General features: G+C 30.4%; 4 protein-coding genes and 1 non-coding gene across 8 annotated transcripts; 4 read left to right on the plus strand and 1 right to left on the minus strand.

The window, feature by feature from the left end:
* The first annotated feature begins 21,601 nt into the window (after positions 1 to 21,601).
* Positions 21,602 to 38,792, plus strand: LOC8289199 (beta-glucosidase 12). The gene is made up of 13 exons (XM_002512092.3): positions 21,602 to 21,850; positions 22,053 to 22,122; positions 22,997 to 23,055; positions 23,706 to 23,781; positions 31,121 to 31,198; positions 32,326 to 32,413; positions 32,982 to 33,237; positions 34,909 to 35,024; positions 35,303 to 35,523; positions 35,698 to 35,729; positions 35,865 to 35,967; positions 36,096 to 36,204; positions 38,106 to 38,792. The coding sequence occupies exons 1-13, from the start codon at positions 21,701 to 21,703 to the stop codon at positions 38,272 to 38,274; spliced, it is 1,527 nt and encodes a 508-aa protein (XP_002512138.1). The 5' UTR covers positions 21,602 to 21,700; the 3' UTR covers positions 38,275 to 38,792.
* Positions 38,793 to 51,162: 12,370 nt separating this feature from the next.
* On the minus strand, positions 51,163 to 53,910 carry LOC107262696 (uncharacterized protein K02A2.6-like). The gene is made up of 4 exons (XM_015729115.1): positions 53,220 to 53,910; positions 52,860 to 52,985; positions 52,058 to 52,763; positions 51,163 to 51,637 (listed from the first exon to the last, which is right to left on the minus strand). The coding sequence occupies exons 1-4, from the start codon at positions 53,908 to 53,910 to the stop codon at positions 51,163 to 51,165; spliced, it is 1,998 nt and encodes a 665-aa protein (XP_015584601.1).
* Positions 53,911 to 55,476: 1,566 nt separating this feature from the next.
* On the plus strand, positions 55,477 to 55,584 carry LOC112533739. Its single transcript, XR_003078073.1, has one exon. It is a non-coding gene; the product is annotated as a small nucleolar RNA R71 (small nucleolar RNA).
* A 7,414-nt stretch (positions 55,585 to 62,998) lies between these two features.
* LOC8289338 (beta-glucosidase 17) lies at positions 62,999 to 120,251 on the plus strand. Of its 4 annotated transcripts, XM_048375864.1 has the most exons (15): positions 63,000 to 63,106; positions 63,220 to 63,291; positions 63,644 to 63,831; positions 64,351 to 64,420; positions 74,360 to 74,418; positions 94,586 to 94,661; positions 94,750 to 94,827; positions 94,905 to 94,992; positions 95,101 to 95,353; positions 95,530 to 95,645; positions 104,636 to 104,847; positions 110,810 to 110,841; positions 118,967 to 119,069; positions 119,144 to 119,246; positions 119,891 to 120,251. In XM_048375864.1, exons 3-15 carry the CDS (start codon positions 63,676 to 63,678, stop codon positions 120,096 to 120,098), a joined length of 1,554 nt encoding a protein of 517 aa, XP_048231821.1. In that variant the 5' UTR covers positions 63,000 to 63,106; positions 63,220 to 63,291; positions 63,644 to 63,675; the 3' UTR covers positions 120,099 to 120,251. The 4 variants fall into 4 exon arrangements, 3 of the variants coding, with proteins under 3 accessions (XP_048231821.1, XP_048231823.1, XP_048231822.1); XR_007216404.1 differs by lacking the exon at positions 118,967 to 119,069 and having other exon boundaries at positions 62,999 to 63,106; positions 119,891 to 120,028; XM_048375865.1 differs by lacking the exon at positions 63,000 to 63,106 and having other exon boundaries at positions 63,123 to 63,291.
* A 15,713-nt stretch (positions 120,252 to 135,964) lies between these two features.
* Positions 135,965 to 138,294, plus strand: LOC125370272. Its single transcript, XM_048375271.1, has 4 exons — positions 135,965 to 136,156; positions 136,363 to 136,664; positions 136,942 to 137,116; positions 138,067 to 138,294. The coding sequence occupies exons 1-4, from the start codon at positions 135,965 to 135,967 to the stop codon at positions 138,292 to 138,294; spliced, it is 897 nt and encodes a 298-aa protein (XP_048231228.1).
* Positions 138,295 to 144,179: the final 5,885 nt, after the last annotated feature.

A 144,179-nucleotide genomic window follows, 5' to 3' on the forward strand; every position in this document is an offset into this window, starting at 1 on the left:
AGAGAAAAACCTTATGCTCTCAAAGGCAGAGTTTTTTCTGTAAATTTAGTCATAGGACACTAAGAAATAGCTCAGATTGAGAAAGACTTTCATTGAATGACAGATCCTACACAACGCTTGATTCTCACCTACCCTTCAATTCAACCATCTTATCATCTCCAAAGATTTACAAATTAACAATTTACGCTGACAACCTGAGGGTTTTTCTAAAATCTAGCATCATTAATTAATCTTTTCCCTACAGATTCTTTTATGATTCTAGAAATAAGATTAGGTTTATTTTTTGAATGATGAACATGATTCACATGATTATATTAGGGTTTCTTTTGATTTAACATGTTGTTGATTTTATTAGGTTTTGAATCTGATAATATGATATGTCATGGGTTTTGAATATATGATAATATGAATATAAAGGATTTTGAATTTAATGATTAGAATGATTAGGGTTATATGATTTATTACTTTTTTATGAACAATTATATGATTATATGAAGGTTCTAGGGCTGTATGTTCAAATCTAGGATTTGCCATACAATGTGTTCTGACCTTCTGCCAGTTTCATTATTTTGAGTTTATATTCTGTGTGTTTTAGTCCATTTGATTTGTTTTCTGTGCTTTTGTTTTGTTATTTTTTGCATTTCTAATTGATTTTTGAACTTTTGTGCATGTAAAATTAGCTTTAGGGCATGAGAATTTCAAGAAAATCAAAGAATCAGCCAAGGAAAACCCCCTAGAGTCGATCAACTCTATGCAAAGTTGATTCAGCTTTGCGCTAAACCAATTGACTTGTGACCTCAGTCGATCGTTTCTTCAGCCATTTTATGCCCTAATTCGAGTTTATATGTATTATGACATATTTTATACACTGTAACTTAGTTTTATGTGTTTTTCTTTAAATCTCTCAATTATATGAGGGTTGTAATAGTTAGATTTACTATTCTGCACTTTATTTTTGTTATATGTTTAATGGATGCCAAATATCTATAATATGATTGCCTAATTAAAACTGGACATATAGACTTTAGGTTAAAGCTAAGTTAAAATTGGACCTTAACATGAAAAAGTAGTCCATTAGGTTAAAAGAATAGTGAAACTGGGCTTAAATTAAAATCCATATAGACTTAGTGAGTTTTGCCATAATTTAATTAAAACAACTGGGCCACATTCGATTTATGATCACTTAACTGGGCCTTAACATGAAAGGTAATCCATTTAAGTTTAAAGGCTGGTTTAAATACACAATTTGTAATTGGGCTAGACTAAGTAAGCCTTGTACATAATTAATTAGTTAAATAGGCTAACAAATCAAATATGGGTTGGGCTTAATAAACTAGGCTAAACTTAATAGGACCTCACATGTTGTAATGGATGTTTGTAAAATATAAATTGTCACATTTATAGGGAATAACTCGTTAAATAATAAAATTAAAGCTTAAGATACACAAATAAGGAAGTTGGCTTCCAGATCAATTTCTTGATATGGCGAAGCTTCCTTATGGAATCTAGTACCCTACTCAATTAGTAGAAGTGTCATGGAGAATTACTTGGGTAGCGACTCTATCTCTGAGCTAGTCTCTATGATTAGTTATCATGTTACTATTAGGTTGAAAAGCTTTACAATGTCGTAGTTGCTAGAGCCACTTAGGTTCGAGTCCAAAGCCACCGCCCACAAAAAGGTAAGCTATCTATAAGATCTTCAAGTCTGATTCAAGCTCTAAAGTCCTTGAAACAATAGTTAAAAAGCACTGGATGGGGCCACTCACTCTGATGGCTAAGTTAGTAAAAAGGCTTAAGTCTATTAGAATGTATTAATTGTGTAAGATTTTTTATACCTAAAATGTTGTATGGAAGTTCCTTATATAGGAACTAAAGGTCTTCTAGTCCTATAAGGAGTAAGACTTCATGAACTTAAGGTCCCCCTAAATCCATTAGAATTAGTCTTCTTGGTTATATAATAAAATCCTAAGTCACGTTGGGTTACTTAGGTAGAGTCTCATTATGACTTAATTTCCAATACTCCTAGTTGTGCTTGGATTTGGACTTGTTCAACCCCGCATTTCTTGGCTATAAAAACTCCTCACATGATGTTCGAGTATCATGAGTCCCCCTTTCACTTGAAAGTATTTGTGCTCGGTATATTCTACTTATTTATGCTTGGCCATTTTAGTTGTGCAATGAGCTTAGTACTTCTTAGCAAGTGGTATCAAGGGACACTGTTTGAAGCTTAATCGGATCACGAGGTACAAGTATGCTTGGTCATATAATTTGAATTTCAAATTTCTGGTGGCTGAGATGCCTACCTTGCCTCTTGAAATTTCATACATCATGCCCATCATATTGAGCCTTGTTTCCTATTTTGCTTTTTCAAATGACAATTACACCCTCACATTCTACAATATTCTTATGTTCCTATTAAAGTACATCTTGGGCATCATGATAAGCGTTATTTCCTATTTCATTCTCTGTGTTTTGTTTCCTTTTGTTTTTGTCTTGCTAAGCTAATAATTCTTTACCAGTAAGTATTTCTTAGGCTAATTCACTTTTTATTCTTCTCCTTCCTTGTTTTCTTTCTATTATAGATTATTTTTTATAACCATGGAATCTTCTCAAGTAGTATCATAAGATCCTGCCATGAGTTTGTTGTCAGAGAAAGGCTCAACAATAGGAGGCTGAGGCCCCTAGTTCCTCCTATAAGGATGATGAAAATGATCTCCATCTATGCCCTTCAAAAATGTATCTTTCCCGCCTAAGTTGTCTGAAAACTCAGTATAACATACATTCCAAGTTTACTCTTAAGGAAGGTACCAGGCATTTCCTTGGCAACAGTGTTCCTGATTTTTTGCATATTGTGATTTATGAGGATCACTTCAAAATTGGGTTTCACCTACCCATGGATAACTTTGTCAAAATTGTCACATTATATTCAAATATCTCCATAGCCCAACTTCACCCAAACTCGATTCGCCTGCATATTGCCTTTAAATAGTTTTGCAAAAACTTTAAGATCGTATCAACCTCATACTTCTTCTTTTAGCTTTTATCTCGTAGCTTGGGCTTCTGAGTATACTTTTATTTATTTTAAGGCCCGAGCTAGCCACAAGATCCTAGATGGTCTTATCTTTTTTATCCACAACTAGCAAGATCAGTACTTTCTAATATCTCATTCTTCTGATTTCACTAGCCTTCCTCGGAGGTGGCATGTCCCTTCTCCTAAAAAGAGGTTAATTTTACCTTAAGAGAGGATATCATTAATTAAATAACTCTAATAGTCATTAATAAGAAAGGAGTCTCTTTCCTTGTTTCTCCTTTGATTAGTCAATTTTTGGCGAGTTAAACGCTCTCGAATAAAGAGTTGAGCTAGGTACTAGCTCATTAGGTAAACTTACTCAGTTGTTCTTATTCGGTAGTCTTTATGCTCTCTCTTTTTCTTTTACAATCCAATATAATCTTTATTTCTTTCTATGCAGTGATTGATTTAAAGCAACTGAAGAAAGCTAAGGGCAGCAAGGGCAAAATACCTATCAACTCATCTTCTGCTCCTCCTACTCCCGGATCTAGGCATCCCAACCGTGAAGCTCTTGAGGATAGCATGGTTTGCCTGATATGACCTTAGTGGTGTCTACTCAAGCTTCTAACCAATCTTTAGCATTGAGATCTCCTCCTCCAGGTTCGAGCTTCAGAAAGCATCCTCAGATAATAGATGAAGATGATTGCATTGAAGTGGAGATTCCTCACTCCTCCTCCCAATATCCTAATCCTCGACTTTTTCTCAAGAAGAAGTATAGGATAACACCTACTGTTGATAAACCCCCTCTAGCCGAGGAACTTGCTGGTTTGATCAATTTGTTTGATCAATTTTAAACATGATCTGAAGGAGCTTGAGAGCATTCATCCTGTCGATCTCCATGTTCACTAAATGTCTCTCATCTTAGAGGTATATCTATCTTTCCAATCCTAGTCTTTGCTTCTTTTCTTCTTCTTTTTTTAAACTAACATGTTGTTATTGTATTTTTTATAGATTGTAACTATTGGTAATGCTTAGAAGTACTATGAGAGTTACTTGAGCAAGCAAGCTTCTCATGATCAGACTCAAGCTGAGACCGTCGAGCAATATCCTGCAAAAGTAGTCTGAGGAATTCTCTGCCAAGGAGAAGAAATGGGAGTCTGAGCTTTAAGCTGTGAATGCGCAGGCTGAGAATGCTATTATTCAATTTAGCACGAATGTAGCTAAGAAGAAAGATTTTGACCTATGCGTTGTCGAGTTGGAGCTAAAGTGTGCTACCATTATCTTTAAGTTGATTGATCAAATCTTGGTTTTCGAGAAGCTTGAGGCTGAAAAGGAGGGCTTTTATTACAAGATGTCCTTTCTCCTTAACATTTATAAAGAGGCAGTCAAGGAAGCTGTAAAAAGCAAATTTAGTGATGTTGATCTAAGCTTTCTTGACGACCTAGATATTGAAAAGATCGGGAACCAAGCTCATGAGAAAGTTGCTCAAGAGGCTGAGGCTGCGGCTGGCGAGGTAGCTTTAGGTGTTGTTGTAAATCCTCCTTTATGAGAAGACTTAACTGTAGAGGTCGACCATATTAAGGCTCTAGATATTGGTAATAATGAATCTCAAGCTTAAATAACTTTGTAATTCTTTTTTTAATGAAATATTTTCTTTTTCCTGATCTTATCTTCTAGATTATTTTCTTGCTTTCTTGATATTTTGCTAAATGTTGAAGCTCATTTGCTTGTCTTATCCTTTCCTTCTTTTTTATAAAATTTTTCTAAGTAGGTAATACCTATACTGGACAAACTAACATATTTGAGCATTTCCTTTTTCATTTTTTTCACTCTTAAGTGTAGTAGCTCAACAATTTTTAAACTTGGTGCGTCGAATTTTGGTGTCTTTATGTGAAGTGCCGATAATGTGCTTAGGTGCTCTATATTAAGCTTGGGGCGCCTTGGTTGACGTCTTTTAAGATATGCACTGATAATCTGCTTAAATGTTTTGTGCTGACCACGATGCACCTACATTTTTTGAATCTAATATCATTTCATGTATATTTTGACCTAAAACGCCAAAAATTGGTGAAAATAAGTTTTTAGAAGGTATTTATAATAATTATTAAATATTTTAAATATTTTTCAATGATAATTATTTCAATATAAAATATTTAGTCTGACCACGATGCACCTACATTTTTTGAATCTAATATCATTTCATGTATATTTCGACCTAAAACGCCAAAAATTGGTGAAAATAAGTTTTTAGAAGGTATTTATAATAATTATTAAATATTTTAAATATTTTTCAATGATAATTATTTCAATATAAAATATTTAGTCCTTTTTTATTTGATATTAATCTGATAAAGGAAAGGAATAACCATAGTTTATTTTTTTCAAATAATTGAATAATTATCTGTATTTCCTAAGGCTTCCTAACCCTATTGCTATAAATAGATTGTGATGTGCATAGTTTTACACATATTTGCTTGCATATTATTGCGTATGTTCTTAGCAATTATTGTGCTTTTATTCCCATATCACCTGTGTTTTGTGTTCTTTTGCATTTCAGGAACATTTATAGGACCGTCATCGATGTTTAAGCAATTATAGATCAATACGTGCGGAAACGGACTAGAACTCATCAAGATCGGACAAGAGCCCGCATTGCACACATTGAGCACGGCCTGAGTCAAGGCCGTGTTGACCATCACGACTTGGACTCTAGCCATGACCAACCATCAAAACTTGGTCTTCAAAATAATGGTTTGGGCATGGTTTTCGAGGCCACCACAGCCTCCACCACGGGGCGTGGTGGCCAGCACCGGCGGGGGCACGGCCATGGTGAAAACCTACTTGGTGAGATCCATAGTTTCCAGGCCGTGCTGACCAGCACAGCCTTGACCACGGCCATGCTGAAATAAATATATAAGGAAAATGAATTTTCTAGGGTTAGAGGGAGGAAGGAGTGGGAGAGAGCCCTAGCGGCTGGTTCGGTTTTTTCACAATGTTGAGTGCGGGAGAGAGTTGCAGAGAGGAAGAACCCCGGAATCGCAAGGTTTCAAGTGCAAAACAGTAGTGGAGCAATTCAAGAGGCAATTTGGGAGATTAATCGTAGTGCAGATCTAGATTTGGAGTTGTTCATCCAATTCGAGAGAAAAGGGTGTACATGTTTCATTTTCATTATTCTTCCATTGTAATTGATTTCCTAGTTGTTTTAAACATGAACATGTTTAGCCAGATTGATTAAATCCATTGGGATTTCTTTACTATGTTGGCTTAATATTATATTGTTAGATTGTTTGAGTTAGTTTTGTATTCTTCTTGCTTTCAGTATTAATAAGATAATGCATTATTCATGAGACGTTGTGAATTGTGGTGTTTAGATTGCTTTATGTGATTGAGAAGTCCATTTGGCAATTGGAATTTTGAATAGCAAGAACTGGTTAATAATCACTTAGAGATAAGGATAATTAACTAGCTGGATTAAGAATTAACAAAGCTTAATAGAGACGGATTAAAGCTTAATGCTAATTTAAGAATCAATCGTTAGGAAGAGATTCCAACTTTAGGTTATTAAGTTTAGGAATTCGGTTATCGAGAGAGAGAAACCGAATTCAGTTAAGAATTCGTCCACAGGTAGCATAATTGGAGTCATCAATCCTTTATCTTTTGTTTGATTGCCAACTAGTTTAGGTTCCCTCTGGGTTTGCTTTCTTGTCTTGGTTATTTCATTAATCCATTTATTCCTGCATCTCCCTTAGAACTTAGCTTGTAGCTATTAGTTAGTTTAGAAATTATTTATCATTCATTTTAGGTTAATATAATAAAGAACAAAGGAGTAACTCTGGACTTTCACTTTCCCGAGGAATACGACCTTGATACTCGCCATTAGTGCTAAACTGCATCGATAGGTACACTGCCTTTGATTGTAGCTGTATAGATAACAACCATCAAGTTTTTGGCACCGTTGCCGGGGAATGTTTGAAAACTAGAGTGAAATTTGTTATTTGTTAATTTAGCCATTATTTATTTATTTATTTATTTCTGTTTTATTTGTAGATATTTATTTAGTTAAGCTTATGATTCAGGTAGTGGATGATAAGGAGGTTTAATGCTAAACTCTTTGTATGACACGTTGGAAAATGGGATCAGGAACCAAGAGAGTGCTAAAAATTAGGATACCCGTGCATCTTTAGAAGCTCGAGTGGAATCGTTTTGCAGGGCTACCGATCAACTCTCCACTCCTATCCTTTCATCTCAAATTTTTTGTGAATTTTGTTGTGGTTTACATTTGAGTAATAATTGTCCATTGTGAAGTGATTTTACTCATTGTTCTTATAAGTGTGAACAGGTGAATTATACGGGAAGTTGGCCAAATGACTCATATGGAAGCACCTACAATCAAGAGTGGAGCACTCATTCACCCTTTGGATGGAGCTTAGATGGCCAAGAACCACTAGGATTTCAACAACCACATCAGCAGCCTAATCTTGCACCTTAAACTCAAGATGAAGAGTTAGTGTCAGAGGAGTTGATGATGAGGTTAATATAACAAAGAACAAAGGAGTAACTCTAGGCTTTCACTTTCCCAAGGAATACGACCTTGATACTTGCCATTAGTGCTAGACTGCATCGATAGGTACACTGCCTTAGATTGTAGCTGCATAGATAGCAACCATCAGATTGATACACCCTAAGTCTAGGGTTAGCAACATTGCTCAAAGTTTTTTTTAACTACATCGACATATACAGAGAATTATTTTTTAACAAATTACTAAGAAAGAACTCCAAATTAGAAAATCTATTGAAGAACGACATAAGTTTTTCTGAAAATCCAAAGCAGATTTAGATTCCCAACCAATCTTTAATTCAACAGCTTCCTTGTCTCTTGAGACTCGAAGAACAACAACCAACAGTGACAACCTCAGGGTTCCCTTATATCAACACCATTAGCATCCCCATATTTACAAACTGATTCTTTTACTTTATGTTTTAGAAAAATATTTAAGTATTTTTTTGGTTTATTATTTTTTATGTGTTTTAAACAATTAGAATAGAATTCCTTATGAATTAACATGCTTATAAATTGTTGGAGATTGAATCTGATAATATGAGTCTGCTAGTTTTATTAGGTTTTGAATATGATATTAAGAACATATAGGGTTTTGAATCGGATAATATAATTTTATTGGATCTTGAATGTGATTAGTAAATATAATTGCTTTATATTTCCATTAGATTTTAAGCTTGTATAATTAAAATTTAGGATCTACCTTAGAATTTCATGTTTGATGACTGTCAGTTTAGTTTTAGGGTTTACATGTCTTTTTAGGATTTTCATATTATATTTTATTTTTTATATTAATTTTATAGTTCTAATTGAATTTTTACCGTGCGTGTGAAAATTGGCTCTAGGCGTGAGAAATTGAGGAAAATCGCAAGAAAGCTACCTGAAGTCCCCTCGAGCCGATTTGCTCTACACCTTGAGCCGATCGGCTGTACATGATTTTAGGATTATTTTTTACTTTTTATGTATTTTTGATGATTTTATGTACTGTAACTTAGTTTTAGGAGTTTTGTTTCCAATTTTATTAGTTGTAGGCAGGTTGTAATAGCTAAATTTACTTTCTACACTTTATCTTTTACCTTATTTTGGATGGATACTAAATATATGATTATATAATTGTCTAATTAAAATTGGACATATAGACATAGGCTTTAAAATTGGACCTAACATGAATATTATAGTCCACTAAGTAAATTAATGGTAATTAGACTTAAATTCTAAATTAATTGGGCATATTTAGATCTAAAATCACTTAATTTGGGCCATTTTATAAAAAGTAGTTCATTAGGCTTCAAAGTTGGAAATCCAAGCATAATTTGTAATTGGGTTAGACTAGGTGAACTTTGTACATAATTAGTAAATTAGGTTAATAACTTTGAGTGTGGGTTGGATTTTAATGAAAGAGGTTAGACTTAGGTGGACCTCACATTCTGTAGTACTTGATATGTAATATATAATTGTTACCTTTACAGAAAATAGCTTGTTAAATAATAAAATTAAAAAAAATATACACACAAAAAAAAGTTAGCTTCCGGATCCATCTTTGAATTTGTGACGTAAGCTTCCTTATGAAATCAAGAAACGTCACTAATTAGTAAAAGTGTCCTGATGAATTACCCGAATTCCATCTCTGCGCTAGTTTCTATGACTAATTAGCATGTTCCCGATTAAATTGAAAAGTCTTGTAGTACCGTAGTTTCTTAAGACACTTGGGTATACGCCCGAAGCTGGCCCACACTCTTCACTTTTCTTCACACCCTAAATTCTCTCTCTTGCTTCGTATTTTTTCTCACATTTTTTTCTATGCATTTTTCACTTATTTTATATATTTTTCTTTATTTCTTATTTAATTACTTATTCTCTCTTTTATTTACTTCTTAAATTCCTCCAAAACCTTCTTTTAGAAAAATTCATTAAATTTATTTTGTTTCCTAAAATTATCTGTATTTTATTATTTTTTTTTCTTTAGCTTGTTGTATAAATAAAAACTAGAAAAATTATTAAATTTTATTTCAATTTAACTTATTTTAATATTTTTGTAAATATTTTTTTTATGTCTATAAATTGTTTTTGATCTTTCTCCATTATCTCTATCTGTTCCTTAAGATTTATTTTATATATTTTTTATTTTGAAGTTTAATATTAATTTTTAAACCTTATTTATTTTGAATATATTTTAGTAATTTATTTTATAATTTCTCATAAATCCTCTCTATTTTTAAATGTATATTTTTATTTTTATAATTTCTATTTTTAAATTATTTTAATTTTATAAAAACAACTTTAACGATGGATTATAGATAGATTTTTTATTTTTAAAAAATATTTATTTAAAGAGTTAGCAATAATTTTTTATTTTTAAATTATATCTAAAAAAATTTATGAATTACTCATGATTTTTTTTATTTTTTAAATATTATTTAAATAGTTATCGACAGTCTACCAACAACTCTCTTTTTTGATAAATTATTTTCCTCTAAAAGTTTGATGGTACAACAATTATCCAACAATTCAAACTAATTACTAACAAAGATTTAGTTGGTAAATCATTATTTTATAAAATAGTTTGATAATTTACCAACGATTTGGTAATCGTAATTTATGACAATATGATAATTTTCAGTACAATTTATCGATAATAAAATTATCGAGTGATTGAAAAATAGTCGATAAATTATCAGTATTCTTATTTACTGACAAAAGATTCTACGGATAAATTATGAATTTCTTATAAAATATTCTTCCCTCCTGTGGAAGAACCTCTTCTCCTCCCCCTCGTCCTTTTCTTTTCCAGACAAATAAAATGGTTCCCAAATCAGTGTTCAAACAAAACAAAATAAAACAAACATCAGTATATATGCTAAAGAAAATGCGCAAACTTTTTCAACAATTCAAGAAAAAAATGGATAAATGAATTGGATTATAGAATTGGAAATTGGCATTACCCAAATTGAAGAATAATTTATATATACGAAGACAAATACTAGCATTTGTACATTGCAGATCAATAATATGTATAATGTGTGAATTGAAATGACAAATAATGTTGTTAAAATTAATTTATTTGATTTTTACTAATTTAATAAAATTAATAAAGATGATAGATAATAATAGTATAAAAATAAAAAATAAAAAAATAAAACTAAAATATTATACATAAAATATAATAAAAAATTTATGAAAAAATCATTTAGATAATTAATGAAATAGAATTGTCCTACATATAACATCTCCTCTTATTTTAGTAATAAACTAGATATGTACCCTCTAGATATGTACCCGCCTTATAGGTGGAACTACTTAACTTTTAAATTAGATAATATTTAAAATTAAAATAAATAATACTTTATTATTTTATAGAATCAAAAGATCTTAAAGAAAAATTATAACATTAGTATTTTGAAATTGTCATTTTATTTTTAATATAGTTTTTATATTTATTTCTTTACAAATTTGCACTACATGCACTCTTATGACAATACTTCTAATAAAGTGGTCGTAAATACACGAAGACAAGTACTAGCATTTGTAAATTGCAGATCATTAGATAAACTGGAATAAAGCTATTAAAATAATATGCATAAAGTGTGAATTGAAATGACGGATAAATTAATTGAATGAGTTTTATGCTTAATATTGCTAAAATTAATTTATTTAATTTTTTATTAATTTAATATAATTAATAAAAATAATAGATAATAATAATATAAAAATAGAAAGTTTTTAAAGTAGACATGCCTTCAGAGTTGAGTCTGAACCTTTCACTTTATGCATTCTTTTGTATATTTTTTTGACAATTCAATAGTCCTTTTCTCCCACAGAAATGAACTCATTTGCATTCAGCCTAGTCATATTAATTGATTTTTCAAGAATAAAAGAGATCGGCACCCCATGGTTGGTTGGGTAGACGAATGGTGACAATAGAAATATCTAGTTACTATAATGCTTTGGAATTATTCTAATTTGTAAAGTCGTACATCCGGTGCAAAGTCACATTCCATGTGAGCAGTAAAAGAGATAAAAAAAGAGAAAGAATAAAGAAGGAAATGAGATGGACATAATTGTACAAGCCATAGAGAATATGTAACAAAAAAATCCATAAAGAAAATGAAGAATATGCTTTACATAATACCACAACTAATAATTTGCTTGTATTGAATTTGATATAAATATGTCCTTAAAATGAAAGCATTAATAGGTTATCAATTATTATAGGGATCCTATTCAATTGTAGATGCAAGGGCTACCAAATTCAAAAAATAACCTAAAAATAAGAGAAAAAGAATATGAAAATAATTACATTTTAAGGAAGTCAAAAAGCAATATTTGTATCAATTGCAAAATGTACGAACATGACTTAACTTACATTAACAACTTTAAAATTTAAAAATTAATGTTTACGAATTTGGATATTACCTTAGCAACTAGTATTAATTGTTGCACAAGAGTTTAGGCATTAAACAGAAAATCTTGTTTATCCTCAAATTGCTTGCTATGGACATATCAAAGAATTTAAAAGGAAAGAACCTAATTGATTAATTTGATAGCAATAGTGTAACAATATAGTTCAAGTAGAGTGAAAGATAATTTATCAATCATATGCATTCCTTGTATTTGTAAAGAAGATGAAGAATCGAAGTCTAATTTAGAATAAAGTCACAAGCCTTGTCCTTAATAGATTTGATGGAGAGGGGAATAGGTAATGATACAAAAAACTTAAAAATAAATAAATAAATCTTTTTAATACACCACCTTACTACCTTAATGACACTTTTAATACACTTATCATTAAGCAGGTGAGAATGCTTTTCTCATAAAACAAAATGCTATAAGAGACAAACTCTAACAATTGAGAGAAATAGTATTAAAATCAATATAAGTTGCCAAGTAAGAAAGAAAAAGCATGTTTAGAACATTGTTTACATATATAATAGGCGAGTGCCCGCCTTTTGGGGGGATTTAAAATATTATTAAAATAATATTAAATAATTTTAATAATATATTATATAAATACTAATGAAATATAATAAAATTTTAAAATATTAGATAACTATATATCATATACTGTTAGTTACTAAGTTTCATTATAATTAGTATTCTATGAATTATTAAAAAATTTAGTTTTTTATAATCTCAGCTTCAGTACTATTTCTTTTAAATATAATATCCGAAAGAGATTAAGAAAATTTAAAAACTTAAACTTACATGGCTAAAAGTAACGAAGATAATAATATGGATAAACTGATGAAGGTTTTAATTAAATTATTAAGAGAAAAAATAAAAAAAAAATAATATCATTAAAAAACACACCAAATCAAAAAAAATATTCTCAGAGAATAGAAAAGTGCTATATAAGAAAAAAAACTATATTAAAATCTATGATAATAATAAATGTCACGACCAGATCTATTGGCCCGTGGCCAGCACTAGGGAATGGGTAGGCGTAAGGCCACCGAATCCCGTAGTAAGCCTGACCATTCACTAACTTAATCAAATCTCAATCCAATAGCACTGGTGCACAATTAACCTTAACCATCAGGTTCTACATACTTAGAATGTAGACTGCCAGCATGAATAGGCAAGAGCGGAATTTATATGAAATTATAAAATGATAAATCTGAAATTTCTAATGTGGAGATTCTAGAATTTTAAAAGTCAACACACTAATAAAATCAGATACATTAAACCAGAAGATGAAGGAATCAGGCTGCTAGATCAAAAGAACTGCGGAGAAACTAACCACACCTGAAAAACAGTTAAATTGAGACTGTCAGTCTCGGGAGTGAGTTAAAATCATATATCCAAACAACAATTACAAACACTTCAATAACACATTTATTTAATTTAACATAAAATATTAAATCATGCAAAAATATACGTGTCATGCCATGCTTCTATAAAATAAATTTCACATACTACGGGACGGAGTACTTCAGTAGAACCCTAATCCCTATTACTAAACAGTCTTAGCCTTTCAGCCCTCCATTCCAACAGAACTGGCGCCCAGAGAACGAAGCTCGACCAGGGTCCTTAAATCCAATCTGGTCACTTAAGTTTTAAATAAAGTCGGCGCCTAGAGAGCAATGCTCGACCAGAGACCTTTACTCCGGCAAACTCTCTCTACTCAGCCAGAGAGTTAAACTCGACTAGGACAAGTCCTAAATTTACCTTTTACTATCTGTCTCAAATTCATACCGGTGCGCATGCGGTCCTGATGTAATCCATCAGGTGGCATGTTCTACTACCGTCTCATCCCGAGTCAACATGCATTCACAATAGCATTGATGCAGAAAACGATACATATATGAATAGTAATTAGATAAATAATTAAAATATTAAATCATTTAATCATAACTGATATGAAAAAATTTATAATGACATATGTAAGCAGGTATATGATTTTAACTCACGGTTCTGACGACCTTCTAGCTCTGCTCTGATGCTTCGAATGGAGCGAGCCGAATTGACGGATTTATCTAATCACGAGAACAATTAAATCAGAAAAAGTAAAATATTTAATAAATAACTCTAGGCCTAGACTCCTAGAATTTACTATCTAAGAATTTCGACCCGGATAAATTCTACTGAAATTTCGATAGAACCTCCCCTAGATACGGATTTTTACCCCCCGTAAAACGGGTCAAGAACCTGCCAGAGAACACTTCAAAATATTTCAACACTTCACTATTTTTTTCGACTCTGCCACATAACATAAAACACGATTATTGGCAGACAGTTCGATAATTAATTATTTCGACAACAAACCTCACATAATTTTTTTTAATGCTCAACATAATTAAGTAAACACATAATTTTATATCAACAACCTCTAAAAATCTACAGTATAGAGAAATTACTGAGACGCTATATCACTCAGTCGACTCGCCTCTAACCGCCGGAGTCCGATCGACGATCCGAGCACGCCTACGGACTCAAGACAACGCGCTGAAGATAATTCTAGCTTTCGATCTTTTGATCCGACTCCCGATCTTCCGGAGACATTTACGGACGATTTCGGCCATCAATTGTCAAATAGAGTCCGATCGCCACGAAACTGGTGCCATTGGAAAGCTTGAGTTAAGGAGAGTCCGGATATGCCCTCCGATCATCCATCCCCAGCCAGGACTCGCTGGAAAAGCCCCAAATTTCGGATGCCCCTAATCTTTTCACCTCGCCGGATCTTGCCGGCAGCCTCAAGGGGTGGCAATGGTCGAAAAACGAAGTCTAGAAGTTGCTAATCATTTTGAGCCTAAGAACGCTGCAAATGGTCACCGAAAACTCCATGATCGGCGGCAAGAAAAAATCTACCATTTCTAGCCATTTCCATCGCTTCGATGCTTCCATTTCCATTGAGCTCGCCAATGACACGGACGAGCTTCTTATGCTATCGCCACCGTTGCCCGACGCTTCCTCTTCTTCTTCTTCTTGTCTTTCTTTTCTTTCCTTCCTTATCGATATTTGGTTCCTGAACTTTTCTTCTTTACCATTTAGTCCCTCAATTTTTTACTTACTAACAATTTCACCCTGTAAAATTTTCGATTAACCCTTTAACTTTTCTTAGCTTTTCAATTAAGCCCCTAACTATTTAATTTGGGCCAAATTAAAATTATTGAAAATATAGAATTACTTATTTACCCTTGCTTTTAAAAGTAAAATTATCAAAATACCCTTACCGATACATTTAATTATAAAAATACCAACCATATAAATTTTCATTTAAAACTCTAATCTAAAACAATTATATTTTAATCCTTATTCTAAAATTAATTGTTAATTTAATCCCAACACTTAATTAACTTAATTAATCAGTTTACTAACTATTTTCCAATTAAAATCAACTCCAATAGCTAATTAAAATTCATCATTCCTAAATAAATTCCTTTATAAAATATTATTTATTAATTCTTTCATAACTCTCAAATATAGAATTCTAATTCATATATTCATATTGGGAAAAAATCTAGTGACAAAAAATATGATCTATTTTTCAAAAAATTTACTTAATTAATTCTTGAAAATCAAACTAATTAGATATAGAAACTTATTTTTATCTAGTATTGAAATTCTATTTTAAATTATCTCAAATAAACTAATTAAAAATAAAATAAAATTAATTTAAATAAAAACTCGTTATTAATTATTATTAATATTAAAAAAATTCCGGATATTACAATAAACTTTAAAAAATATATTAAAATGCATAAAAATAATTTTAGAAATAAAAAGATACATTTAGAAAAAGACAAAACATCTTTTAAAATACTCTTTTTATATAGAAAAACTATTGATTTGAATTTAACTAACCTAGCATAAAGAAAGCAAAAAGATAAAAATAAACTTATATGTTCATAAAGAGAAACCAAGACAAACATCAGAATAATGAAGAAATTGAATTGAAGAAGATGCCAGTAGCTTATGAATAAAATAAAATAAAACAAATGGTAAAAAGAGAAAAATTAATAAATGAAATATGAGAATTAAAATTTTTTATTTTTCTTTAAAAATAGGAGAATAAGAGTTGACAAGTAAAATCTATAAGATATATATAAAAAATGCCAAATTTTTCCATGAATTTTTATGTGGCAAAATTTTAAGAAGTCATGTCATATTGTTTTTCAATGAAAATGATATGGCACAATCATAAAAATATTAACTTATAAATATTTATAAAATAATTAATGTGATTTTAAATAATGCTAACAATGAATATGTTATTTTTAATTTATTTAAATATAAAATTATTATATTCTTAAAATGATTATAATAAGCATAGTAATTAATAAAAGTACTACATATTAATAGTAAATTTTATTATTTTTTAATAAAATATATATTTATATATATATAAATAAAAAATAATAAAATAGTAAAAGAATAGAAATTTAAATTTGGATCATAAAAATAGTTAAAACAATTTGTGACATATTGAAGAATTTATTAGTCCAATATAATAAATAAGAAAAAATTTAAACTATATATATATGATAGCATAAAAAAATTAGTAAAAATTAAATAGCAAAAGTTCTAACAATCTTATTTATTAAAATAAGTATTATATAAATATATAAGAACTTATTAGTGCAATAAAATAGATATAATTAATATTGATAAGTATATATATTTCTCATATTTATTTACCTTAGCATATAAAATTAGAAAATTTTTATAAGAATGTATTATAATTCTTATAAAATATCGTAATATGTGACAATTTGATAATCATCAGTACAATTTATCGATAATGAAATTATCAAACGATTGAAAAATAGTCGGTAAATTATCAATATTCTTATATATTGACAAAAGATTCTAATGGTAAACTATGAATTTCGTATAGTATGCATTTATATCTAAATCATTAACAAATATTACAAATTTATATAAGTATATATAGAGAGAGAAAAGAAGCAAAGATGTCCAAAAAATATTAATGCCCAAAAAATACTCTTCCCTGCTATGGAAGAACCTCTTCTCCTCCCCATCGTCCTTTTCTTTTCCACACCCTAAATTCTCTCTCTTGCTTCCTATTTTTTCTCACATTTTTTCTATGCATTTTTCACTTATTTTAATTATTTTTCTTTATTTCTTATTTAATTACTTATTCTCTTTTTTATTTACTTCTTAAATTCCTCCAAAGCCTACTTTTAGAAAACTTCATTAAATTTATTTTAAGTTTCTTAAAATTATCTGTATTTTATTATTTTTGTTTCTTTAGCTTGTTGTATAATTATTAAATTTTATCTCAATTTAACTTATTTTAATATTTTTGTAAATACTTTTTATGTCTATAAATTTTTTTTGATCTTTCTCCATTATCTCTATCTGTTTTTTAAGATTTATTTTATATATTTTTCATTTTGAAGTTTAATATTAATTTTTAGATCTTATTTATTTTGAATATATCTTAGTAATTTATTTTATAATTTCTCATAAATCCTCTCTATTTTTAAATTTATATTTTCATTTTTATAATTTATATTTTTAAATTATTTTAATTTTATAAAAACAACTTTAACTTTGGATTATAGATAGATTTTTTATTTTTAAAAATATTTATTTAAAGAGTTACCAATAATTTTTTATTTTTAAATTATATCTAAAAATACTTATGAATTACTGATGATTTTTTTAATTTTTCAGATATTATTTAAATAGTTATCCACAGTCTACCAACAACTCTTTTTTTTTTTTGATAAATTATTTTCCTCTAAAACTTTGATGGAACAACAATTATCCAATAATTTAAAACTAATTACTAACAAAGATTTAGTCACTAAATCATTATTTTATAAAATAGTTTGATGAAATTACTTATTGTCAGTACATTTTATCGATAATAAAATTATCAAGCAATTGAAAAATAATCGGTAAATCATCAGTATTCTTGTTCACTGACAAAAGATTCTGCGGATAAATTATGAATTTCTTATAGTATGCATTTATATCTAAATCATTAACAAATATCACAAATTTATATAAGTATATATAGAGAGAGAAAAGAGGCAAAGATGTCTAAAAAATATTCTTCCCTGCTATGGAAGAACCTCTTCTCCTCCCCCTCGTCCTTTTCTTTTCCAGACAAACAAAATGATTCCCAAATCAGTGTTCAAACAAAACAAAATAAAATAAACATCAGTATATATGCTAAAGAAAATGCGCAAACTTTTTCAACAATTGAAGAAAAAAATGGATAAATGAATTGGATTATAGAATTGGAAATTGGCATGTATCCAAATTGAAGAATAATTTATACATTCGAAGACAAGTACTAGCATTTGTACATTGCAGATCAATAATATGTATAATGTGTGAATTGAAATGACGAATAATGTTGTTAAAATTAATTTATTTGATTTTTACTAATTTAATATAATTAATAAAAATGATAGATAATAATAGTATAAAAATAAAAAATAAAAAAATAAAACTAAAATATTATACATAAAATATAATAAAAATTTTATGAAAGAATTATTTAGATAATTAATGAAATAAAATTGCCCTAGATATAACATCTCCACTTATTTTAGTAATAAACTAGATATGTGCCCGCCTTATAGGTGGAACTAACTAACTTTTAAATTAGATAATATTTGAAATTAAAATAAATAATACCTTATTACTTTATAGAATCAAAAGATCTTAAAGAAAAATTATAACATTAATATTTTGAAATTGTCATTTTATTTTTAATCTAATTTTTATATTTATTTCTTTACAAATTTGCAATACATACACTCCTATGACAATACTTCTAATAAAGTGGTCGTAAATATATGAAGACAAGTACTAGCATTTGTACATAGCATATCATCAGATAAACTGGAATAAGGCTATTAAAATAATATGCATAAAATATGAATTGAAATGGCGGATAAATTAATTGAATGAGTTTTATGCTTAATATTGCTAAAATTAATTTATTTAGTTTTTTTTATTAATTTAATATAATTAATAAAAATAATAGATAATAATAATATAAAAATAAATTCATATAAAAATAAAATACTAAACATAAAAAATAATAAATTCTCTATGGATAAATATCGTTTAAATAATTAATGAAATAGAATTGTATTGAATATAAAATGTCCTCTTATTTTAGTAATAAATTTTATATAAAATTCATATCTTATATTTTTAAATTTTTTTAAACTAATTAAGAAATAACTGTAATTTACGATTTGAATTTAAAATTGATTGGTATAATTACAGTTAAACATTATAACATATTTAAAAATATTACTTAATGATGCAAAATGCCAATCCACAAATATGAACAGTACATAATTATAGAATTGAAATTGTACAAGATTTATTGTAATTAATAATTAAATTTATAGTGCGTATCGTCAAATATTATCATACTTTTTATAACTATGATTTTGGGCCTTATTTATTTATACAAGATTTTCATTTATAAATAAATATATTTATTCTTTAGAGGCAAGAGGCAACAGTAATTATTTTCTTCAGTTGATACAAAATTATTGTTTGGGTTAAGGAATTTGAAATTATGGATTTAATAAAATTTATAAATTTAGAATCCATAGTTTTAAATCTATAAATTTTAAAAATTGAATTGTTTAAATTAAATATTGTAACAATGTATATTTTTTAAGTTAGGAATTATTTTGAGCTAAGATAAATTTATTAAGGATTGAAATAAAAAGATAATATAACAATCCAGTTCTTCTAAAGTGATAGATTTTAGATATTTCCATGTTCTAGATGGGAAATTAACCTCTAAAAAATGAAGAATTTTGGAGATGGCGAATCTCTTAAGATTTATGAATTTAGATTACTTTTTTTGCCAAACAATGGATTTAAACTAAATCTATAGATTCTACAAAATTACTCATTTAAAATTTCTCAATCCAAACGACTTCTAATTAATAAAAATTACATTATTTTAGAGTATCAATAACAAAAATAATAAAAATAGAAACTATAATCAATACTACATTAAATATGATTATCAATGCTAATCAAAGTATTTATGTTGTGTTATTGATTTAGTTCATGTTAACATGGTTAATTATGATCTAACTTTCTAAAGAAGAAATTACTTAATTAGAGCAATTTATATCATCAAGCTGGAAATGATAATTTTATAATTACAATTATTGATAAAATAAAATAAAATTGCTTTTTTCACTGTGAATCACAATCTAGAATTACTCTAATGTACCATAGAGGTACGGTACCATAAAAACTTATAAAATTTGATTTGATTTTATTTTAATAATTTATTAATATAATTAAATACTAGATTAGTTAGTTATATATAGTACTTAATTATTGATCAACTAAATACATTATTTTTATTTATTAAACTTTTTTATATATTCTTAGAATTTAATGAGTGGTATTTTATAATTATGAGATTCATTTATATCATTTTAATTTATATAAATAATTAAAAACTGGATATAAATTTTTTGACAATCTAAATTAATAGAAAGATATATAAAATTAATAAATTATTTAAAATAATATCAATTAATTGTCTATAATTAATTATAAACTTATAATGATAGAGTACCACAATAGTACTCTAGCACACTCTCACAATTTAAAGGAAGTCAAATATGAATATTGAAAAGCTCGACTAATTTGCATCATGGATTTTACTATAGTACCATTGCGGTACTCTAAAATTATAAATGTCGTTTTTAATTATAGAAAATTAATTGAGATTAGTTTAAATAATTTATTAGTTATATACATCTTTCTATTAATCTAGATTATTAATAAATTCATATATAATTTTTAATTATTTATACAAATTAAATTATGTAAATGATCACATAATTATAAAATGTCACTGAGTAAATCCTAAAAATATATAGAAATCTTTAAATATAAAAATAACATATTTAGTCGATCAATAAATAAGTACTATGTATAATTAACTAATATAATATTTAATTATGTTAATAAATTATTAAAATTAAAATAAAATTAATTTCTACACTTATGATATATTAGAATGACTCTTACATCCTATATATAATTAATTATATTTTGATCTAAAAGTCAAAAGCTAATATGTACATTTAACTTTTTTATCTTATTTTATCCGGATTATTGAAAAAATTGCAAAATCATACTTTATTTAGTGAACGTCTTAAACCTTTAATAGTTTAATACATTAGTTAACACTGGCCATCTATCATTTAGAAATTGAAATTTATGCAATAAGTATTATTGTATGCATAAAACTTAAATTTATTCTCGAAATTAGTTAAAGATTGATCTCATATTTTTTTTAGTGATCTTTTAGATTATAGCTATGAACATTCAGTGAGTTTTTAGCATCTACCGCTGGAAATAATATACTAACTTTCAAACAATTTTATGGTATTTTAGAGGTTCGAGCCCTGGCCTGCAATTTAAAGAAAAGATAAAAAAAAAAAAAGACCTCCAATTAAATAATAGGTGCTGATTATATCTTTAGCTTTTATTAGGTTATGAGATAGTTGATTCCTTGTAGGCCATTTGTGCATTTGAATGCACAATGACAAACATAATCAAACTAATTATTGAAAACCAATTAGAAGAGATTATATATATATATATATAATCTTTTGTCCATTTGAAGGAGCTTCTTGAGACCATTATTAGTTTTTGTAATGGCGAATGACTTAGGCTCCTCCACAGCAATAGGCATATTGATTCTATCCAACTTATTGGCTATAACAGAGCTCGTCTCAGCTTCTACTTTTAACCGTAGCAGTTTCCCAGCAGGGTTTCTTTTTGGAACAGCTGCGGCTTCTTACCAGGTACATGTTTGCCCTTTTTCTTTTTCTTTTTTTAGGCACAATATGCATAAGTTTGCTATAGCTAGAAAACACCGACGCTTCTGAAAGAGGCCCTCGGTGTTAAATGCTTATCCAACATGGATAGATGCTTCTTATTTCGTAGATTTTCAATTTTGTATTTTCTAGGCTATTGCAAATCTAATTCTTCATAATTGATTTTCAGTATGAAGGTGCAGTAAATGAAGATGGAAAGGGTCTAAGTATATGGGACACCTTCACTCACAAGTATCCTGGTCTCTCTCTCCATTCACTACGTGTAGATATTTGTAAAAAGTTCACATCACTAAAAAAAATAAAAAAAATATAAATAATTTGTAAAAGTTAAAAATTTAACTTATCAAGTGGCTTCTTCTAGTTATTTTAATATTTATTAAATCTGTTAAAACCAACTGTAAGAATTTAAATAAATCCTTTACGAATTTAGTTTTTACATCCCACTTTATAATGTGATAAGATGGAAAAAGACTCTATGATAACTTCATTTATTTCTTTTACAAAATCTATCATTAAGTTCTTGGATTTTTTTAGTTTTGTTCTATTTAACCCTTGAAAAATTTTATTGTTTTCTATTGAACTATTGTACTTTATTTAGTTTTGTTTTATTAGGGGGCTTTTTATTTTATTAAGAACTTCTTACAAATGAAAGTCTTTGTACTTTTCTTTTTCTTTAAAATATTATTAAGTCTTCAATGAAATAAAAATATAAATATAAAAACTTAATAATACAAAATAAAATTAAAGAGCTCAAAAAAATAAAATTGAATAAGTAAAAATACATTTTGCCTATTTCTTTTGTTAAAGTGGCTTAATGTATATATGTTGTGAGGAATTGATGAATGTTATGTATTCAAAATATTTTGGTACTTTTACATTTAAACATTAAATAATAGATATGTAATTTCATCTATTAACATTAATAAATATGTTTTATTTATGAGTTTGATATATATATATTAGGGTCAGGGTGTATTACTTTTTCCTATTTCTTTTGTTAGACCAATTTATTAGGGGACCTTGTTTCATCCGAGTGATAAATTTCCAGGGCAGGTCGAGCTGGATAGGCCTCATTTGTAGACATATCTAACCCCTTCAATCGTGGCATTGCAGAAAGGATAGCAGGCGGTGCAAATGCAGATGTAGCTGTTGATTTTTACCATCGTTATCAGGTTCTCTAAATGATGACTATAGTATTCACCTTTCTTTTAAATTCTTTTATAAGTAAAATAACACTCGTTGATTCCATATTTTGAGCAAACATATCATGCATCTACTATTTAAGTGAAATTTCGCATTAATTTGCAGCAATTTAATCATTTAAGATCATGTAAAATAAGTTATAGCCTGTCTGGGATTATTAGTATTAATAAACTAATTTAGAATTTATTTAATAAATGATCTTTAATTTTTATAAATTAGTTTTATCAATTTTATTTTTAGAATAAATATCAATTTATCTGTTTCTTTCCAAAATTAATTAAAACTAAAAAATGAAAAAGACTTTTAGAAAGAAAAAAAAAAAAGCGACCTTCCCCAATTTCAAACAAGCTAGGTTAAGAAAGACTGAAGAAGGATTAATGCTGAAATTTAAATTTGTTCTCGATATTGAAATTACTTGGTGGCTTATTAATTTCATAGGATTACTAAACATTGATGTGGAAAACTATTGCCTCATGTAATTTGTTCATAATTTTGATGTCTTTTTTTTTTTTTTTACCAAAGGGAAAATAAGAGATGGGTTTGATGCAATTATGGTTTTATATATTTTAATGTTTCTACAAAATGTACTTATGATTTAGGTAATTGGAATTTGTATCAGGAAGATGTGAATATCATGAAAAATATGGGACTAGATACTTTCAGATTCTCCATCTCCTGGTCCAGAGTATTACCTAGTAAGACTACTGCTTTTAACTGATCAGCATGATTGTTGTCATTTTCTTTTATGTTGCTCGAACTTAGGAAAATCCCCTAGAAAAAGTTATGATCGTGGTAATTTTAAAATTAAACATCAATAAAATATGTTCACTTTAATGTTAAAGAAATAGTGATAATTACTTTTAGCCCTCGAAGTTTTTATGTTACATTAGTTAGAACATCTTTTCTATAAATTACACTTAAAAGCCTCTTCCATTAAAATATGACAATTTAGTGGTTAGTTAAATGGGATAATAGTTGATAGCATATATGTCATAAGTTGGAACTAATCAAATGAAGCGCCTCATTTACATGAAAAATCAGTCACTGCAAGAATAATATAATTTACTGCACTTCGTATACCATATATAATATTCCAAAATACTAATCAATTTAATTCATAATTCCACCAAAAAAATGTAATATAACAAAACTCATTCAAGGCATTTAAATCCATTAATTGTCATAAAAATGCATCAAGTATTTAATAACAACCAATTTAATCAACAATTTAATTAACTAAAATTAATCTAAATTTCTCACTTAATCCAAAATAACTAACTGAATCAGATTTAAGCAAATTAATACCTCCTTGGGACTCAAAATTGTGTTACGGATTTTCTGCTCCTCAACACACAAATTGGAGCATCGCTGCGGACAGTGGGCGAAAAAATTGAAGGTCTCCAAAAATGTGAATTGAGGTAACTACCACGAACTCTCGAAGAGGGGAGTCCAACCATACAAGTTGCTTGGTTACAATTTCGAATCCATTATTATATGTTTGCTCGGCAATTCCACCCAGAAGGTAATAGGTTACACGTGTATTAAATTTGAAATTAGTAAGAATAAAAATTGATTTCTTTGGAATAATAAAACTGTTCTAATTCTAATAAAAAAAATAAAGGACCCATGAAATAATTAATGAATCATAAGTTCAGGTGGAAAATTTCTATTCAATGAAAATGGATTATAAATCTTTTAATTACCTCTAATGAGAAAACAATCCTACAAATGCCTCATTGTCGCTGTAAATCCAGCCTTAGAAGATACGACTTATGCAAGATCAATTCACCACTCAAACGATGATGTAGATGGCTAAAAATTTTCAGCTAAGCTTTAATGAGGGGTTAAATGCGCCCGCTGGTACTAAACCTTTGCACTTTTTTCCAAATGGTACCAAACCTTCAATTTGTTTCTTTTTGGTACCACTCCTATTATTTCTGTATCTTCTGCCAGTACCAATGAGGAATCTGGTACTTATTTGTTGATGTGGCTGCCAGATTTATGAAGGATAACACACCACTTGCTACATCTGTTGCTGCCTCAACAAACTGTTATCCAACTCAGCAACAGAAATCCAGATGAAAAAGGCAACAACATGGACCAAATCCTAACACATTTCTCTCTAAGAAATAGAGTAAATCCATATTTATCAATAAAAGACATCGAAAATGGAAAACAATCAATCTAATCCCAACTAATTGATAAAAAAGACAACCCAATAAAAAGCAACAAAAACCCAAAAGTTCAGCAAGAATCATAGCAGCAGTGCCGCAAAAGCGAAGAGCTTGAAATCTTAATAAAAAAACCGCAGCAAGGAGGAGTGGTTTAGAAAGTAGAAGCTTGTGTTGGGATAATGAAATTGAAGAGATAGAGAAAATGGGTTGGTTGTAATTATTATACTCATTCTTGAAGTTGAAAGAGTATTTCGGGTATGATTGAGAAGGGAGGAAAGAGAAAGAAAGAGAGAGAAGGAAAGAGAGGAGAGAGACAAGGAAAGAGAAAGGGAAGAAAGAGAAAAAGAAGGAGGGGAGGATTGAAGGAAAGGAAGGAAAGAGTAAATGAGTCAGCAACAGATGTGGCAAGTGGTGTGTTATCCTTCATAAATCCGGCAGCCACATCAGCAAATAAGTGCCGGATTCCTCATTAGTACTGGCGGAAGATACAGAAATAATAGGAGTGGTACCAAAAAGAAACAAATTGAAGGTTTGGTACCATTTGGAAAAAAGTGCGAAGATTTGGTACCAGCGGCGCATTTAACCTCTTTAATGAGGGTGGGAGCCGAGTAGTATGGCAGCACGACCTAGTTGCTTCCGATTTGGCCAAAACGAGAAAGAGTAGCCGATCGTGCTTTATCTCTCTCTAAAACATCAAATTTTCAGCGAAATAAAAGGAGATTTGGGTTTCTAACAGGTGTGCAAGGTTGAGGACGTCAAGACTCCAGCTTTTTAGTGATACATAGTGGCGAAAAGCATTACGGCCAAAGTTGACGATGATAGGGTGAGAGAGAGTGTGAAAATGGTGGAGATAGAGAGTTGAGGTGCTAAGATGAATATTTTCCTTCTCTAGAAACTATCTAATAGTAACTTAAAAAAAGTAATAATCTTTTTAAAATTCAACCTTATTTTATTAAATTAAAGTTTATATTAATTACTTATAAATCAAAATTTAGGTGCTTATTCATATTTAACAAAAATAATTTGGGAGTTAGTGTTCCAAATAAAATTTCTATGACTCCAAAAGTGTCATTAGAATAAATAACTAATATAGCTTAACTTTATGTTTTTTCTTTATCTAGTAAAATTAGAAATCCATTTCTTTAATAAATTCACTCTTGACCCAAAACCGTATTTATCAAAACGTATACATATGCCCATATGCATGCATGCACATGGATGCATAACTGAGGGTAGTTAGTAGTAATAGAGATGAAATTTTTTCGTTATGCAATCTCATTTTGTTGGGTTGTTTCAATACATGTTGACGCATGGGTAATGCCTTCATCTTAAAAGAAGGAAATAAGGAAATGATTAAAATAATACCGATCGAACCCTTCTGACGTTTTCTCCAGATTGTATATTGATCATTTTATGAGATCTAGAAAATATGGAACTAACCTCAGATTGTTCTTTCATGAGGTGCAATTATCATGGATGAGATAAACCCCCTAGATCTAGTCACATCTGGAATTTTAATTAGTCCTTAAGTATGCTTATGAATAAGGACAAACAGAGTTTATTTGATTTCATAAGTGTTGAAGGGAAAGAAGCAGGCAAAATTGTACCAGTAGTCACATAATTATACAATTAATTTTAATATGATTATTTACTTTTAATTTATTTTATGAAAGTCAATTTTAATTTAGTTTGTATATTTGTACTTTTAATTTGAATAGAATAATGATTATTTTAGTTTGAGTTTCAATTTGTTTCATATCTCTATCAGTATCAAATTCAGAATATCTTATATTTACCTTTCTAATCACCATTTTTTTAATCTTTATTATGTTTTTTACTTTACTAACACTTTCATTTAAAATTATTTTGCTTTTAGTATTACTATCTAGAATATCTCTTTCAATATCCATGTCAACATACTTCTTAAATAGGGAATCATCCCCGTTAGTTGATAGTGACTATAATGTGTCAAACGAGAGTAATTCACTTTGTGAGAAATCTCTTGACATATGTATTGAAAGAGATATCCTATGTACTAGCGGTAAAAGCAAAATAGTTTAAATGACAGTGTTAAGTAAAGCGAAGAACATAATAAAGATGAAAAAAGTAGTGTGAATAGGAATACAAAGATCAGATACCTTGAATTTGATAATGATAGAAACATAAAACAAATTGAAACTCATAGTAAAATCACCATTATGCAATCCAAATTAAACTTAAGTTATTTTTATGAAACAAATTGAAATTAAATGACTATTATGCAATCCAAATTAAAATTAAATGTCTTTTATGAAATAAATTAAAAATTAAGTGCATAATTAGGTGACTACTAATATAATTATTTCGAAAGAAAGAAGAAGTATGATGTTTTTAGCAAACTGACAAATGATGATAATGAAAATCACTAAATGAAGTATTCCAGAGAAGCGAAGGAAATAAGTGTTCTAATAAGAGAAAAGGAGGATAATTGAGACGTAGATGATGAAATCAAATCTCAGTCTTTTTAGTTGACTCAGGACCTTGAGTAGAAAAAGACATCTTCAGTTGAATCTTCCCTAGACAGCCAACTAGTACTTTAAGATAGTATAACCCATTGCATTCTTCAGCAAATCCAATTCTCTGCCTTGAAGTTAGTTTCTGGAACATACAGTAAACCAAAAAATGTAATATTGCATTCCAGGTCTTTGGTAGTTGGTGGATGAAAATGAGATTAGTAGATAAATTTGGGACATTTTCTTAAAAGGAGTGATGGAGTTAATTGGATACTTCCTTGGCTAGCTATTGTAATTGGGGAACCATCAGTACAGTAATGTTTTGGTTTTCAAGAGAGGGCTTGCAGGCTGCAAACTTAGTGGCGTTTCATAAGATTGGTTATACTCGAATCTAAGACCCAAGAACTTGAAAAAGAATTAGTTGAAGCTCTATTAGATTTAGCCAAGAGGCATTTACTGGTTTAAGCAAGGGAATGTGAGCTGGAAAATTTGTTCAGTGGTTTGAGGAGAATTCCTAGCCTTTCTATCTTTTCCCAGTTGAACTCCTTCAATTCTTCATTGCTCAAAATTGACTTCTATTTGACAGCTCCCTCTTTACTGGCCATATTTGCTTGACCATACTGACTTTCCAACTACCATTAAGGTCCAAAACTTGTACCATGCCATGGAGAAATTTTTAGATAGAGTTAGTCTACTGTATCGTCTAAAGATTGACTAAACTGTATTGTGACATGTGACTTTATTTATTAATTTTTATATTTTCATTAGTTAGATTTTAATCATGTGTTGTAAATAGTAATAAATAAACTAACCAATTAAAAAATAACAATTAATGAATAAAGCCACATATTATCATATAATTAATTTAGTCTACCAATGATACGGTAGACTAAATCTACCCAAGAATTTCTGTTTACGATGAAGCTTGAAGCAATCATCCTTTATATGGCGCAAATTCTACAATCACTGCACTACAAGTTATTCTTACTCCTTGACATGGAATCTTCATTTCCAGTATCTTGTTTTCCTTCTGATTCGACCTTTTAGATCAGGATAGATGCTTCTCCCGGAGGAGAAGTGTTCATCTTAATGTTTCTCCTTCGTTCCTCTCCTCAGACAATAGGAAGAACCTTCACAAGTGAAGGCCTGCGACTTATCCCTAGGATCTGAAATTGAACCTGTTCAAATTCTAAATTCAGACTAGCTAAAGATCCGAAGACGCCCTGCTGCTTAATAAACTTTAACAAAACCTATTCATCGTTGCTACACTTCATCTAAGATCTTGGTAGTGAGCCATCTCCAACCAAAGGCCATTCATCATGTTGTAGTAATCTTGTAATAGACACTGAGCAACTATATCCTTCTTTAAAGAGTGTCCCAAATGGCTTTTGCACTTGGCAAGAACATATGGTTGATCTTAGCCTGCATGAAGTTCCCTAACCATGACATGATTATAGAATCCTCTTCCCTAACCATGACTTCTGCTCCATTGTAGTTAAATCTTCCTGCCAAGGCGATAGAAAGGATTTTTATTTTGAAGCTCATCATTTGACCCATTAGATGGGGATTCAAGTGCAATAGTAACTGTGGGGCTTTGAGGTGGCATTTGACAGTGTAAACATATCGGTAGTAGTAAGAAGAATGGTGGAGTGGCAAAGAAATTTTCAAAAAGATTGAGGTACTTCAGCAATGAAGGCTGATAAGATCAGTAATGAAGACAGATCTGGTAGAAAATTAGCTATGAAGGCTGATCCGAAAGAAAATCAACAATGAAGGCTAATAACAGTCGTTGTTAGGCAATGAAAGCTGAAAATCAACTAGAAAAAGATAGAGAGAAAGGCTAAGAAAAATGCTTTGATACTGATACCATCAAGAAATAAAATTTCACTCATTTTTCTAGGAACAATTCACACAGTATTTATACAGCAAAGGAAGATCCTAATTAAGGATCATATCCTGAAATTATAGGAATACTTTGGGAAGAAAAAAGATATCAATTAAATCAGCTAGCAAATCATTCTAAATTATAAACATGTATTTAGGAATATCCACATGATTCATTGAATTACTTTTTGGAAATTAAATAAAATTGTTGAAATTAAAAGAATCTATATATGTATATGTATTAATTTCTGAGATTTAAAACTTTTTTAATATGTGTGCTTATTTTTTAATACATAAAATTTTTATTTTGACATGTGTACTTATTTTGACACATGGAATTTAAACTTATGTATAATTTGTGATTTTTCTATTAATTTATTGATTACAAGCCTAATTAAACACTTTTCTAATCATAAAAAATAATATATTATAATAAATTAGTCTCCTAATTGGATAATGATTAGTTTTTTAATTAGATAATGATTATTTTAGAAAATAGCATATTAATTATATTTTAACATTATATTAACTAATAAATTAGTTTTCTAATTAGATAATAATTTTAATTATAGAAAATATCACTAATAAATTAATTTTATAATTTTATGATTTTTTTAATTCTAAAAGATAGTAATATCAATTATATCAATATTATTAATTTATATAATATTAAGATTAATTAATATATATTTTTAAAATAATTTTTATATTATTGTATTAATAAAATTAAAAAAAAAACTTAAGACATTTAAAAATAGTTAGTTTTCTATTATTCTTTTAAAATTATAAATTGTATCTATAAACTTGATTTTTTTATAATTGAAATAAGAATAATGGTCGTGCAACGTACGGTAAACAACTAGTATATATTAATTTCTAAAACTTAAAATCTTTTTGACATGCATGCTTAATTTTTGACCCATAAAATCTTTAATTGACATGTATACTTATTTCTGACACATGTAATTCAAGCTTATGTGTAATTTCATTTTATTAAATTATTAATTTATAATTTATATTTCTAATTAAGTACTAACTCTAATTCTAAAAACTAGAATATTAATAATATTCTAATATTATATTTAACTAATAAATAATTTTTTAATCAAATAATAATATTAATATTATTTTAAAAAGTAATATATTAATTATATTTTAATATTTTATAACTAATAGTTTAGTTTTATAATCAACAAATAATTCTAATTTTAAAAAATATTCTTAATATTATATTTAATTATATAATAAGTTTTAATCTTAAAAATAATAAGATCAATTATATATATATTATTGTATTAATAAAAATTAAAAAATTGAAAAATAGATTATTTATTATTATTTTTTAAAATTTTATAAATTAATACTAAATATTAAAAATTTATTGAACTATATTTGTTATTTAATTTTATAATTAAAATAATAAACCCATGAACAAAAAATTAGGTAGATTAAATTGATATCACTCATAAATATTTATTACGCAGATGGAACTGTGAAAGGAGGCGTAAACAAGAAAGGCATTGATTTCTACAACAATCTCATCAATGAGCTCCTATCGCAAGGTGAGAACTTATATTTTTCTTAATTATCTTGGACGTTAGGGATTATAGCCATTAGTAATGGCACAATTGATTATTATTGTTGGCTATTTGGGATCCTATCGGGTATATTTAAAGAAAGAAGAAGGAAAGTTTGAAGTATTTTTAATATAATATTTCTTTATGATTTTCTCTAGATTATTTAAAAAATACCAATTTATCTATTCTCTTTTTAAAAAATAGGTTTCAGAATTAAAAATTGTAAATACAATTAAAAATGCACCCATCAGTCATAATCTATGACAAGACATTTAATGAACATTCTAAACTATCAGAAAAAGTAGTTATTAATAGCTCTTATATATATATATATATATATATATATAAAGTAGAGGTTTTTCTATGAGACTATAATTGGCAATATTCTATAAAATTACATTATATAAAATTTTAATAAAAATATATATAATTTTTATATGGTTATATAATAATTTATTATAGAATATTAAATATTAATTAAATAAAATAATAATTTAAATGCATTATAATATTAGATACTAATCAAATAAAATGATATTATAAGGATTTATTAAAATAAAATAATAGCTAAGTATAATAAAAAATTAGTAATTATAATACTATTAATTTCTATATTTACAATATTAAATATCTAAAATTATTAAAATAAAATAATAGCTAAAATATAATTATTTTCTTATTATATAATATACTTATAATTAAAATAAAATATCTTAAACTAAAGATTTAAATAAAAAAATTAATAATTATGTATTAGCACAAATAAATTGCTAGTTGTTTGTATAATAAAGAAATTATTCAATTTTAAATTCTACTCCTTCATATGATATCAAATGAGCATTTTTCTATAGTCCAACTATTTCATGAAAATACTTTTTGACTTCCTATTGCACAACACTTTTCCAAATGAATTCATTGAGAAAAACTAGTTTCAAGTCATTTAGTAGTACCATTTCTTTCCAAGATTTTAGGAGAATCCACCAAAAGGAGCGATTAATTTATTTTGAAGGGAAAAGGAAGAAAAGAATAGCAGAAGAACACATAGTTTAACTCAAGCAATAGATGCTAAAACAAGTGTTGAACTCACTATTTATTTCCTGAAATCTTCACAGGTATACAGCCTTTTGTAACTCTATTTCACTGGGATTTGCCTCAGGCCCTTGAAGATGAATATGGTGGCTTTTTAAGCCCTAGCATTGTGTAAGTCAACAAAGAAAGAGCCTTACCATAATTTTTATCTCCACTTTCCTTATTCATAAGACTAAATTACAAAATCTCTGAGTATCTAGTACAATTTAAAATTTCATTCACATATTGTCAAAAAATGAGTTATTTTTATACTGATTAAGGAATGTATTTTCATAAAAATTAAAGATTTTTGAAACTTTAATTTCTGAGTACATTTTCCAATATACTAATAGAAATTTTATCATTATATGTTTGATATTAATAATAAGTGTAAGAGTAATTACAGTGAACAATTTTATAGTGAATAATAAAATAATTAATTATTTTCACTATCACTACAGTCATATTAGTCCCCAATATATCACCTTAAATACTTCACTACATTAATTATTTTAATTTTAAAAATAAAGATCAAAATGTATTACTGTGCAAAATCTAAAACTTTTCCAGTAATTTATCCATCCTTATTGTCTTAATGTTCTTGGTGTCTGAAAGACAATATCTCTATATGCAATTCCTTGAAGCATTATCTACTGACCAATGTTGTTACTAAGCATAAATTTCTACTTGGCTTGTGCAGCCATGATTTTAAGAATTATGCAGAGCTTTGCTTCAAAGAATTTGGGGATAGAGTGAAGCATTGGATAACATTAAATGAGCCATGGAGTTATAGCAATACAGGCTATAACATGGGGTTATTTGCACCAGGAAGGTGTTCCAAATTCATGAATGCAGCATGCCAAGCTGGAGACTCTGCAACTGAGCCTTATTTGGTTGGCCACCATATGTTACTTTCTCATGCCGCTGCAGTAAAACTGTACAAGGAAAAATACCAAGTTAGTATCATAATTCATTTTCCTATACATAACCCAATTAGGTAAATTGAACTTTGGACATGGAGATCATATGCATGCAATTAAGGTTAGCCTGTGTAGGGCTCTAGGTTTCTCATGTTCATCAAACCTTATGTCAAGTCTTTCGTATTATGATAGGGTAAATTTTAGTATAATTATTGTTTGCCTCCAAAAATTTTCTATATCATAGAAGTTACCTCTTAATATTTAAAAATTATACTTTTTTATTTTTTTATTTTATAATTCTATACTAAAAATCTCTTTCTTCATAATTTTCATTAAATAATCATTAATTGGGTTTTATTTTATATATTTTGTTCTTTGATTTTGGAGTAATATACAAATTGTCCATTATAATTTATTATTATACTAGAACCCCATTATCTAATTTCTATGTAAAAATCAATTTTAGTATTTATATAAAAATAATTAACTAGCATTCTTTAATTACTCTAATTTCTAGCATAATCAAATTCTAGTAAAATTTAAATATTTTATAATTACTTATTTTATCAAAATATTAAAAATTCATATAATCCAACTTTAAACTATTAAAGTAAAATAAATATTATTATTATTATTATTATTATTATTAATTTTGTTACATTAGAATTGTAATTTTGGTAAGAAGTTTGAATATCAAATTATACTTTTTTATCAATTCAGCTGTTAGCATTGACTCTCAAAATGCAAGGAGATTTTAGTGCAATAAATACAATAACTTTTATATCACTTCAAAAATCAGGGAAAAACTAATATAAAAAATAAACCTAATTGATGATTGTTTAATGAAAATTTTGATAGAAGGATCTTTAATATAATATTATAAAATAGAAGGATGAAAAAGAATAAATTTTAAATGTTAAGAAGTAGATAATGTTATATGGATAAAATACAGAGGGTATATAATAATTACCCTTAAAATTTTAAGATTTTGTTAATTCTCATGAATGAGAGTATCATTTCACAATGATGAAATATATATTGTTATTATTCTTTTAAGAAAAAAACTAACAATATAATCCCTTAGTGTAGTTATATGATTTGGTATCAAAACTTTTATTATTTGTCCATTTGGTACTGAGTTCTTTAATTTTTTTTCTTTTTGGTACAAAACTTTCTATTTTAATTTAAGATTGAGTTACCTAAAGAGTTTTCGATCAATTTTGGATGATGTATCAATCATATAATATGAATATATTTTTAGAACTCGCTAATTGGACACCCTATTATTAGAAAATTTAATTAATTATCACATGAATCAACATATTAAGCATAATGCATATGTCTCGGATGTTGATTTAAATTATAATTAAATATTTTGTACAGATATTGGCATTCAGTATATACCAAATATTAAAAATATATTTATATTCCAACTAACACATCATTTGAAACTAACCGAAATTCTTTCAAGTGATTCAATTTGAAATTAAAACAGAAAGTTGGGTTAAAAAAATAAGGATCAAAGTATTGGAAACATAAAGCAAACTTTTGTTACTCAATAAGATAGTTACCCAGTCCTTTACTTTTGACAAAACACACTTCTAGTACCATGAATTTTTAAATTCTTAACTTTGATGATGTAGCTTATTATCCATGAATTTCTTAACTAATTTTTGTTATTTGAAAAATGGCATTGGAATATGAAAGGCATCTCAAAAAGGGCAGATTGGGATAACACTAGTTTGTCATTGGATGGTACCATTCTCCAAAACTAAGCCTGACCATCAGGCTTCCAAAAGAGCTCTTGATTTTATGTATGGATGGTGAGTATATCTTCAGACATAATTATTATCTACTGTTGGGATATCAGAACTGTTTCTTGAGATTGCTCATGAGTAATAAGGATATAAATTTATTTTTTTGATTTAAAATATTAATTTCTTAAATTTGTTATAAAATGACTTCATCAAACTTATTTCTAAATTATTTTAAAAATAGCTCTGAAATTCAAAGATAAAAATATTCTTTTTAAAAGCGTTTTTCCAATCCATTCTTCAAACTATATTAATGATTAATCATATATTGGTTTTCTTTTCATCAGGTATATGCACCCACTAGTATATGGTGACTACCCAAAAAGTATGATTAACCTTGTTGGGAATAGATTGCCAAGATTCACCACAGACCAATCCATGATGGTGAAAGGATCTTTTGATTTTATTGGATTAAATTACTACAGTTCATTTTATGCCTATTCTGTACCTGCTACTTCCAATTCAGTAAACATTAGTTACTCTACAGATTCCCTTACTAATTTAACAAGTAAGTCCCAATAGTCCATTTTCTATTTCATTAATTGGGTTGGCTGAAGGTTCCAACTAGAAATTAACCTCACACTACTGAAAGGCAACTCCAATAATACTTATTAAATATTAACTTTTTTGAGTTTCGACTACCTTTTAAATTTTTTTCTAATTAGTTTTTGTTCATCTACAGCTGAAAGAGATGGAATTCCTATCGGCCCAACGGTACGTATAGAAGAAAAATTATTTAAAATAATTTTATGAAAAATATTTTTATAACGCATGTGCAGAATTTTGAGAATGCATGCTTTAATCAATAAATTGGCTTCCATTACAACATTTGAGTAAATGATATTGCAGGATGGTTCTATTTGGATCCATGTATATCCAAGAGGTTTACGGGATGTTCTTATGTATACAAAGAAAAAGTACAACAATCCAACAATTTATATTACTGAAAATGGTAAGCAAGAGTAATGAATTCTTTTTCGAAATGAAATATCATACATAATTATAATGATTAATTAGTGCTTAATTGTGTATAAAAGAATTGAAATTAATGCCACTTAAATTGGGTTTGGGTGTATTCAGGAATTGACCAGTTGGATAATGGAACCTCAACACTAACCGAACTTGTTAACGATTTGAACCGAATAGATTATTACAAGCGTCATCTTGCATCCCTGGAAAGAGCCATAAAGTGAGTTTACTTGCTTGATCATATCTTCTTAATTTATCTTCTTGAGTGAGGCTAATGAGAGCTCAATTGCATGATCACCTGATCTAAATTTTCATCTTCAGTAGGTTTTATTTGTTATTGCTCGATCATATAGTCCTTTTCACATTAAAGTTTAATATATTCTTTTTAGCTATTTGTTTAAAGCTAATTGTCAAAAATAATCCTTATTAATTAATGCTAAGCACCTATTCTTTATTGTATTTTCTTTACTTTTTCTTTATTATTAAGACATGTGGCATATGATTTAAATCTTTTATAAATATAATTGAGAAAAATAACTTCAATGACATTATTGTTAAGTTATTCAATTTTTAGGATATTTTCATTTTAATACCTTCCATTCTATTCTGTCTTTTCATAATTTTAATATTTAACTTTTCTATTTTGAATCTTTCTTTTAGTATGAATAACTCATACATATTTTTTCATAATACTTGTTTTTAGATAAAATTATAGGATCGACTAAATACAATATAACTAGACATTTGCTTTTTACTTCTTATTTAAATATTAGCTTAATTAAATATAATAAAAATAAATTTAATTTCAGTTTATTTAAATAAAATTATATTATTTAGTCTACTTTATTTTAACTACAATCTTGTAGAAATTTTTGAACAAAATAAAATAAAAAATTACAAGCTCATATATAATATAAAAATAATTATTGTATTGTCAATAATATTAAATATCAATTGCTAAAATTACATTCTAAATAAATGACAGTAAGGATAAATTGAATTCAAGTTCTCTCGAAAAGTCTCAAATTAAATTGTATTTATGGTGGGTTAAAGATACCTCACGCCACACTTTAGCAAATTGGCAATTAAAGATAGCTAATTCTATTCATTATAATTTTAGAAATCTAATCAACTTTTATAACAGTATAAATGATAGAGCTATATTACATCAACGAATGCATGCAAATTAGAAAAATAAAAATTCTAATAGAAGATAAAGACAAACCTAAAATTAGAATGAGAATGGTATTTAATCAAAAGTTAAAGCATGGAGAAAGAACATGAAATTTGGATGGGAATGGAAAAATCATGTAAAGAAGGAAAGAAAAAAATACAACCCCTAAAAGACAAAATATAGTTATTTTAAGAGTTGAATTAAATAACAACAATGTCATTATAGTTATTTTTCTCTATTATATTAATAATATTTTTAAATCATGTCATATGTCTTAATAATAGAGAGAAGATGAAGAGAATACAATAAAGAGAAGGTCCTTAGCATTTCTCTTATAATCATACAACAAAATAATTATATAAAAAAAATTCTAATAAAATTATACTAAAGAGAAAGTGATAAAATTGATGATGCTCATGTAAAAAATTTAAATTTCTTAATTTTCGTATAGATTGAAAATAATCTATTAAAATGGGACTGATAATTTTTTTTTAAGAAATAGAAGAGTTTGTGTCCATCTAGCTATAGTTTCTTATTGCATATATATTTATATAAACCATCTTAAATTTAAGGGCTAAAGAGGTAGTTGACATTCGTATAGATTATTAATTTATAAATATATATTAGTATTTAAAATCTTAATCATTTTGGTCATTAATTTTTATTAGTATTTAAAATTTTTCTATGGTTAGAATAGCGACAGATATAAAATAGTTATAAAATTGAAAATATGTACCACTTTCTCATTACTCAAATAAGAATAATAAAAATATTTATTATTTACCCAATAATTTAATATAATACACTATAAATAGCTGAAAGTTTTCAACATTTGAACTCAGTGTACTACAATAGAATACGAAAGTACCTTCAATGATTATTATGCAAGGTGAGGATGTTTTTGGTTTGCATCCAAAATTTTGACAAATAGTAAACAATATTGACAGGGAAGGTGTTGATGTTAAAGGTTACTTTGCTTGGTCATTGTTGGATAACTTTGAATGGGCTGCCGCATACACTATGAGGTATGGAATTAATGTGGTAGATTACAAGAATGGCTTGAAAAGATACCCCAAGAAATCAGCTATTTGGTTCAACAACTTCTTGCAGAAATAGAGGAAATATGTATCCATCAATAAATTTGTACACTCAACTTGAAATATTAAACAGTAAGCTCAAACATCTTCCCTTTTTTTTTTTACGTAAATCTCTCATACAGTTTCAATTGATGTACCTGTACATCTCAAGTCGGTTGCCACCCAGATAGCACTAGTTTTCATTAGAGTTCTCTGACTCTTTCTAAAGGGAAAGATCAAATATCACATTGATTTTTTTTTTTTTTTCTAGTTTGTAATCTTGATGTTGGATAATCAATTTTGCTGTAACCTGATCACAGCACACATCAAACAGAAAAATGCTGCTTAAATTTAATTAACTCTACAAATTTGCACCCTGATCACCACCTTATTTTATCCACTTTCATATTATTGGATTTTTCAGAATTGCAATAGAATCATACATTTAAAGCACTATTATATTCTAGTACTGTATAATTTTGCATTAGATAAGCAAAAATGATCATACCTTCCTTGCATTGGGAAAGACTGTTGATAACATTATTATGGAGTTTGAGGCATATTCTTCCCATATCTTCAACTTTCAATTTAAATTGTTACCCACATTGGTGTAGCCAAAATAACCAGTAGTATGCAATGGCGTGGCCCCTATTTTTTCTTTTTCCAAAGGCAGGCGTGGCCCCTATAAATATGCAAAGAAGAAGCAAAATCCACCACCATAAGTAATGGTTCTCAACAAAATCATTGTCATAATTTGTTCACCTTGCATTAAATGAGCACAGTCATCATCGTTTATGCCAGTCATATTTGCAGAAAAATCAACACCAACCTTCATCTTACCCTTGAGTTGCTTCAAACTATTTAGATCTTCTTTCATCTTAGAGCAACTACTTTGAAAATGACCAATCTCTCGACAGATATTATAATGTTCTTCAATCACTTTTCTTCTTAGTTTGATTCCTTCCTATAATCTTCTTCAATCAATTTTATTCTTAGTTTGATTCCTGCTTCACATAATTCACCCGTATAATGGTTCTTCTGGCCAATATTTTGATCTTTTTTTAGTTGATAAATCTTTCTTTGATTAATAAAATATGTCCTATTTGACCTATATGGACGAATAAGCAAGCATACCCTTCATGCTTTTTTGAGTAATAGCAATGAGGTTCCTCATTATAACACTCAAAATAAAAAGGATTTCTAAAAGAAAATTCGATTTGTCTGATGAAATATAAAAAGAATATTAGAAAGCCGTGTAGTTGAAGGTGAAGTAGCTATTTCGAGGTAACAAAAAGAAAACAACAATTGAAGTAAGAGAGACAGAATCGAAAAGAAGATTCTCACTTCTTTTTCTCATTCAAATTCGTGCATGAGACTTTTATCTTGCTAAGCTCCTAAGTGATAAAAGGAAGAAGATTAGTTCTTCTATCTTTTTTGTTTACTTTCCTCGCTTGTGTATAAGATAAATTCATTTGATTTGTAAAAGGGATTAGCTAAAGTGTCAATTTACCCCATGAATTTGCAACAAATGAAAAACTAGCTCAGGTTTTAACTTTTAGCCAATTTTTCCAATAATTTGCCAAAAGTGACCAATTCATTCCAATTAAAGTATTTAATCCATAGAAAAGAAATCCAATTTGGTCTTTAAAGTTCGCACTAAATGTCAAATAGTATAAAATTAGATTTTTATTGAGTTAAAGTAAAATAATTTAATTTTAGCATAATCCAATCCTAATATCTAATAAAAATAATTAAATAATATTTTTATTACAAAAATCATATAAGATCATACTTTTAATAACTACGGTAAAATTATACATTTTAAAAATGTTAATTCTTAATTTTTAATAAAAATAATTACATAATAATTTTTTAGTCTCAAACGCGGTTCAAATCTTGATCTAATATAAACAATTAAATAACTGATCATTTGTTCAATTGGTGGATTAAATTTTCCAACCATAAGAATATATATGACTTAATATTTTTAGATTTGTTTAATTTAATACGCCAAAACTTATTTGAAATGTTTTTATTATAATCTCTTAAATTTGTTATTTATATAATTTGTATAATGCTAATTAATTTAATAAATATAATAAATTATCACATTTATAATTTTTTATTACTAATTGTCATAATTGGTAGTTATTAGTTTTTATTAGATATTACAATCAAATAAAAGAAATATTTTTATAGAGTTTGATACTTAATTAGTTCACGGATCAAATTAGTATATTTCAAAACCAAATTAAATTTTCATACGAATTAAATATTATGATTATAGTGAATTGACCACTTTTGATGAGTTTTTTATTGAATTAGTTAGAAAGTTAAAATTTGAATGACTCCAAGTTCAGAGGCCAAATTAAAAATTTAGAGGATCATAATAATCCTACACTTTATGAAGAATCCTTCAATATTGGTTGTGGATGACTGATTAATCTCTTTGGCTTCTTAGTTTTATAGGAGCAAGAGATAAAAATCATATATAACATCTACATTAAGAATTTAAGTATGTATATGTTATCAATCCGATCTTCTAGAAGAACTACTTATAATAACAAACTTACATAACAAATATGTTTATCATAAAGAGATTTGTTGTTCCCAATCCTACTTCACCTTAATTGTTATTTGAATAAGTAAAAATTACATTTTAGCCCAAGTGAGGATGAAATTTTTCTTCTACATGTGTACCGAATTTTAATAATCTCAGAGATAGATCGAGAAGTAGGTATTTTTTGATAGAACCACTATGTCAAGAGTGTATTAATGAGAATGGCTGAGAAAGTTTGAACCCAATTTCTATAGTGATAAATATAAGTGCAGTTGAAAAGACAAAAAAATAAATTCTATTTTCTTATTTATATTTACTACGACGAAGAATCAATTAACTAGTATATTTATATCTTTTTCTACTTCTTCTTTCAAGAATAGGATAACACCAAATTTCATGTTATTTTTCTACCAATTAGGCCCTTCCCTATCCTCGTGGGAATGGTTTATAATAATTACTCATCTTACTGCATGATGCTTACCTAGCTAATTTTTAGTTCTGGTTCTACTAAAACTTTTCTGGTTCACTCTAGTATTTCATATTTGTCCAACTATTGTTAAGCAATTTTCTAGATATTGAACAAACCCCATAAGGTAATTTCTTGGATTCTTAAAACTACACTTAACTACATCTATTGATTAAAAATTCTAATAGAATTAGACTTTTAGAATTAGACTTGTAATTAATGAACTACTAATATTGCTTATTATTGAATCAAATTAATAAAATGACCAAACCATAAATAAATTAAATCTATGTTTTATTTTTTTGGACTCCCAAATTAGACTCAACTACACCTTAATGATTGAAAATTCTAATGGAGTTGAACTTTTAGAATTAGACTTCTACTTAAAAAACTATTAATATGACTTACTATTGAGTCAAATGACCAAATTAACTCAATTAACTAAAATATTAGTAAGATTTTAACATTAAATTTATATATCCCTTTTTCTCACACTTTTATATATGTATACATATGTATATATGTATACATATATATACATATTTCCTCTTGTATTCACTAACTCTTGTAAGTTATATTTCTTTTGTTCAAAGCTTTCATTTTAAAGCTTTTATTTCAAAGTTTGTATATGTGTTCATCCATTAATAAAATTTTATCATCTTTCTTTCCATTTTTATTTAAGATTTAACAACTGTATGCTCTGTGCTTGCCTCGTATGAGGATCCTGCACACCAAAAACTTGTTACTTGTTATTTTCTACATCTTGGTATCAGAGCTTTTTCTTTGGACAAAATCATTTTGCATTTGACTTTAGATTCTTTTCAAACCCATATCTTGTTTCAAGTGGAAAAGCTAGGTTTGTTTTCCTTTAATCAAAGCATTTATCTCAAAATTATAAATTGAGTGGGCTTTTATAAGATTGAGATTTCTCTTCTTGGCTTTTTCTATAAAAGGAAAAACAATCTTTGAATCTTTAGCTTTAAAAATGATACCGGCAGTAGTTACTTTGAAAGGAGTAATTAAATTGATAAAAGGAGTTCCCAAAATAACTGTTTGATGTAAATCCTTTGTAAGAATAAAAACATTCTTTAAAGCAATATTATTATTTAGAATTGCAGCTTCCTTTTACCCGCAATTCTAATCTTTGAACTATTGGCTGAGGTAAGCCTTTCTTTTGTTTCTTGATGATACCTTTTAGGAACCAGTTCATAATTGATACAGTTGAGGTCTGCTCCTGTATCAAATAAAGCTATAGTTTCTATTTGGAAATTACCAGGGAAAATGAGTTTTATTTGGATCAAATATTTTCTTGAGGTAATTTCTTTTAAAACATTAATGAAGTTTTCTGGAACATTTTCAGAAACCTCAAAATTTTGAAAATCATTTTCTTCTTCAGAATCAGAATCACTATTCTGTTTGAGAATTAAGCTTTAGAGCAAAACAGAATCATTTTGTTGTTTTTCTTTCAAATCTTTAAGCTCTGTTTTGATGGCTTTGATTTCTTTTTGAAGTTCTTGGACGGTAGGAAGAGGGTTTTTTAACTTTTTTCCTTTATCCAAGATTATAATAAGATCATAAGTGTTCTTACTAGAAGACGGGACAAGGGTTTCAGTTTTTAGGATTTCTTTCAAAACTTGTTTTTGGATTTGGGAGTCATTAATATGCTTGACGGCTTCAAGAAGAGCTTCTTGTTGCCTAGTGAGCATATTAATATTCTTTGGAATATCATCAGAATCTGATTCGGAATAATCGGATGAGGTTTTGATTTCATCAATTTGAAACTCTTCCTCACTATTCGAAAATTCTGATTCAGAGGAATCAACAAGAAGAGCTGAAATTTTACTCAAAATTTCATCTTCTATTTGGAGCTCATGAAGTTTTTTAGAAAACTTGCAATATTTTGAAGTGTGACCCTTTTTTCCATATTTATAACAAGTAATTTTGCTAAAATATTTTTTGGAATTTTGTTTTGGAAATTTAGAAGAGGATGGTTTTTTGTAGAAATTCTCTCTGTTTTTGGAAGTTCTCCTATTTCTAAAAAATCGTTTTTTCTTAAAAGATTTGGAAAAATCTTCTTTGCATTTTCCTCTGCAGGTAGGAGAAGGTTATATGGGATTATACTCAAACTGGTTGAAAAAACTATCTAGTTCTTGCCTAGTCTTCTTCATTTCCCATGTATACATATATATAGATATATATACATATATATAGATATATATATATATATATATATATATATATATATATATATATATATATGTATTATATATATATGTATGTATGTACTTGTGTGTGTGAATGTATATGCGTTTGTGAATCATTACTTGACCATATGAGTATCATTATTATTGAGTCACTATCACCACCACTAATAAAAATGTCTCCTCCACCACAAATATACATCATAAAAGACTATGTTGAATATTAAGAATAGATGGATTTAGCATGTGACATTTCAACTAAGAGAAGAAGTTTGATAAAGACGGAGAGTGAATGCTAGGCCAAGAGGAAGAAGTATATATAATTAGTGACTTTTGGCAGGCTAAGATGACAAAGCTCTAGGATATAGAGGTATATGAATAAATGAAATTTTATATTGAAACAAAGCATAAAATGATTGATCGTATACATATAAAGAGTTGAAACTAATCACTTTAGATGGTTTTAGATAGTTTAGCTAAGAAATTGTACGAAAATCAAAATTATACATGTTAGGTTCATAAAAATTTCAAAATTAATAACCGTTTTGAGTAATTTTCAAATTTATTAAAAAACAAAATCATGAGATTTGAAAATGCCAAAGCGAATAATTTTATATGATATGGTTCTGGATCCTTACATGACATAACAATACTAATACCAATATATTTATGTGACACTAAACTAGACCCTTAAAAATATGCCTCTAGTACTAGAGTAGTCACATACAATAGTCAAAACAATGATGGAACTATACATATCTAGTTGAGATTACATTCTCAGATGCAGCATAGGTGGCTACAAGCCGTGGTAAGTATTTGTATTAGGAATTTTGTATTATGTGTATCTGCCGTTTGAGTAAAATGTAGCTCTTTTTTTTTCTTTTACATATATCTAGAGTTAATTTAGAGTGTGTCGGATAGGATTTCATAAGTGTTAAAATACTATCTCGAAAATTTTAATGCAGCTGCATACCTAAAGCTTATACTTGAGACCTTAGTTAAGTTAGAAGAAACTTTTAGAACTTATTTATAAAACTTTTTTTGTTTTCATTTTTTAGTTTTTAAAGAAAATACAAAGTTTTCATTTTCGTATAAAATTTATAAAACATGTTTACTTTATTTAAAAAAAAATTATTTTCTATTTAAGTAATATTTTAAATATAAATGGTAGACTTGAAATAAATGAAGTCAAAATTACTTGTTTTCATTTGAAAATAAGTGACTTCATATATAAAAAAAATATATTAAATTTATTTTCAAAAGTTTTTTAAAATTTAGTTATAATTTTAAAAATATAGAAAAATTGTTTTTTATTTTCACTTTAGAAAAATAGCTAAAGTAAATGCAAGATTCTATTACAAAGTTTTATTTTCCATTTTCATTTGAATTTTTTTCTTTTAGAAAATTTTCATAATCTTCTATAAATAAACAGATCCTTACTATCTTGTTTACACGTTCTTAAACGTAACGGACCAAATTGCATTTTTATTCAATGTAAGAAAAGAAATAAATAAGAAAAAAAGATATGGCTTCGCAGTGTATGCATCTCATTTTGGATTCTGAAAATGACTCGTATCATAAATTCTATACTCATTTGCTGAAGTATTGATTATGACTGGAAGGTGAGAAATAAAATAAATGATAATGTATACAATTTGAAGTTATAGGAATGCGCAAGGCATTATAAAATTCAGTGATAATCGCAATTTTTAAGTATTTGAGAGCATTTCAAATAGAAAAGACTTTCCACTTTAATATATGGTAGCTGTTCAGTTACTTTCAGCTAGATAACGATGATTTGAAAATTAAGCACAAATCATTCCTTTCACATTATTCAATTTTATGTACAATACAAGAAAATTGAAGATTTCAAAGAAAATGAGAAAGTTCTTTTGGTGTTGAGGTTTATAAAATTCCTCAAAATTTAGTTGAAAGAAGCTACCAGATCTTCTCTGTTTAATTTGTTCCCTATTCATTCTATATAGTAATATTGAGTTTAGTGAACATCACTTATTTTAGCGAAGAATTTGATTTTATTTCGTCAATTCTTAAAGGTTCACTATTTTATCATTTATAATTTATATAATCATTAATTTGTTTTTAATTCAGTAGTTATAATTTTATATATATTTCTCAAAATTATTATAAAATATTTATTTAAATAAAAATAATATTAATTCCTTACGAAAATTAGATTTATTGTTTTTGCGATGCATATTGAAATATTTTTTTATAATTGATAAAAGTATTTATTATTTATAGATATAATATTTATTAATTTATTTAATAAATTTTTGTTACTAATTGATGTGTCTAAATTAGTACTCGCAAGTGTACCAACCGAATGTTAATTCGAGTAAGCTCACTACGAGGTCGATTTCATAAGGAATTGTAGAGCATATATTATAAAGACAAACTATCACATAAAATACTGAAAATAAATATAAACACTCTAAGCCAATGTTTTGAAAATGATCTTTAGTTTAATAAAAGAAATTAAATAACCAGAAAATAAATATGCAACTAGAATGATTAATATGAACTATATGATAAAATAGCATTTAGTCTAGCTTTTACTTAGTAACCCCCTTAATTCCCTTAAGCCTTAATTTAACAAATAAAATGGTGATGTGCCTTTTCTCCTAAGTCACTCAAGCTAATGATGCAACTTAGGTTTCTTATAGCAACATAGATTAAAGTAAAGATGATGTTTCTAATACTTTTAACCTAAAGATTTTCATAACACATATTACTACTAAATTGATATGATGGTCAACCAATAATAATAGATAAAATTAATGAATAGATGAAACTAATGAACATATGAAAGCAAATAAATCATTCATTAAACTTAAAATATATAAGGTTCATACATAAGTAAAAAGTCAAACTAAACACTTATGGAACTTAGCCTAACATACTTAATCCAATAATCATTGTAATTAAATAGAAAGATTTAAGATTCATAAAAAAGAAAATAAAAACTCCATCAAAGTTCAAAGGCTCTTCAAAGAATAAAGAAGATTGGTCCTCTTTCTCTACGTCTTCGAAAAGCTTCTATGATTCTTCAAAGAATGATGCAACAACAAGCTAGCTAGATGTGGAAAATGATGAACTATAGAAATTTTTACAGAGAATGATAGAAACCTTCTCTAGAGAGATTCTCAGTAACCGAAAAACTCCCTGTTTTAATTAACCTCTACTCTTTGTAAAGATTTCCTTCTTAGAGTCATTCTCTCAACACATAACTGCTATAGTTATCCCTTACTATCCTAAACAAACTAAACAACTCAAAAAGATAATTATCCACTAATTATATAATAATTACTTAAATCCCCATTCTTGGGCTTTAATAAATTAAGCTAGGCCCAAACTATTAATAGCCCACATGTCTGATTCTCAAGCCTTTAATAGCCACAGTCCAATTAAAGCCCATTAATGCGTTTTTAGCTTAGATTCTCCTCTTTGGCGATTATTTCCTGAATTTAGACAAGAAAACTAAAATGAGGTAAAACACATATTTTCACCATATTATATATAGAAATATATCATTAAAGCTCTAAAATACTCTTAAATATCTATATACAATTTAGATCGATCAAATACCCCCACACTTGAACTTTTACTTGTCCTCAAATAAATAGTGACTTAAAAATCAATCGTTGCAAAAAATCAATAAAGCAATTCGTACTCAGCTCAAAAGTACTGTTCAAAAGAATCTCACTAATGCAGAAATTATGCAAATTCTTTTTAAAAGGTTGTAAACTCAATCATAGTTAGTCAAAAGATTCAAGTACTCATCATTTACACATGTTCACAACAAATAGCTTAACTCATTATCAATGAATACAATTATAATGCATAATCCAAATTATGATAACCTTATTCAAGAAGGAAAATCTTAATGTTCAAATAAGAGATTAATAGGCATTTATATTTTTCACTTGCTTTGCAAGCTCTTTTTCTTGAATTTTCTTTTCTTTTCACCCCTTAGATTTACTTAATACTTGAGGTTTTTTTTTTTTTTTGAGATGTTATGCATTTTTACGCAAATACAAACGTGAAAAATGAATGCACCTGGTTACTCAACAAAACAAAGATCAAGATGCTTTGCATACTCATAATTTTAATTGCCTTTTTAAGCGAAAATCAACATTGGTCATGAAGACCCCAGTTACTCAGCAATTAAAATTAGTGGAGTAGAATTATTAACTTAGAGCTTTTAACTTACCCATATCATTTTTCATAAACATAGGTAAACCATAATAATAACAAGGGAATAATAACCTAAATCATACACTTCTAATCATACCCATGTCAAATGCTGCTAAACTACTAATCATGTTCTTATGCAAAAGATTAACACTTGATCATTTAAGTGCAATCAACTCATGAGTTCATATTCATATGTACTTAAGAATCAATTCAAGAACTCAAAGATTTTATCATAGTAGCATTCTTTCATTGATTCTTTAGTATAGAATAATACAAAAAACTGAGTATATAATAGTTTAAAATTTTTTACAAAAATTAATCAAAAGCTACTAAATACTTAGCATATATAATAGAATTACTCTAAATCTTTCCCCGCCACACTTATTTTAGACATTGCCCTCAATGTCTTAATCATAAAAGGAACAAAAAAAGAGGAAAAGATAGAGTACTTCCTTTAAAAATTGGAATACCATTTAATTATCATTGACCATAAGTAATCATCATCCCGTATAAACCTTAAACAAGCTTTTAGAGAACCATCATTGATAAGAGCTGATTAGCTTAAAATAAAACATCATAAATAAAACAAAATTAGAAAGTTATTATTACAAAATAAATGCATAACAGAAATCCTAAATAGTTATAAAGTATGAAAATCCTAAGACAGCTAAAAATATAAAAGTAAATGCCCTATGGTAACTAGATAGCTAAGTCCTAAAAACAAACCCAAAAAAGAACTTATTACAAAACTAGAATCAATGATGAGGTGGGGATGATGGTGGTGAAGGAAAATTCGACAGATTCGAAGTAGCAATTGAGTTTTTATGCTTGTCGACATTGACTCTTCTCCATATTAACCAAACGAGAATCCAAGGCATCGAGCCGTTGGTTAAGATTGGTGTTCATAGCTTGTAGTTAATTTAACACTTGGTGCCAACCTTGACTATGCCATTCTTGCCCTCTACTTTCTTTATTATCTTATTCTTCCTTTGCATCATGTCTTGGTGGCTCATCTCTAGCCACACTACTACTACTTCCACTCGATCCGCGCTTAAAAGTAAGAGGACCACTATGACAATTTACCAAATTAGCTCTAATCAATGCATTAGTATCTAAATTACCCGCGGAAGTTAATGCCTCATACAGAGAAGACTCTAGATCAAAACTACAAAATACATGGCTAAACCTGTAACAATATGTCCTAACCCGATATAATTCTTAGGTCTAGCCAGTGTCTTTAGTAAACTTTGCATAATAAAGTATACCGAAGAAATAGATTTATGGGTATCTAAACACCATAGAATATTTAGTTCTTGCTTCGTCACCTTATTTATCTTTTTCCTATCAAATATGCCTCCACACATGAATTTAGAAATAAGCAGATAACAATGATTATTGAAGAAATTATTTGGCATGTTATTAACATCATATTTGTCTTGACCCGTTAGTTTTTTTCAAAACTTGCCCAAATCAAACTTATGATGTTGCTCATAAATACCTCATTTCTTTAAACCGAAAGCTTGGACAATTGCATCAATAGTAATAATATAATTATGCCCAAACAATCTTACCTTAAACTCCTTGTCATTGAAAGGATCATATTGTAGAGTTATTAAAAACTCTAAAGTTAATTCATTATATGATGACAATGAGTTAAAGGCAAAATCCTTCCATCCTAGTCTATCCAACAGGATCATTATTCTCTCAAAAATATTCAACTTAACTAGAGAGTTAGCATTCAAAAACTTACATGAAACTTGCTCTTTTGAAGCAAGGCTAAGGAATTGATTGCCCTCTTCATGAGAATAAAGATCAAAAGGAGCTAGTTGCCATTAAGCTTTGTTCTTCTTTATGAGAGCTTGAGACTATCTCTTTCCCCTTTTTCCTTTCTTGTTCTCTTCTTTGGGGTCATTATTTACCTATGGAATAGGTAGAATAGAGATTGGTGGGTAAAGATTTTGAGGTTTTGGAAGAAAAATTAAAGTCTTTTGTAGAGAGAGAAAGAGAAACGAGGAGAGAGAAAATAAGAGGTAGTGTTAATGGAGGAAGGTGATGTTAAGGGGAGAAAAAAATATATTTATATGTGAGAGTTAGGATTTTGGGGAGGGGTGTTTTTGAATTCATATAAAATTCTTTTTGTTATTTTTGGTAGGAGATGAACAACTTTGGAGTCCTAATGTATTTCAAATTAAAGTTGCTCATCTCTTTATTTTTTGTACTCTTTCTTTTGGTGCGCGACCCTCTCCCCTCTCCCCCCTCGCAAATGCGCTGCAAGGTCGCAGTGCGCAAGTGCGGCTGCTGGCAAAGATCCGCGGCAGCGGGTGCTCGGGTGCCTGCACACCTCGGCGACATCCGTGGCTCGCGGGTGCTGTGTCGTGGCTCGCTGCCCGCGCAAGGTCCTTGCATGCTGTCGCAGCAACACCCGTGGCTCACGGGTTATCTTTGCCCGCGGCTCATGGGTTATCTTTGTCCGCGGCTCACGAGGTCGCGACCTGTGGCCTTCGCGCTCGCTTCGCCCGAGCCCATGCGTTCCTGCGGTGACCCTGCTACGGGCTTGTGTGAAATTTTGTTACCACAACGTGGCTCGCTCGACTTGAAATTTTTTTTTAATAAAAACAAAATTACATTTAATAGTAATAAAAAAAACTAAGCTACCAAGGGGGACTTGACCAGAATTAAGACTAAATTCCTAGCTAAAGACAAGCATTGCAAGAGATACTCAAATCCTAACTAAATGACCTTTATATAATACACATAATCTTATAAATACTTGAAGAACAATATTGACTAGTAAATTAAGTGTTATCACATAAGGCTCCTTTATTGTACTTGATGATCATGTATGTGCTCAGATGGTTGAATCTCTTGCAAGTTCTTAAAAACAAAGCGAGAAAATATTGTAAATTGAAAACTAAAATAGTAAAAATAGAAAATATGTAATATACAAGTGCTAAATTTATTATCTATAGCTAGACATTGACAAAGGTTATTTCAAATTGGAGGTGCTTCCATGTACTCCACTTCATGTCCGTAGGTCATCCCTTCATAATATGGCTTTAAGTGATGGCTATTAACTTTGCGTTGTTCTTGGGTCTTAATGTTACATAATTCCACCGCACCATGATTGAAAACCGTTATTACTTCGAAGGGTACATTTCATCTGGATCTAAGCTTTCCTGGAAAAAGTTTAAAGCTTGAGTTAAATAATAATATTTTCATTCCATGAGCAAAAGATTTACGAAGTAAACTCTTATCATGTTGCTTCTTGGTCCTTTCTTTGTATAGCTTGGCATTCTCATATGCCTCACTATGCATTTTTTCTAGCTCATTTAGATACAATAGACGCTCTTCACCTGCTTTAGTTAAGTCCATATTAAGCTCATTAATAGCCCAATATGCTTTACGTTCCAATTCGACCAGTAAATGGCAAGTTTTGCCATATACTAATCTATAAGGACTCGTTCCAATTGGTGTTTTATAAGCCATTCAATATGCCCAAAGGGCATTAGTCAAGTGCATAGCCCAATCTTTTCTAGATGGGCGCACTGATTTCTCAAGTATTAACTTAATTTGTCTATTGCTAACTTCCACATGTCCTGATGTTTGTGGGTGATAAGGTGTTGGAACTCTATGAGTTATTCCATATTTTTTTAGTAAGGCGCTAAATTTCTTGTTGCAAAAATATGTTCCACCGTTGATAATGATTGCTCTAGGTGTTCCAAACCTGCTAAAAATATTATCTTTTATGAATTTGCATACTATCTTAGTGTCATTAATTCGTGTAGCTATTGCTTCTACCCATTTAGATACATAATCAATAGCAACAAGTATACATTCATAACCATGAGAAGGTGGAAATGGTCCCATAAAATCGATGCCCCACACATCAAACAGTTCAACCACAAGATTAAAAGTTTGAGACATTTCAGTTTGTTTGCTAATATTTCCACTTCTTTGGCACCTATCACATTTAGCACAAAAAATATGAACATCTTTAAATAACGAAGGCCAGAAGAAACCTGATTGCAGAATCTTGTAGGCTGTTTTCTTACCACCAAGGTGACCCCTACAATGCATTTCATAGCAAAAGGCTAAAATTCTTTGTTGCTCATCTTCAGGAATACATCTTCTAATCATTTTATCAGAACAATGTTTAAACAAATACGAGTCATCCCAATAATAATGCCTACACCCTGATAGAAATCATTTCTTTTCCTGCCATGTTAAGTCAGTTCTCATAACACCACATGCCAAATAGTTCATAATGTCAGCATATCATGGCTCATGATTTACTACAAACAATTATTCATCAAGGAAAGTCTCATTAATTACTTTTTTAGAACCAAGGTTATCAAAATCAGAAATCAACCTCGAAAGGTACCTTTTTTTATCTCTTATCTCTATATCAAATTCTTGCAATAAGAGCACCCACATAATAAGTCGTGGTTTAGCATTAGGCTTAGTTAAAAGATATCTCAAAGCTACATGATCTGAATGAACAATGACTTTAGATCCCACCAAATAAGATATGAATTTGTCTAATGAATATACAACAGCTAAAAATTCCTTTTCAGTTGTCGAATAGTTTACTTGAGCATCATCAAGAGTTTTGCTAGCATAATATATTATATATAAAGCTTTATCAACTCTTTGGCCCAAGACCACTCCTATAACATAATCAGATGCATCACATGTGATTTCAAAGGGAAGAGACCAATCAGGTGCCACAATAACCGGTGCACTAATCAATCTATCTTTCAAGATGTTAAAAGCAGGTAGGCATGCATCATTAAAAACAAAGTTAACATCTTTAGCCAACAATTCAGTTAAAGCACGGGCAATTTTAGAAAAGACTTTAATAAAACGCCTATAAAATCCTGCATGGCCAAGAAAACTTCTAATGCCCTTTACTGAAGTAGAAGGGGGCAATTTGGTAATTAGACTGATTTTTGCCTGGTCTACTTCAATACCTTTACTAGAAACAACATGCCCTAGCACAATACCTTGTTTAACCATGAAATGACTCTTTTTCCAACTTAATGTTAAGTTACATTCAGTGCATCTCTCAAGTACACGAGTCAGATTGCCTAGATATGCATCAAATGAGGAACCAAAAACTGAAAAATCATTCATAAATACCTCGATGCAGTCTTCTAACATGTTAGAGAAAATAGAAAACATACTTCTTTTGAATGTTGCTGGAGCATTGCAAAGCCCAAAAGGCATCCTTCTAAACACAAAAGTTCCAAAGGGACATGTGAAAGTTGTCCTTTCTTGATCTTCAGGTGCAATGGGTACTTGGTAATATCCTGAAAGTCCATCAGGAAAACAATAAAATTCATGTCCTACTAAACGCTCTTATATTTGATCAATAAAAGGAAGAGGAAAATGATCATTCTTTATTGCGGCGTTTAACTTTCTATGATCAATACACATTCTCCACCCTGTTGTCATTCTTGCAGGGACTAACTCCCCTTTTTCATTCTTAACAACTATTGTGCCTGAATTTTTAGGCACTACATGAACAAGGCTTATCCAATTACTATCAGCTATAAGGTATATAAAACCCTCATCCAATAACTTCTGAACTTTCTTTTTTACAACTTCTTTCATGTTGGGATTAAGTCGTCGTTTTGTATCTTTAACCGCTTTAGAATTGTCTTCTAAAATAATTTTATGCATACACATTGTTGGACTAATCCCCTTAATATCAGAAATTTCCCACCCAATAGCTTTTTTAAGTCTTCTCAATTTTTTAATAGTTGCCTCTTCCTTTAAAGGAGAAAGATCAGAGGCTATGATCACTGGGTACGTATTCTTTTCTCCTACAAAGACATATTTAAGTGTGTTAGGTAACTCCTTAAGCTCAACCATAGGTGGTTCATTAATAATTTCTAATTTGCTTTTAATGGGTGAATCTAAAGGTTCAATAGTGCTTTCATCAGGTAATATTGGAATAGCTTCATCTAACTTATCATGTAAGTCTAAGACTTCTTCATTTAAACTTTCTTCATGCTTTTCTAATGTTAATGCAACTTCTAACTTATCATCCTTATACTGTAAATATGTTTCATAAACAATATAATCTATGCAATCAACATTTGAATATTCATCAATTGAAGTGCTAGGAGATATAGTTAGAGAATCAAATACTTTAAATTCTACAGTCTCTCCCAAGACTGTCATAGTCAACTTCCCATTGTGCACGTCAATAACTGTCTTGGTAGTTGCCATGAAAGGTCTACCAAGGAGTATTGTTTACTCCTTATCCCTTGCTGATGTACCTTCCATGTCTAGAACCATAAAGTCAGCGGGGATTATCAGTTTTCCTACTTGAATCAGCAAGTCTTCCACTATGCCTCTTGGATACTTAATTGACCTATCAGCTAGTTGCAGAGACATGGTGGTTGGCTTCAATTCTCCTAAGCCAATTTGTGCATATGTTGAATATGGCATCAAATTCATGCTTGCTCCCAAATCCAACATGGCTTTAGCAACCTTTTTATCCCCCATTGTAATATCAACGGTAAAGCTCCTAGGGTCTTTCATCTTAGGAGATAACTGTTGTTGGAGAACTGCACTTGCTAGTTCAGACACTATAACTTTCTCATTGTTCCCATATCTCCTCTTGTTGGAATTAAGTTCCTTAAAGAATTTAGCATAAGCTGGCACGTTCTTTATCACATCCAAAAATAGCAAATTAATGTTTACCTTAGAAAGCATATCACAAATTTCAGAAAATTGCTTATCCTGTTTACTTTATTTCAATTTGTTCGGAAAGGAATAGGAAGCTTATAAGGCTCAACTGGTTTATGAAACTCAGGTCCTGAAAATGCCTCCTCGTCTTTCTCTTTCTGCCTAAAATTGGGCTATATTCTTTCTTCTTTTTGTAAACCTCCTTCAGTTATCTCTACATCAACTAGTCCATCTTCTTTTAATGTATCTGCTTAAGAAGAATCATTTTCAATTAAATTTTCAACATTATTATCAAATAACTCACCATCCTTAAGAATAGCGATTGCTTTAGCTTGCTCAGGTAGACTTGGTAGTTTTCTTTCTTATTTTCTTATACCGCTTCAGTAATTTGCCCAATTTGAATTTTCAATCGCTTTACTGAAGCTTCTATGGAATTAGTTTTCTTCTCATTCTTCTCCATTCTGTCATGGGTAGCTGTCATAAAAGATTGGAGTATTTCTTGTAAACTTGGTTTTCTTTAGGGGCTTGTCCTTGATTAGGAAATGGAGGGTTTTGATTCCTTGGGTATTGAGGCTCTTGATTCTGATACTGGGGCTGGTTTTGGTTCCTCAGTATTTATGGTGGATTATGATCATTATTTCTCCAAGAGAAATTTGGATGATTCCTCCATCCTGGATTATAAGTATTGGAGTATGGATTATTCTTAGGTTACCTAGGTTGATAAGATTCCATCAAATTAACTTGTTTATAATAATCTCCTGCATAAGTCTCATAAGACGAACAAACATTAGTACCATGACCATAAACACCACATATACCACATACATCATTGCTTTGTATATTCTTAGTTGAAGCAAGAATCTTAACTTGTTTAGTTAATTCGGCTATTTGCATAGCCATCTCATTATTAGATACAACTTTATTCACTCCTACTCTTTTTGTTCTCACACTCTTTTGTTGTGAATTGGCTCCTAACATCTCAAAGATGTCATAAACCTCATTAGCAGTTCTTTCTAACATAGCACCCCTAGCTGCATTATCAACCATACATTGGTATTGTTGTATTAGACCATCATAAAATGATTAGTTAGTCACAGGAAGTGGGTATCCATAGTGTGGGCATTGTAGTAAAAGTGATTTGAAGCGGTCCCATGCTTCGTGAAAGGATTCAGTATCCTTTTGATAAAAGTTGGAAATTTCAGCCCTTAATTCTTTGGTCTTTTGATGTGAGTAAAATTTACTTATAAATTTTTTATACACTTCATCCCAAATTCTCAAAGAATTAGAAGGCAAGGTCATTAACCTAACCTTTGTTTTATCTTTTAATGAGTAAGGAAAACATCTCATCTTTAATTGATCTTCATTAAGTCCAGATAATGGGAATGTATGAACTATAGCATAGAACTCTCTAATGAATGTCAATGCATCCTCACTAGGCAATACCATAGAATGACGGAAGCATATTAAAATGGATGTTCTTTAGCTCATAATTCCTAGATGCATCGCCTAAGACTATGCATGAAGTAGTGTTACCAATTATTGGATGAGCATAGTCCTTCATGGCCATTTGCCTTTAAGCTGCAACTTCTTTTTGGTTATTAGCCATTATCTCAACTTCTTTTTCCAACTCTTGTTCCAACTTTTCTTCAAATTCAATTCCTCTCAGAGGTACAAACTCACTCTCTACCTCTTGGTCTCCTTTTACTTTTTTAACAGTTGATCTCAAGTTATAGGAATTTTGAATTGATGAATCATCTTATCTCATTTTCCTGCTAGGCATACAAAATCAAAGAAAAAATTTCAGAAAAAGCTTAAAAATAGAATTTAAAAATAAAAAAGAAATAAATAACATGCAACAAACAAAAAACATAAAAATAATATTTGACAATTAATCAATATAATATTGACACAATTCCTCGGTAACGACACCAAAAACTTGATGTGTCTAAATTAGGACTCGCAAGTGTACGAACCCAATGGTAGTTCGGGCAAGCTCACCACGAGGTCGGTCTCACAAGGAATTGTAAAGCATATATTATAAAGACCAACTATCATACAAAATACTGAAAATAAATATAGACACTCTAAGCCAATATTTTGAGAATGATCTTTAGTTTAATAAAAGAAATTAAATAACCAGAAAATTAATATGCAACTAGAATGATTAATATGAACTATATGATAAAATAACATTTAGTCTAGCTTTTACTTAGTAATCCCCTTAATTCCCTTAAGTCCTAATTTAACAAATGAGATGGTGATGTGCCTTTTTTCCTAAGTCACTCAAGCTAATGATGCAACTTAGATTTCTTATACCAACATAGATTAAAGTAAAGATGATGTTTCTAATACTTTTAACCTAAAGATTTTTATAACACATATTACTATTAAATTGATATGGTGGTCTACCAATAATAATAGATGAAACTAATGAACATATGAAGGAAGGCAAAGAAATCATTCATTAAACTTAAAATATATAATGTTCATACATAAGTAAAAAGCTAAACTAAACACTTATGGAACTTAGCCTAACATACTTAATCCTACGATCATTGTAATTAAATAGCAAAACTTAAGATTTATAAAATAGAAAACTAAAACTCCCTCAAAGTTCAAAGGCTCTTCAAGGAATGAAGAAGATTGGTCCTCTTTCTCCACGTCTTCGAAAAGCTTCTCTGCTTCTTCAAAGAATGATGTAACGACAAGCTAGCTAGACGTGGAAGATGATGAACTACAGAAATTTTTGTAGAGAATGATAAAAACCTTCTCTAGAGATATTTTCAGTAGTCGAAGAACTCCCTGTTTTAATTAACCTCTACTCCTTATAGAGATTTCCTTATAGAGATTTCCTTCTTAGAGTCATTTTCTCAATACATAACTACTATAATTATCCATTACTGTCCTAAACAAACTAAACAACTCAAAAGATAATTATCCATTAATTACATAATAATTACTTAAATCTCTCTTCTTGGGCCTTAATAAATTACGCTAGGCCCAAACTATTAATAGCCCACGCGTCTGATTCTCAAGCCTTTAGTAGCCGCAGTCCAATTAAAGCCCATTAGTACGTTTTTAGCTCAGATTCTTCTCTTTGACTATTATTTCCTGAATTTAGGCAAGAAAACTAAAGTGAGGTAAAACACATATTTTCACCATGTTATATATAGAAATATATCATTAAAATTCTAAAATATCCTTAAATATCTATATACAATTTAGATTGATTACTAATAAATACCATATTCATTAATTTATTTAAATAAATATTATATAATATAAATATAATATAAATTATTTTTACATTTAAAAAACTAAAAAGAAATCAAGCGAAAGTTTTTTTATAAATATTTATATTATGCTATAAATATTTTTTAATAAAAGAGAATTAATAAATAATAGATATTTAATATTAAAATAATAGATATTTAACATATATTTAATAAATATAAATTAATCAACATTTAGTATCATAAGATTGGGGATGCATGATATAATTGCCCTATATTTCTTGGCTTTTCTTATCATTCCCTTTCGATGATTTTATTGTGATTATCGAGACATAAAACTAGGTCGGAATGTTAGCTCATATAGTTACAAATTCTACTTCCTTTCGCGGGCTCCTGCCTATGGATCAAATCCACCTTGTGAAATAAAAACTTTGGCACACCAAAAGTAATCAATCTCAATCGGTTCTTCCTTCTTTATAATATTCATGTAAGTCAAACTTTCAATTCCCTTTTTCTCTTTTTAATATTTATACTTGGGCTGAAACTTCTTCTTGGTTCGAAATTAGTACGCCCTTTTTCCATGTGAGCTGGCTGCTCAATCCGGGGAAACTCCATTATGGATTCAGTTCGGGGGAGCTGGATTGTAAATTCAGTTCGGACGAGTTGAATGTTTAGTCCGGACGAGTTGAATGTTTCTTTTCTAATTTATATGTAATTTAAATGTAAAGCCAAGCTGAATATTAATAAATTCAGGCTTGATTTATTTAATTTTGACGGAGTTTGGAGTTCGATTCGAGCTTTTATAATGAAGCTAGAGCTCGGTTCATCTAAAAATAACTAGGCTTGTGAATAGCTCAAGCTCGATCCAAATTTGATTTGTTTATTGATTGTATAATGAGAAAAGCTCGAGTTTGAGTTTATTAAGCACAATTCGAGCTCGAGCTCGAACTTGAACTCCCACTCGTTAAGTATTTTGCAATAATTAAATTAATTAATAGCAATATCTAAAAGTATAGTAAGGAATGACGGAAGTATCATATTTAACAAAGGAAAAACTAAAAAAAAAAATTAAAACACAAAAAATCAATATCAACATCTAAAAATATAACAAAACATGCAAAAAAAAAAAAAGTATTAATAAAACAACATGAATGATAAAAGTAAAGACCAATAATGCATAAAAATTACAAGAAGACCATGTTAAACATATCACAGGTCTGTATTAACTTAAAAGAGCATATAAACCAATCCCATAATTTATTCTTTTACTGGCATTCACCTTTTAGTGAATAATATTTATAAAATTTAAAATGAATTTTAAAATATAAAATGTTGAAGGGTGATATAATAAAGTAGTTAAAAAAAAATTTCATACTAATATATTAACTTATATAAATTATAGGCTTGATTTATTTTATCTTAGTTTTTAATTTGATAATCATTTATAAATATAAACATATATTCAATTTAAAATTTTAATTAAATTAAGATTTTTTCTAAGAAACTATATGATTCAACACCGACACTCCACTCTATTAAATCTATGATTCGAGTTGGAAAAATATGAGATATCTAAGAACTGAAAAGCATGAGATTGAAAAGAAAATATTTTATGTTGAGATTAAGATATATATAAAGTTTTGCAATAATGACACTACTGACTATATTTATTTAGACATAATGTTTAAGTTTTTCTTTATATGCTAATGCTTGATTAGTCATAACCTATTATATACTAATTAAAATTTTAATAATAAATAAATTTTCATAATGCATTTAGAATATTTTTACTGTCATAGACATGTAATTAAATTCTATAATATACGATAATTTATAAGTAAAATAAAATTATAATAATGAGTCAATTTTATTTTATCTAATTTGAAAAATTACTCATTTTATTAAATTGTTATAAAATATATTTATTTATTATTAATTATTTTTGTTGTAGTTCTTACTAATAGTAATTGATGAGAACCCATGTAGCACAAGGAATCCTACTTCAACAAAGAATCATAATTCTACTAAAGATCTTAATCCAGTAAGGAGTCCTGATGACATCAAGAGTTCAAGCGACAAAAGGATTCCTATTTCCACTTGGAATCCTAATCCAATTAGGAGTTCTACCGAGATTCAACTTTGATTAATTGTATTTCATTCATGGATTAAAGCCCAACATGAAGACATGAAGATCAGATCTGATTTATGTTGAATTCAAGCCCAAACCTAAAGTCCAAGTCCAAGGTTGAATATTCAAAAGTCAAAGTCCAAGTCAAAATAAAAGTTATCTTTTAACAAGTCCAAGTCAAAATAGGAGTTTGCTATTCTTTTACTTCAAGTTTTGTTTATTTAGAAGTCTTGGCCGCATATCCTAGTCCTTCTAGGATTAGGATTATTTTGTTTTAAACTCTATAAATAGAGCTATGTAATTCAGCAAAATATACATATATATTTGATTGAATAGAAAACCTTATTTTTGCTTAAAGAGTTTCTTTAAGTGTTCTTGAGATTAAAGCTTATTGTTTAGATTTTGATTTCACTTCTACCTTAATTTAATTCTATTAATTTGTTAGTTTCTAGGATTAATTAAGTTCATCCCATTATAGCTATTGATCTTATTTCTTTATAAATAAGGGTGATAGTTCTGCAAATATCTTTTGGCAAACCTTATAAGTATCGATCTTGGCGTGTAATCTTCTCTTCCATATAAGGTTGACATCATTTGGTATCAGAGCTAGCTTACAAGGTTTGATTTCTCTTCATCTTATTCTCTTCATCAATTTGTTTGGTTAAAGTTTTCGAAACGTTCTAGATAAATTAGTTTGTGATATCTTTATTTTGTTATTTCATTTCCTTTAATTTGCTTGATCAAAGTCTTCGAGACGTTTTAATCAAATTAAGCTCTGTTCTTGTTTTGTTATAAAAAAGAAAGAGAGTATAGAAAGCAACATTTGGAGCTGATTCAAAAATTGACTTAGTCAAGGTCAAAATCCAAAGAAAATCAGGTTTAAAGATATCACATCACCTTCTCTTTTCAATTTTTTTTCCTATTCTACTTTTCCTTAATTGTTTCCTATTCGATTTCTTATATTTTTATTTATCATTCCGTTATTCTTTATTTCTTCTACTTTCATCTTTATTTTTAGTTCGTTATTTTATTCTCCTTCTCCTCTAATGTAAAAAGAAAGAGTAAAAATATAAAGAATTAAAACTGGAGATAGTTTTGTAATTATTTATTTTTTTTAAAAAGCATATGGGATGTAATTTCCTCAAAAAAAAAAAAAAAGGAACAAACCCATTAACAACCTAGAAGCAAAGTACTACAGCACAAGAAAAAACCCATTAATATCAAGAACAAAAGATTTATAACATTATAAATGGGTCAGCAGCATGGAAATCAATGTTGGCTTTAAGATCTATCGCGGCTTCAAAATTAACCATTACTAGAATCATATCCAGAAACGTCTTTTTAGATGGACGTTTAGGACATGGCTTCAAGATCTACTAGACGGTGGAGGAATGAGAAGGTGGAGAATCTCTGTGTGGCTTCAAGATCTATCAGTGCTGACGATGTTTTTAGACAGTGGTGACAGCAACGGTGATGATGACATGCGGTGGAGGAAACTGACAGTGGGAAATGGATATATATATACATATAGATAATTTAAAATGTGTCAAATAAGAGATATAAAAAACTCTTTAAGAATTTTAAGATGCAACTATATACTCGACAGTTTTAATAACTCTTATCATTAACTTTTTTAATAAATTGATGTGCCAATTTTAATAAGTTGGAAATCTTTTTGAAAAAAATAATAAATAAACAGTTGTGTTAATTTCTTATCCACTGATAAATTGAATAACATAAAATTTAGTAATATCTCTATAAAATATTTTAAAATTTAATATTATAAATTGAAATTTAAAAATTTTGATTATATTAGATACAGAATTAAGAAACGGTCTGTCCAATTTACCGGTTCTCTCGTCTTATGCCCTTAGTTTGAAATCCAAATAGACAAATGCTTTTAAGAATTAAACAGAATAAGAAAAGTAAATAGAAGTATATAAAGCTGTCAAGCATCAACAATATTTTTGCTTCTTTTGGATACCCACTGAAAACATTTTCTTTTTGTGTGAATATATGCTTTCCATTATTGTAACAGCATCCGCGTATTTATATATATTAATTTTTAAAAACTAAATTATTTTTAATATATATATTTATTTTTTACTATAAATTTTTATTTTAATATATATATATATTTACTTTTGACATATAAAATTTAAGTTTATATGTAATTTTATAATTTTTTATATAATTTTATTAATTCATAAGTTATATTCCTAATTAAACACTGACTTTAATCTCAAGAAATAATATATTAGTTATATTTTGATATTAATTTTTGAAATTTAAAATTTTTTTGACACAAATTTTTTTGACATGTATACTTATATTTTATACATGATATTTAAATCTATGTATAATTTTATAAATTTTCTATTAATTTATTGATTCATAAGTTACATTTCTAATTAAATACTGACTTTAATTCTAAAAAATAATATATTAATTATATTTTATTATTATTAAGTAATAAATTAATTTTATAATTAGATAACAATTTTAAAAAGTAACATTTTAAATTATATTTTAATATTATATTCAATAATAAATTAAGTTTTAAATTATATAATAAATTTTTAATTCTAAAAATAGTAATATTATATTAATTTATATAATATAAAAGTTAATTAATAAAGAATTTTTATCAACTTAAAAACAATGCAACGCATGATAAATGACTATGTTATTCTAATTCTAATTATAATTTTAATGATAAGGCTCTTTATAATGGAAAAACGAATATTTTGATCATGCATTTTTATTTTTAATAATTATTGTTTATAGTTCTATTCATTTCATACTGGATTTTTTATTCAATTTCTTGTATTAAGAAATTTTTTAAAAATATTTGCTTCTTTCATTTTTATTTTTTACACTAGGCTCTCGTATTTTTTTTGCAACATTAAATTCTTAAAATCTGTCATTTAAAATTCAATAACAATAAATAGAAAATATATTTATTATAATCTAATCTAATCTATTATTTTAATTAAGAATACTTATATAATTAGTCAAATTATAGATCTCTTATGTAATGTATAATTGCACCTAAATCTTTTTTTATATATATATTATTTGTAAACAATATTTTAGTTAATTAACAAACAAGAATATACGTGGAGGAAGTGGTTGACTTGATCATCAACGTCAGTTCCAGACACAGAGACAAAGAATTGGAATCCATGAGCACAAAATCAGGTATAAGATTTTATAGCTGAAACAATAATTAAAAATAGCAAACTATGACCCATGTTTTCATATATATATTATAGGCTACTAACCTAACCTCCAAATAGGTTACTACCACTGGCATTTACTGTTGTGGGTTCTTCTTCAGCTTCCAATCATTTCAGTGCTCTTACAGTTACAAGTACTTTCCTTGGCTCCTTTTCAATTTTCAACACATTTTGCATTCAAATTCTGAAAATCTATTCAAACCAATTTCTTTCTTTTCCGTGGTTGCTGTTTTTTGTTTTTCTTTAGCTTTTGAATTATACTGCGAACAAGGTTTGAAGGAAGTCTGTATATCAGCAACAGCTACAAGTCCAGAGATCGGTTTGTAATACAGTTTTTTGCCATAATTATTGAACTTTTTATTTTTTTACCTCTTGTTCCCTTTTTAATTGAAACCGCCACGTGAAGCAGAAGAATTTTACCGCCGTGTGATAAATAAATGGATGACACCATAATTTGAGTATTTTGCTCTGCGTATCTATTGTTAATAACTGTTGCACATTTTTCGGCCTTAATATATAGATGAAACATATTCTACGAGTAGTTAGATATTCTTTCTATTATCAAATTTATAAGTTTTCTTTTATTGATTTTTTCTATCAAGTCATTAGGCTTTTATATGATCATTACTGTTAAATTAAGTGGTTAAGCACTCTTACGATGATGTTTACAGGGTGGGATATTAACTGAAGAAATCATCAGAAAATGACATTACACCCTCTTTTCTATTTTTTTCTGCTACCATTTATGTACTTCTGGGCAGATGCTGATGGATTCGATCCTTATCTGCACTCTATTGCTCCGAGTAGGAGTAGTTTTCCTAAGGGTTTTTTGTTTGGAGCAGCATCAAGTGCCTACCAGGTAAACATTCATTACCGAAATGCTTACACGACCTCTGAAATAGAGAATCGAATATATTATACTGATTAGCACAATATTTCAATGAATCAAACTCAGTGATTTTGATGATGGGTTAATTACTATATCAAGTCCCTGAAGTTAAATCTAATTACTATTGGTTCTTTATTATTTGATAATCCAATTACTTTGTCTTTGAGAGTTATGTTTGTTGACTATAAAATTTATTTATTAATTTTTGATGTTACGATCAAATGATTTAATTGATAAAAAAAAAATAATAATTTAGTCTTAAATTTAATATTAGGTATTAACCTCAATGAGATAAATTTATTATTAAATCATAGAAAACTTATTTAATTTTAACAAAATTTTAATTCTAATACCAAATTTAAATGCTGCATAGAAATTAATCTTTGAGGATCAGTAAATGAATTGTTTACATGAATTTCATTTAGCCACGAGCGAGATTAATTCGTACAAAATCCCATAAAATATATTTTTGTCCACGTTTTGCTTTAGATTGAAGGAGCAGCAGATGTAGATGGCAGGAAACCAAGTATTTGGGATACCTTCGCTAAGGAAGATTCAGGTTCCTCCTCTCTTTTTATCTCTATCTTGGGAGATACAGTTCCTTTTAGTTACCTTTCTTCTTTAATATAAAATTGAAAAAATGGATCCAAATGTCAATGTTAAAAGAAAGTTACTCTTCTTGGATTCCTTGTTATCTAGTATTTTGGTCTTTCCTTTTTTCGTTTTTGGGAGATAAAGGGAGGCTCAGCCCCGAGCAAAACACATATTCCAATAAAGGCATATCCGCGGGTAACACAGAGAAATTATAGACAATAAATCTCAATATTATTAAATTTTAATTTTTAAGCTATTATGCCATAATTTATTATGAAAGTTTAGCTATAAATATATATTTCTATTATACAATCAAATCTTTTACCAAATGAACGATAAACGAGTGTTTAAATCAACATGTGTAGCTTCCTTAATTAAATTTCTGAATTCCTTAAGATTTTTAGGCTTTTGTCTCTTATGGGTAGTAAAGAATAGAATTGTCGTATTAAAAACCATAATTTAGGAGTTTTTATATTCTAACCTAATATGATTTCATCTAAGATCCCGTTAAGCTTATATGTATTTGAAAACAGTATTTATCCATTTAACCCATATCCAAATCCGGAAGTCTATGAGCTTTATATAAATGAATCACTTTAAATAACCACATTGATAAAATAGCCATTAATATAATTATTGTTAAATATGTGAGTCTACATAATAAAGATTAAATCCTAACAATCACCCACTTGGAATACATATGAAACCTGAAACAATTATATCAAATAAATTCTTTATGTGTACACTTTCTTGTTATTTATGTAGACTTTCCTTAGGTACAATTTGATCCATTTCTCATATCAATATGAGATCATGACGGCGTCACATACAAGCATGACTAAAACCTTTTATGCTCACCATATTAATATAATCAAGACATAGTATAGATGAGTGACATAAAAATTACATACAATATGATCTCAAAACATGCTTATTTCCAACTGGTTCTACTTTATTCTTTAGAGAGATCAATCTAAAATTATAATTAGATTCAGATGTATAAAAATAAAATGAATCATAAAACTTTATTATGCATAAATATAACCATGTAAACATGTATCAGTCCATAGAATATCTAAAAGTAAAACTCTCACTAAATCAAGATATCACTAAATATGCCCACACCCATATGAGCAATATGTTCATAAAAGACCTTAGGTGGCAATCCCTTAATCAACAGATATGCTATTATGGAGTATTTTTCTATATTATCTTATACAAATCTGACCACTCTGAACTCTCTCCTTAACAAATAGAAACTTGATGTCAATATGTTTTGACTTCATAAAGCTTCTGTTGTTATTGGAATATAAAACTTATTGTCATATGATAACCTTAATTGCCTTTCAATGCCGTTAACTATATGCAATCAAGTGACAGAATCTTGTATCCATATTCCATGATTAGATGCCCCAAAACTAGCTATGAACTTTGCAACCATGGTTGAGGAAGCTATGAGTGTCTATTTGGCATATTTTCAAGATATAGCTCCTCCAGCTAGCATAAAGACATAGCCCGAAGTGGATCATTTACTATCTTGGCATCCCAGAAAATCAGAATCAGAATACCTAATGATCTCCAAACTATTTGATCTCTCATATATTAGCATGAAGTCCTTTATCCTCTATAAATAACACATCATCCATTTGGTTGCTTTCCAATGATCCATTCATGGGTTACTTAGCTGACAATCCCACTATACATGATATTAGGAAGAGTACAAACTAGAGCATACATTAGACTTTCAATTGTCGAGGTCTAGGGAATCTTTTCCATCTCTTTTATTTTAAGGTCACTCTTGGGGATTATTTGAAACTGAACTTGTCTCCTTTAGCTAGAGGTATATCTCTAAGCAAGCAATCTTTCATGCCGAATCTACTTAGCACTTTTTTGATATAGCTCTTTTATGATAAGCCAAGATACCTTGATAGCTATCTTGCAGTATTTGTTTGCTTAACATGAAAGAGGCGTCTTCAAGATCCTTCATCTCAAAATTCTTAATGAGAAATTTCTTAGTCCCATGCAATAAGTCTATATAGTTACTAGCCAGTAATATACCATCAACATATAACACAAGAAAGATAAACCTACTCTTATTGAACTCGTGATGTACATAATCATTAACTATGTTTACCTAAAAACCATATGAAGTAATCACTTAATGAAATTTGTGATACCATTGGCGAGAAGCGTGTTTGAGACCATAGATGGATTTTTTTTTTAATTTACAAACCATAGAATTTGAATCTTTAGATTCAAAGTTTTTTGGCTGAGCTATATAAATCGTTTCATCAATGTGTATTAAAAACTATAGTCTTTACATCTATATAATGCAGCTCTAAATCAAAATGAGCTACAAGTGCCATTTTTATCCTAAAAGAGTCCTTTGATGAAACTAGAAAAAGATCCTTTTATAGTCAATGCCTTCCTTTTGATTGAATCCTTTAGCGACTAGACGAGTCTTATATCTTTCGATATTACCTTTTGAATATTTTTTAGTTTTAGATATCCATTTATAACCAATAGCTTTCATACATTTAAGCAACTCAACAAGATCCCAAAACATGATTGTCTTTCATGGATTTCATCTTATCTTGTATGGCATTGATCCAACATTGAGAATCTGAACTTTGAAGAGCTTTGCGAAGGTTGATTAGATCATCTTCATACTAAACCTGTCGAATCTTCTTATTCCAGAAGAAATATGTAATAATCATATGGAATTGCATTTCTCCTTTTTCTAGTTGATCCCCTTAAGAACACTTCTTGAGGTTGTTGAGTTTGCTCTATAGGAAGAACTTCATTGTTATCTTGTACTAGAATTACTTCTTGAACATTCTTAGAAATTATTGCATAACCAATATCAATATCAGTATTGGAAAAAGAAACAAATTTCTCTTCTTCAGATTTAACTTTTTTGTCAAAAGATACGTTCTTTGGTCCTTCCTCCACAAAATCTACATCCTAAAAAGAAATCTCGTATTTTTTGTCTCAAAGAAACATCGAGTAGTAGATCATAAAACTTAAATCCTCGAGAGCATTCTGCTTATCCGATAAAAAAGCAGCTAACTGTCTTTAAGTCTAATTTCTTTCTACTAGGCCTACAAGGCATTGCTTCAACTGTACATCCCCAAATGTGCAAGTGCCTTATACTGGGCCTTTTGCCAATCCATAATTCATATGCAGTTTTAGCTACTGCTTTGCTAGGTACTCTACTAAGGATATATCTTGTAGTCTTTAATACTTTTCTCCATAAATATTCAAGTAAAGAAGAGTGATTGTTCATACTTCTTACCATGTTCTTAAACATTTTGTTTTATCTTTTAGCAATACCATTCATGATGGGCTTGCCCGACACAGTGTACTGTGGGATACCACATTCTCTTAGGATGTTAGCAAAGAGTCCTGGGCATTATTAACCTAATCCATCATATCTGCCATAATCTCCACCACTGTTAGATTTAACAGCTTTAATTTCTGACGAAGTTGAAGTTCAACTTCAGCTTTCTAGGACTTGAACATGTCTAGAGATTGAGATTTCTCACTTTTTAAATACAAGTAATATTGACTAGTTGTAAATGAACATACTAAAGTATTGTTGACCATTCTATACTGGTGTAGGGAATGGACTATAGATATCCATATTTATTAGTTATAAGACTTATTTACATTTGTTGGCACCTAATTTCTTTATATTTGTTGTCTTTCCCTTATTACACTCAATACAAACTTGAAAATTTATTAAATCAAGGGAATCAAGAATTTCATCTGATACAAGCCTCTGAATTCTCTATTTAAGGATATGGCATAAACGCTTATACCATAGGAAAGTAGAATTCTCAGTTAATTTTCACTTTGTACCTTTTAAACTAGTTTGCAGGATTGCACTACGATAAGCAAAAGGTTCTAGCATTTAAAGACGATCAACTAAAATACCAGCACCAACAAAACTTAAGTTTAGAGAGATATTACCTTTATTATTTCCAAACCATAAAAGTATCCATATTTATCCAAAGAGGAAATAGTAACTAAATTCTGTTTATATAACGGAGCAACAAAAGTCTCAACTGAATCCAAATAACAGTCATATTTAGAAATAATCTAAAGTGCCATATAGTTTCCAGATGAAATTTATTGCCATTGGTCACATAGATGAATCTCTCAGCATCATTTGGCGATCGGCTCCAAAGGCAGCCGTGCATGAACACATTTATGTGAGTAATAGCACTAGAGTCTAACTACCAAGCGTTTATAGGTACATAAGTCAAATTAGCTTTAGAACAAACTAAAACGAGAACTTTACCCTTCTTTGCACACTAGGCATCATATTTGGAACACTCTTTCTTTCTGTGTCCTCCTATTTTGTAGAAAAAATTAAGTAAATTCATCATCTTGCTTCTTTGCCTTTTTCTATGAAGGTGTTCAAGTTGTAGTATCTTTAGCCCTCCTCTTATTGTTATTCTAAGATATTAATGCTAGGTGAGCACTTTCAGTCTTATTCCTTTTAACCCTTCTTCTTCTTGCACATATTATGAAATGAGCTCATTAAGAGACTATTTATCCTTTTGAGTATTATAATTCATCTTAAATTGACTGAATTATGCAGGAAGAGAAATAAGAACTAAATATATGAATAAAAATTTATTTATCTCTAACTTTAGTGCCTTTAGTTTTCTAGCAAGGTTTGAAATTTTTATAATGTACTCCTTTATGTTCTCTTTTCCTTTATACCTCATAAAAATCAAAACAGCCAAATAGTTACTTATTTATGATTTCTCACTCTTAGTAAAATATTATCGTATCGCCTCAAGAGATTCCTTAGCATTATTGCTCTGAGAAATAGAGCCTCGAAAAGCTTTAGTATGGAACGTTTTATGATCATTAGACTTATGCAGTTAAAGCAATTCTCCTTCACAACTGTAGCTCATTTGAAGCATCTTCAACTAAAGTGGGTCACTCTATCACAAGTATTTTCATTGGTTAACATTAATCCTCCTTTGGGCTGAAATTCATAAAATATTTATATTTCAAATCAAATTATTTTACACAATAAATGCTACTTTGGTAACATGTTGTTTTAATTAACTTAGTTTGAAATTCTGATAATACTAGTGTATGTAAAACCATAAATTTGCATATTTGACAAAGTTCAAACATCCTATTGATACTGTCATACAACCTAAATACATACAGATCACATACATTAAAAACTCAATTAAAATGAAGTTTAATGTAAAAAAAACCTTCAAAACTGATAAACATGTAAGGCCCAGAATACAAATCAAACACAATTATGCAACAGCTTCAACTTTAATCCTAATAATTTAACATGATAAGTGCTCTTATACTACTTGTTAGAATTAATTAATTATAATAATGATCAATAAATCATCCATGACATACATATAGACAACTTCAAGGCACCAGATTCTAGATTACTTAAAATCACGATCGCAACTATCATGCCTTCTCAAGACTGTTATAAACTGCCAACATGCATTTTTAAAGCATTTAATCTCTATTTTACACGTCAGACAGCAGATTGGGAAACTTCAAGAATCGCGACAGCAAAGTAGAAAGTGTAACCGTGATTTACACTTTGAGAGTGCATTTAATGCATTGTATCAAATCAAAACGAGGGAGTTGTTATCCATTGTGTGAGTAACAGATATTTGAGGTTTTTAGGGTATAAATACACCAAAATGACCCTAAATGGTTCATTAACAACCTTCTTGGGCATATATTTATTAAGTTTTAATTTTTCATCTTCTTGCAATCAACTTTTTGTAAAGTAGTGATTTTGGTTGTTGTAAGAGCCTTAATTGCTCTTGTGAGTGTTAGTATAAACACTTGAAATTGGGTTTGAGAGCTAGCATAGTTAAAAACTCTTATGAGGTTGTGTGTTAGCCAAAATAATATAAGTTGTAAGATTTGGTATGAGCCAAAATATTAAATTGGAAATGAGCTTGGAAAAATTCCATTGTATTTGTGAAAGCAAGTAGTGAAATACCCAATTGGAAATTGGGGAATGGACGTAGGATTAGTTAACAACCAAACCACTATAAATCTTCTTCCCTATCTCTAATATTCTTATTAAAATTTTAATTTAAGATTCTTTCTACTTCATGAATTCAACTCCCTTTCTTGGTTTATAAGGGCAAACAATATATTTCATCTCTAGAGCTTAGTTTGAATAATATATCTTTTATAGTTAGGACGAAAGTGGTAGCGATGGCTATAGGGACATTAAATCACCAACAAGTACCATTCTACAGACTTTAGTATTGTAGTGAAGATGATAGATAATTTGACGGAGCATCTCAATTCGATGAGCAAATTGGTAGTTATCACCATATGAAAAAGTTCGTGTCTCCTACCATTTATTGCACAATTCTATCTTTCACATTTCTTGATTATACACTTCTATCTCTAGTTAATCTTCCTTATTCTATTCTTCACGGACATAAACCATGCGTTGTAATATTTTTATTAAATAACAAATACTAGTTCAATCTACAAGAAGCTGAAAAATTCCTTGGAAAATCAATATTTGTTCAATAAAGCTCCACCAAAGCTTGTTATAGGCTCTTTCCAAGTCAAATTTGATTATCATGGCTTTCTCGCCTTTCCACTTATTTATAGAGTTCACAACATGTTGTAAAATGGTGAAGTTGTCTGAAATTTATCATCCTAGAATAAATCTACATTGGGTCTGCCCTACCAATCTATCTAAAAAGCGTTGAGCTAATTGGTAATAATCCTAGTGACAATCTTAGAATGTATGTTGCATAAGATTATAGGATACATTTAAGAAAGCTGAATAAAACAATCAACTTTAGGAGTATGCATAATTAAAGTCTTATTGATGATGGAGTTAGAAGTATTACAGTAATTTAGTACACTGAATTTCCAACCGATGAAAGAAAATTGGGTAGAGGACATCAGGGTGGAGTTAATTAAGATAGAAAATTAACTGCCTTTTCTTTATATGCTATGGGTCAGATAACCAATCCTCTTTCCTATCATTAATTACTTCCAGTTTATTTCTTCTTCTTTGGATGATTGTGATAGCATTAAAGAAGCGAGTGTTACTATCCCCTAAATATAGCCACTTATTTCTTGATTTCTAGAATCATACCATTTATACTTGCACAAGAATATTTTCTAACTCAAATTGAGTTCCTTCCGAAGAATCATGGCAAGCCGAGTACCTTTGTCTTAAAAATTAGCAGAAGTAGCCAAAATATCATTAGAACCATCCCAATGCTTTTGAATGAAGGTCCTACAGTTAGGATGAGTAATCCAAGCGACTTGAAATCTAAATGACCTCTTAGAGTAAGGAGGAGATTGGTTCCCATTGAGCTTAAACAGAAGGGGGCAATAATCTGACTTAACTCTAGTTAAATAAAGGACAAAACCTCATAAAATTCAGGTGCCAAGACATTTAACACAAAGCTCTGTCTAGGCGTTGTTACACTTGATCTCTAACCTAGGTAAATTTTGTACCTATAAAACCTAAGACGATAAGCAAGCAAGCACCAACATAATCTTTAAATATTTATATTTATACAAACTACCAAAGGCTCTTTCCATCTTCTCTTTTAAATTCAGGTTGCAGTTGAAATTCCATGTTATCATCCAAGAGTCCACCATCCTACTATAAAATCTTTGATGACTAGACCATAATTGTCTACGAGCACTTAGGATAAGAATCTTATAAAAAACCATATAAGAACCTAAATCATGCTCACTAGAGCATTTGAATTGCATAAAATGATGACCAAACTACATAATTGATACTCTAACATTAATCTCATTCCATAAAATCCAAATTCCTCTAAATAAGCCTCTAACATCTTCAATATAGGAAATAGTTTCTGATGACGTCAACAACTTTGTGACTATTATGGTAATTCTAATTCTCCATAATGACATAGATAGAAGGCTTATGAGTCTTAATTAGATCCTTCAAAACTGCCAAAATTTTTTTATTGTTAATAACTTGATAATTCCACATCATAATAGACATTAACATAAAAAGATTGATAATAAGAAACTTGACCTAAAAGACATGACAGCCTAGGCATGTTGCCCGTCCCTTCCATTTAGAGCATAAGAGGAGACAAGCTTCTTATTTGCATTACCACTTCTTCACTTTTCCTTCAAATCAAATGGTTTGGTAGCATTAAAGAGGACCATTGAATTATTGTGGGCATGATCTAAAACTAGTTAAATTTGGGTTACTGTCCAATCGTAACCTATAATGGAAAGGGTTATTTAGCCTAATTTCAACTTGCATAGGCCCAAAATATTTATTATTATCCGAAGCCCTTTCCTTACTACTACTTGCAACATAGCTTGGGCCTTTATTGTCATCCTCTATTAAAATCATTAGAATATAATTCGAATTAATCCTAGTCATTTCCTTTTCTATTACAAATAATAAAATCATTAGAAGATAACTCTTACAAGACTCAAAAAGCCTCATATTTCTCCAAAGCATTCTCTTCCAAATCATTCTCCCAAATCAAAGCATCAAATCGCGATCTAGATGTTGTATTATTAGCTTTTTAGGTCCTTTACCATTATTTATGGCATCTTCTATTTTGGTGTTTCTTCTACTTCGCCTGGTTGCATGGATACATGGTCATTGCTATGATGACCCATTACCAAAAAATTAGATTAATTCTACTTTTTTATGGGATTATTATAATTTCCCATTTGAGCGTTTGATTCATTCCTCAAAAATTTATTATCAACATCGTTTTGCTTTTGGGGATATATAACTTGATTATCACTGATTCTACCACACTCAAAACACACTTGAGGGAGATCCTCGTATTCCACCCTCCGACAAACTTCATCTAGATTGAATTTAGACACTAAAGGCTTGACCATGTTAAGTTCAATTGCTACTCAAGCAAATGTTCCCTTACTAGCAAGTTGGGTGTTCATGTAAACTTTCATCATAGAACTAATAACATTTCCTATAGCATGGAACACCTTTTCATGATAATACTGAATAAGCATCCCAAGGAAACGTACCCATGTCACCATAGACTTCATATTAGTTAACAGGGCCCTAAAATGTGGATTCTATTATTGCACCATTAAGTATTATCCTAAAACCATCCATGGTCCTCCAACCATAGCCCTTTACCAGGTATTTCGTCAAAGCACGTTGTACTACAAAGATCCAATTAACAGAATCAATACTTTTGTAATACTTTTCTAGTTGCTGGGGTTTTGATTCTAATGCTCATAATTTTAAACCATATAGGTCTACCTAATAGCTTCACAATCACATAATTCTCCTAAAGCTTTGTGATTCGATTCCTTAATCTGTCACACAACATGATAAAGGGACCACCTTGTCTAATAGTGACATTGATGTCACCCTCTTCAATGTAAATATCAAATTTAGATCTCAATAGGTCTTTTTCATCATGAGGTAAAAAGGCAGTATCTATACGAAATAGGGTCTTTTTTTAAAGAGTCATCTTCAATGAAGTCATCCATAATCTGTGAAACAATAGGATCATCCATAAGCACTTCAAGCTTAAGGCAATCATTCACTATGTCCATTATTTCTCTCTCTTAGTCAAGGACTACAGAGGGAGGAGCTTTTTCTATAAAAAGCCAAGGATTCCTTTTACAGAGACTATTACTATTATTTCAATGGTAATATATATATAGAGAGTACTTTTCTTATATATTTATGGTCCAAGATGATAACTTTTTTCTAGAGAAAATAATGATGAATACTGATTTTTTAATATGAATTTTAGTACTTTATTTATTTGATCAATAATACTTTGTATTGCATAATATAATTATTTGTTGTAGCTTATAAGATATGTTTTGTTTCTTTTTCTTTTTTTCTTCTTTTTCTATATTATTGCAGATAAAATAAAAGATCATAGCACAGGTGATATTGCTGAAGATTTTTACCATCGTTATAAGGTACAATTTAATGATCCTACTTAAGATTTTTCCTTGACTTATTTATACTTCTTTTTATAAAAAAATTGTACTTCTAATAAATAATATAATTAATAGACATAACATGATATAAGGAGATAAGTGATAACTTCACTTTTTGCTAATCCTAAATTTGTGAGCTATTTATCATTCTGTTGTAACTAGAATAGGGAGCTATATATAAAACCTATGTATTATGAATTGATTAACCTAATTCAATCAAAAGTCAATTGCTTTTATAGTATCACAACCTATAACCATGGATACTGAATACTCCTCAAACTCATCCTTATCTTATTCTTCCTCTCCTTTTTCATCTTCTCCCTCTATTATTTCTGAAACTACTACTCTCGTTCTAAACACTATTACCTCTTGTACTCCAGCTGCTCATTCATTTTCTATTAAACTTAAATTTACGTACTACCTTGCATGGGAACACAATTCCTTCACCTCTTAAACTATCAAAATTTAATGCACCTAGTTGATGGATCTATACCACCTCCACCTAAAGAAATACAAACTGGCACCAATGCTACCATCTACACATCCTGCCTACAATGAATAGTTTAGGAAAGATCAAATGTTTATTTCTTAGCTCTTTTTTTCTTTATCTAAAGAAGTATTCTGCTACATCTTTGGTTTGACATCTTCAGCCCAAGTTTGAAATTCCATAGCCAATGTTTTTAGTTCAATCTATCATAATCGATAACTCTAGCTACACATAGATCTATAGGGACTAAAAAGGAATAATTTGAGTGTCTTAAAATTTACAAAAGGAAAAAATCTTAATTGATGAATTAAATATTGCAAAGAGACATCTATGTTCAAAAAAGTTTAATGCAATATTATTTAACAATATTAGGACTAAATTTCACTCTATAATTATTGCTCTTAATGTAAGGCCTGAACCTGTCCTCTTTTATGAGCTTCCTGGACAGCTTGTTGCTCATGAAATTAAAATTTTTCTATAAAGCAATGAAGAGATTCCTATTACAAACATTGTCCAAAAGACTCCTCTTCTTCCAATACCAAGAAGCAACAATGATAAGAATTTCAGCCGCACCAACAGCACTTCCTTCAGTAGAAGGAACAATCAAAACCGAAGTCCATTTCAAATATGTGGTCTCTGCAACCACACTATAGATAGATACATAAAAAGATACAATTCTAGGCCTTCTTCTAATGATTACTTTAGTCAATAATCTTATATAGATTCTCATTTTTCTTCACAAGTTTACATGGCTTTAATCACAAGTAATAGTACCCCGACTCTTATTATCAAGGTTTGGCATTATCTTGGTTTCCTAACACAAAAGCATCTCACTATATAGGTCCTAACTTCTCAAATGTCAATATCAATAGTGATTGCAAAGATAATAATTACTAGCTACATATTGTAGATGGTGAAGATTTAAAAATTTATCATACTGGTTCTCTTCTTTTTAACTCTAAGCTTTTGCTTCTCAATGATGTCTTACATTTCCCTAAAGTCACTAAAAGATGGCTATTTGTTAATCAATTTACAAAAGACAACAAAAAGGAGTAAGAAACTCAATAGATTATACTTTGAGGAATAAGTGAGGATGGTTTATATAAGTTATTGCCTCCACTTAAATCTAAAGCTAATTGAGCTTAAAAAGTTTCATCGGAAGATTAGCATGCATGATTAGAACACTCTAATTTGTAAATAGTTCATTAAATTATTTCTCAATTCAATTTACCTTGTTTTTGTTCTAAGAATAAATATTTACATTACTCATCTTATTATCTAGAAAAACTTACAAAATTTTATTTACCTCCATTGTTCATTCAAGTTCATAGCCTTTACTATTCTTGTATTAGATATTTAGGGACCTTCCCCTCATATTTCAAATCAAGGTCATTCTTTCTTTCTTATTTCTTTGATGATTACACCAATTACACTTGGTTTTTTTCATTGAAAATTAAGAAGTGACTTTGTGATGTGTTTCTAATGTTTACAAAACTATTAGAAATTCAATTTAATATAAAAATTAAAGCCATTCAAATAGAATTGGAAGGGAATCCAAAAATTGACCGAATTTTTAGAGATAATGGCATTTCTTATAGATTAGCTTCTCATCATACTCATGAGCAAAGTGGAGTTCATAAAGGAAAAATCTCATATCATTGACACAAGTCTAAATTTGTTAGCTCACACTAAAGTGTCATTTAAATTCTAGACTAATGCTTTTGATAGTATAATTTATATTATTAATGCATTACCAACCAAATTTTTGAAAAATAAATTTCCATTTTTTTGTTTGGTTTCCCAAACAACCAAATTACGAGACTTAAAATTTTCAGTTGCAGCGTTTTTCCATTATTAAGAGCATATAATAAAAATAAATTTTCCTTGAAGACAACACCTTCTGTTAATCTAGGCATTTCTTCATCCCATTTTGGTTATAGATTTCTTGATCATAATAGTCTCTAAATATATATTGTAAGGCATTTTAAGTTTGATGTACACTCCTTTCCTATGTTTAACATATTTTCTTGGCAAGAAAATGAGTCCTTATCATGATAAAATTATGATTGGCTATTTAAAACTTATATGGATCACACCCACTTAGGTAAATCTTCTAATTTTACCTTCTCAGACTCTCAACCAGATAAACCTACTACAACTTTCTCTACCCAATCTAATATCTAAATTCTACTAAATCTCGATCCCTTGGCAACAATAATCCACTTAAAATAGTATCATCTCTCACAATTGTTTCAAGTACATCATCACCAATTGATATTGATCCTCTAAACCAAATAATAGACAACTCTCCTAATCCAAGCACACCTACTCCCTTACCATATCCAGACTAAACCCATCATATAGAATTGAGACCTACAATCTTGGCCATAAGACATACAAATACAATATCCAAAATAAAATAAGGGCAAAGGTGCATTTTCACTCTTAACGTTTGGGCTGAGGAGCACATTTGTCCTTATTCTTTTCTTTTTGGTGCAGATATACTAAGAACTTATGGTTTAGTTTACTTTGGCCCTCATTAAATGAAAATGAAAAGATTTGTTAAAGAATCGTTAAGTTCTTATGATGTGGCATGTAAATAAATTTAAAAATAAAAAGTGGGGCACGTCAAGTAGGTATATCAACTCAGCAGGACTTTAACACCTTTGCCTTTTTATACAAATCTTGTCAACACCATCGCCCATCGCCACCATATATTGTCACCACCACCAGCGTCCTTTCTTAATTAAAAATAACGTCTCCAACTCAACTAGAAAACTCTTTTGAATCGAATCTCCACCACCAGATATGACACTTGATGCTCTTGTTTTCTACTCTCAATAAGACGATTCCTCTTAGCAACCCTTGAATCCTAATTCTATAAACCCAGCTGCTCCAACACCTACGAAACAACATTGTAGGAAACGCTTCTTCACCAAAATCATTGCTAATCCTTCCTTCCACCATCATAGGATAGCTGGTGGTCTGGCTAAAGAAGTAAGTGTTGAAGCCTTAATTGCTATTTAGTTGGGTTTCCCATTTGGTTAATGCGTGAGCATGCGCTCGAGTCCATTTGCGTAAAGCATAAGAATTTGGTTGATTATGCTTATAATTTTCTACTATAACATGGGCGCATCAATTTTGGAGTTGTGCCTTCGATTAAAGAAGCGAAAATGGGATGTGCGGAAGGGTCCAAAAGGTAAATGTTGTCGTTGTAGGTGCTAGTCTTACTGAACTAGTTGCTGCAAGGCAATTAATGGGTATGAGATTCAACTTTCTTATTTTAGAAGGTAGAGCATAAGCTGTTTTGTAATAAAGAATTTTAAGTTTTGTTTTCCTATTTATTTTATTCTTTTATACAAATTCTTCTAGCGAATGTGCTTGGTGAATTCCTTTTATACATATAATTAATGTTATTTGAGATTGACAAATTATGTTAGTTTTAAAATTTTATTTTATATAGTTTGTTAATGTGTTTTTTATTTTCCATGAAAATGGGTAGAGAATAGCACACAAAAAATCAGAATATAAATATAACAATTTGCAACATGCTCCTGAACTCTCATGCTTGCAAACACTAGATGTTTGGCACAAATCTTGAAAGTCTTAGATTGTCTCATAGCAAGACCAACTTTATAGTCTCTTTGTGCTATAACAACTTAACTTAACAAACTCCTCTTCTTTCCATTGGTTCCCTTCCTTATCAAAATGATATAAGTTTGCTTTCATATCGAGAACTGGATCCTCAGCCTCTTCACTAGTAAAGATGGCCATCTCCTCTAGCTTAACGATTGGAGTGACTTAAGCTTTGTTTATCCTCGTCATCAGCATGAGGAGCTTCCTCGTCTTCTCTGCGACCATGATCGAGATCAGTGCTTTGCTTTCAAAGCGATAGAGTTATGTTTCTTTTTTTATGAATTATTTTGTTTATATATAAAAGAGAGAGGCGGGACCACTTAGTTTGCTTCAACGGAAGCAAAATAATGGAGTTAGTCTCTGTTATAAGTTGAGTTAAGGGAGGGACATAAATTTAAGGTTTTTGTTAGTATAAGAGTTAATTGCACCTAAAAATAACTTAAGGGCTAATCTGCTCCTGATACCATGAGAATAATAATGCACCTTTTCCTATAAAATAAAAACCAATTGAACCCCTAACTTTCTTACAACCAATCCTTAGGCATATAAGCAAGAAAATGATTAGAGGTATGGAGGAAAGCAATAAATGATGAATTTTGGGCTTTAATCAAAAACAATACTTGGAGTCTAGTTCCATGCCCTACTATTAAGACTATAATAGGAAATAAGTGGGTGTATCAAATTAAAAGAAATACAAATGGAATAGTCATCAAACGTGAAGCGAGCGTGGTTGCAAAAGGATATAATCAGAAAGTAGAGATTGACTACCATGAGACATTTACTTTGGTTATAAAGTTGTTATTATTCGAAAATTTTTTAGTGTGGTTATTCATCATGGTTGGAACTTGAGGCAGCCTTACATTTCAAATGCTTTTCTACATGACAAACTTGAGGAAGACGTATACACATCTCAGGCGATTAGTGACATTGACAAAAGCAAACCAAATTTTGTTTATAATTTAAACTGATCACTCTGGCTTGAAATAAGCACCACGTGTTAGTTTAATCGATTAAGTAACTTTTTTTTTTAATTGGATTTTGTAATTCTAAAGCTGATAACTCCTTGTCTTTCTCTATCTTTGGAATGGATAAGCTTTTCCTACTTATATATATTATTGATATAGTGATCACACACACTTCAGAGGAAAAGATTAATAAACTTGTTACTTAGATGGAGCAAGTCTTTCTAGTTAGAGATATAGGGAAATTGGCTTATTTCCTTGGCATAGAGGTGATTCCTAATAGTAATGGTATTTTGCTTTCTCAGCCTGAGTATATTCAATAACTACCTAGGCATTCAAGATGGTAGTTAACACTAATGGTTACAACTCCTCCTTTATTAAAATCAACGGGTTTGGCTATATTAAAATCAATGGGTTTGGCTATATCTTACAAAGATGGTTACAGGGTAATGGTTAGTGCTTTACAATATGTTACTCTAACTCGATCAAACATTGTTTTTTTAGTAAATAAGTTATGTTAATTTATACATTGCCCAATGAATATGTCACGACTCTATCTGTGGGCCTGTGACCGGCACTAGGTGTCACGGGCTTGGTCTTTCTACCAACAAACCGTGCGGCACTAGCTACTTTCTTCCCGTAGACAAGTAAGCTAGTCAGCCTTACTCTTCGAATGCTAGGCAAAATGCTAGCTAAGATAGCAAGAAGAACAATAGAGAACTTAAGATAGCTTAGAGAGCTTTTAGAGAGAGAAGTTGCTTGCTCTTTTATTGAACTTTTGCTTGTTTAAGCTTGATCATTACAAATGAAAAATCTAAGCTATATATAGGCCTCCACCTCCTCAATGGACGGTGATGATTGATTTGATCGAATGGCTAAGATTAAGTATCTAGAATATTCTATATAATTTCATACTTATCTACACATTCTACATGCTTCTAGATGCTTCTAGATGATTCTAGAATGTTCTAGAATGTTCTAGAATCCTCCCTTGCTTTCTTGAGAATTCTAGAGGCTTCTTGGGCCTTTGAACCTTCGTGTGATAAGGGAAAACTTGCGGGCTGTGACATTCTCCCCCACTCATTCTGGTGACGCCCTCGTCGCGTCCTTCTTGTATGCCTCGATTAAGCCCTTTATGCACCATAGCGAATCTTCGGCTTTGATGGGGAAGGAGCTTTACCATCAATAAGTCTCCCTCCTCAAACTCTGAGTGCCTCATCTTTCCATCCGCCCACTTCTTCATTCTCTTGGCGGCCTTAGTTAGATGAGCGCGTGCCATGTCGGCTTTCTCACGCCAAGATGATCTTCTGTAGACCTTTGGTTTATTTTAAAATGAATTTAGAACCATTTTTTTATAGATCTTCTTCTTTTTCAAATTCTTCTGCCTCTGAATCATCGAGGTACAAAGGTCTAGTAAATAGTGAAGAAATCACTATTGAAGATTTTACAAAGCATATTGATGATTGGGAAATACCCAAAGTCCAAAAGAAACAAATTTATGAGTTTTCAAAGTTTCCTCTCTTCAAAAATGATTTCACAATCAAAACTGAAGAAAGAGACATTCAGATTTCAAAGCCCTTTGAAGAGATTTATCTCTTAAATCCAAAAACCCTCCAAAAACATATGGAAAAGGATTATAAGTATATCCACATAGGCCTTGTCCAGGTAGGAATAAAGCCCTTTACCAGAGAAGGTTTAGATACTTCCATTTTAGCAGTCCTTAGGGATGCTAGGTTTACAAATTTTTATGATTCCTTGTTAGGTACTGTTGAGTCGAGCCTCAATAAAGGACCTATTTCTTTCAACTATTTTCCAAATATCACGATTTCTTTAAACGATAAAAATGTTTTAAAGAGCATCGTTCTTCAAATAAAGACACACAATTACAAAATGCTTGAAGGATCTATTCCGATAGCATTAATTTTTAAAATTCATTACAAAATTTCTGCCTTTGGTTTCAAACACAAGCTTCACTCACCAAAAGGAGAAACCCTGTTCCTACAAACAGATCTATCCAAATCCAACGCAACCATTCCAAAAACCATTCAATGGAAAGACATCACTCTTCCAGAAGAATGGATCCTTGAAGGTGCAACCCAACCTACATCTCCAAAGCAAACAGAAGCAAACACAAACCTCAAACACATAGCCCAATTCCCAGATGGAAAGGTAAAGATCACATTCAACAGAAAATCATCTTCCTCTAGATTTTCTGATGATGGTTCTTCAACATCGACCATAGATATTGGAAGGGTATCCAAAATACCTTCTGTTATTTATGCTCCTTACAAAGAACCAATTCCATCTCAAACACAACCCCGATTTTCAACATCTGATGTTCCAAACAATATGCTTCAGAATGTTGATTACCAAAGCAATATCCCCAGACCAATTTACAATGATCCAAAGAAAGATGACGAAGATATAGAGATTACCTCTACCCCATCTTCACCATCACCATCAGCCATAACCCAAAATCTTGAAGCAGAGATCAACATGATTTCAAAAGATTTTCAAATAGATAAAAAACTTTTGCATGAAGATTTCTATTCAAAGAAAAACCATCTTAAAAAACTTTGGTTTTTTAAGAATTTTTTGCAAGAAAAAGATAGTATTCAAGAAAGATACTATCAATTTTGCATTCAAAACAAAGCCCAAATCAAATTTTTTGATTGGTTTCAAATCTATTGCAAAGAAAATGGTATCCTTTATCATTTCAAAGAAAAGCTCATTAGTCCTGTCACAGTAAGGAACAAAGCCCCTGAATGGAAGGTAGGAGAAAACCTAACCGTCCAGTCTGATCATCCTCCCCTTAGGAAAATAACTATTCCCTATGGAAAGAGTGAGATAGAATCTACTCCTTACAAATTGGTAGGAGAAGACCTAGACAAGAATGTCAAGAATATTGTTCAGCAGAACAATTTCTCAAACACTTGTCTTAACACTATAGAAAAACAGCTGGTTAGAATAGAAAACCAGATCCAAAAACCTCATGTAGTCTTAACCTCTCAAATCCCCAGTACTGGTCATCCAAAAGAGTCCAACCAGTCAGAAAAGCTCAAAAACCCAGTCTTCAAACCATACCAGATTACAAAGCCTAGCCAAGACCATTTCCAAAAGCAAACTGAGTTTGCTAAAGCAGTCAGAGATCAGCTAAGCAAATTAGCAACCTCTGAGTCTTCCAAAAATCTAGTACCAGATACTCCTCAAAGCAGTAGGAATATCAGTGCTTTAGATCAAGCCCAAAGCGATGAATCCAATGATTCAGACCTTGAAAGCCCTATTCAAAAACCCTTCAACATTAACAGATTGGGATTACAAGCCTCTAGATTGTCCTGGCATACTCCTAAGAGTACTGCTCCAGACCTAGGAATTGAAAATAGGAACAACATCCTAACCCAGTCTAGATTCAATGCCTCCTCCGTCTATGAATGAAATATAGATGGAATGTCTGAATATAACATCCTTGGTCTCTTGCAACAGATGACCATGGCAGCCAATGCCTACAAAACCCAAAGCGGTACCTCAGATAGAGCCATTGCTGAGCTCCTGATAGCTGGATTTTCTGGCCAGCTTAAAGGATGGTGGGATTACCATCTCACTCAAGCACAACAGCTCCAAATCCTAGGTGCTATCCAAACCACAGTGGAAGGAACTCCCATATTAGATGAATTAGGAAATCCGATTGAGGATGCAGTATCAACTTTAATCCTCACAATTTCCCTTCATTTCATAGGAGATCCTTCTCTTCTGAAAGAAAAAAATGCTGAGCTCCTTAGCAATCTAACCTGTAAAAAGCTTAGCAATTTCCAAACCTACAAAGACACCTTCCTAACCAGAGTCATGCTTAGGGAAGATTCTAGCCAACCTTTCTAGAAAGAGAAATTCTTAGCCGGTTTACCTAAGATTCTAGGTGAAAGAGTTAGGAATACCATAAGAGAGGCACATAATGGTCAGATCCCTTATGATTTCTATACTTATGGTGAGCTAGTTAGCCTTACCCAGAAAGAAGGTTTAAAGATATGTCATGACCTTAAGCTCCAAAGACAGCTCAAATGGGAGATGAAAAAGACTAGGCAGGAACTAGGTAGTTTCTGTAACCAGTTTAAGTATAACCCCATAGAGCCCTCTTCTTCCTGCAAAGGGAAATGCAAAGAAAATTTTTCAAAATCTTTTAAGAAAAAGCGATTTTTTAAAAATAGAAAGACTCCTAGAAGCAAGGAGAATTTCTACAAAAAACCATCTTCTTCCAAATTTTCAAAACAAAATCCTAAAAAAGATTTTTCTAAAATTCCATGCTTTAAATGTGGTAAGAAATGCCATACTTCAAAGTATTGTAGATTTTCCAAAAAACTCCATGAGCTCCAAATAGAAGAAGAAGTTTTAGCAAAAATTTCTGCTCTTCTAGTCGATTCTTCTGAATCAGAATTCTCAAACAGTGAGGAAGAATTTCAAATTGATGAAATCAAAACCTCATCTGAGTCTTCTAAAACAGATTCTGAAAGTTTTTCAAAGAATATTAATATGCTCACTAAGCAACAAGAAGCTCTTCTTGAAGCTGTTAAGCATATTAATGATCCTCAAATCCAAAAACAAGCTTTGAAAGAGATTTTAAAAACTGAATCCCTTGTTCCCTCTTCTAGTAAGAACACTTATGATCTTACTATGATTTTGGACAAAGGGAAGAAGTTGAAAAACCCTCTTCCTACTGTTCAAGAACTTCAAAAAGAGATTAAAGCCATCAAAACAGAACTTAAAGAGTTGAAAGAAAAACAACAAAATGATTATATTTTGCTTTAAAGCCTGATCCTCAAGCAGAATAGTGATTCCGATTCTGATGAGGAAAATGATTTTCAAAATCTTGAAGTTTCTGAAAATGTTCCTGAAAATTTTATCAATGTTTTAAAGGAAATTACTTCAAGAAAGTATTTGATTCAAATAAAGCTTGTTTTCCCTGGTGATTTCCAGATAGAAACCATCGCCTTGTTTGATACAGGAGCAGATTTTAATTGTATCAACTGCGAGTTGGTTCCTAAAAGGTATCATCAAGAAACCAAAAAGAGGCTGACTTCAGCCAATTCTTCAAAGATTAAGATTGCTGGTAAAACTGAAGCCGCAATTCTTAATAACAACATTGCTTTAAAGAATATTTTTATTCTTACAAAAGATCTTCAGCAAACGGTTATTTTGGGGACTTCTTTTATCAATTTGATAACTCCCTTCAAAGTGACTACTGCTGGAATTATTTTCAAAGCTAAAGATTCAAAGATTGTTTTTCCTTTCTTAGAAAAACCTAAAAAGCGAAATCTTAATCTTATCAAAGCCCATTCGATTTACAATTTTGAAATCAATGCTTTGATCAAAGGAAAACAAACCCATCTTTCTCATCTTCAATAAGATGTGGGTTTGAAAAGAATCCAAGATCAATTGCAAAATGATCTTATTCAAAGAAAAGTTTCTGATTTTCAAATGAAGATCGAAAAAGAACTCTATTCTGATCTTCCAAATGCTTTTTGGAATCGAAAGCAACATATGGTAGATTTGCCATATGAAAACGATTTTTCTAATAAGCAAATCCCTACTAAAGCTAGACCCATTCAGATGAATGAGTCTTTAGAAAGCCATTGTAGAATTGAGATTAGAGATCTTGAGCAAAAAGGTTTTATTTCAAAGTCTAGATCACCCTGGTCTTGTGCAGCTTTCTATGTCAACAAGAATAGCGAGATAGAAAGGGAAACTCCTAGGCTAGTGATCAATTACAAACCTTTGAATAAAGCTCTAAAGTGGATTAGGTATCCTATTCCAAACAAAAAAGATCTTCTTCAAAAACTTCATTCTGCATTCATCTTTTCAAAGTTTGATATGAAATCAGGATTTTGGCAAATCCAGATTGATCCAAAAGATCGTTACAAAACGGCTTTTACAGTTCCATTTGGCCAGTATGAATGGAATGTAATGCCTTTCGGATTGAAAAATGCTCCTTCTGAATTTCAAAAAATCATGAACGACATTTTTAATCCTTATTCAAAGTTTTGCATTGTCTACATTAATGATGTGTTAATCTTTTCAAATTCCATTGAACAACATTTCAAACACTTAGAAACATTTTTCTATGTTGTTAAAAAGAGTGGTTTAGTGGTTTCAAAAACCAAGATATCTCTTTTTCAAACAAAAATAAGATTTCTTGGACATTATATCTCTCGGGGCACTATCACCCCAATTGAAAGATCCCTTGCATTCACTTCAAAGTTTCCAGATAGAATTTTGGAAAAAACCCAATTACAAAGATTTCTTGGTAGTTTAAATTATGTCATGGATTTTTATCCAAATTTAAACTGTCTTGCAAAGCCCCTTCATGATAGGCTAAGGAAAAATCCCCCTCCTTGACCGATCAAGACACAAAATTGTTCAAAGCATAAAAAGCAAGTTTTAGAAATTCCATGCCTCAGATTTACTGATCCATCCGCATTCAAAATTGTTGAAACTGATGCATCGGAATTAGGTTATGGTGGGATTCTTAAACAAATCCAAAATTCCAAAGAATGTATTGTCCAGTTTTATACACTCGAATGATACGCAAAAGAATTACTCAACTATCAAAAAGGAAATTCTTTCGATAGTTTTGTGTATTTCCAAATTTCAAAGTGATCTTTTAAATCAAAAATTTCTTTTAAGGATTGATTGCAAATCTGCTAAAGAAGTTTTACAAAAGGATGTTCAAAATATAGCTTCCAAACAGATTTTTGCCCGTTGGCAAGCTATTCTTTCTGTTTTTGATTTTGAAATCGAATTTATTAGAGGAGATTCGAATTCTATCGCAGACTTTCTAACCAGAGAGTTTCTTCAAAAACAAGAGTGAAAAATGCCGCAAAAATCCAAATCCAAAGAAGAAAAATCAACGGCAAGTTCAAAGCCGGCTCAAAGCCCAATGAAGGAAATTCTCCCTTCATCTTCAAAGCCTATCAGGACCTGGACTGAAATTATCCAGGAGGAAATTGATCAACCAGATCCAGTTCAACAACAAATGGATCATTCCAAAGCTGATCAAGCCCAACAAATTCAGGAATGGCTTGCTCAGCAAGACCCTAAATTCCTTCAAAGGGTTGAAGAATATAAAAGGCAGATGGTTCATTCCCTATCCGAACCATCTTCAAAGCAAATAATTCCAAAGCTAGAAACAACTCCAAAGTCGTCCTCCTCCTCCATCAAGGGTAAAGGTATACTCTCTATCCCTTTTCAAAAAACCGAGATAGAAATTTTCCCTCAAAGTCTATCTCAAAGTTCAAATAGTATTTCAAAGCCAAATTCTCAAGAAATTGTTTTGTCTCAATCAAAACGTTTTAAATCCAATGAGTATTTGGAAAAACAAAGTTTTCAAAATATTTTAACAATTGAGAAAGGATTCTGTACAGAAAACCCCTCTAAACTGGCTTCAAAGATTTTCCCTCCAAGATGGTATTTCAAACCCTGGAATGTTTCAAAGCCTCAGTCTTACTACCAGTCTATCCTTGAGATAACTGGTTCCGCCAAATTCAAATATTTCAAAAAGAACAAAACCCATAAAGATCCTGCATACTCCACATGCACCATTCAAAGAATCCTTCCCCCTTCTGATTGGGGAATGGATTTACACTCTCCCAGATCTTTTCCAACATCCCTTCAAAGAACCTATCCTTCAAACCTAAACACCTCCTTCAACTATTGGGATTACCAGCAAGCCTGGTTTAATACATTTCTCCTCCAAAACGAAGGACAAAGCCACTCTTGATTTTTCTACTTCGATACAAGCCTCATTCAAACTTCAAAGATCCCCTATGGTTCAAACAATGGTGGAATTATTATGGTAATGTCCCTGAAACCATAATTCCAGAAGTCTTGCCCTTGTTTAACCTCTTCAAAGCCAATTACAAACCTAACAAAATAGAAAGGCGTTTTCCCCCGCTACTCCTATTTTGTTCAAATTTCTTTCTCCCCTAGGTATGTGTCTGGTATTTTCATTTCAACCAATCTCCAGACGGTGAAATCATCCTCACCCAGAGATTCAAAGTAAAATGGTGGGATAAATTTAACCACCAAGATAAAACAAAAATCAGAAATAGATCAGAAGATCAACAAGTTTCTGGTGTGCAGGATCCTTAGACGAGGCAAGCACAGAGCATACGCTTGATGATAATGAAGATGATAGATAGGAAAATAAACTTTAAATTTTTATTGATAATAACAGACTTTGAACATGAACATATAAGCAAACTTTGAATAAATAAACAAACTTTGTAAAACTTTGAACAGAAGAAAATATAAACTTACAAGAGGAGTACAAGAATGTAAGAGGAAAAACTCTCTCTCTAAACTCACTCTTTTCACTCTATATTTCTTCTCTTTGTAGTGAGACTTGTATAATAGAAGAGGCTCTTCTTCGTATTATGCATTCTGAGGTTTTCTAAGGAGGACTCCTCTTTTTATAGAGGTCTTTGAGCTTTGGATACCTTCATCAGGGCTTTGGATTCTTCTTGTTAGTGGAGTAGAAATGATTCCACTTTTCTTTGGAGTTTTTCAATAATGCTTCACGCCTTTGGAGAAAGATGTCGGCCATATCTTTGAAAGAATCTTTTGCTTTTTCTTTGAAAGAATCTTTTGCTTTTTCTTTTTGACTTTTCTTTTTGTCTTTTGTCTTTTTCTTTTCTTTTCTTTTCTTTTTCTTTTTTTTTTCTTTTTGAACCCGGGCTTTTGGCCCAACACAAGGAACCTTGGGCTGCCATTTCTGGTTTTCAACCCATGGACTTTTCACGGAGATCATTTTATGGGCTTGAAAATCCCAAAACAATCATCCTCGTTGGAATCACCGTCCAGGTCTATTGCCGCTGTACTGGCACTAGAGGAGGAAGATGATGCTTTTGATTTGCCTTTAGAAGAAGCAGTCTCTGACAATTGTTTAATTAATTGTAAGAAATCTTCTTCTGTTTGGGCTGCAGTAAGCTTTGGAATTAAAAAAGACTTATGTGCCAGGAACGTGGTTTGTTCTTTTGGAGGTGGCAAGAAGCTATTTTTGGTAAGGAAGTTTTGGACAGCTTTGAGGGATAATTTATCTTGGTGGTTAAATTTATCCCACCATTTTACTTTGAATCTCCGGGTAAGGATGATTTTCAGGGGCTTTGTTCCTTACTGTGACAGGACTAATGAGCTTTTCTTTGAAAGGATAAAGGATACCATTTTCTTTGCAATAGATTTGAAACCAATCAAAAAATTTGATTTGGGCTTTGTTTTGAATGCAAAATTGATAGTATCTTTCTTGAATACTATCTTTTTCTTGCAAAAAATTCTTAAAAAACCAAAGTTTTTTAAGATGGTTTTTCTTTGAATAGAAATCTTCATGCAAAAGTTTTTTTATCTATTTGAAAATCTTTTGAAATCATGTTGATCTCTGCTTCAAGATTTTGGGTTATGGCTGATGGTGATGGTGAAGATGGGGTAGAGATTACCTCTACCCCATCTTTACCATAATTCCACCATTGTTTAAACCAGTAGGGGATCTTTGAAGTTTCAATTAATTCCAGAAGTCTTGCCCTTGTTTAACCTCTTCAAAGCCAATTACAAACCTCACAAAATAGAAAGGCGTTTTCCCCCGCTACTCCTATTTTATTCAAATTTCTTTCTCCCCTGGGTATGTGTCTGGTATTTTCATTTCAACCAATCTCCAGACGGTAAAATCATCCTTACCCGGAGATTCAAAATAAAATGGTGGGATAAATTTAACCACCAAGATAAATTATCCCTCAAAGCTGTCCAAAACTTCCTTACCAAAAATAGCTTCTTGCCACCTCCAAAAGAACAAACCACGCTCCCGCATGTAAGTCTTTTTTAATTCCAAAGCTTGTTTCAAATGTGAAGAAGATTTCTTACAATTAATTAAACAATTGTCAGAGACTGCTTCTTCTAAAGGCAAATCAAAAGCATCATCTTCCTCCTCTAGTGCCAGTACAGCGACAATAGACCTGGACGGTGATTCCAACGAGGATGATTGTTTTGGGATTTTCAAGCCCATAAAATGATCTCCGTGAAAAGTCCATGGGTTGAAAACCAGAAATGGCAGCCCAAGGTTCCTTGTGTTGGGCCAAAAGCCCGGGTTCAAAAAGAAAAAGAAAAAGAAAAAGAAAAGAATAGAAAAGAAAAAGACAAAAGACAAAAAGAAAAAGTCAAAAAGAAAAAGCAAAAGATTCTTTCAAAGAAAAAGCAAAAGATTCTTTCAAAGATATGGCCGACATCTTTCTCCAAAGGCGTGAAGCATTATTGAAAAACTCCAAAGAAAAGTGGAATCATTTCTACTCCACTAACAAGAAGAATCCAAAGCCCTGATGAAGGTATCCAAAGCTCAAAGACCTCTATAAAAAGAGGAGTCCTCCTTAGAAGACCTCAGAATGCATAATACGAAGAAGAGCCTCTTCTATTATACAAGTCTCACTACAAAGAGAAGAAATATAGAGTGAAAAGAGTGAGTTTAGAGAGAGAGAGAGTTTTTCCTCTTACATTCTTGTACTCCTCTTGTAAGTTTATATTTTCTTTTATTCAAAGTTTTACAAAGTTTGTTTATTTATTCAAAGTTTGCTTATATGTTCATGTTCAAAGTCTGTTATTATCAATAAAAGTTCAAAGTTTATTTCCCTATCTATCATCTTCATTATCATCAAGCGTATGCTCTGTGCTTGCCTCGTCTGAGGATCCTGCACACCAGAAACTTGTTGATCTTCTGATCTGTTTCTGATTTTTGTTCTAATTTGGTATCAGAGCCATTTGGGTTCCGGGATTAGAAGCATATCTACATTAAAAAGATTTTAAACTCATTTTAAACTGCATCATATTTCTGATAAACAAGCATTGTTCATTTTATGCGCAGTAGTAAGTCCCGATGGGTATAGGGCAGTAAAGCTGAGAGCTGTGGTTCATGTTTGTTTAAAAGTCATTTTAGAACCATTTTTCTATAGATCTTCTTCTTTCTCAAATTCTTCTGCCTCTGAATCATCGAGGTACAAAGGTCTAGTAAATAGTGAAGAAATCACTATTGAAGATTTTACAAAGCATATTGATGATTGGGAAATACTCAAAGTCCAAAAGAAACAAATTTATGAGTTTTCAAAGTTTCCTCTCTTCAAAACTGATTTCACAATCAAAACTGAAGAAAGAGACATTCAGATTTCAAAGCCCTTTGAAGAGATTTATCTCTTAAATCCAAAGACCCTCCAAAAACATATGGAAAAGGATTATAAGTATATCCACATAGGCCTTGTCCAGGTAGGAATAAAGCCCCTTACCAGAAAAGGTTTAGATACTTCCATTTTAGCAGTCCTTAGGGATGCTAGGTTTACAAATTTTTATGATTCCTTGTTAGGTACTGTTGAGTCGAGCCTCAATAAAGGACCTATTTCTTTCAACTGTTTTCCAAATATCACGATTTCTTTAAACGATAAAAATATTTTAAAGAGCATCGTTCTTCAAATAAAGACGCACAATTACAAAATGCTTGAAGGATCTATTCCGATAGCATTAATTTTCAAAATTTATTATAAAGCTATGATTTCTGCCTTTGGTTTCAAACACAAGCTTCACTCACCAAAAGGAGAAACCCTGTTCCTACAAACAGATCTATCCAAATCCAACGCAACCATTCCAAAAACCATTCAATGGAAAGACATCACTCTTCCAGAAGAATGGATCCTTGAAGGTGCAACCCAACCTACATCTCCAAAGCAAACAGAACCAAACACAAACCTCAAACACATAGCCCAATTCCCAGATGGAAAGGTAAAGATCACATTCAATAGAAAATCATCTTCCTCTAGATTTTCTGATGATGGTTCTTCAACATCAACCATAGATATTGGAAGGGTATCCAAAATACCTTCTGTTATTTATGCTCCTTACAAAGAACCAATTCTATCTCAAACACAACCCCGATTTTCAACATCTATAGCAAATCTTATTAGTCAATAACTCAATTATAATATAATTTTATCCATTACAACAATATTTCATTACTAATATTTAACCACACAAATACTACATATTTAAATCAGTCCGTCACCACAATTAGATAACATATGTCCAATTGGTTTAACATGCCAAAAGTAAATAAAAAGTTTTAGAATCACTATTGAGGAAAAGAAGAAATTTAATAATCAGATATACAAATAAATTTAATTATATTAAGTTCGAAGAAGAAAGATGTCGTACTGCCAAGGAGAAGAACTATTGAAGACCTAGTTCACACCTGAAAAATTAAATAGAGACTATTAGTCTCGAGAATAGGTTAAAATCATATAATCTAAAAATAAAAACAAACATCTAAATAAAATAATTATTTAAATAGTATAAAAATATTATATAATATTAAAGCGCGTGTAATATGTCATAATTTGGAAAGATACAGTTTTAACATTTACGGGTTGAGTACCTCAATAGAAGCCTAAGCTCCAATTTTATAAGCCTTTCGGCTCTCTTATTCCAATAAGACTGGCGCCCAGAGAGCAAAACTCGACCAAAGTCCTTAAATCCAATCTGGTCACTTAATTACAAATACAGTCGGCGCCTAGAGAGCAATGCTCGATTAGGGACCTTCCCTCCAACAAATCAAAATTTCTATAAGCCTAGAGAGCTATGCTCGACCATGGCACATCACATGAACCTTTTCCTATTACCTATCTCTGATTTATACCGATGCGCACACGTCCTAATGCAACCCGTCATATGGTATATTCTACTATTGTCTTATCTCGAGCTACATTACATATTTAACATCAATAATATTAAAATTAACATGATACATAAACAATCATAATATTTTTTGATTTAAAGTTAAATATTAAAATCAAATAATATCAGTTATGATGGGCATAAAATTTATAATGCTATAATAATAATAATAATAATAATAATAATAATAATAATAATAATAATGATGATGATGACAAATATAATGGCAATAATAATAATAATAATAATAATAATATTGATAATACTGAAAATAAAATTTAATAATAATAATACTACTAATAATACTCATAATAATTATTAATAAAATAATATTGCATTTAAATTTGGATATGACACGTGCAGTTGATTATATGACTTTAACTCATAATTCTGTCGAATTTCTTCTAGTTGCTCTTATGCCTCTAGTATTTAATTTAGTTATTCACAGCCACAATTATTACAAAACTGAATAATAATTAATTACAGTAATTAATCCATAATATTTATAAGTAATCTATCAATAAATTAAATTGAATTATTTATTTATTTATAATTACCAATTAATAGATTTAAAAATTCCTCATATTTTTTAAAGTTCAATTAAATTATACCGAGCCAAAAATTTAAAATTCTGTGTGTCCAAAAACACAAGGGTTCGAAAGCCGTTACAGTCAACAATTTCGGAATTCGGATCTAAAGGCGCCCACACGAAACTTGAGAAGCATGATGTCCAAATACACCAAAATTACAACAGCTCTTGTTGGAAAATGTCAAATCGTGGAGGAGAATTTGCTCCAGTGAGGCAATACGAAGTCTGCCGGCGGAGGATGGAGGATGAGGAGGGGCTATTCTTGGGTTTTGGAGGTGAGGAACCCAAATTTCCGCGTCAGGTGGGGCATGGGGCATTGACAGGAGGCTGATCCGAAGGTGGCAGCGATGAAGGGAGCTTTCCTCCCTCAAGCTCGACGTCTGAAGGTGAAGAAAAGAAGTATGACAAGTGCGTCGGTGGAAGGGAAGGCGGAGGAAGAGTTTTTGGTGGTTAGTGGTGGTGAGGGACGAAAAAAATGGCAGAAATAGGGAGAAGGGAGATGGTGGCGTCGTGAAAGGAGAGAAGGAGAAGGAAGAATTTTGGGTTTTTTTACCTACAGGGATCAAATGCAACATTTTTCATCAATAAAAATGCCCTTAAGCCCTCCTTTTGTTCTCTTGCTACAGTATCACCCCCTTTATTTTATTTTATTTTATCATGCATATATATATACACACTTAATGTTACATTAAACAATTGAATACTGATCTAATACTTAATGAAATCACTAATGTCATCAGTAACATAAACTAGGTCCCTTTTATAATTTAAGAATAAATATTTTTATTAAGGACAATTTAAATAAAATTTGACTTGTTTAATATCACAAAATAATATTTTAAAGTCACCAAAAATTAACATATTAAAATTATTTGAAAATATAGAATTGTACGGTAATTATATTAATTAGTTACTAAAATAATAATTAAATGCCCAACGTAGTACTGAAAAAACTTATTTACTAAAATGCCCCAAAGTAATATTAAAATCATAATTCAAAATATTACAGGGTATTACAAAATATCCATTGGAAGGTGCTTAATCATTTGCTTTGATATCATAAATACACCTTATCGTTTGGATTGTCTTTGGTTCGATGTTCTATTCTCAATCTTCATAATTTCGCTAATAGTGACCGGAGAGGATGTTCAAATGATAGTGGTTAGGAGATTTACTTAAGTAGTAATCTTGTTGGCTGGATTGCCAAAAAGCAACTAACAATTGCTTGTTTCTTTAACAGAGGATAAATATAAAGCTCTTGCAAATGCAACTAGTGAGGCCATTAGGTTAAAAGCTCATTTGAATGAGATTGTTTCTCCAGTTTCTTTTCCTACTAATATTAGGTGTGACAATCTTAGTGTTGTTTATTTGTATTCAAATCCTGTGTTTCATCCTCGTACTAAGCACCCAAAGCTTGATTACAATTTTGTTATGGAACGGGTTGGAAACAAGGAATTTCAATTTTAGTTTGACATTCGAGGATCAAATTGCAAATATCCTAACCAAGCTTTTGCCTTCACAATGGTTTCTTCTTCTTCGGCTTATGCTTTGTGTTGAGAGGGGGATAAGGAGACAAGTGATAACTTCACTTTTTACTAATCCTATCCATTATATGTTAGTTGTGTATTTATCATTCTGTTGTAACTAGAATAGGTATCTATATATATCACCTTTGTATTGTAATTTTATTAACCTAATTTAATCAATAAAATTCAATTGTTTTTACAGGAAGACGTTGCTTTGATTAAAGAAATTGGATTGAACTCTTTTAGATTCTCAATCTCATGGTCAAGAATACTACCTTGTGAGATTATTATTTTTATTTAGAATCATTTAACATATGCACAAAGACATACTATCTCATAGTCTAACTGTAATATTTATATCCTCAGATGGAAGAATTAGTGCAGGAGTGAACCAAGAGGGTGTCAATTTCTACAACTCCTTAATTGATGAGCTCGTATCAAACGGTTAGGTTATATCATAAATACATGTGAAAATATCTCACTCTAATTTTAGAAGTGTGCAAATAACTCACTTTGAACAGGTATTGAGCCTTTTATAACTTTATTCCACTGGGATCTTCCTCAAGCACTCGAAGATGAATATGGTGGATTTTTGAACCCAAGAATTGTGTAAGTAGAAATGCTTCACTTTATTCAAATAAAATAGAATAAAACATGGGTTTTTCATTTCACTAATTTTAAAACTTTATAAATTGATTTTTTCACTAAAACTTATAGGGAGGATTATCGTGAATATGTGGACTTTTGCTTTGATAAGTTTGGAGATAGAGTGAAGAATTGGGCCACAATTAACGAGCCAAATTATTTTAGTTGTTTTGGATATGCAACTGGAGATACTGCACCTGGTCGATGCTCTAATTATATAGGAAATTGTACTGCTGGAAACTCTGCAACTGAACCTTATATAGTAATCCACAATATGATTCTTTGTCATGCAACTGCTGTTAAATTATACAGGCAAAAGTACCAGGTAAGCTGTTCTATTTTAAACTGTTAATTTTGTAACTGTCCTAAATGTTTTAAACATTTTAAATATACTACATATTTTTATTTAAGTGTTTTCATCAAGTTATAATCTTCTAATATCATTTATTATTAATCAAAAAATATATACTAATTTAATATCAATTATTAATTATTAATTAGGCTACTCAAGAAGGAACGGTTGGTATAGTTCTAACAACATTCTGGAAGGTGCCCAAATTTCAGACAACGGCCAGCAAGAAGGCTGCATCTAGAAGCCTTGATTTTACAATTGGATGGTGAGTTTCCTTTTCCACATTTATCCTATTAAATTTTACGTTGTTATTGTTAGGAATATACAAAAGATGAATGGATGCTATAATTAAATCTAAAGTATTTTTCCAGCAACCTCATACACAACACTTGATTTAAAGTATTTCTCATTTATGAAAATAAATCACAAAATCTAAATCTATAATCACAAAATTTAGATTCTAAATATGCCACAATTTAGAATATATAACAAATATATCTATAATCATAATCATAACAACATAAACAAAAGATATAAAAGTGCAAAGAGGGGGAGGACGGATAGATTTACCGAAAATAAATCTTATAATTAGTGTTGTTAAGATTAACCAATTTAAAATATTTTAATAAAAAAATAATAGATAATAGTAGTATAAGGATAAAATTTATATAGAGATAGGACATTACATAAAAGTGCAAAGAGGGGAGAGCACGGATAGATTTAACGAAAGAGCCTTATAATTAGTGTTGTTAAAATTGACCAATTTAGTCTTTTACTAATTTAAAATATTTTAATAGAAAAGATAATATATAATAGTAGTATAAGGATAAAATTTATATAGAAATAAGACTCTATAAAATTATAAATTTTGCTTTTACTAATTTAATAAAAAAAAATATATAAGTAGTATTAGAATAAAATTCATATAGAAATAGAACACTACAATATTAAACACAAAAAACAACTAGAATTCTATTTAAAAAGGAAAAAATATGAAAAAGAAAAGAAGTGAAAAAGAAAAGTGACATCAAAAGAATTACTTCACAAGATCCATTGAGAGTCAACAAATGCAAATTAAAAAGAGTACACAAAATGAAATTATAAAGATATCAACGAGACAAATTAAGAAAAATAGAATAAAAGAGGTGGTTGAGAGAAAAAATGTATGATTTTTATGATAATTTTTTAATTGCCAAGTGTCCAAGAAGCTTTATTTATGCTTTGATTATTATCTCTTTAAATGAATCTAAGTATATACTTTCATGCTTATATTCATAGACTTGAAAGAAATAACCTAAGAATTAGGTTTTCATTATTGTATTCTGATATCAAAAAAAGATACATCAGCATTATATTTATACTTATATGTAAGACTTTGATAGAAACTAAATAACAAACTCTTAATAGCTAGACTCTAAATTTAAAAGATAAATACTTATCATATCCTAAATTTAAAAGATAAATACTTATCATATCCTAACAATCCTAACAACTCAAAATCTCAACACTCCTCCTCAAGTTGGTGCATAAATATCATACATGCTCAACTTGCCTAGACACTTAAAGAACATGTGACTCGAGACTGCTTTGGTAAGGATATCAGCCAATTGATCTTCAGAACATACTTTAGGCAATTCTATGATATTCTCATCCAATTTTTCTTTGATAAAAAATCTGTCAACCTCTACATGCTTTGTCCGATCATGCTGTACTGGATTATAAGCTATATCACGTGCTGCTTTATTGTCACAATACAATCTAATTGGTTGCCTCAGTGCGTAACCTAAATCTTCCAAAATTTGTTTTAACCATAAGGCTTCACACACACCAACAGCCATTCCTCGAACTCACCGTGACTAGACCCAACAACATTTTGCTTCTTGCTTCTCCATGTCACAAGATTTCCACCCACAAACGAAAAATATCCCTGCAGTTGATCGTCTATCATCGATTGATCCATTGATCAGCATCAGTGTAAACCTCTATGTTTTGCCAATCCATATGTTGAGTGAACAAAATTCCTTTTCCAGGTGCAGACTTCAAATACCGTAAGATTCTTATGACAGCATTCATATGTCTTTCTCCAGGATTATGCATGAATTGGCTAACAATACTCAAAGCATACGCAAGATCAGGTCTTGTGTGAGCTAAATACATTAATCTTCCTACAAGTCTCTGATATTTTCCTTTATCAACCAGTACTTGGTCTACCTCAATGCACAACTTCAGGCCTTCCTCAACTGGTGTGTCAACTGGTTGACATGCTGATATTCCAGTTTCATGCAATAAATCCAATGCATACTTCCTTTGGGACAAAAAAATTCCTTTCTTTGATCTTAAAACTTCAATCCCAAGAAAATATTTCAAGCAACCCAGGTCTTTCATTTCAAACTCTTTGGACAAGTATTCTTGTAATGCCTTCCTCTCTTCTGGATCATTTCCTATAACTACCATGTCATCCACATAGATAATGAGAGCTGTGATCTTCCCATTTGCCTTCTTTATGAATAAGGTATGGTCTCCATTACTCTGATGATATCCAAAAGCTTTTATAGACTTTGAAAATCTCCCAAACCATGCCCGTGGAGATTGTTTCAGTCCATACAACGATTTCTTCAACTTGCAAACTTTCCTATTCTGCATTGTTGACATACATCCAGGTGGAAGCTCCATATAGATTTCTTCGGATAATTCACCATGTAAAAAAGCATTCTTAACATCAAACTGCTGTAATGACCAACCCAAATTTGCAGCCAAGGATAATAACACTCTCACAGTACTGATTTTAGCTACAGGAGAGAAGGTTTCAGTGTAATCAATCCCATAGATTTGAGTGTATCCTTTTGCTACCAATCTTGCTTTGAATCGCTCGATTGTGCCATCTGCTTTATACTTTATGGTGTAGACCCAACGACACCCTACTGGTTTCTTTCCTGCTGGACAATCAACAAGCTCCCATGTTTCATTCTTTTGCAAGGCTTTCATTTCATCGTTCATTGCAGCTTTCCATTTTGGATCAGATAAAGCTTCCTGCACACTGTTAGGAATAGATACAGTAGATAATTGATTTGACAGTGACTTATTTGATTCTGACAGGTTATGATTCGACACATAATGACTCATTGGGTATTTAACTTTACTAGAAATTTCAGGCTCATAACTAAGTTTAGGAATACCTCTGGTGGATCGTTCTAGTAATCATTTTCTCGGTAGATCGGGTTCAAGAATAGGAATATCTTCAGCAAGTGATTGGCGTGGTATTTCAGCTTGGGATTCAGGGTCTTCTTCACTTGAGGACTCTTCTTCAATCGATGGAGTTAGATCTTCTTGCTCAATACGTATCCCATGATTTTCTGAGTGATCACCAACACCATTATCAACCACTTCATACTCCTCCTGAAATTGATAATCTAATGTCTGAATTTCTTCATGTCTCTCCTCCGGAAATTCAGACTCAAAATACATCACATCTTCATGAAAGACTACATCTATGGATATGAACATACGTCGAGTTGGAGGATGATAACACCTGTACCCCTTTTTATTTGTTGCATATCCAAGAAACACACATCTTATTGCTCGAGGAGCAAGCTTATGGCGGTGATGTTTATGAATATGTACAAATACTACACAGCCGAAGACACGAGGAGGTAAGTTTGATGTTGATGGAGCAGTTGTAGTATCATTAAGAACCTGAAAAGGTGTCTGAAAATCAAGAGTCCGTGAAGGACTTCGGTTAATTAAATATGCAGCAGAAGTAAGAGCTTCTCCCCAATATGATAATGGCATTTTTGCATGAAGCAATGAGGCACGAACAACTTCTAGTAAATGCCTATTCTTCCTTTCAGCTACCCCATTTTGTTGGGGTGTATAAACACATGTACTTTGATTGACAATTCCATTTTCTTCCAAATAATGCTTCAATTCAGAGTTATGGTATTCACCACCATTATCGCTGCGAAGCACTTGAATATGTGCATTATATTGAGTCTTAACATGTGTATGAAATTTCTGAAATAATGCACTCACATCACTCTTAGATTTCATTAAGCACACCCAAGTCATCTTTGTGCAATCATCGATAAAAGTAACAAACCAACGAGATCCCCCCAAAGTTGAAATTTTAGATGGACCTCAAACATCAGAATGAACAATCATAAAAGGTAAATGATCTCTATTAAAACTTGATGAAAAAGAGCTTCGATGACTCTTAGCAAGTTCACAAACATCACAACGAAAAATAGAAACATCAATGTTGTTAAACAAATCAGGAAATAACTTTTTTAGGTAGCCAAAAGAAGCATGCCCTAGTCGTCTATGTTGTAACCAGATTTCTGCTTCATTTTTTTCCTTCTTTGGACCATCCATTGCAAACGCATGATGCAACTTGGAAGAAGTATTCGATTGCATGTCCAAGTAGTACAAATTCCCTCGCCTAATACCACAGCCAATCGTCTGCTTCGTTTGGATATCCTTAAAACAACAGAAATTGGGCCAAAAAATAACAATACAAGACAAAGCTGATGTTATTTGGGAAACAGATAAAAGGCTGTAATTTAATGATGGAACAATTAAAACTGAGTCTAAATTTAAAGAATTGGTGGTAGTAATAGATCCCTCTCTAATAATTGGAACCTTATTACCATTTGCTATCAAAACAGATTTTTGTAAGGATGGTCTAAGTTTCTTAACCTGTCCAGAATCAAAGGTCATATGATTTGAAGCACCAGAATCAATTATCCATGTATTATCACAAACAGATGTAGAAATATTAAACACCTTACCTTCCTTGCTTGTGGTTGCTACTAATGTTGAAGTTGATTCAACATTGTCCTTACTTGTTTTGGTTTCAGCAACAGCGAAAATCAGGGAATTCTTAGCTTTCCTTCTTTGTGATCCTCGATTCTGATCCCACCAATCTGGATAGCCTACAAGCTCAAAGCAACAATCTTTGATGTGGCCTGACTTATTACAATGAGTACATTTTTATGTGGACTTTCTAATACCAATAGATGTCTTTGACTTGTTGCGAATCACCATAGCAGCAGCATCGGAGTCTCCATAGTCTCCTTTTAATATTACACGGCGGTTCTCCTCTCGTCGAATCAGGGCATAGCTTTCTTCTCGGCCTGAAGTAGACTCCTGACGTAGGATTTCTCTGCGAACCTGCTCAAAGTGATCATCCAGTCCAGCTAAAAATATATGCACCCGTAGTCGTTCAATAGATTTTTTATACGCAACCACATCATCAGGATCCTTCATGACCACTTTGTCTCTCTGATCCAATTCCTGAAAAATTGCAGTTAGTTCTCCATAATATTCAGAGAGAGATCTTCTATTCTGTTTGGTACGCAAATGCTTTCCGGTTTAAGGCGAAGAGCTCGCAACTCATCAACGCCATCATAGAAAGCTTTTGATAAAGCGATCCAGGATTTCATGGGCGTTGGATAAGCGTAAATATCGCTTCATAATCTCTGGACTCATAGACATTAGCAGCCATCTTTTCACCTTTTGGTTTTCAGCATACCACTTTTCATACCCATCCTCTGATTCAGCAGGTGGTTTTATTTTTCCCCGAATATAGGAAAGCTTTTCTCTTTCAGCAATATGCATTTCCATTAGTTGAGACCATACATCATAATTTGATTCTGTAAGCGTAATTCCTGCATTGAATGCTCCTTATATTTATAATTTTAGATAAGCGTAATTCCTTCATAGTTGAGACCATACATCATAATTTTATTTTCATACCCATCCTTTGATACATCAGCCTTATATTTATACTTATATGTAAGACTTTGATAGAAACTAAATAACAAACTCTTAATAGCTAGACTCTAAATTTAAAAGATAAATACTTATCATATCCTAAATTTAAAAGATAAATACTTATCATATCCTAACAACCCTAACAACTCAAAATCTCAACACATAGTAATGATTAGTAATGAAAATTAGTCTTTCAATGATTAATCAAAATCAAATTTAAAACTATCTATATAAGTGTGTGCAGGAGGGAAAGAAATATACGAAAATAAAATAATATATCATCCATTAACTAATAGCAAAAGAAAATTTGATTTTAATATCAAGAAAAAATTTAAGATTTTTGTTTCTAAAAGGAAAACAAAAATTATAAATATTAAATTATTTAAGGTTTATAGTATAATTACATGTTCAATTGGTCATTAACATGGATTTAGATTCTATCTTACAAAATTATATAAATCTTTATATTCATTCAGTTTAGATTTAATAATTATTTTATTATTTACTATCTAATTATTATTAGATAAAAGAAAAGTATTTTTATTTTAATTTAATGAATTAGAAGTATTTAAACATAAATTAATTTTGAATTTATTGTTTATTTTCAATCTTCCACTCTATATGCACGTAAAAATGAACGACAATATAAAGGTAGAGCTAATGTGGCACTAGACTATCACTTCTAAGTAATATTTTCTCTATCTCTTTATATATTTAAATAAAAAATTCAATATTTTACATTTGATATTGTCATTAGTAGTAAACTGTATACATCCAATATGCTAAAATGTAAGAATCATATCACTAAAAATAAACCATTACCATTTATTGAAAGAAAAACTAGATTATTTAAGAGAAATAAAATCAGCATTAAATTTATTTGATAAAATAATAATAAAATTATATTTTGGCTAACATTAAAAGCTTTAAATTTTTTAAATTGAACAAATATATAGATATTAACCGTTGAAGAAGTTATATAATCAATTCAAAGTTTGAGAAGACTTTTAAATTACGTCAAAAATTTATATAAGATTTTATATTTATTTGAGATAAATAAAAAAATGTTTTGATTTATGTGTATTTTATTTTATTGTGAAATAGCTCTAGATGAACTATTTCTATTTACATATTATATAGCATTATCCTGTAGTACATATCATCGCATGTAATATTATTAAATAAAAAATATACAGCATATTTATAAAATGAATATTAATATAGAAAACTATGAATATTTAAATTGAATGAGTCATATTTGCCAAACAAACATATAGCGAGATGCTTGGAAAAATAAAAGTTCAATTTTGGTTAACAATGTATCAATTTATTAATGATAAATTATTAATCTTAGTGTAAAATTAATTGAATTATGACAACATTGAATTCAATTATTAAAAAATTTAAAAATTAACTAAACTAATACATTTATAGATATAAATAGCTTAATTAATTTTCATAAATAAAATTTAGATGAACCTAGAATTATGCAATTTTATATTAATAGTATTTATTATTCTAAATTTAGTAATTATTTTATTTTTATTACAAATGAGTTCAATAATTAATATTCACGTGCAATGCACGTAAGTAAAAAACTAGTATACATAAAAGCACGAAAGAGAGGGAAGAAATTTTTGAATTGACTAAAATACTTTTACTGATCTTATTCTAATTTTGTATGTAATTAATTTAATTTTTTAATCCTAATAGAATTAATTAGTAATTAATCTCCTAATCCTAATAGAATTATTCTAATTCAAACTTAATCCTATAATAATTTCATATATATTTCTAATCCTATAAGAAATTGATGAATTACTATATATTACATTATAGATATACCTATGGTAAAATTCAAATAATTCAATAAAATTTTTACAAAAATTGAAAACAGAAAGTTATAGAAAAAATATAATACTTCCAATTTTATTTTATTGAGATATTAATTTATATGTTCTTATTGTTATAATACTTCATCAGTATATGATTATTTACTATTTAAAACTATATTATATACTAATTTATTAAATAATTTATATGATAATTTTTTATTATAATAATTTAAACACATAATATGTGTGATGAGTAATACTAATATTTTTAGAATATTTTTAATAATATACAAAAACAAAATTCTTAGATTGTCCTCTTTCAGCAATTTTTCTAGAGAACCAATTTTAATCTTGTTAGTAATAATATATAAAGAAAAAAGATGCTATAAAACCAACATTAATAAATAATTACAGAATTTAGCAAGACAAACCATATTAAAATATGAAACAGCAGAATAATAAAGGATGTCAAAGTATGAAAATTAGAACATTAACAATCAGAAAAGTTAGAATTTAGTAGGACACAAAGTAGAAATTTCCAAAACACCAGTATGAATAGATCAGGATACTAATGAAACGCATACGAAGAGATTCGAGTCTTATCTATCATATAATGTCCTTAAAATAAACTTATCTTTTTTTTCAACAATAGATAAAAGTCAAAATAATTGTAACAACAAACCTTGAGGAATGAGTAGAAGGTTTCAAATATATAGAGAATAGCTAAGTGAGGAATTTCATGACATTTGATATATTTTGAACATTTAATATAATGATTGATTATACTCAATTCATGATATTTTATATATGATTAAATTATCATTAATCTCTAATTTTTGATATAGCATATGGCTCTTAGTGTGTTATAAGACCTTTTTTTCATGTTAATACACGCTGAATATCAAATTATCCTTCATATATCTCTTCAAAATGATTCATCATATATCTCAGTCATGCTTCACAATTATTCTGGATGCATATGGCACAAAAGATATCGGTACATTTAAGGAGTTGGCATCGGAGAATGACAGCATCCTGTCCTTTTTTATTAATTATTATACAAATAGCTTTGATTGAAGGGATGCGAATGTTTTACAATAAAAAGTATGGACCAGATATCCATTATATAATAATTATACAAATATATATATATAAGTTAATATGTAAAGATATTTTGATATATGTGAGTAATTTTAAAAATAGCAAATTAGCTATATTTTTATATCAATTTTATAAATAATTGATAAATCAGATAATAAATAATTTTAACACAATTCTTATATTTACTACATTAATAGAATTATAAAATATCAAAATTTTCTTAAAACAAAGTAAAGTATTTTAAGTTGTTATTATTTTTTAAAATATAATAAATAAATACTAAAACATTAAGAACTTTATAAAAGAGTTTTAATCATATTTTATATTTTTATTTATGATTAAAATAATAAAACTGTGCAATATATATATATATTCTAAACAGAAACAAAAAAAAAAGTTAAATAAAAACCACATAAAAAGAGTATCTATATCTTATATGGATCTTATACAATAAATTTATTTTTATATGATATGATATTAAAATCTCCATATAGAAAGTGTATTCAATTAATTATATAAGTTGACAATGATACCTACATTGTATATATAGGATTCTGCACCCTCTCACATATGCTGATTACCCTAAGAGCATGAGATATTTGGTGGGGAATAGATTGCCTAAATTCACACGACAACAATCAAAGATGGTCAAGGGATCCATTGATTTCGTTGGTGTGAATTACTACACAGCAAGATATGTCGACGATGCCTCTACAAGTGGCAACCTAAGTTACACCACAGATAGTCGCGTTATTTACTCCGGTAAGTTTTATTAAAGCTTATCAATTTAGCGGCTGCTTAGAAACGGGGATTGATCAATAAATTAATTATTTAAATTTCTATATGAATTCCTTTTATCAAATCTATTTATTCCAAATAATTTTCAATTTTTTTGAAAAAATACTTATATCCACTGCAAATATATATATATATTTAAACATATAATTTTTTTTAACGAGTACGTTTATTTATGAGATATAAAATTTTAGTTTATATATAATTTTATCTTTTTTATTAATTTATAATTAATAAATTAAATTTAAATTCTATTCTAATTTAAAAAATTATTTTAAGTATATTTTTAATATTATATTAATTAAAGAACTAGTTTTCTAATTGGAGAACGATTCTAATTTAAAAGATTATATTTTAAAATATATTTTAGTATTTTTATTAATTAATAAATTAATTTTCTAACTGTACAATTATTTCTGTTTTAAAAATAGTAATATTAATTATATTTATAATATTAATTTTTATAACACTAAATATTAATTAATAAATATTTTAAAATAACTTTTGCATTGTTATACTAATATTTATTTTTTAAATCAATAAAATCTTAAAATATTGAAAATATGTAAGAAAAATATTTTAAAAATATTTAATTTATCATTATTTCTAGAATATTATAAAATATTATAAAATATAAAAATTTATTAAATTTTGTTCATAGATTTAACTTATATTATTATTTAAAATTAAAATAATTACAACATCATATAAACGGAAAACAACTTATTTCAAATTGTTTTAATATCTATTTAGTTTGATTAATAAATGTAGCTAGTAGCTAATGGTTGATACCAGAGTCGGTAGTACGATAAGTTAAATTGTTTGATAATATTTTATTAGTTATTCGCTTGTTAGTATTTAAATGTCCATTAATGTTATAATATATTTCTAAATATATTTTATTTTATAATATTAATTTAATGATACAAATTACTTAAAATAACTTATAATAATTAAGAATAGTGTAATTAGCTTTATTTAACTTATTATATTTATAATTTAAATATTTATAAAAGTTATTTTACTAGTAGGAATTTAAATTTAAATGCAACTAAAAGATTCTGATTTTAAATGCTATATAATATTATAATCATTTAACTATTAAATACAGTCTCAAAATAATAATTATTTGTTATAAATTACAATAATTAGTAATATAAAATCAACTTAAAATAAGTTATTATTAATAATTTTTAACAAAATTAATGTAGTTAGTTTCAGAAAATATAAGGTTAATATATATCAAATAAATTAAAATAAATTAGTTATTAGCTGATAAAAGAAAATTCTAAGAGCTTATTTGATTCGGTTGATTAATCAACTAGTAATTAATGATTAATAAATTAAACTGTTTGGTAAAACTTTTATTAGTATTTATTGTTAGTATGTTAGATGACTTTTGATGGTATAATTTATTGTTAAATATATTTTATTTTATCATATTTATTTAATAATATAAATTAATAAAAATAAATTATAATAATTAAAAATATTTTTAGTTGATTTTCTTTAGCATAATTTTATTTATTATTAAAAATTTATAAAAATTAATTTAAGAGTAAAAATTTAAATTTAAATTCTATTAATAAAAATTTCTAATTTCAAATATTATAATTTTAAATATTATAATTATTAAATTATTAAAAATAGTTTCAGGAATAATAATTATTTATTATAATATATAAAATTTGATTATACGCGATCAATTTAAAATAAATATTATTAATAAATTTTATTAAAGAGAAGATTGTTCAAATAAATAAAAATATAAATCAATAGCTGATTAAAACTAAATAAGTTATCAACTTCTGTTGCTTAAGTCTTATAAAAAATTTTAGTTGTTCAATGAAAAATAATTATCAACTGCATTAAATTCCTGAATCAAATAGTTTCTAGAAAATAGAGTTAATAAAATCATAATTTGATTTAAATCAAATTAATTATCAGCTATTAATTTTTAAATCGAAATAATAGAGAAATAGTTAATAATAGAAGAAGAGAAAAGAGAAGAAATAAGTAAATAATTTAAACTTTTATTGAATAAAGAAGATTTTACAAAGAGAGATAATAGGAAAGATAGTTCAAGCATTCAAGTGATGCCTTCTTACTTCTAATGTACATCTATTTATAATAAGAAAAACTATACTATTCGGACTTCAAACATTTTTGAGTCTGTTACATTATTGAATTAATTTGTCAAAAGAAAACAGTAGTTGTTTGCCATCTTGTCCATTTTGTCAAAAAGAGAAGATTCTTTGTCCGCCACTTGTTCATTCTTATCAACTTTGTTTTGTCCTTGTCCATTCTTCAAAAGATGCTTGTTTATCTTCTTGTTTTGTCTTTCTTTGTCCATTTGTGAAAAAGGAAAGATTCCTTGTTCATTTAGTCAAAAATAATGTCATAATTGTCGAGTCCATAGCAATCATCTTCATTTTGAGGAGTAAAGCTAGGTCCACAAGTGCTTCCAGAGTCCTCATTGTCACTATCTCTAGAGACTTGTAACAAAGCTTGTTCTAAGGCTGCTTTGAATTCCTTCTTTGTTGTATTTCCAGATAATTTTGCTAAAATTTTGCTTTTATCCGATAAAAAGTTAAATTGTCCTATAGATTGGCTCGTGCCAGATATCATGGGATTTTTTCCCGCAAAATGTTTCAAAACAGTTTCTTTATTAGCTTGAATGTCTTATTTTTTCAAAGATATTAGAATTCTTTGCAAACCTTTATTCAATCGTCTTAGAAAAAATCCAAAACTCTGGACCCATGAACACACTCGAGTAGTACAAACTATTAAACAGAAAATTCGTCATTTACCTTGTCTATCCATACCACATCCAAATGCCTTTCTCATAGTAGAAACAGATGCTTCTGATTTAGGTTTTGGGAGTATTCTCAAACAGAGGTTACCTGGTCAAAATACAGAGTCTTTGGTTAGATTTCACTCTGTAGCATGGAATGAAACCCAATCCAAATACTCTACTATTAAAAAAGAGCTTTTATCAATTGTTTTGTGTATTACAAAATTTGAAGACGATTTAGTTGGAAAACATTTTTTACTACGTATTGATTGTAGTGCTGCAAAAAATATTTTGGAAAAAGATGTTAAAAATTTTATTTCGAAACAAGTTTTTGCCAGATGGCAAGCACTTTTAGGAATAATTTGTTTATTTCCTACGGTTGTATTCCAAATTTTAGAAACTCTATCATTTGTAAAAAGATTTTTAAAAGGAAATTCTATATCATTATTGTTACAATAAATTTCAAACCAGATAAAAAATGGAACATTTATCTTAACAGAATTTAAATATTCATAAAATTTTTCTTGAATAGTATCTCTCTCCCCCTTTGAAAAATGATTTTGAAACCATAAAACTTTTTCACGATTTTTTATATGGTAATAATCAGATCGTAAAAAAGGTTTATTTATTTCAAAAGGTGTAAAAATCATATTTAAAGTTGAAAAATTTTCCATAGTTGATCTAGAAGGTGACAAAACAGGTTCATCGGAATTTTTATCTTGTTCTATATTAATGTGAATCAGTGTAAAAGGTTGAGGAATCCTATTTTCAAAATCAACCCTTGTAAATTTGTATTAGAATTTGGAAAACGTGCTGTGTGTGTGGAAGGTCTAGAATTTTCAAAAGTAGACAATCTAGATGAAGGTAAAAAAGTAGGTGAAAAACTTATTTGAACAGAACCATTTGATTGCTCTAAAATTTGTGAAACTCTAGAAATATTTTCTATAGATTGAGGCTTATTAATTTCTTGTAAATCCCAAGTTCCAGCTTGCTACAACTCATTCCATTTTAGTCTTTTGGGGACTTGTATTTTAGAATGTAAAGGAGTAGCTTCAAATAAAATTGTTTCATTTCTTGTTAAAGAATGTCTTGCTCTAGGATCTATAGTTGTTGTCATTACTTTATAGTAGATCCTATAAATGACAGCTATAAATCTAGAATTTTCAGCAAAATCCATATTTTTGGTTTTAACAGTTAAAATCAAAGTGTCTAAAATATTTGAATCAAATAATGAAATTGAAAAATTTGAATAACAATTAAAATAGACAGAACCATTGGCTAAATTTGATTCAGCCATAGCCAAAAGTGAATTTTTTAAGGTAGCGTTGGTCAGCCTGGTTTTCCGTTGGTCAGCCCGTCTTCCCAATTATCGGTCAAGGCAGTCCCGGTAGGTGGTCCCACTATCCTAAACATTATTTACTTGTTTATTGTCTTTGGTAATGACATCGTTGTTTCGCAGTTTTAGTAGTCGAGAAATAGTTTCTCCTTCTTCTTCTTCTACTCTTTCTGATTTAAACTCTGAAGAATTTACTGTTCAAGGGTCTAATATCTCAGAAATAGAAAATCAGTTACATAATTGGTCCATCCCTAAATAAAATGTTAATAGTATTTATCGAATTGGAACTTTTGATTTTGCACAAAATTATTCTATTAAACAAACTGAACCTAAACCCTAAAATATTATAAAATATAAAAATTTATTAAATTTTGTTCATAGATTTAACTTATATTATTATTTAAAATTAAAATAATTACAACATCATATAAACGGAAAACAACTTATTTCAAATTGTCTTAATATCTATTTAGTTTGATTAATAAATGTAGCTAGTAGCTAATGGTTGATACCAGTAGCTGGTAGCTGATAAGTTAAATTGTTTGATAATATTTTATTAGTTATTGCTGTTAGTATTTAAATGTCCATTAATGTTATAATATATTTCTAAATATATTTTATTTTATAATATTAATTTAATGATACAAATTACTTAAAATAACTTATAATAATTAAGAATAGTGTAATTAGCTTTATTTAACTTATTATATTTATAATTTAAATATTTATAAAAGTTATTTTACTAGTAGGAATTTAAATTTAAATGCAACTAAAAGATTCTGATTTTAAATGCTATATAATATTATAATCATTTAACTATTAAATACAGTCTCAAAATAATAATTACTTGTTATAAATTACAATAATTAGTAATATAAAATCAACTTAAAATAAGTTATTATTAATAATTTTTAACAAAATTAATGTAGTTAGTTTCAAAAAATATAAGGTTAATATATATCAAATAAATTAAAATAAATTAGTTATTAGCTGATAAAAGAAAATTCTAAGAGCTTATTTGATTCGGTTGATTAATCAACTAGTAATTAATGATTAATAAATTAAACTGTTTGGTAAAACTTTTATTAGTATTTATTGTTAGTATGTTAGATGACTTTTGATGGTATAATTTATTGTTAAATATATTTTATTTTATCATATTTATTTAATAATATAAATTAATAAAAATAAATTATAATAATTAAAAATATTTTTAGTTGATTTTCTTTAGCATAATTTTATTTATTATTAAAAAATTTATAAAAATTAATTTAAGAGTAAAAATTTAAATTTAAATTCTATTAATAAAAATTTCTAATTTCAAATATTATAATTTTAAATATTATAATTATTAAATTATTAAAAATAGTTTCAGGAATAATAATTATTTATTATAATATATAAAATTTGATTATACGCGATCAATTTAAAATAAATTTTATTAAAGAGAAGATTGTTCAAATAAATAAAAATATAAATCAATAGCTGATTAAAACTAAATAAGTTATCAACTTCTGTTGCTTAAGTCTTATAAATTTTTTTAATATAGTTGTTCAATGGAAAATAATTATCAACTGCATTAAATTCCTGAATCAAATAGTTTCTAAAAAATAGAGTTAATAAAATCATAATTTGATTTAAATCAAATTAATTATCAGCTATTAATTTTTAAATCTTACCAAACACATTTAATATACGAGTTATATAAACTCTCAAAACTAAACACCACTTAATAAATTTTTTGATTGAATCGTACGTTTTGCCTATGATTATTTTGGAACATTTTTTTACTTTTGCAGCTGTGAGAAATGGGATTCCTATCGGGCAACAGGTATTTTCCTCTCTCAAGCTATCTTTTGCGCATTTGATTGCTTGAAGTGAACCTTAAATGACTTCATTTTTCTTCTCAAAGAAATAAATTAATAATAATAATAATAATAATAATAATAATAATAATCATCATCATCAGAATAATAATAATCATAATAATAATAGTAATAATAATAATAATTATATAATAATAATAAATAAAAATAATAGCAATAATAATAGTCATAACAATAACAATAATAATAATAATCAATAATAATATTAGTAGTAAAATAATCATAACAATAACAACAATAATCATAACAATAATAATAATAATAACAATAACAATAATCATAATAATAACAATAACAATGGTGATAATAATAATCATAATAATAATAATAAGAATAACAATAGTGATAACAATATACATAATAACAATAATAATAGTGATAACAATGATCACAATAACAATAGTAACAATAATAATAAAAATAACAATAGTAGTAGTAATAATAATAGTAATATTAATAATAATAAAAATAATATTAATACTAATAATAGTAATAATAATAATAGTAATAGTAATAAAAATAATAAAATTATTAATAATAATTATAATAATAATGATAGTATTAATAATAATAATAATAAACTTAATTACAATAATAATAACAATGATAATGATAAAAATAAAAATAATAATAATAACAATAATAATAATAATAATAATCATAATCATAACAATAATAATAATAATCATAAAAATAATAATAATCATAATAATCATAATCATAATAATAATAATAATAATAATCATAACAATAATAATAATCATAATAATAATAACAATAATAATAATAATTGCATAAATTGTTATGGATGGAGCAGTGTACTTTTAGTGGCTTGGCTTGTTATATAAGGGGTGAAGAATTAAATTTTTATTCTATATGTATTAGACTGAGCTAATGAGTGAGTTTTGCACTGGACAAGTTAGTTAGCAATCATAGCTCAAGGATTGAATGTGAAAAATACACTCGGAACACTAAAGTATATTTCAAATTTCTTAGCCTTTGATTTCTAAAAGCATTTTAATATTTGTAAATTTTTCTATCTCAACATTTCTTTATATTTTCCTCAAATTTTTGTTTGTTTATAGCATTAAATTTCTCAAAATTATTATACAAATAGTTATTAAATTTTATATTTAATTCAATTTTTATTATAAACGTGCTCTCTATGAAGATGCCGAACAATCAACACATGCCAAATCCGATGACAATCACTAGATCCCAGAAACCTGTTTAGCCTTTACCGAACATTATCAAGAATAGCTCTTCCATTTTCCCTTCTAAATGGAAAACCAAAAAACCTAGATCAACAAGGTCATCTAAATCTAGAGCTTGCCTAAATCCCTCTATCTGTCTTGTATATTTTGGCCTCCCACCATCTGTTTACAAGCTTTGAAGAATCTCATTAAAGTATCTAAAACACACCCACAACAAAGAACACCTCAACTTCAAATCAAACATAAATTGCTATGTCTGGCAGCATTCCTCCATCCTAGGAAAACCATAGATCTCCATACCTCGCCAATCAATAGAGACAACCACACTAGAACTAACTACAAAATCATTAAAATTAAAGCCATATGATTTCACCTCTACATTAACATCCTCATGCCATAAAAGAGCCAAGCCACCCAATCTATAATAAGCATCATTGCTATAAAACTTATAATGACAAACATTATTCATAAAATAAGTAAAACTAATAGAAGAGAGTCTATTCTCCATCAACAACATAATACTTGGGCAATGCTCCTTAATCAATCTTCGGAGTGAATAGGGCGTCCAAGGGTTGCCCATCCCTTAAACGTTCCAACTATTGTAACTCATTGCAGCTGGCGGGGTTGCATCACAACCTCTACCAGTAATAAAGTATTTGTAACATGTTTAAGAGTTTGGGAATCCACCTCCATTGTACAAAACTCATTCTCCATATTCACCTTTCATTTCCCTTGTCACATATCAGCATGAATCTCCTGCTCCTTATTCACCTTAGTAACTCTACAGACCCATGTATCCTTGAATTTTCCACTCTTCCTCTATTTTCATGCTTACCCACCTCACTAGGACTACACCCATCGCTCAATATTTTTTATTTTCCAGCACCTTTTTTTCTTCTTAGCACTTACCCATCCACCTTGAAAGATAAGTTCGTTTCAAATACCTTTTGGATTGACACTACCTTAAGCTTATTCCCTCCACTAGCATTCATAATATTATCCCCATCACTATTCCTATGCACTCGCACCACTTGTAGCTTCAAATCCCGATTATGCAGCCCTTCACTTGAATGCTAGGATTTCGATGTGTTACTAGCAACTCATTACTAATATGAGAAATAACCAGATTAGTTCTCTTTTCAAAAGTCTCAGGAATATAGTGTATTAACCTGCAATTGTCATAAAACCTTTATATCGTCTTGCCTGTGTAGTTCTGCCCTTGACATATGTCTGCCACATTCTCAACTTGATGGAATTGAAATGATCTCCTGGTCGATGAAGAAGAGGCCAAATGATATAAATCTTCCCTATCCTTCTGATATGCTTGCTTAGAAGAATTTCTTGAATAAATCTAATTACGGGTAGATGAAGCCCTAATAGCCTGATAATATGGCTAGCTCTCCTCATGCATTCCCTCTACATAAGCATTATAATTCTTAACCGTATGAATCAGATAACCAGAGAGGTCAGAATAATCCATGAGTCTTTTATAGTGAAAGAAGACCCATTGTTTCTCCTTTCATACATTGTTCCTCTAATCAATGGTTGATCCATTTTAGCCCTCGCCCGTACCTTAATAAACTCATTTATAGAGACTTCCTTAATCTTTTCAATGGTTGATCCACCCTAACTCTCCATGAACCCTAACAATAAATTCTCATGATGGTTTACATACGCTAGTCATGACATTCTTCATGGCCACAACATGGGAAAGAACCCTTCTAATCATAAAATGTTTATGATCAGCATCATCCTCACATCCTCCTAGATCCACATCTCCCTCCTTCACTTCTATCAAAGTGAATTTATTTATCAGATTTTCAAGTTCTAAAGCCATTGATTCAAGTATAACTAGATTTTGAGCCAAAAGTAGAAATAAAACATAGAAGACTATTATAGCTTTAAAAAACCCATAGAAAATAAAACCCTAGAGCCAAATACGATACAAGGAACAAAGAGAAAAACAAAAGGAAAAGGAATAAAGAAAGGAAATAAAAGGAAAAACGGAGAAAAATTGCTTCACAAGGAAGGACAAAATGGAAAGAAATCTTAGCTGTTAAAACCCTAGCCGCAGGGAGGAAAGATAATTATGCAATTTAAAGGTAATCACTTGGATTAACAATTTTGTAAAAACTCTATAGGCACTCAACTAGCAAAGTATGAAACTACTAAGGAAGTTTCATATCACCTTGCAAGATTGTTCACACAGTATAACTTTACAGAATAAACTTCTCTTTTTGCACTTACAAGCTTAGCCTGCTGGTAAGTGCATATACAAACTTGAGTAAGGTCTCAAGTTCGAGTTCCCCTTCCTTCATTTATAACTTTAAAAAAATAATTAGAGACTAATACACATGCTCTTCAACAGAAGAATATGAGTATTCAGGACTTGTATTCTACTATCATAGATTTATGGGATGAATTAGCTCTTAACTGAGTCTTCAGCTTTACGAGCATTTGCTCCTATATTGTCCGAAGAGAAGAGCAACGTTCGGGTCAATTGTTGATGGCTCTATTTAATGCTTTTGAGTGGTTTCCTTAGACTATTTTGTTGTGGACTCTGATGTCCTATACTAATTTGGTTGTTATAGAATTATTGGTTTAGGAGATACCTCTTAAGTCTTTTGCAGAAAAAGAAACTTATCCAGTGTCTAATCTATTAGTGTTTGCAGCACCATCAAAGTCTATTATCAATAATCAGTATAGACTTCATAAGATTGTTGGTCTTCATGAATGTAGCTTCTATAAGTAGGAGGGTTTTTAGAAGAGGCAATGTCCTAAGTTGTTGAATAAGGGTAAGTAGCAATAATAATAACAATTATTTCAACAAAGATCGTAATACTCCTTCAAACGACAACATCATACTCAACCATTGAGTTTTAGGAATCAGCCACAATAGTGGTCCTTCCAACCACCTAATTCTTAAATTGTAATGGTTGCTCCACCTTTAGATTTAGTTATAGTTTAGCAGTTTCAAAAGTTCCTTCCTACACAACCACATGCCATGTCTACCTCCTCTCACATAGTTTTGTCATCCTCTACTACCTCAAGCACTATTCTTCTTATGGATCTTAGATTCTAGTATTTTACACCATATGTCTCCTACTTTTTCATAATTTACTTCTTTGTCACCTAATACTTTTATTTCAGTTTTAATTATTGATGGCATTCATACACATTTAATAGGTATTGGTTCAATTGTTACACACTCTTTGTCTCTTAGTAATGTATATCATACTTAGCCTTACTTTGAATCCTATCTCTGTCAATTATGTGAATCTGGATACTTCTTCTTTTTGTTTCTTGTGGGTATTATGTGTAGGATATGCCGTCTTAGGAGTTGATTAGGACTAGTCACAAGAAACGGGGCTTTATATTTTGGATCAGCTTAAAGTATCAACTATTGCAACATTAACTTTTACCGTTGATTTTTTATTTTTTCAATTGAGTAGTTCATCATCTATGTTTTATTTGTGGCATTCTCACCTTAGTCATATCCCTGCATCTTATTGTAAACTTGTTAAATTTCCTAATTTACTTTTCTATAAAAGTATTTCTTTTTCTTACACTCCTTTTAATATATTCTAATATGGAGACCGTATTCTATTCTAACAAAGGGTGGGTCATGATGTTATATTTTATTCATTGATGATTATACTCATTATTATTTTGTTTATCTTAGAAAATGCTACTCTGATTCCTTAAGTGTTTTTAATGCTTTTTGAGTTATTTTTAAAATTCAACATTCCATTGGTATTAAGCATTTCAAGTGTGATTTGGGTAGAGAGTATACATCTCGTGATTTTTCTAATTTACTAAACTCTAATGAGATTATCTATTAAACATCATGTACAAAAGCTCCTCAATAAAATGTTGTTGCTGGAGAAAACATAGACATCTTATTGAAACTACTAGCTCTCTCTTATTGTCTGTATCTGTTTCCTAATCAATTTTAGAAATAAGCAATCCTTACTATTACTCATTTGATAAGTAGAATTCAAATCGCATATTTCAGGTTTTTCCCTTATGAAAAGTTGTATGGTTATGCTTTTAATTATTGTTTCCTACGTGTTTTAGATTCCATTTTCTTATCTTCCAGCCTCATGTTGAACTTATCAAGTTGTCCTCGCGATATAACATTTCTGAATTTTAGATTCTTATGCAAGTATTAGGAGATATTGTTTCTTTGATCTAGTTACTCTGGAATCATATGTTTATTGTCATGCTATTTTTCTTGAGCCTATATGTAAGGATTTGATTTTGAATTTAGACATTAAGGGATTTCGAAAAACCTGATAACAAAATTCATTGTTCTTTTTAAATTTCATGGAGGTTTGAATAGTCAAAGTCCCAATAAGATTTTGTGTTAACCTAGTCAAAATAGTCACTTTCCTGAAATTATTTCAGAAATTAAAGAAAATGGTCAAAATTGATTGAAGTGGTTAAAATTGAATCAAAATTAATTGGAAGGATCAAAATTGGGTGATCACTTTTTGGAGTTATTTGTTTATATGTATACTGTACTTTAGGCACTAGTTAAGACATATATTATCACTTGCTATAAGAGATCAATAGGATTCATTTATGTTTGTGCATTGAAGAAATTATTATTATTATTGTTGTTGTTGTTATTGTTGTTGTTGTTGGTGGTGGTGGTGGTGGTGGTGGTGATGGTGCTATTGTTGTTATTATTTTTATGATTATTTAAAATATATTTTTTATGTAGTTTGTTTATAAAGTTTCATTTGTGCAACCAATTATATGATTTTATTTATATATGTACATATACTAATATAATAAATCCTTATTTTATCCCTTTTTTGCATTTATACTCGTATATTTTGTTCTAATATTATATTTAATTTGAGGGATCAACTTTAGCATGCTCTTGTGTAAAGCAGGATTCTAGCTCTAACTTCACTTCCTTTTGCATTAAATGGAGGTCGAGTCAATGAGTTCCTTTCAAACCGATATTAGTTTGGAGCTATATATATTTATATAGTTTCGACAACTAGTGTTGTTAGGTATATAGATACATTAAGATTCTTTAAAGTGGGTGTCTAATATATACATTTAAACTAAAAGTTTTCAGATTATTAATGCTATATTTTAATAGGGATTTTAATAGTTTAGTTTTAAAGAGTATTAACTTTATAAATAGAAGATATAGGAGATATTATCTAGCTTTAACACAAAGTTGAGGAGCTATTGTCGATTGTGATATAGTAAATTTATTAGCTGTAGTTAGAGGGGATTGAGATGCCCTATTCTATTCACTATTAGTTGTGTAGTAATTATAGTTAAAGGGGAATCTTAAGGGTGTAATTAGTTAATGGTGAGTTGCATAAGTTGTTAAAGAATCTCAAGGGTTTATATAGGTGAAAAATCTCAAGAGATATTTAGATATAATCCAAAGTTGTGGGCTATTTCAAATTTCAATGTAGTTATAGTTAATATAGTGAATAACTACATCTTTATGAGTTGTTGAGGAATTTCAAGGATGTAATTAAATTGATTGAGATTTAAGAGAGAGATTGTGTTTTGATAATGTATTTACAATATTGAAAGTGAATGATTATGACTTTAGCCTAGTTAGAGATGGATCACGTAAAATATTACATTGTTGTTTTATTTTCTTATGTTTTAGTTGTTTTATTTTAAAGTATATTGAAAATATCTAAAAAAATTCACTCTTAAAATTTGTGTTGCTATTTATAAACATCATCAATGAGAAGGTCAAAATTTGTGAGTTGAGTCCTAAGTTGTAGAAGATATTCTATTCAAGAGTGCGTGCTTTACTTCCATCTCTTTGAGTTTTGTTTGCTGCAATAAGGTTACACAATCCATTGTAAAGTGCACTAGAGAACGAGAAATTTTTTTACCAGTAAAAAAAAAGCTAGCATTAAGGTTCTTTTAGACCCAAAATAGTACAACATAAACCAATAAGCTATAGACCTAAAGTTTATTAAAAACCTAACCCTCAAAGGATTTGAGAGAGTTGGCTTCAAGATCAAAATAATAAAATAAATAGGCTTAAAACTTGTAGCTACCTTGGCCGTTGAGCTTACAAGATTAATAAAATTACAATTAAAACTCCAATATATTCACACTTTTCTAAATTCTTTTCTTGGTTTCACTTTACCAACCATCGATATAGACAAAGGTGAGACAATACACATACCTTGAAGCAAGAGATTGAAGTTTGGGCTGCGCAGATGCCTAAACTATTGAAACTTAAAAAGTACTCACTACAAAATAAAATATAAAGAGTAGATGGACAAAAAGAAAATTCAGTAATTAGCTCCTTAACATATCAACACTCGCTAGCTCCTCTAATCCTCATATCGATCAATGAGCTCCCCGTAGGGAAGAAGTTAGTGAAAGAGCCAGATGAAGCCAAGCAAACGGGCTAAATAACCCACACCATAAAAGTAAACACCTGTAGTATAATCTAAGAACACAACAAACTTAAAGAAAACTTCAATACTAATCATCAACATATATACGCAACAAAAGGGAGAAATTGGAGATATTCTCCAGTGGCTATAGTCACATGATGTCATCCCACTCACAAACTCCCAAATTAAAGTACCTAATAGACAAAGCTTTTAGTGAGAGAAAATGTGTACAGAGAGTCCCAACTTACTAGACAATGAGTTTGAGAGTGTGTTCTTACAATGGAGGTTTTCATAATATGCATCGTTATGTGTAAGATAATGTTTATTTTTTTATTATTTAATTTGTGCCTTATTTTATAAATTTCCATTTAGAAAGAAAGAAAACATATAACAATTATAAAATTGTAATTTGAAGCTTATGAAGATTTTAATAGTGATATACTTATAATTTTTTGTAGATTGGCTCTAGTTGGATATATATATATCCAGAGGGAATTCGAGAACTGCTGCTGTACATAAATAAAAATTATAATCATCCTACCATTTATATCACTGAGAATGGTAAGCTAGCCAAGGTTTGATTATCATTTTCTTAGTTTTGGGAGGATGAAGCAAATATATTTTTTCTTTAACAGGAATGGAAGATAATAGTTTCGTGGCAATTAAGGACGCATTGAATGATACTGTGAGGATAAAATATCATTCTCTTCATCTATCATATCTCTTGAAAGTCATTAAGTAAGTACAAATACTCGACATAAATCTTATACATGTTCAGAATTAAATATTTATTTATTTCATATTTGATATGAGCATATATCTAAATCTAATAATTATATAAGTTGAACAATTTAGAACTGAAATTGCAAAATAACAAATTGGGAGAGTCTAAACGATATGTCTAAGAATTACTTTGATGCTTAAGTTAGTGAAATATTTAGAGTTAGATAACTGTGTTTAAAAAGTTACAATAATATTACTTTATTTAAAAAATATTTATGGCATTTATACTTAATGTTAAGTCTATGAAAAATTGTCTGAATTATGCCCAAAGTAGTGGCATTATAGTTTCCTATTTTTTAGGAACTGGAGAACGTGGATATTGACTTTGCCAATATATAAAGATTGTGGATAGTGGTTCTGTCCTTCATATGATGATATGTAAATTAAGCAAATTCATAACTTGCTTGGAGTGAACTATTTAGACAATCATAATTCAATGTTCAAAATGAGTATTTTTTTTATAGTTAATTTAACTAAATATATTATTCATTCAATTCTTAACATTTAATTCATTAATCATGGATGAAAATCTTACCGAATGTAAAGACTAAATGTTTTTTTTGTTTATTTTTTGATAATTGGCAATTTAATTTTGGCAGGGATGGAGTTGATGTGAGGGGATACTATGTATGGTCATTTCTTGATGACTTCGAGTGGGAATTTGGTTACACAGTTCGATTTGGCTTAACCTATATAGATTATCGAAATAGTTTAAAAAGGACTCCAAAAGCCTCTGCTTTATGGTTTAAGAATTTCCTCCACGAGCAAAATGTTTCCATGAGATCTTCTTTATTATTCTCTGAGTGAGCAAGGAGAAACGGGTATTAGTCTGCTTACTGAGCTGTACAATACATTTACATTATTTCAGTAAAATATAGAAGATTAACACATGGTTTGGCACTTTAATATTTGTGTAACAGAAATATTTTCTTATTAAAAGAGTTTATTATTGCTTTTTTATCATTTAGTGCCAAATTAACTGTTATTTTTAATATTTCATATTGGAATTTTGCAATTACGTGAATCTTTGTAATATATTTATGAATTCGGTAATGCATGATTAGATATTTGATATATCTAAGTTAGTATTTGCAGGTGCATGAACCGTTCTTATAGTAAAGTGGTAAATTCACCACGAGATCGATCTCTAAAAGGACTATGAAGCCACTTATTATAAAGACTAATTATCAACACAAAACAATAAAAGTAAATCTAAACACTCTAAACCAATATTTTTGAGAGAATAATATTCATAAAGTAAATTAAATAAACTATAAAGTAAATATGCAATAATGTGATGTATGAAAACTATATGCTAAATACAGTATTTAGCCTAGCCATTTATTTAGTAATCCCCTTGTCTTATTTTAAGCCTAGATCTAATGAATGAGACCGTGATGTGCCTTTTCCTTTAGTTACTCAAACTAATGATACAACTAAAGTTTCTTATACCTACATAGATTGAAGCAAAGTTGGTTCCTCTAATACATTCAACCTAAATATGTTCATGACAATTATTATTGCTGAATCAATATGATGATTAACTAACAATAATAACGGAAACTAATAAATATATGCAGGTAAAGAATCATTCATTAAATAAATAAATAACAAGATTCATACAAAAGTAAAAAGGCTAAACTGAACATTTATGAAAACTAGTATAATATATTTAACCTAATGGTCATTCTAATTTAATAGAAAGACATAAAACAATAAAGTAAAAGCTCCTTCTAAATCAAGAATTTCTTCAGGTAGGAAGATGATTGGTCCTCACTCTCCACTTCTTGAAAAGCTCCTTAGATCTTACAAAGAGTAATGAAACTAAAGCTAAAGTGTTTATGGAAGAATTGTAGAGAATTGTAGAAAGAATAGTGGTGGATAGATGCAGAGAGCAGATAGGAGAAAACTCTCCTCCTCCTCTAGAATTCGGTTTGCAGAGATATACATAGAGAAGAGTCCTCCTCTAAGTAAGTCTTCTTAGAGATAAGTATACCAATACAAGTCTACATGAGAGATAAGAATATAGGTATCTTTATCTCCACCAAGTACTATTCCATAAATAACTCTTAATCTAAATCCTAATAATTATACAAAATGACTAAAATGTCCCTTGAGCTTTGTAATTTTTTGCCAAGCCTTACAAATAGCAGTCCATACGTCTTGATCTTAGGCCTTAACATGAACATGTCCAATTAAGCTCATTTTTGAGTATTTTTCTTCTTGGCTAATATTACCTGAAAATAGACAATTAAACTTAAATGAGGTATAAATATTTATTTGTTCACCATATTATATATAGAAATCATATCAATAAAGCTCTAAAATCCTAAATATCTATATATATTTGGACCTATCAATACTAAGCATTTTTTTATAATTGATGTTTTATCAATAATTAATTCTTGCTAATCACATAAAATTAAAATATGGATTAATTTCTTATTGAATTGCTAAGAAGTAGAAAAATACAATGTACTTTTGAAAACAATTTTCTCTTTTAAATGTCAAAGCCCATATATAAATTAAATAACAACTAATTAGTCTCAAAATATGAATGCTTTGGCCAATCAATCTAGCTTAATTAGGTCCCAAATTTAACTCTTAACTCATTAATAATTTGTCTAGAAATGATTAGCTATCAATAATGATTTGTTATTTGACTTGAGCTCTAAATTCTTATAAAAGTGTTAGTAGAATACCAGACCATGTTATCTAGACTACTTATTCTGATGGCTAACTCATTATAGAAACTTTAGGAGTATAAGAGAATTAATTTATGATTGTGTTATACACCTGGTCTTGGGGTGATGCTCTTATATAAAACTCAAGGTTGTTATTATCTTATTAGGGTTAAAATAGTCTTTATGGAGAAATTTCAATCTTATTAGGATTGGTCTTCTTATAATTGTATCATGTTACATATCTTGGTCAGATACCCTAGTTGGAGTTCAATTAGGAATAATCATTCATGAGACTTGTAATTTTAAGTAGGAATCAAAATTGGTCAACCCTGGTTTATTTGGAGTATTATGCTCAGCCTTATTCTAGCTGGTATTATTAGTCTATATCTTTTATATGAGTGTATCTTTGCTCGGTTAAGTCATGCTTTGTTGAACTCAGGCCACTATCCTTATATAATTCCAAGGTCATATAACCAAGCAAATGACTATCATATGGACAACATGTGATTATGATCTCACCTTTTGGAATTTGCATCTCGTTTTAACATGATGTAACTATATCTCGAGTTCTCGATTTTTCAAATTTTAAAAATGCATAGTAGGTCAAACGGTTCTACTATCATATGACGCTTTATAGTTTATAACCAATATGATGGGTTTGACTTCCTGCACATGACATATAGATGAAAGCATCCCATGACTTTATAATATTTCCATTATCATGATGTTGATGCTGGCCCAAAAGTATGGGCTTTATTAATTATTTTTGGATCATATAAATGTTACCATCCACTTTTTGGATATAGATATCGAGAAAATTACGGAAAATCTGATTGATGAAAGTTACTGCCTTCTCGAGTCTCTGAGATTAAGGAAGGGTGAGTCTGAGTAAAGGATGGGAATAATTGGACTTAAATTACTTTTCCAGGATCAATTTGGACTCAATTGATAGAAAAAATAAAATTTGAAGGGTGAAATAACAGTTTTTAGAAGTTCAGGGACTAAATCGTTAAAGTTTTTAAAACCTTTGCCCCTTAGAGCCGATCGGCTGAGCATAGAGCTGAATCGATTCTGCACAGTGCTGATTGGCCGTTATTCAAAATCTGACGCCATTTTATGTATATTTTCAATCTAAAACACCAAAAAATTGGTAAAAATAAATTTCTAGATGTTTATGATAATTATTAAATTTTTTAAATATTTTTAATGACAATTATTTGAATATAAAAGATTTAATCCCTTTTTATTTAATATTAATATGATAAAGGGAATGGATAATTATAGTTTATTTTTCAAATATTTGAATACTTATCTATCTTTCCTAAGGTTTCCTAACCCTATTGCTATAAATAGATTGATACAGTCTAGCTCTAGGGTGGGAGCCTCATTCCTCAAATTTCTTTTTAACTATAGAGATACATCAACATATACAAAGAGTTGATTTTTAGTAAGCCACTAAGAAAGAGCTCCAAATTAGGAAACCCATTGAAGAACGACAAAAGCTTTTCTGAAATCCCAAAGCATAATTAGATTCCCAATCAATCTTTGATTCAACAGCTTCCTCGTCTTTTGAGACTCGTAGAACAACAACAAACGGTGACAATTTGAGGGTTCCCTTACATCCAGATTATTAACATCCCTTTCCCAATTGGTTCTTTTGTATTTATTTATAGAAACATGATTAGGAATGTCTTTCTAATTATTGATATTTCTTTCACATGATTCACATGACTAGACTAGCATTTCTTTCCATTTAACATATGCTGATTTTATTGGATTTTGAATCTGATAATAAGAACACAGAGTTTTGAATCTAATGATATGATTTTATTGGATTTTGAATTTGATTAGTTAATGAAGAGTAAATATAATTGATTTATATGTCCATGTAGATGATTTAAACTTTAAGCTTGTATAATTAAAATTTGGGATCTGTCTTGGAATTCCATATTAGGTTATTGTTAGTTTTATTTTAGGGTTTTCATCATTATATTTCATTTTTTTATGTTAAATTTTACATGTTTTAATTGAATTTTTAACCTCTGTGTTTGTGAAAATTGGCTCTGGGCATGAGAAACTGAGAAAAATTACAGGAAAACCACCCTAAGCCCCATAGAGCCGATCAACTCAATGTAGAGCATATTCGGCTTTGTGTTGAGCCGATTGGATCTACACCTTGAGCTAATTGGTGTGCATGATTTTAGTCTAATTTTTTAGTTTCTAATGTATTTTGGCAATTTTATGAATTATAACTTAGTTTTAGGCATTTTGTTTTCATTTTGTAGTTGTAGATGGGGTGTAATAGCTAGATTTATTTTATGCACTTTATTTTTTTTGCTTTATCTATGAAGCATGCCAAATATCTGTTGTGTGATTGCATAGATTAAACTGACATATAGATAATAGGCCTTAAAAATTAGACCTGGTATGAAATCTGTAGTCCATTAGGTTAATTAATGATAATTAGGCTTTAAAATCCATATAGACTTCGTAGATCTCTGCCATGCTTTAATTGAATTAATTAGGCCATATTTAGACCTAAGATCACTTAACTGGAGCCTTTTCATAAAAAGTAGATATTAGGTTTGAAGGCTGAAAATTAAAGCATAACTTGTAATTGGGCTAGACTAGGTGGGCCTTGTACATAATTAACTTAGGTTAATAATTTTTAGTATAGGTTGGGCTTAAATAAAATTGACTAGACTTAGGAGGATTCCAAATGTTGTAGTGCTTGACATGTAGAAATATAATTATTTACATTCATAGGGGATAGCCCGTTACAAAATAAAATTAAAGATAAATATACACAAATAAAAAAGTTGGCTTCCAGATCCATCTCTAGATTTGTGGCGTAAAGCTTACTTATGGAATCGAGAAATGACACTCATTAGTAAAAGTGTCTCAATGAATTATCCGGGTGGTGACTCTCATCTCCATGCAAGTCTCTGTGATTAGTTAATATGTTTCCGATTAGGTTGAAAAGCCTTACAGTGCGGTAGTCGCTAAAGACATTTGAGTGGGTTTTCGAAATCGCCGCCCATAGTGGCGAATCCACTAGGGATAAGAAAAGATGATTCTAGTGTATGTTTATTTTTAATTTTATTATTTAATGAGTGGTTCTTGCATCACTATACCATTTTCACTCATTGTGCACTTTGGTATCTATAGCCCTGATGGCATCGGTAAATGGTTCTTTGGTTCCACTCAAACCCTAGAATTGCGATACTTGCTAACCATCACTCACATGTATGAGTGAATTTCATTCGTTGCATAGACCCTTGAGTGGGGAGAAGAGCTAAGGAAAAACACTTTTTACTGTTAGAGCCTTTTATCCTTACCCAAGACTCAGCTCATGGTAATGACCATAATAATCTCTCCTAAGAACCTTATTACTTGCTAGTTGAGATGTTTTTCCTTATAAGTACTCAAAGCTCACATATTGGAAAGCCTCAGCCCCAGAGTAGGTGGAATTAAGCCTCATACCCTAAAACATGCAAGTCTTATACTTATATTGGGAAACATTGCCTTATTTATTTTATCTCTTTTAAGAGTTTATGGCATGCGCATGGGGCCTACTATTCCCTTTTGATAGAAAGCCCAGACCTAAAATCCTAGGGAAGAAAGACTCACCATGAACCGTGTGCAGAAGTAATAAGGTCGGAAGGATGCTTTGTATATATATGTGTGTGCTAACCCTTTTCTCTTCTGTCTTTGTGCATAGCATGTGCATCATGTATCTCATGCATTACACGTGCTATATTAACCTTTTATTTTTAGCCAGATAGACACTTCTTTGGGTTGGAGGAGGCAAGATACTGGAAAGCTGGAGAGAATACTAATCTCACTGAGAATCTAGACTATGTTATAGCTTCTTGAAAAGCTAAGACATCAAGCTTCCACAAGTGAGACTAAAGCTATATTTGAAATGGCCAATAATGGATAGGATGTTGAGATCCTCAAGAATGTCGTCATTGACAATTTGAAGGGTGTGATTAGGTAGGAACTCCAACAACTTTTGGTTGCGAATCAAGACCTACCTACTGCTCTGATTGCACCAGCTGATCCCCCTACTGCTATTGACCTAATTACAGTTATAACTGAGACTGCTGTTGTAACTGCTGCTACCAATGCTAATGTTAGAAGAGGAGTGCCTAAGAATTTTTAGAATTTTGACAAGTATGTTCTGGACCAAGCCAAAATGAGGACAACCCTTGCCACCAATGAACCTGTAAGTAGTTTAAACGCCGGACTTGACAAAATGCAACAGATGCTGGAAATCAAAGGGTTCGATTTGACCTATGATTTCGAGAAATTAATATTACCAGGTGAAGACAAGTTACCTACAAAGTTCAGAATGCCCGAAATAAACAAGTTCAACACGACTGGTGATCCGAAGGTTCATATAAAGTAGTACGCTACCATCACGGGAACTATATAGCAAAGTAGGACCCAAATTGTCAAACTTTTCGTACTGTTACTAGAAGGTCATGCTGTATCATGGTATAGAAAAATTTACCAAAGCTAAAGGGGGTTATCTGTGTAACTTATTTTTAAGCAGTATGTCTATGATGCTTAGTTGGAAGTCTCGACTAGAGATCTTGAGTCTACTAAGCAGAAATCGAATGAGCCCTTTTCTGATTTCTTGACCAAGTGGAGAAATAAGGCTGGGTTGATGAAAATCAAGCCCTTTGAAAAGGACCAAGTTTGTATGGTGGTCCAAAATGCTATTCCTAACTGGGTCGAAAGGCTTTAGATGATGAACCTAAAGACTTTTATGGACCTGTATGACAATGGGCTTTAGGTTGAAGAAATCAAATATGGCAAGAAGAAGACTGTGTGAATCAACAGAAGGCCGAATTATCAGGCTGGAGGGAGCAGGACTTTAGATGTGAATGTTATTCAGCAACCGAGGAAGTTCTTTAACTTTAGGCAACCTCTCTCAAAGATCTTTGAGAGGTTAATTCAATGCCATATGCTCCAACCAACCACCCTTAAAAACCCATCTAACCCAAATGCACCTAGCTACAAACCCAACACCTACTGCAAGTTCCATTAAGCACCCAGCCACCACACAGATAACTGCATATGGCTGAAACATGAAATCCAAGACCTCATTGTTGCTAGAAAACTGATTGACCTAAACCAGCCAGTACCAGAAGGAACCCTATACTAAACTACAACAATACACCACCACTAAACCAAGTGTGCATGATCACCCCTAACTTATATGAAGAGGAGATCATGAACTCTTTCGAAGACATACCCCAACTTGAGCCAAAACTAGAAATTGAACTAGATAGCCCATAAAGAACCTTCATCAAGCTGGAGGCATCAGTATCCATGGTGTTCCATCACCTAAAATGGAGCGAGAAACTCAAACCCTAATCACCAAGGAACAGTCCTAAACCTCACAATGGTGAGTGTTATGAGTATCACCAGGCTTTCTGGCATGTGACGGACCAATGCAACCGTCTCAAGCACGAGATTCAAGACTTGATTGACTGTGGAGAATGGCAAGTTGAGCAACTTCCTCAGTAAGAATCTGAAGACCCATTGGGACAGCCTTCGGGCAAATCTGATTTCAAGGTCCACTATTCGAAGCCACCTTCAGCTGACACTATAATTGAGAATATTATGCCAAGTGGCTGGAGATCAGGTGATGATCAAGCGACTTGTGAACCTTGTCTTTTGAAGGTTTGGAAGGAAGGAGAAAGAAGTCGGTCATGGCTAAAAATATCTAGTACAGTTTCAAAGATGAGTGTGAAGTCTAACATGCCAGGGCAAAGGATATCTAGACAGACAATGACTTTGACAAAGAGACCGAGTCAATGGGTAAAGATCCGGGGGTTCAAGAACTGAAGCAGGTCGAGAAAGCTCCTGAAAAGGATAATGGGTTACTAGAACAACTGAAGAAAGAAAAGAAGACAATTGACATCTGAGAGCTGCTGATGCACCCATTAAAACATAGAAAGGCCTTGTATAGTATAAGCATTAGCATAGTGGCCACCCCCGAGGAAATGATCAAAATGGTAACCTGACAAGACCACCGAGATGATCACTTTGTTGGATGAGGACTTACCATTCAAGGGAAGAGATCCCAATCAGGCACTCTCTATATAGTAGTATAGTTTAAAGGAAAAAGGACTCCATGTGTGATAGTAGATCAACCATCAATGTATGTCCTTTTCACATACTCCCTAAGCTGGGAATGATTGTGAAAGATCTAAAGCCATAAAATATGGTGATAAGAGCTTATGATGAGATAAAGAGAGACGTGGAATGAACATTTTCAGCATTGGTGAAGACGGGTCCTATCAAATCCTAGGTGGAGTTTATTGTCCTTGAAATCCTAGTAATTTTTTTGCACTATTATTAGAAAGGCCATGGTCCATGCCTTAGGAGGAGTTCATTCCATCGTGCATCAAAAGGTCAAGTATCCTCATGAAGGCGAAATAGTAACCATTAATGCCAAAGGCGGTAAGGTTGTCTCAACTATTCAAGAAATTATGAAGGAACTAGAAGCCTCTACTAGATTCCTAAAGTAATCGTTATGTTCAAGAAGATGGATTTTTTGCCTGGAATGGGGCTAGGAAAAAACTAGCAGGGTATCGTGGAGCTACCAGATTTCAAAGGTCAGAAGACTCGACATGGATTGGATTATCATGAGGATGAAGATGAGGGTTAACCAAAGGGTAAGACTCTAAAAGACATATTTGTCCAGGAGTGCAAGACTTATTCTAGGAAGCCAGAACCTATTACAGTAGTTGAGACTGAGGTTCCGAGATTTGAGATATTTAAGAATCTGATTATTAACAAGATGGTCGAATTGACCATTAAGGAAGTCCGTGAGAAGGTCATCAATAAGGTTGAGAAGTTGAAGCTGGAAGAGCTCATCGCTCTGCCTGAGAAGTTGAATCAACAAGAGCTAGCTACATTGATAGAAGAGCATATTTTTGATGTATTTTATGATGATGATGTAAAAACATATGATCTTTATGAGGAAGATGTTTTTTTTATTTGAAATATAAATAATATGGATAATAATTTTTCTTATTTGTTCAATATTTTTTCTAATTGTAGTATGCATTTTGATAATCATGACATGTGCATGTTCAACATTAATTCCATATAAATTGATTCATTTAGTTTAGGGATAAATGAAAATCCAAGGAACACTGCAATAGCTCTTGATATAATTCCTGAGGAAAGAAGAGAATTGCAAAAAATAATAAAAAAAAGATAAGAGGTATTTGCTTGGTCCTACGATCACATGCCAAGGTTAGATAGAAAGATACCAGAGCACTACATCCTAACTTATTCGCACATCAAGCCAATTAAGCAGAAAATGAAAAGGCTAAGACTGTAATGGCAGAGAAGATACAAGAAGAAGTCTCTAAGCAGGTAAAAGCTAATTTCCTCAACATAATGGACTATCCTGAATGGCTGGCAAACATTGTCCCAATCCTGAAGAAGGATATTAAGGTAAGAATGTGTGTTGATTATCGGGACCTAAACAAGGTGTGCCTTAATGACGTATTTCCCCTTCCTCACATGAATGTGGTAGTTGACAGCAATTGCTTCAAATCCAATGTATTCCTTTACTGATGGTTTCTCCGAGAACAACCAGATCATGATGGCAATAGTAGACAAGTTAAAGAAGTTGTTCATCACTGAATGGGGAACAAACTGCTATGAGGTTATGCCTTTTGGACTAAAGAATGCGGGGGCAGCCTATTAGAGAGAAGCCACCACCTTATTTTATAACATGGTGCAAAAAAGGTGGGGTTGTATGTAGATGATATGATGTTAAAGTCAGAAACAAGGGAAGGGCATTTTCAAGCTCTTAGTAAGGTCTTAAAACGTGTGGAAAGGTATAACCTAAGGCTCAATCTGAAGAAGAGCGTATCGAAGTAACGTTTGGAAAGTTGTTAGGGCATATAGTGAGTCAATGAGGAATAGAAATTGATATGAACAAAGTTAAGGCTATTCAAGAGATGGCAACACCAAATCTAGAGAAAGAAGTCAGAGGATTTCTAGGATGGCTATAATACATCAGCAGGTTCATTTCCAAGTTCACAATGGTGTGTGATCCTATATTCAAACTCTTAAGGAAACACCAACCTGTTGTACAGGATGAACATTGTCAGAAAGCCTTTGACAAGATTAAAGAGTATCTAATAAAGCCGCCGAAGGATGGAAAACTGTTGATTCTATACTTGGTCTTGGAAGAGGAAGCCATAGGAGCAATGGTAGCACAGTGTGGGCCAAATAACGTAGAGCATGCGGTCTATTATCTCAATAAGAAGTTGTTGCCTTATGAGTCAAAGTATAACCTCGTAGAGAAGACGTTTCTAGCGATGATATGGGGTATAAGGAAGTTGAGGCATTATTTTCAGTTTTATAGGGTGCAAGTGATTTAAAAAATAGACCCGCTAAAATACCTATTTGAAGCTCCGTCTCTCACAGGAAAGCTGGCTAGATGGTTAGTGCTCCTAACATAATTTGACATCATGTACGTCACCAAGAAGATAGTCAAATGTAGGGCTATAATAGAGTGTTTAGCTTATAATGCAATTGAAGAAGATGATCCTCAGGATTTGGAGTTCCCTGATGAGAATCTAGGGGAATTTGAAATTCAAGAGTAGAAAATGTAGTGGCATGAGCAAAGTAGATGGTCTGTGGGGACTCCATGCTAGTAATCCAATAAGCCATTGAAGAATGCAATGTGAAAGAAGAAAGAATAAAACCATTTATCAATTACCTCAGGACTTTTGTTTGTAATTTCTATAAGTATTCGTTCATACACTTGCCGCGAGACGAGAACTAGATGGCGGATGTGCTAGTTACATTATCGTCAATGTGGGACAACCCCTCACGACTTTCAATGATATTGCTAATGATTATAAAGTTAGGAGCATCCTATTATCAAGGAAATCATGTATTATAAGTCCAAATAGACTAGAAGAGAAGTCATGATTTTATGATTTAAAGTGGTTTGTATAAGACAGCATATATCATGAAGAAGCAACTGCGAAGGAAAGGTATGCACTATGGATACATGCTAGAAATTACCTCAGCCATGGAGTGTTGTATAGAAGAATGACTTCGGACGTTTAGCCACAATATGTTACTAGGTCAGAAGTGCAGGTAGTGATGGAAGAGAAGCACAAGAGAGTGTGCGGGCCTCATTTGAAAGGCATAGTAGTAACTTGAAAGGTTATGCGCTAAGGTTATTAACGGTTAACAATAGAAAAGGATTGTATAGCTCTAGTAAGAAAATCCCATGAGTGCCAACTTTACAACGATCTGAGTCATGTACCTTCGATTGAGTTGCATGATTTGACATCCCTATAGTGTTTTGTAGCTTGGGGAATTTAACATCATCGGAGAGATAAAACCTCATTTGAATGGTCACAGACATAATAGTGGCGATGTGGACACCCTTTTTTGGATCCAGATATCGAGAGAAATACAAATAACCTTGTGATGAAAGTTATTGCCTTCTCGAGTCTCAGGAGATGAAGGACAAGTGAATCCGAGGCTAGGGTTGAGGTCAATATAACTGGAATTACCTTATTTAAAATCAATTTGGGCTAAATTGTCAAGAAAAATAAAGTTTGAGGGTCAAAACGAGAGATTTCACAAATTCAAGGACCTAATTAAAAGTTTTTTCTTAAACTTTCCTTATGTAGAGCCGACTGATTGGGTTTTTTTAACTTCGACATCATTTTTCTCGACGATTTTATGTCCAAATACAAATTCTAGAAGTTTTTTTAATGATAATCATGGATTGTTAATGATATTTATTTAAATTTAAAGTATTAAATTTGGATATTTATCAAAATAGTAGAGATTATCATTTCCTTTAGGGTCCTTTGAAACCCTACCTCTATAAATAGAAAGAGGTATCTAAGGTTATGGTTAACAAGGAACACTCAAAGAGAGAGAAATAAAAAAAATCAATAGAGAATACACTTAGAGAATGCTCAGAGAGAAAAAGCAAGAGAGAAAAGAGAAAAAATTTATTGTTCTTCATTAAGCAAAAGACCTAAGTCTCTAAGAAAGAAAGCCACTCAAAAAAGAATCTTTTTTTTAGAAACTTATTTTAATCGATAGAAGATTTTCAACCTCTCTCCAGTACTAGATTCCCTACCAGTCTTTGATTCAACTGCATCCTCATCACTTAAGACTCGCAAAACTATCAATTATGGTGACAACTTCAAGATTCCTCCAAACATGCATCCATCATTACCCTAAACCGGTTTCTTTGTTCATTTTTTATTTTTCTTTGTTATTTTTAGAAATATGATTAGGGTTATTATTATAATTTTTGATTAACATGATTAGGTTAGGATTTATTATGGATCTACATGTTGCTAGTTAATTGGGTTTTGAAATATGATAATAAGAATACTAGGATTTCAAATATGATAATTCTACCAATTAGGGTTTTTGAATTTGATTAGACATGTTGACCTAAGGTGAAATTAATCTCTATTTTGATCCTAACAACCAAATTGATTATCACTAACATCATGACTGAGTGTCTATCTGACAGAGCACCAACAGAACCAAGTACAGACTAAACATTCTTGAGCCTTGAAGGAAGTCTAGTAAAGAGACCCGAAAAGCGCGAGGGTGTTTACAAGGCATGGGGGTGCTTTCACATGACCAAAAGTTTTCAAGATGTTGAAAAGTCCACCTGACATCATGCCAGTTACATCATCACACTTGGCAGTCAAAGTGTCAAGGCTTCAAGAAGCGCGAGTGCACTTCATATTAAAGCTTGAGACTAAAATTGGTAGAGATAGCACGATAAGAAGCGCGAGGCACTTTTGGGCGCGAAGAAGGCAAGCGCGATGGCGCTATTGTGGTGTGAGGGCGGTTTTCATAACTAATGCGATGTCAGTAATCGTTGAGATATCAACCATCTCATCAGTGCCACGTGGCTAGAGCTGTTAGAGCCCCAATGTCTCTTTTGATCCTAACAACCAAATTGATTATCACTAACATCATGACTGAGTGTCTATGTGACAGAGCACCAACGGAACCAAGTACAAACTAAACATTCTCGAGCCTTAAAGGAGGTCTAGTAAAAAGACCCGAAAAGCGCGAGGGTGTATACAAGGCGTGGGGATGCTTTCACATGACCAAAAGTTTTTAAGATGTTGAAAAGTCCACCAGACATCATGCCAATTACCTCATCACACTTGGCAGTCAAAGTGTCAAAGCTTCAAGAAGCGCGAGGGCACTTCATATTAGAGCTTGAGACTAAAATTGGTAGACGATAGCACAATAAGAAGCGTGAGGGCACTTTTGGGCGCGAAGAAGGCAAGTGCGATGGCACTATTATGGTGTGGGGGCAGTTTTCACAATTAATGCGATGTTAGTAACCATTGAGATATCAACTATCTCATCAGTGCCACGTGGCTAGAGCTGTTAGAGCCCCAATGTCTCTTTTGATCCTAACAACCAAATTGATTATCACTAACATCATGACTGAGTGTCTATGTGACAGAGCACCAACGGAACCAAGTACAAACTAAACATTCTTGAGCCTTAAAGGAGGTCTAGTAAAAAGACCCGAAAAGCGCGAGGGTGTATACAAGGCGTGGGGATGCTTTCACATGACCAAAAGTTTTCAAGATGTTGAAAAGTCCACCTGACATCATGCCAGTTACATCATCACACTTGGCAGTCAAAGTGTCAAGGCTTCAAGAAGCGCGAGTGCACTTCATATTAAAGCTTGAGACTAAAATTGGTAGAGATAGCACGATAAGAAGCGCGAGGCACTTTTGGGCGCGAAGAAGGCAAGCGCGATGGCGCTATTGTGGTGTGAGGGCGGTTTTCATAACTAATGCGATGTCAGTAATCGTTGAGATATCAACCATCTCATCAGTGCCACGTGGCTAGAGCTGTTAGAGCCCCAATGTCTCTTTTGATCCTAACAACCAAATTGATTATCACTAACATCATGACTGAGTGTCTATGTGACAGAGCACCAACGGAACTAAGTACAAACTAAACATTCTTGAGCCTTAAAGGAGGTCTAGTAAAAAGACCCGAAAAGCGCGAGGGTGTATACAAGGCGTGGGGATGCTTTCACATGACCAAAAGTTTTCAAGATGTTGAAAAGTCCACCAGACATCATGCCAATTACCTCATCACACTTGGCAGTCAAAGTGTCAAAGCTTCAAGAAGCGCGAGGGCACTTCATATTAGAGCTTGAGACTAAAATTGGTAGACGATAACATAATAAGAAGCGTGAGGGCACTTTTGGGCACGAAGAAGGCAAGTGCGATGGCACTATTATGGTGTGGGGGCAGTTTTCACAATTAATGCGATGTTAGTAACCATTGAGATATCAACTATCTCATCAGTGCCACGTGGCTAGAGCTGTTAGAGCCCCAATGTCTCTTTACAGAAAGTGCGAGCGTGCTTTCCATAACTTTAGATAATTTTTGTCAAGTCATCAATCTTGCTTTTAAAAAGTTTTTGGACTCATTATTACGTCTCCAAAGAGTTAGTATATGTATAAATACCCCTCTTAAAGGCTCTATAACTAAGCGTATGAATTAGATATACCAAAATTCTTGTAAATTTATTTCTCAACTTTCTAACTCGATTCTTTCTTTATAAAGTGTATTAAGTTGAAACTCTTTATTCAACTAAAACTCTAAGGGGTTGTTGTGTGAGCCTATGTATTAGAAACACAAGAAATTGGTTGTTGGGTAACCATTAATACTGAAGGGTTAAGGGACTTAGTGAGTAATTGATTAACTAAGGGAAGAGGTTTAGTGTGAGGCTTGAAAACACCAAGTTGTTGGGTGAACTCTTAAAATTCAAAGGTTGTAATCTTAGTAATTATAGTGGAATACTCAAGTGTGATCTTCAGGAGTAGATGTAGGGAGGATTATTCCCGAACCACTATAAACCCTTGTGTCATTCTCTAACCCTTACTCCTTATATTTTTCTTAATCTCTTGTGTTTTTACCTAAAATCATCAAGTTCTATAATTTGAGGTCACCAATTCAATTCCCCTTCTTGGTTCTAAGGGACAACAAGTGGTATCAATGCAAGTTCACTCTTATCAAGCTTAATTGCGAGTGTAAATATCATGGCAACCAATGAAAGAGCTCCCTCAAGCCATTCTTTGACAAATCCGACTATGGCTTTTGGAAATTTCATATGGAAATTTACTTGGATTCCTATGGCATTGAAGTGTAGGACTATATGGTGGAGGAATGGAAAGCTCCCACTGAAATAAAGAATGGTGAAGAAAGAGTCATTCCTAAAGAAGAATGGGTGGATGCCCACAAGAAGCACGACCATAAGAACAAGCAAATAATGGCTATACTTGTAAGTTGCCTCTCTAGAGAGAAATGTAGGAGAGTGCAACATTGCACTACGGCTTAACAAATTTGGACTACCTTGAAGAACTATCATGAAGCAAGTGAAATCAAGGAAGATCCAAATGTATGTCACCAAATATGAGATGTTCAAGATGAAGCTTAATGAGTCTGTCACTGATATGATAAATAGACTTCTCACCATAATCAATAACATAAGAACCTTGGGAAGCACTATGAGCTAGTAGACACTAACAACAAAATCCTTAGGAGCCTTCCTTTGGATAAATACGGTGCTAGAGTGACTAGCATTAAAGAAGAAGATGAAGATCTAGGGAAGATTCCTACGGATGTTCTCATAGGTAAGCTTCTAACTTATGAGATGTCTCTTGTGAGGGATGAAGTTGATAGAGATAGTAGGAAGAAGAAGGCCCTAGCTCTCGAAGCTAGCATAAGAGCTCAAGATGTAATTGGTATCCCACATGATGATGAAGATCAAAGGAAAACTCTAAATGAGAATGATGATATGGCTCTCATCACCAAGCACGTAAAGAGGATAGTTGAAGCCAAAAGGAAACGAAGCAACAAGCCCTTTACTAGCAAGAAATCCTTCTCTAAATAAAAAATAAGTTAGGACAAAATGGAGGAAGTCACTTGCTATGAATATGGAAAGCAAGGACATATCAAACCAGATTATCCCAAGTACTTAAAGAGGAAGAAGGGAGATAAAGAAAAGAAAAAGGATTTGAAGGCCACTTGGAGTGATGCATCTTCATCCTTGAACAATGAAAGTGAAAGAGAAGAGGAGGCTAATCTTTACCTCATTCTTTTGGTGATGACTTGTTTGATAATGAGGATGAGCTCTTACAAAACTTGCTTTCAAAACTAAATTTTTATAAAAACAAATGTTCTAGTTTGGAGGAAGACCTTAAGATTTCAAAGAAGGAAATTGCCTCCTTAAAAACTTTTAATGATGACTTGTGGAAATCATTGGATGCTATTTTACAAGAAAAACACTTTAAAAAGAATAATTCTTAGAGAAATGAAGTTGAAGAGCTTAGAAACTCAATTTCAAAACTTCACAAAGGGAAAGAGTCCCTTGACACACTAGTTATGTCTCAACGACCTCCACTTGTGAGACATGGACTTGGTTTCCAAGGAGCTTTATCATCCTCATCTCATAAAATAATATTTGTCAAAGCCACTCAACCACAAGCATTTGAGAAAAACTCAAATGAAGTTTCAAATAGCAATACACATACTAGACCTCCTATTCTAAAGAAAGGGAAGGGTACACATATTCTAAAGGCTAAGCCAAGAGGAACAAAACATGCATTCAGGTATAAGAACCCAAACGTTAATAAATCTTGTTCATGCATGTGTGAAGGTAATCATATGAGGTCCAAGCCTCAAGCAAAAGTGGCTAAGAAGATCAGTCCAAATCCCATTAAAAATTCTAGGGTCACTTGCCACTATTGTATGAGAATTTGACATATCAATGTGAAATGCAAAATAAGAAAAATGCACCTTCTCATGAATTAATTTTCCAATGCTAACCCCAAAGGATTCAACCTTGTTTAGGTACCTAAAATCAAGTGAATTAACTTCTTTTTATAGGTGTGTCTTAAATCCACAAGCACAAATCTTTGGCATTTTGATAATGGATGTTCAAGGAATAATGACGGGTGATAAGAGCCTCTTTGTGAATGTTAAGGACTATAAAGGAGGCAAAGCATCTTTTGGAAATGATGCCAAGGATAACGTAATTGACATCGGCTCTATTGGTAAGATGGTAAATCTTTCATTAATGATGTTTTTCCAGTTGACGATTTGAAACATAATTTGTTGAGTGTAAGTCAATTATGTGACAAAGGGAACCAAGTCACTTTTGACTCTAATGGATGTCTTGTCAAGTTCCTAATGGATGATAAAGTGATATTCAAAGGAGAAAGAAGTGGTAACACCTACACTATTGACCTACACAAAGTTGCTAATCAATCTTTCAAGTATCTTGTGTCTAGTAGTGACGAATTTTGGCTATGGCATAGAAGACTCGGACATGCAAGCATAGAGCTTTTACACAAGTTAGCCAAAGAGGAGCTAGTTAATGGACTTCCCAAAGTGAAGTTCATTAAAGACAAGCCTTGTGAACCATGTCAAATGGAAAAAAAACATCTTTCATAATTTAAATCCAAAACTATTGTAAGTACTTCTAGACCACTTCAATTATTATATATGGATTTGTTTGGACCTACCAGAGTAGCTAGTTTGGGTGGAAAGTCATATACATTTTTGATTGTTGATGATTACTTTAGATTTACTTGGGTTAATTTCCTTGCTTATAAGAATGAAGCATTCAATATTTTCAAATCTTTTGCCAAACATGTTCAAAATGAAAAGGGTATTTGATTTCCTCTATAAGGAGTGATCATGGAAAAGAATTTGAAAATGATATTTTTGAAAACCTTTGTGAAGAATTTGGAATTTCTCTTAATTTTTTATCTCCCAGAACTCCACAACAAAATGGAAGGAAAAATAGAACACTAGTGGAAATGGCTAGGATAATGCTCAATGAATATAAACCTCCTTTTTACTTTTGGGCTGAAGCCGTTAACACTAGTTGTTATGTTGCAAATAGAGTTTTCTTAAGACTTTTACTAAACAAAACTTCTTATGATCTTTGGAAAGGAGGTGTCATATTTTAGAGTTTTTGGCTGACAATGCTACATTTTAAATACTAAGGATAACCTTGGAAAATTTGATGCGAAAACTGACATAGGAATCTTCTTAGGCTATTCCACCTCAAGCAAAGCTTATAGAGTCTTTAATAAATGTACTTTAGTAGTTGAAGAGTCTATGAATGTAGTTTTTAATGGATCAAACAAGCTTGATTATAGGAAAGGTGTTTTTGTGAATGGTCTTGTAGGTGCATCTGAGGAACTCAAAGTGAATGTTGATGACCCCTCGTAAGGAGTGGATGAATCTATAGAGGAAATTTAAGAAGACCAACATAATCAAGATGCAACTCAAGATCACCAAGAGATGGAAACCTCCAAAAATCTTCCAAAGGCTTGGAACATTAAAAAGGATTATCCTCTTACACAAGTAATTGGAGACTTATCAAAAGGTGTAAGTACTCGTTCTAAACTAGTAGCTTTAAATAATTTAGTCTTTGTTTCTCAAATTGAGCCAAGGACCATTGATGGGGTTCTAAATGATGAGAGTTGGGTGATTGTTATGCAAGACGAACTCAACCAATTTGAGAGAAAAAAAAGTGGGAACTTGCTCCTAGACCTAGGGATAACCAAATTATAAGTTGTAAATGGGTGTTTAGAAACAAGGTAGATGAGTAAGGCTCTATCACTAGAAATGAAGCTATATTGGTTGCAAAAGATTACAACCAAGAGGAAGGCATTGATTATGATGAGACTTTTGCTCCGGTTGCAAGATTAAAAGCTATTAGGATGCTTTTAGCATATGCATATCACATGAATTTTAAATTGTTTCAAACGGATGTAAAAAGTTTTTCTTAAATGGTTTCATTGAGAAGAAAGTCTATGTTGAACAACCTCCTGGTTTTGAAGATCATGTGTTTCCCAATCATGTTTTCAAACTTTCTAAAGCCTTGTATGGGTTGAAACAAGCTCCTAGAGCTGGGTATGAAAGGCTTAGTTCTTTTTTAATTGAAAATGGATTTCAAAAGGGCAAGGTTGACACTACACTTTTTGTAAAGAAACATAAGCATGATAGTCTAATTTTTCAAATTTTTGTTGATAATATTGTGTTTGGAGTTACTAATGAGTTGCTGGGTAAGGATTTTGCTAATTGTATGACTAGAAAATTTGAAATGAGCATGAATGGGAGAGCTCAAATTCTTTCTTGGTCTTCAAATCAAACAAAGCAAGGATGAGATATTCATCAACCAATCCAAGTACACAAGAGAACTCTTAGAGAAATTTAAAATGGATGGTTGCAAAGTAGCCAACACCCCAATAAGTGTCACAACTAAGTTGGACAAGGATGAGAAGGGTAAGAGCATAAATGAGAATCTCTATAGAGGTATGCATGCTCACTTTTATATTTAACCGCTTCTAGTCCTGACATTATGTATAGTATTTGTCTTTGTGCTAGATTTCAATCTTGTCCAAAAGAGTCTCATTTAAATGTCGTAAAAATAATTTTGAAATATCTATGCGGAACGTTGAACTTAGGACTTTGGTATCCTTCAGATGCTGATTATGTCGGTAGTTTATTAGAAAGGAAGAGCACCTCTAGAACTTACCATCTTCTAGGTGAATGCTTAGTGTCTTGGTTTTGTAAAAAAAAGTCTCAATTGGTCGCTCCATTGCAGAAGCTGAATATGTGGTGGCGGGTTATTATTGTGCTCAAATTCTTTGGATGAGGCAACAATTAAGAGATTATGGGAGAGAGGTTGATCACATTCCTATCAAATGTTACAATGCTAGTGCTATAGAGCTTTCTAAGAATCCTATTCAATACTCTAGGAGTAAGCACATAGATATTAAACATCATCTTTTGAGAGATCATGTTCAAAATGGTAGTGTAGTACTAGAGTATGTTGATACAAACAAACAACTAGCTGGTATTTTCACTAAACCCCTAAATAAGGAGAGAATAAATTTCATAAAAAGAGAACTAGGAATTATATATGGAAGCACCATAGCTTAAATTCTTTCCTATGTGTGCTAATTGTGCATGTCTTTGTATTTGTGATGCTTATATTTGTGCATTTTTCATTCTTGTGAATTTTGGGTATTGAAATTGTCTTTGCACTAGATCCTTTTCAATTTTTGTGCATTTTAATACTCATACATTAGATGATGTGACCAATATGAATAGTGCATGTTCATTCATTCTTTTTTGTAGTTTTTGCTTGAAATTGCAAAAAGCGTGGAAGCGCGACCGTTCTTCTCCTTGATTTCAACAAAAAACTAGCCGTTATAGATTTTTTGAAAATGAATTTTAATGTAAAACTAGCCATTTTCTTACTATTTTTGCACCCTCCTTAAGGCTATAAAAGCCCTATTTTATAGAATTGCATCACTTCTTACACACATATTCCTTTCTTCTTCAAAAATTCCCAAATCTCTCTATTACTTCTTCAAGACAAGTATAAGTCCAAGAAAGACTATTAGGAGAGGCTCTTCTTCCTTAAAAGCAATCATAGAAAAAATGAAGGGTGTGAATGATGAAACTAGGATCAAGTACATAACTATAGAAAGGAAAGAAACTCGACCTAGTAAATTCTTTGATAAAGAGGTTCTCATCAAGCTCGGTATACCACAAGAGGTAAGTACACTCCTTGTAAATGTAGGGCTTAGAGACTTCTTCCTACTCTAAACCTTAGAAATAGTATTTGAGAATTTCATTAAGGAATTCTTTTCTGCCTTAGTGTTTAATAAAAAGGGAGATGGGATGATTATTATAGGATAGAGTTTAGACTCTTTGGGAAAAGAGAAACCTTTCAAGACCTCAATTTTCTTCTATCTTTGGTTTTTAAGAAAGGAGCCATCTCTCTATTATTGAAAACCTTGTAGAAATGCCTTTTTTTCCAATTTTAGAGGCAAATCTCCACCAAAGAAACCCATTCTAAAGACTCACTCTCCAAAGTCCTCAAATCCTTAACACATTGGGTAGTGCATAGGATGATAGCCACCAACATTCATGCAAGGGATAATGGGGTTGAGAAAGTTCCACAAAAAGACCTTCTTTTCCTCTATGCGGTGATCCATGGTAAGCGCATCTTCACTTCTAATTTTTATCTTGATCACCTTCTTCATCTTAGCAATACTCAAAAGGGTGCCATTATTGTGTCCTCACATGTTACCAAAGTTGCCAAACCTCTAAACAAACTTTTCTAACCTCTCATACCTCACCACTTTTGCTAGGTTTAGCTTTTCTTGAGCATGCCAAAGTCATTAGACTTGGACCTAAGTGGGAAATTGATGGGAGTTCTTCTTACTCATAAGGGAGTATGTGGATGATAGAAAGAAAAGGAAGAAAGATCATAGAATGCCAAGTGAGCCTACTCCTTCCTCATTCCAAGCTCAAACCTCTCTTTCTTTTGAGGACAAAATGCTTAAGCAAATGGAGAAAACTTGGAATTATCTCCACAACTTGCATGCAAATTTAGTGAAAATCCAAAAGCCCACAAAATTTCTCATTGTCATGTGGGGGATTGGGAGGGAGAAGAAGAAGAAGAGGCTCCAATTCCACCTCCTCAAGCTAGCTCTAGTGGGAAAGGAAAGGTGCTTATGGCTTTTTAAGAGGAAGAAGAAGCAGAGGATGAAGAAAAAGAAAGAAGATTGATTTCTTACTTTTCTTTAATTTTCTCATTTGTTTCCTTTTACTCTCTCATGCATGTATCTCTCATCATTTGATCACATATGTAAATATTTTTCTAGTCTTAATTTTTAATTTTGACAAAGGGGGAGAGAGACCTAAATTGATTAATACTTAAATTGATGAAAAATGGGAAAGGTACTTTTCTTACTAAGGTTATTGATTATATGCCTAATTGATTAAGGGGGAGAAATACTTGATTGATTCTTAAATTGATAAGTATATGCTTAAAATTAGAATGGAGAAATACACTTATATGACTTAGTTATAAAAATTAAGGGGGAGAAAATGCAAACATTGAGGGGGAGTATTAAAATTATTAAATCCTTAAGTAAATTGTTCCTTTAACTCTTGAATGTTAGTTACTAACTATTCAATTGCATTTGTACTTAATCAATTTTGAATTTCTAATCAATTTGGTTGTCAAAATAAAAAAAGGGAGAGATTATTGACCTAAGGTGCAATTGGTCTCTATTTGATCCTAACAAGCAAATTGATTATCACTAACATTATGACTGAGTGTCTATATGATAGAGCACCAAAGGAACCAAGTATAGACTAAACATTCTTGAGCCTTGAAGGAGGTTTTATGAAAAGACCTCAAAAGCGCGAGGGCGCTTTTCACATGACCAAAATTGTTCAAGACTTTGAAAAGTTCACTTGACATCATGCCAGTCACATCATGAAACTTGGCAGTCAAAGAGTCAAAGCTTCAAAAAGCATGAGGGTGCTTCATATTAGAGCTTGAGACTAAAATTGGCAGGCGATAGCACGATGAGAAGCACAAGGGCACTTCTAGGCGCGAAAAAGGCAAGTGCAAGGTTGCTATATTGGTGTGGGAGTGTTTTTCACAATTAATGTGATGTCAGTAACCATTGAGATATCAGCCATCCAATTAGTGCCATATGGTTGGAGCTGTTGAAGCTCTAACGTCTCTTTTTAGAAAGCGCGGGGGTGCTTTCTATGACTTTAGGCAATTTTTGCCAAGTCATCAATCTTGCACTTAAAGAGTTTTCTGCCTCATTATAATGTCTCCAAGGGGTTGATATGTATGTAAATATTCCTCTTAATGACTCTACAACTGAGTGTGTGAATTAGATATACCAAAACTCTTACAAATTTATTTCTTAACTTTCTACACTCAATTTTTTTTATAAAGTGTATTAAGTTGAAACTCTTTGTTGAACTAAAACTCTAAAGGATTGTTGTGTGAGCCTAGCTATTAAAAACATAAGCAATTGGTTATTGAGTAACCATTAATACTCAAGGGTTAAGGGACTTAGTGAGAGATTGATCCACTAAGGGAAGAGGTTTAGTGTGAGCCTTGAAAACACCAAGTTGTTGGGTGAACTTGTAAAATCCAAAGGTTGTAATCTTAGTAATTATCGTGGAATACCTAAGTGTGATCTTGAGGAGTGGATGTAGGGAGGATTGTTCCCAAACTACTATAAATCCTTGTGTCATCTCCTCTAACCCTTACTCTCCTTATATTTTCCTTAATCTCTTGCGCTTTTACCTAAAATGATTAACTTCCGTAATTTGAGGTCACCAATTCAACCTCCCTACTTGGTTCCAAGGGATAACAAGACACATGCATAAGGTTAATGATTAGATTTATATTTTTATTTTGATTCAGTAATTAAATATGTTTAATAGGATTGTATGATTAATTTGCCACTTTTTGTTTATTGTACTTTTAGTTTCTAGGGTTTTTATTAGTTTTTATGATTTTTGATCAATTGATTGATTTATGTTGTTTCTATTTTATTTTTTATTTTGTTTCTTTCATATCTAATTGATATTTACTCTCTGTGCATGTGAGGTTCGGCCTGGGGAATACACTGACGAATAAAAGATACCCGCCTGGAACCCTAGAGCCGATATGCTCTATGCTTAGTGCCGATTGACTGTGCAATGTTTTGTCCCATTTTTTGGCTTTGGTCGAATTTGATGTATTTTATGTACTGTATTAGATTTTTAGGTCTTTGTCCTTTACAATTTTAGTTATAGGCCAAGTTGTAATAGTGAGGTTTATTTTCTACATCTTATTTTGTTTATTTTTTGCTTGTTGTATATTAAATGTTTTATGTGATTGATTAATTAAAACGGGCCACAGAGACTTAGGGTTAAAATTGGACCCAACATGAACACTGTAGTCCAATAGGCTAACTAACATTGAATAGGCCTAAACTTTAAAATTGAAGTAGACTTAATGGGCTTTGGCATGTTTAAGTTAGGATTGGACTTTATTAGAATTAGATTCACACAGAATGGGCTTTGTCATAATAAGTAGTCCATTACATCTAAAGGTTGGAAATCAAAAGCATAATATATAATTGGGCTAGACTAGGTGGGTTATATATACATAATTAACTAGTAAATTAGACTAATAATTCTAATATGGGCTGGGCTTGAATAAAATGGGCTAGACTTAGGTGAATTATGTGTGTTATGTAGTATGCCTATATATAAACTGCTTGTGTTTATAGGGG

This window comes from Ricinus communis, chromosome 6 (assembly GCF_019578655.1).
Source record: "Ricinus communis isolate WT05 ecotype wild-type chromosome 6, ASM1957865v1, whole genome shotgun sequence".
Lineage (NCBI taxonomy): Eukaryota > Viridiplantae > Streptophyta > Magnoliopsida > Malpighiales > Euphorbiaceae > Ricinus > Ricinus communis.

What these genes read in the sequence shown, in the direction of transcription:
- LOC8289199 (XM_002512092.3), top strand. Translation starts at nt 21,701, where the DNA reads ATGGCGAATGACTTAGGCTCCTCCACAGCAATAGGCATATTGATTCTA. An exon ending in CTTCACTCACAAGTATCCTG is followed by an intron (nt 22,123 to 22,996) that starts GTCTCTCTCTCC and finishes GTGGCATTGCAG; the next exon opens with AAAGGATAGCAGGCGGTGCA. An exon ending in CTTGATTTTATGTATGGATG is followed by an intron (nt 35,025 to 35,302) that starts GTGAGTATATCT and finishes TCTTTTCATCAG; the next exon opens with GTATATGCACCCACTAGTAT.
- LOC107262696 (XM_015729115.1), bottom strand. Translation starts at nt 53,910, where the DNA reads ATGGCAACTACCAAGACAGTTATTGACGTGCACAATGGGAAGTTGACT. An exon ending in TATATACCTTATAGCTGATA is followed by an intron (nt 52,986 to 53,219) that starts GTAATTGGATAA and finishes ATGGACTTTCAG; the next exon opens with GATATTACCAAGTACCCATT. An exon ending in TCCAGCAACATTCAAAAGAA is followed by an intron (nt 52,764 to 52,859) that starts GTATGTTTTCTA and finishes ATGCATATCTAG; the next exon opens with GCAATCTGACTCGTGTACTT.
- LOC8289338 (XM_048375864.1), top strand. Translation starts at nt 63,676, where the DNA reads ATGACATTACACCCTCTTTTCTATTTTTTTCTGCTACCATTTATGTAC. An exon ending in CTTGATTTTACAATTGGATG is followed by an intron (nt 95,646 to 104,635) that starts GTGAGTTTCCTT and finishes TTGTATATATAG; the next exon opens with GATTCTGCACCCTCTCACAT. An exon ending in TAGTCGCGTTATTTACTCCG is followed by an intron (nt 104,848 to 110,809) that starts GTAAGTTTTATT and finishes TTACTTTTGCAG; the next exon opens with CTGTGAGAAATGGGATTCCT.
- LOC125370272 (XM_048375271.1), top strand. Translation starts at nt 135,965, where the DNA reads ATGGAGGAAGTCACTTGCTATGAATATGGAAAGCAAGGACATATCAAA. An exon ending in GGAACAAAACATGCATTCAG is followed by an intron (nt 136,665 to 136,941) that starts GTATAAGAACCC and finishes TTCTTTTTATAG; the next exon opens with GTGTGTCTTAAATCCACAAG. An exon ending in TCGGCTCTATTGGTAAGATG is followed by an intron (nt 137,117 to 138,066) that starts GTAAATCTTTCA and finishes TTAAATACTAAG; the next exon opens with GATAACCTTGGAAAATTTGA.